The sequence below is a fragment of the Eulemur rufifrons genome, chromosome 1 (genome assembly GCF_041146395.1).
Source record: "Eulemur rufifrons isolate Redbay chromosome 1, OSU_ERuf_1, whole genome shotgun sequence".
Classification (NCBI taxonomy): domain Eukaryota; kingdom Metazoa; phylum Chordata; class Mammalia; order Primates; family Lemuridae; genus Eulemur; species Eulemur rufifrons.
Window position 1 is genome coordinate 88,666,425 of NC_090983.1, and position 144,179 is coordinate 88,810,603.

General features: G+C 39.5%; 1 protein-coding gene across 2 annotated transcripts; it reads left to right on the forward strand.

Annotated features, from left to right (window-relative positions):
- Positions 1-6,111: 6,111 nt before the first annotated feature.
- Positions 6,112-77,704, forward strand: ACTR3 (actin related protein 3). Of its 2 annotated transcripts, XM_069473380.1 has the most exons (12): positions 6,169-6,504; positions 29,708-29,763; positions 34,134-34,258; positions 43,934-44,044; positions 47,249-47,344; positions 49,584-49,691; positions 54,661-54,804; positions 56,864-57,037; positions 67,386-67,478; positions 67,675-67,800; positions 71,903-71,986; positions 73,500-77,704. In XM_069473380.1, the coding sequence occupies exons 1-12, from the start codon at positions 6,461-6,463 to the stop codon at positions 73,593-73,595; spliced, it is 1,257 nt and encodes a 418-aa protein (XP_069329481.1). In that variant the 5' UTR covers positions 6,169-6,460; the 3' UTR covers positions 73,596-77,704. The 2 variants fall into 2 exon arrangements, with proteins under 2 accessions (XP_069329489.1, XP_069329481.1); XM_069473388.1 differs by lacking the exon at positions 34,134-34,258 and having other exon boundaries at positions 6,112-6,504.
- Positions 77,705-144,179: the final 66,475 nt, after the last annotated feature.

Below are 144,179 nucleotides of genomic sequence, written 5' to 3' on the forward strand. Positions count from 1 at the left end.
GGGGACCAAGGTGCTATCCCACAGAATCTTACCTTGTTTCAAATGTTGCACAGATATTATCACTGCATAAAACATATTTTCAATTGAAATTAAACATATAATGAGTATTTTATCCTACTTAGTCTGTTAGGGCTGTTATAACAAAGTACAGGTGAAACATCCCTAATCTGAAAACCCCAAATCTGAAATGCTCCAAAATCTGAAACTTTTTGAACACTGACACGATACCACAAGTAGAAAATTCCACACATAAGTATTTTAACACAAGCTTTGTTTCATATTCAAAATTATTAAAAATATTGTATAAAATTACCTTCAGGCTATGTGTGTAAGATGTACATGAAACATAAATGAATTTTGTGTTAGATTTGGGTCCCATCCCCAAGGTATCTCATTACTTATACACAAATATCCCAAGTTCTGAAAAAATCCAAAATCTAAAATACTTCTTGTCCCAGCATTTTGGGTAAGGGATACTCAACCTGTACCACAGGCTTCTGAGCAACGGAAATTTATTTCTCATAGTTCTGGAGACTGGAAGGTCCAAGACCAAGCTGTCGGCAGATTCCACATCTGGTAAGGACTTGAAACCTGGTTCATAGATGGCTGTGTTCTCACTGTGTCTTCACATGGTGGAAAGGGTGAGGGAGTTCTTTGGGGTCTCTTCTGTACGGAGACTAATCCCATTCATGAGGGATCTGCCACCATGACCTGATCACCTACCAAAGGCTCCACCTCCTAAGACCATCACCTTGGGGGTTAGTATTTCAACATATGAATTTGGGGGGGACACAAGATTCAGTCCATAGCACTCAGGGATGTGGCCATTGAATAAAATCTTTCTAGAATTTCATTGTAAAACCATGGTTGAGGCAGTTTATAGGTCACATATAAAAACCAGTCTTATTTTTAGTCACACAAAGGTTTTGGTCAAAAAACATAACTCTAGTTGATCAGCCATTTTATTAATTGGACTTGGCCCTAAAGAAATGACTTTTGGCCAATTCTGAATATCAATTCTACAGACAAAGGACCAAGGTTTGCCACCAATGAAGACATTCAAAGGCATGTACTATAGGTTTTGAAGGCAAGTCTAAAGGAGAGCTTCTAAAAATGTTTTATACAATGGTATCATTAAAAGAGTGAGCACACAGGCCCCAAGATAATGTCTGTGTCTGTGAAGAAGAGGACAAATTTTTGGATGCTTAAGTCTGTATGTGTAGATAATAAGTCATTTCTTTATAATCAAACTTCTTGACCTTTAAACCTCTTTATAATTAATTCCTCTTGACCTTGTCCATAATAAGATCACTCTGTGACTGATAATATGCTTTCTTAAAAAAATTTAAGCTGTACAACAACCCTGTAGGTTAAGTACTCCTGTCAGTTTTACAGGTGAAGAAACAGAGTAAGGGCAAGAGTTCATACTCAATTCAAACCTCTTGATTCCAAAATCTGTGCTTTCTGTACACACTAAATTAGTTGTCTAAGGCCACACAATTCGAGAAGGGAGAAGTCAGGATTCATAGCCCTTCCTTCTGACCACTAGGCTGCATGGACATATCGATCAGTTATATATCTGCACTTTTTTTTTTTTTTTTTTTGAGACAGAGTCTTGCTCTGTTGCCTGGGTTAGAGTGCTGTGGTGTCAGCCTAGCTCACAGCAATCTCAAACTCCTGGGCTCCAGTGATCTTCCTGCCTCAGCCTCCCGAGTAGCTGGGACTACAGGCATGTGCCACCATGTCCAGCTAATATTTTCTATATATTTTTAGTTGTCCGACTAATTTCTTTCCATTTTTAGTAGAGATGGGGTCTCGCTCTTGCTCAGGCTGGATATATCTGCTCTTAATTAATGATTTCTGTGGGTTTGACTGATCTGTCAATTTGCAAATAGTCATCCCTGTGGTAAAGACCTCAGTTGATTTTTTTTTTTTTTTTTGTTTAAACAATAGAAATTTCTTACAGTTATGAAAGCCTCCAGGAAGTCTAAGATAAAGGTGCTGGCCACTTCGGTTTCTGGTGAGAGCTCTCTTCCTGGCTTGCAGAAGGCAGTCTTGCTGTGTCCTCACATGTTGGGGTTGGAGTGAGGGAAAACAGAGAGCAAGTAAGCTCTCTGGTCTCTTCTTACAGGGCACTAATATGATTTTTTAAATAATAATATTTCTCATTTTAAAATAATGGAGATTGAGTCATGTGAATTTCTTGGACACTTTTTTTTTTTTGGAGACAGGGTCTTACTCTGTCACCCAGTGTAGAGTGCAGTGGCATCATTATTGCTCACTGCAACCTCAAAGTCCCGGGCTCAAGTGATCCTCCTGCCTCAGCCTCCCAAGTAGCTGGGACTACAGGTGTGCGGCACCACGCCTGGCTAATTTTTCTATTTTTAGTAGAGACGAGGTCTTGCTCTCACTCAGTCTGGTCTTGAACTGAACTCCTGATCTCAAGCAATCCTCCTGCCTCAGCCTTCCAGAGTGCTAGGATTACAGGTGTGAGCCACTTCTCTCAGCCATTTTGGACACTTTTTAAAATCCAAAGACATTCACTAAGTTGGCATTACAAATAAAGAACCTTGAAAAGGAGTCAGAACTGGGTTTTGATGTGGACTCTGTTCCTCAGTTTCTTTATTGGGAAAATCACTCAAATTCTCTGGGCTTCTGTACCACATAGGATTCTTAAATTTGATGCAAGTAATAGGAACTCACTATGGCTAACTTGAGCCAAAGGGGATTTATTGGAAGGATAATTTCTAGACTCATAAATGCTTGAAAAGTTGAAAACCAGGTTTAGAAACTGGCAAGAACCAAGCAACTAGTTGACCTGAACTAAAAGGAAATCAGGATGCTATTAGGAAGGAATAAATGCAGGGCAGTCAAGCAAACCCCATCCATCCACCATTGTTTTCCTTTTTACCTCTAACAAGATAATCTAGAAGAAGCCTTCTAACTCTGACATCCTTTGCTTCTGTGTTTGGCGAAGAGTGAGTGAGGGTTGCATATGCAAACAGGGTGGTCAGAAATACAATACTTTGGCCGGATGCGTAGCTGAAGGCTATGTGCAACTGAGGAAGCCTGAGCCACCACAGCACAGAGGCTGATCAATTTGGCATGCAGCAAACAGGAAGCAGAAGAGATCTTAAGTGAGCCAAGTGTTTGGGTAGACAGATTTATGAGGAACAGGCACAAATGACATTTCCAACAAGCACTAGAAGCTTCCAAATGCTCCCAACAGTTACTGCCTTTACAAACACAGAGCAGTCTTAACTATGCGAAAGAGACTGATATATTGCACTTAGCACTGACGTGAGCTTCATACTATATTTGAAGGGAACACACCACTAAACCATGTATAGCCTCTGAAATCAAAAGTTACAAACTGGCAGCCTACAGGTCAGCTATGGCATGTAGAGAATTAGCTACTGTCTTCATCTCGTTTGTGCTGCTATTAACAGAATACCAGAGACTGGGTAATTTATAGACAACAGAGGTCTATTTCTCACAGATATAGAGGCTGGGAAGTCCAAAACTGAGGGGCCAATATCTGGTGAGCGCCTTTTTACTGCATCATAAAATAGCAGAAGGCACCACACGGGTGAGGGAGAGGGAAGGCGGCCAAACTCCTTTTTATCAAGAACTCACTCCTGCGATACCAGCATTGATCCATTCCTGAGAGCAGAGCCCTCTGTCCTAATCACCTCTGAAAGGTCCCATCTTTCAGTACTGTTCCACTGGGGACTATATTTTGAACACATGAACTTTGGGGGATACATTAAAACCAAAGCAGTTACCAAAGAGAAAAATGCAGATTTCAGATTTTGCTTGGGGCAGGGAGAGGGAGGAAAGGCTCTGGCCAACACCAGCCCTGCATTCCCACATAGCAACTGCGTCTACTACATTCTGTTGGCCTGTGGGCTCTCCGCATTGCCACACCCTTTAAATGGTCCCTTTTACTTATAACATTACCCTCACGTTTCTGACCCTTGATGTAACTGCTTCCATGACAAGCACCCAAGGCCAGAGTGTGGGCTGCCATCTTGAAGGCCACCAGTGTGGCCTACTGGAGTGACCTCTGCTCTTGGGACCCCTTCAGTAGGATCTCTTCACTCCCACTTAACTACCTGTAACTGCTGGAAACAACCATTTATTGTACCCATACCACACCGTATCTGTCTTTACTGTCAGAACCAATTTTCAAACACATATTTCCCCAAACGACTCTAATTACCTGACAGTGGAAACAGCAACAAAGAATCCCTATCTAGCATCTTCTTCTGAAATGTAGGCGAAAAACCAACAATGATGTATCTGAAAGAACTACTGACTTCTTTGAAGGCAACCTCAGAAAAAAGTCTTCCCTTAGGATTATTTAGTGCGAATAGCTGTGGACATGCTGGACATTAATTGATGCTGCAGCTGTCCCTTAGTGAGTCTCCTCTGCACACATCTAATCCCATCTGGATGCCAGCCCTCACACACTTCCATCCCTGAACTCCAGCACACAATGTATGATACAATCTATGATTCCTTGTGGACTTTGTTGGATCCATTCTCTATAAAGGGGCCACATTTTCTTGCCTAAATCTCTTTGACAGCTTCAACTTGCTTTTAGGATAAACTTTAAAATGCTTAGAGAAGTCTACAAATTCTTGCATTGTTTGATTCCTTCCCAGCTCTCAGACCTCACCTCCCAGTGCATCTTCCCTGACTCACTTCATTTTGACCACTTGGGTCTTCTTTCTATTTGTGGAAGAAGCCAAGCATGTTCCCACCCCAGGTCCTTGACACTTGCTGTTCCCTCTCCTCGGGGACTCCCCTTCCTCCTCACCTTTCCCCCATATCCTACAATCATTTAGGCCCCGGCTTTTACCTGCCACCTGGTCAGAGAAGTCTTCCCTACCTTCCACCTTCTTCCCATTCTGCCACTCTTCATCCTTATTTCTCAAAGTCCCCTGCTTTCTTCTGTCTATTGCTTTCAATACAAATTGTCTATTTCTTCTCTAATCTGTAAACTCTGTGAGAGTAGAGACCTTTTTGTACTCCAATGAATATTTAGAGTCAGTACAGTCCCTGCCATAATGGAGTAGGTGAGCAATACTTGTGTGTCAAATGAATGAATGAAAAACCCGCATTCCATCCCCCAGGCCAGCTTAATACCATACTATATGATCTTCTGAACTGAATTGGACATCCTTTCTTAAGAAAAATATTTTTATTTTAGCCTCACGTAGTTTATCATAAGCCTGGTAGAAAGTTATTAACCTTCTATGTTCCTAAAGTGGCACTTGGAACTTACTATAAATGCAAATCTTCAGGCATTATTTCAGACCAACTAATCAGAAAAATTTGGGGGTGTGGCCCAGCAATCTGTTTTAACCGCCTTCCAGGTGGTTCTGATACACCCGTTACTTTCGGCTTTGCAGTTTTTAACTTTAAAAAAATTTTTATTTGGCCCTTAATCCTTGCTATTACCCAGATAGTAGAATCATAGTACTCTAGAGGGAAATCTTTGTCATCATCCAAAGCCCTGAATGAAGGCCTATTTGCGTATATTACGTAGAATACAATCCTGGGAGGTTTGCCTTCCTTCGGGGGAAGGGTCTCCCCGGGCATGGGGCAGGACTACAACCCGAAGTCCCGCAACAGTGCACAAGTGTAACTGAATAAAACACAGAACAAAGGCCAGTGGCCAAGGCGCAAGCCTTTGTTCTCGCGTTCCCCAACTGCTCACCCTTCCCGATACTGCTCTTTTCCATCCAGAAAAGCAGCCACTCAAGTTATAAGAATGGCTGCAAGCCGCGGACAACGTTTTCAATTAGGCGGTTCTCCCCTGGGCACTGGAGAAGATATTTCTGGCTGCAGGAGGCGCTTCCACTCCTCAACCTAGCACAGAAGTAACTGAAACTAACCCAAACGTTTAAAGCGAAATGCCACTTCCAGCTTCAGAAGTCGAACTGGAAGCTCGGGCTGACTTCCCCGCCTCTACCCTCCTAGAAAACCCGAGGTGGATTTCACTGGCGCCGGGGCCACGGCCAGCGGCCGCACCGCGTCGCGCATGCTCTGTCGCCCCTCCCGCTCGGAGCCGGAAGGGGGAGCGCTCCGGGCCTGGGCTTGGCCTGGCCCGGGCGTCGGCTCCGGCGGCCATCTTGGCTTCCCGGGGAAAGGCGGCGTGAGGGGTAGAAGTTGTAGGGTGGGGGCAGGAGTGAGGAGGAGGGAAGAGAGAGGGGGAGGAGGCCGCGGCGGGGCAGGGCGGGGACTGCCTGCCTGCCTGGGTTGCGGAAGTGATAGCCGCTGACCGAGCCTGCTGCTTTCTGGCTACTGCTTCGGCTTCCCGGCTCCCCCTCGGACAGTGAGGGCGGCCCGGCTGTGGATGATCAGATAGCCCCTATCTCCCGCCGCCAATCTCTGGCCCCTACCAGCACGGAGCAGACAGAGGCGGCAGCAGCAGCAGCAGGCGAGGAGGAAGATGGCGGGACGGCTGCCGGCCTGTGTGGTGGACTGTGGCACGGGGTAAGGGGGCTGACGGGCCGGGATGGGGAAACTGAGGCGGAGAAAGGAAAATGGCGGGGGAGGGAGGAGGCCGGGAGATGAATGGTGCGGCGGGGTGCCGCCGCCGGCTGTCAGTCTTAGACCCGCCGGCTAGCGAGGGGTGGGGCCCGGTGGAACCGGGGCCTCCCTCGTGCACTCGCTTCACCCTCCTGGGACTGGGACTGGGACTGGGATTGGGGCGGAGGCGCGGGTCCAACATCTCCCTCTTCCTCCCCCTGGAGCAGCTTCCTCTGTGCGACCCCTCCCGGCCCTTCCCCCACTGCGGTGGGCAGCGCCGCCCAAAGAGGTGGGGACGGTCGCCTCCCGCGGGACCGCGGTCGCCGTGGAGGTGGTCGCCGTGCCGGACCCACCCGGCTTTCTTTTTTCTCCGCGCCCTATTCTGCCCGTGGGCTTGGGGACCGAGGGGATGAGCGCGGGGACTGGCCTGGCACAGAAGCGAGAAAAGAGAAGTGCTCCTTGTAGGTTTTGCAAGATTGCTGTGACCACATTGCCCAGGGTGTGGGTGGGGAAAGGGAAGAATCGGTCTCTGAAAATGGGAACGCAAAGTGGGGCTTTCATTTGACCACCCACCTTCTCTTTTCGACTCCGGGTCATTTCCATCTCCCTCTTCGTTTTTACCAGTGAACCGAGTCACATTTTAATTCGAGAGAGAAAGATGTCATGTGTTACTTCTCTAGCCTCAAAAAAGTCCCTCAGTGAGCAAGCGCGCTGCAACTTCCTTAGTTTTGTCAAAGCCGCTTCCTGCTTTCAATCTTTTATACCCTTATAAGGTAGTTTTTAGTTTTCAACCTGAACACATCTTGTTAGAACTTTCAAAATTAAACAGGTTTTAAAGAGACTGAATTACCGGTGCTAAGTATCAATTTATGTGAACTTAAACTGTAGTTGTGTTCCACGGGGAGAGGACAAGTGAAGCACCCTGGAAAATCAACTAATTTAAGTTATATATGTTCATTCTGTGACAGTATCTTGAAGCAGGAAGGAAGGTATAGAGGTATAAGAGAATGCCCTTAATTTGCAAGTAGTTTATGATAAAGCTGTAATGTAGTTTACTAAAATATAGGATGGCTTTAAAGTGGTTGTTCCTTTTGCATTAATAGACACATTTTAGACAGTTACACCACACTCTGTACTTACATAGAGAATAGACTGCCTGTATTTTAATGTAGACTGACTGCTTATTTTGAAATGTTGGAATTTTTTCTTTTCTTTTTTTGGCCTGTGCTGATTACATCTCTTTAATCCTTAAAACATTCCCAATTTTTTTGAGGGGGAGGGTGGTGAGGGGTGGATTGCCAGTCTTTTATTTTCTTTTATTATCTATCATAGGATTGTTAAAGGATTGTATGTCCTTCAGTCTTTAATTGCTCTATGTAAAATTTCTTCAGTCTTCATTTGCGTTACTTTAGTCAGTGTGGCAGTTTCTAAAAATCCCAGTCAGGCAGAGGAAAACAGCCAACTTAATATTTTCCCTAGGAAAACACTAGCCTAGATTAGCCTTGTAACATCTGTGTATTTTTTTGATGGATGCCTGTTTAGTTTCTTCTTAATCCAGTCTCATGTCCCTGAACCAGTACATTTTTTTTCTTTCTTTTTCTCTTAGTCTAATTGGTGTGTAGTTTTATATTTAGGGTCAGTTTAAAATTAGACGTAGCCTGAGTGAGTAGGACTCTTCAAGTGTGTTGTTAATGTGACAAATACTGCTACATAATTAATATTTAATGCTTTAGAAATTATTGAGTTGTCAATAAAAATAGTGTAAATAATTGTCGCCCTAATAAATGACAAAACATCTTAAGTGGGATGTTACTTTTTCTGTCTCCATTTTTCCCCTTTTGAAATAGTTTTGGTTATTTTTGAGTTAGTATACTACTAGATAGCTCATTGAGGTTAACTGTCCTTAAGTGACCTCTTTTCTGAAAGGGCAACCTCATTTAAAACATGGCTGAATGACAAGTGGGAGTGGGGAGAGGGGTTCAATCTATATCTAAGATATTTTTGTTTTAGTATTTCAGTTATTACAATATTACATTTTCATGTTATTACATTGGTCTAGCCACCCAAGGAGAAGTTGTTAACTGGACATTCATTATGATGTGAATGGAACTAGGAGTCCCCTCCTAGCCACCTCACTGTTTTATCATTTGTCAGAATCTGAAATTCCCCCTTTAGAGTTTCATTTATTTTGGTCTTTCCAGTTGCCTGTTAAATGCTAAAGTTACACCTTCAGTTTTATTAGCACATAGAGGATAAATCTTTGTGATTGGGCCATTGAGGTAAGCATCCCTAAGCATGGCCTTAACAGGGAGTTTTACATACTGTGATTCCCAAATGCAAACTGTGCACCTATAATGTGTGTATTCCTTTTTTGCTTTAGAGAGTGCATTCACCTCCTAGGTCCCTACATTACAATTACCCAGTTAGTGTAGGTGGAAAATTTTTTTTTAGCGGGATTAGTGAATTGAAATTGCTTTTTTGATGTCATCTGGTTAGCAGGTGATTCATCCTGCTGTTTGAACCTAAGTTCTTCTGTATGTAAGCTCTGTGTTCTTTTGTTACACTATGGGGCCTCTTGACCCCCTTTTCAGGGCTACACAAGTTGCTTTATTTTCATTAGTAAAGTTAACTCACTTTATTCCTGGTTTAAAGTAATCTTTAAAAAAAGCCCAGCCTTATGAATTTGATTCAGTTGATTAGAGAAACCTTTCTGTGTAATCTTTCTGACTTGACTCAGTTTTTTTTTTTTCTGGCTATGTGAATTCCTAGACTACTTCCTTGTTACTTTGCTTAAATTTAATCTCTAGAAAAAATTCACTCTCTAGGTTATGTTTCTCAGGAGATAATAGCATTTATCAAGAATTATGTCTCAGGCCCCGTGCTAAATGGTTTATATTATCTCATTAATTTTTCACATCAACTCATAAGTATTATCTTCATTTTATAGACAAGAAAATTTAAGCTTAGAGAGGTTAAGCTGCTTGCCCAAGGTATTATAGCAAATAAGTGTGACAGAGCCACTACTCTGCTACTACATAAGCCTCCTTATGAGGAGGATAAACTTTTGACATTTGAATCATTTAGATATTTTTGATTTGGGGTAGGAAATTAATTTATGATGCAGTGAAGGCACAAAGCAAAGTAACTTATGGATCACTTGCACTGGTAGAAAAAGTGGTATTGTCAAATTGAGGCTTCTGGTATAATTAGCATTATAATGAAATGTATAATATAATCTACTCTCAAGAATCTTAATCAGAAAAGAGCTAAAATCATTAACAAATTAGAGGTAGGTAGAAAACTTCATTTAATCAAATGTTAGGATATTTACTTTCCAGACAGTAGATTAGAAGGAAAGAAAGATTACTGTGGTCAGAAAGTTTTAGGAATTTGAGGTATCCTTTTAAGGATTTGGATAGATGCACAGGAGAGCATTTTACCAAGGGCAAGGAAAAGCATGTACAGTTGAAAGACAAGAGTAGTTGCTTTTATGTTTAGCCCTCTTGGCATGATGTTTTGCACTGTTCCCCTCCTTTATGAATTGAGGACTATGTAATAACATGTGGATCTAGATTTTGTAATGTGAAAGGAAACTTACGTTTATTGAGCACCTCCTATGTATCAGGTGTTCATTATATGACAATGAAGCTTTTATTGTAAAAAAAATTTTACTTGATAGGGAATAAACATCCTCTAGTAGAGGAGTGAAATGTTGAAAACAGGGCCTTTAGAATATTTGCAGAATGGAATGCAGGAGGATCAGATATAGGAGAGATATCTGGAATGAAGTTATGGGGCTTGGGTGCATAGTAGGAACTCAAATCTTTGTTGAATGAATGGACAGAAATTAGGAGGATGGTTTTAAAAAACTACATCAGAAGCACCCCATAACCAGTGACTTAGAATCTCAAGGGTTGGGCCTAGGACTGTTCATTGAAGTGGGCTCTCTAGGTGATTCTTAAGCAGCCCACTCAGCACCAGCTTTGCAGAAGTTCTGAAACCAGGTATTGGCAGTGGGGATGGAGCAGAAGAGGTAAGTTTGGAAAAGATTGCTTCTTTGTTTTGTTTGTACCTTTCTTCTGGCAGTTATATTGTTTTGTATTGTTTATTTATGGTTAGCAAGGGCTTTGTAGTCAGCTGTTTTTGAGTTCATGGTCTATCACTAGCTGTATGCCTTTATACATTTCAAACTCTGCAGGTCTTATTTTTCTCATCTGTAATTTGGAGATCATAGTGTTTACCTTATGGTTTTTTCCCCCCCTTGAGATAATGCATGAAAAGCACAGTGCCTGGCACATAGTAAGAGCACAATACATTGTAATTATTATAATAATCAGTTAGCTCCCTCTTTTTTGAATTGAAGTCCTTAAGGAAAGGAACACAGTGTCTTATGCTTATTTTCTTATCTCCTGCAGGCCTTGGCCTGCCTACCACAGTTCTTTGCACAGTCAAAATATTTTTGCTGATTTGAGAGATTGTGAAGGAGGTGTAGCTAGGACTTGGCAGCTGATTTTAGTGGATTGTAAATAGGCATCAATGAATATTTCAAGATAGTGAGCTTGAGTGATTGGGACAGTAAGGGAGTTGGTTTTAAGAAACTGAGTAAAATTGGAATTTGTTACATTTGGAATGATGATCTGTAATTAGAAATGTCCTAGAGGAAATTAAAAATATAAGAACTTTAGGAATGAAAGTGGAGACTTGGGAATCATCATTATAATTTATAAATTGATGCTATAATAAATGAGAACATTGAAAGAGAAAAGAACAGAAGGGTTGAATATTAATGTTCCATCTTTTAAAAATTATGGATATGTGATCCAACTTCTTTTTTTTTTTGAGGCAGAGTCTCACTCTGTTGCCCAGGCTAGAGTGCCATGGTGTCAGCCTAGCTCACAGCAACCTCAAACTCCTGGGCTCAAGCAATCCTTCTTCCTCAGCCTCCCGAGTAGCTGGGATTACAGGCATGTGCCTCCATGCCCGGCTAACTTTTTCTATATATACTTTTAGTTGTCCAGCTAATTTCTTTTTATTTTTAGTAGAGAAGGATCTCACTGTTGTTCAGGCTGGTCTCGAACTCCTGAGCTCAAACGATCCTCCCGCCTTGGCCTTCCAGAGTGCTAGGATTACAGGCGTGAGCCACCGCACCCAGTCTGATCCAACTTCTTGAGCATCACAATAGGAAAAATGAGCACAAGTGGCTTATGGTTTCAGCTATACTGATCAGCTATGATGTGGCCTTCTGGATCCTTGAGTACAGCCTTTTGACTAAATCCAAACTTTATGGTTAGTAAAGGGATTTGTTCTGTGAAGTTTGGATTCTATCTAAGGATACACTTGGGGATCTGGAGGGCCACATGTGGACTTGAGGCGGCGGGTTCCCTAACCCTAGGCGAAGGTAGGACTAAATTTCCTTTGTCCAGCATGCTCCCTCTCCTCCAGCTTGTAGAAACACTAAATGCTTGGGCTAGGGTCAGAAGTGTGGAATGGTTAAAATGTAGCTTTGAGCAACATGTTTCCCTAAACAAAATTCCATCATAATGAAAACGTTTGAATGCTCTCCTATAATTCTGCTGGAATTTGTAGCCTTTTTAATGATACTGCCTATCTGTGATGGGCGCTAAATACCTATCTGTGTTGGGCACTAACATAAAGAAGCAAGAGCAAAGTAATTAAGTAATAATGGCACCACAAAAATATGTGATATAGCTTACCAAGCACTTAAAACATTCATGAATTTTTAGATGACAGTGTGAGTTAAGGTGAAGTTTTGTCTTAATGTTTTAAATGTGGTTCTTTAAAATAGGATAGTGTTTAATATAATTTTGTGTCCTGGTTTTATAACTTTATATGGCCCTTTATATCATAAAACGTACATAGCTTGACTAATACTAGAGCAAAAAGACAAATAATAATCTAGTTTTTCTAAAGGACCATTTTGTAGGATTTTAATAATTTTGTTTCAAAATCTTGATAATCCTTTCCAGACTGTTGTTTTAAACTCAAGTCATTCTTACATACTTCTTGAAACCAGGAAAGGAATAGCTTGAATTGTGTAACCAGATGTATTCTTTTACCCTTCTACTCTTCTCCCCACCCCTAAATACATAGCTCAGAAGACTGTTCATTCATCTGTTGTGATGCTCAGCATTCCATCTTTAAACATTTTCTTCTTGCTTTAAGTTGTCTTGCCTGTTGTGAAAATGCAATACACTTGAGCAGAGTGTCTTTATGCCATTTTCAGTGTTTAGTGTGAATAGGGGTTTGCTATCAGGAGGATAAAAGTCCTAGAAAGAGAACTGGGTGCGAAAGACCTTAGTTTAGGGTTGGTTTGAAACTATAAAAATGGAAACTCTGTTCTTAGTATTGGTCTATGATAGTATTTGCTTAAAGTTTTAGAGATTATTATAATTAAATTTAGTATGTTTTTCTTCTGCCGTAAGCATTTTTAAAATTCAGTTACTTTGAGGGTACAAACATAGCATTTAATGTGTATTTGTGAAACTTGCTTTAGTGAATTAAGGGAAGTGCCTAATGACTCATACAGAATTACAGAGCTGAAAAAGGACTTTGAGAAATAATTTAATCCACTTTTCATTTACAAATGAAATAGAGGTTCAGAGTTGAGAAATGTCTTTTGGGGGGGGGTGTTCCTAATTATTAATTGGTAGTATTGTTGAATTCTCTTAAGTTTTCTTATGAGTTCACATTTATGAGTTACAGTAATTGAAATTTCTTCTTAGTTGGAATAACGTAATGTGTGTTATTTATAGTGAAAGTAGTCTTGGTTGAGGCCTGGTATAAAACATGCATCAGAATTCTTTGGTGTTTTGTAATACAAAGGCATACTCTATGGCACAAATGAAAAACTAATTTTATGTTCCCCAACATAACATTTTAAACCAAGTTTAGAAGCGGTTTTAAAAAGGAGTTGCACTCAGTAGATGCCAGCACCAATTACCTTCATAAAATGAGTGCTCTTTTAAAAGAAATATTCTTTTTCTATTGTTTCAGAGACTTAAATCTTTGGATTTCATTTATTAAAGACTTATTAAATGAGATGCATACAAATCAGCCATTTCAAGACCCTTTATAAGTTTTGTTGTTGGGATAATTAGTTATTACCTTTTAAGAAACTCTATAAAATAGATACTATTATATAACCCCCATTTTAATGATGAGGCAAATGAGGTATAGTTAAATAGTAGATCTAGAATTTGAGCCCTGACATAGTCATATTCCAGAACCATTGCTATATTGCCTCCTAGTTCGGAGCTATTCAATGACAATAGTTGAATTGTTAACTCAGTTTTTAAGAATATTTGTTCATCTTATGCCTACTTAAAAAAATAAATGTCAATGAATTTTAGTACAAATATGAGATATATAGGGAGATCTTAGTATCCAGTTCATTGATTTTATTAACCTGTAACACATTAAAGTTAAATGATGTGAGATTATTTATTGGTTATCTGAATATTGCGAGGACATATATTGTATCTAACATGATAAAACTGACAACTGCTGATTAACTCAGGAAAGCTCAATTAAGAAAATGATGTCTAATTACATAGAACTTCAAAACGAATGCATACATATTTCTGAAGCTGCAATTTGAAAACGAATAATCTCTACTGATGCCTTTACTTATTCTACTTACTTACTGTGCATTGTGTGCTTATTAATGACCACACGAAATAGAAATGAAAGTCAAAAAATAGAAGAACTTGAGGAAATAATCAAGTACTTATTTCATTCTCAGTTTTATGCTAAACACTATGGTATATACAGAAAATTAAGGCTTTTTTTTTTTTTTTTTTTTTTTAATAGAGATGGGGTCTCGCTATATTGCCTAGGCCATTCTTGAACTCCTGGGCTCAAATGATTCTCCTGCCTCAGCCTCTAAAATAGCTAGGACTACAGACGTATGCCACTCACTGCACCCAGCTATTTTAGGGCATGATTTTATATTGGAGATTTACAGTATAATTCTGGAACTTAAACTATTATAGTAAAATAATTAAGGATAGGTTATTAGTATTCAGTTGTTTGGGGGAGATTAATAGGGCTGTAGTGTTTGGAGGATGGTTTATGAAGGAGCTGAACTTGATCAGATCCTTGGAAAAGCATAAATAGAATGTGATAGGTCAAAGGGAAGGAAGACTTCAGCAATGTAAGGTAAGTGAGCTAAACTGAAAACTCCATGATTGTGTCGTCTTTGTTCAGTTCGTTTTCTCTCCAAGTGGTAGTCTTGTGCATAGTGTTTAATAATGCCTAGCAAATATTTTATTGATGAAGGGAAGTCAGGGAGGAGTTATATCATATTTGGGGGAGGGGTCAGTTATGAAATTACACTGCCTGGAATTGAGATATTTCTATTGGGAGCTATGGGATGGCAAGTAGTATATGTATTTATATCTTGCCTTTTTCCGAAGGATTTTAAATGGGCAGAATGGTTGGAATTGATTTGATGGGCAGTAGTACATTGTGTAGATGATTAAGCAGAAGAGTGATAAAAGTTAAATTTATGCAGTATTAGTCTGGGTCTAGTATTGTATTCTATTTTAAATAGCTTTATTGAGATGTAACTCACATACCATAAAATTTACCCTTGTAATGTGTATTATTGAGTGGTTTTTAGTATATTCACAAGATTGTGCAACCATCTCCCTTCAGTTTTATTTTATTATAGTTGACACCATGATTAGAATCCAGTCAATTTTAGAACATTTTCATCACCCCAGAAAGAAACGCCTCTACCCTCAACCCTTAACCCTTGGCAAACGCTAATTTACTTTATGTCTTTATGGATTTGTCCATTTTGGCCATTTCATATAAAGGGAATCATACAATTTGTGGCCTTTTGTGACTGGCTTCTTCCATGGGGCAAGTATTGACTGCTGTAATCTTTGACTTTAGTGGTGATAGCTGGAGTGATGTAGTAACAAAGGGGTTGGGAAAACATTGTTAAGAATCTTGGAAGGAATAATTAAAGGAATGGATACAGGTATAAAAGAAGGCCTATGGATAGAGGAAAATCATCTGAGGAAGGAAATGTTTGCAGAATACTTAGTGAATGCCATCCACTGTTATCTCCTTTAATCCTTATGACAACCTTGTGAATTTAGTTTTATTTCTCATGCATTAGGAATAAAGTCTACGATCACAGAATCACAGGCCAGTAGATGTTGGAACAAGCATTTCACTCACGTCATTGTGATTCCAAGGTCTATGTTCTTTTCTCCCCACTAGTGAAAAGGAGTTAAAATTTTAAGGTTTAGGTTTGAAAGGACTGGGAGAATGTTGTTTCTGTTGACACATAGAAGAGTCCAGGTTCTTCCACTTAACAGTCTGTCAGTCTTTTTGTGTCAGTTTAAACATTGACTTGCATGTAATGAGAAAAACATTGGAGGGAATTGGAGAAGTTTTTTAAACAATTGTTTCAAACAATTTTATAGCTAATACTGTCTTATTCTACTTGGCAGACTTTCCTGTGAATTAGCCACTACATTCTTATTCTAAAATTTCCCAATACCAGATTACCTTTTTGAGCTTTGGTATAGTAGAAAGAAAGCTATGGCTAAACTGAAAATTGAATTATGTGAGTAAGCATTGGGATTAATTTGTAAACCTCCATTTTTGTTTAAGATTGGTAATTATATCTTATGTAAAAATTACACATGACATACTTTATTTTTATGATATGGTAAAGGTAGAAGCAGGTCATTCGTATTAGGGTAGAATTCTTTCAACTTTAGTGATTGTCAGTACTAAGAAATTTTGGAAAATAAGTTACTCTAGATCAGTAAGATTTATTCTATCCTAAAGTTCTAGGGTCTTGTATTCATTTTGTTGTATGGTTTCAAATTGGTGAAATATTGAAAGTTAAAATTTGAGTGCTGTTTGTCCCTTATGTGGGCTACGGGGTCATATACTGTATTCAGAGTAATAACGTTAGTTTTTTTCTGGCATGATTTTTATTATAGCTTTTTATTCCAATTTATTTTTGAATTTTTTTTTTTTTTTTTTAAGATTCTGTTCCTATTTAGTGGTTCAGTATCAGTAACCTATTGGTATCTTTTAATATTAAATAGCTTCTTTGATGTGAGATATTTTTCAAAGTAAAAAGAAATACAAACCATTTTATTAAGTACATACACAAAGTACACTCTGTCAACTACAGGCACACCTTGGAGATACTGCCGGTTCGGTTCTGTTCCAAACCACTGCAATAAAGCAAATATCCCAATAAAGTAAGCCACATGAATTTTTTGGTTTCCCAGTGCCTATAAAAGTTATGTTTACACTGTGTCATAGTTAATTTTTGAGTATTCAGTACCATTATGTCTACAAAACAATGTACATAACCTTAATTAAAAAATGCTTTATTGCTAACATACACTAACAATGCTCTATCTGAGTCTTCAGCAAGTCTTAATCTTTTTGCTCTTGCCTCAGTGTTGATGGCTGCTGACTGATCAGGGTGGTGGTTGCTGAAGGTTGGGGTGGCTGTGATAGTTTCTTAAAATAAGACAACAATGAATTTGTTACGTTGATGGACTTTTCTTTTCACGAAAGATTTCTCTGGAGCATGTGCTGCTATTTGACAGCATTTTACCTCACAGTAGCGCTTTGAAAATTGTAGTTAGTTCTCTCAAACCCTGCCGCTGCTTTATCAACTAAGTTTATGTAATATTCTAAATTCTTTGTTATTTCAACAGTGTTCATAGCATCTTCTGTAGGAGTAGATTCCATCCTGAGAAACCACTTTCTTTTGTTTATAGATGAGAAGCAACTCCTTATCCATTGAAATTTTATCATAATATTGCAGCAATTCGGTTCTACCTTCAGGCTCCACTTCTAATTCTAGTTCTCTTGCTGTTTCTCCCCCATCTGCAGTTACTTTCTCCACTGAAGTCTTTAACCTCTCAAAGTCATCCATGCCAATTAGAATCAACTTCTTCCAAACTCCTGTTAATGTTGATATTTTGACCTCTTCTCATGAATCACAAATGTTCTTAATGTTATGTAGAATGGAGAATCCTTTTCAGAAGGTTTTCAATATGCTCAGATCTGTCAGAGGAATCACTGTCTATGGCAGCTACAGCCTTATAAAATTTCTTAAATAATATGACTTAGAAAGTATTTCTAAGTATTTCTTAAATAATATGGCATAGAAAATCAAAATGACTCCTTAATCTATAGAATAGATATTGTGTTAGCAGGCATGAAAGAAAACATTAATCTTGTACATCTCTATCAGAGCTCTTGGGTGACCAGGTACATTGTCAGCGAGCAATAATATTTTGACAGGGATCTTTTTTTCTGTCTCAGCAGTGGGCTTATAATATTCAGTAAACGATGTTGAAAACAGATGTGCTGTCATCCAGGCTTTGTCATTCCATTTATAGACCAGAGGCAAAGTAGATTTAGCATCATTCTTAAGGACCCTAGGATTTTTGGAATTGTACATGAACATTGGCTTCCATTCAAAGTACAGGTTGCATTAGCTCCTAATAAGAGAGCTTGTCCTTTGAAGCCAGGCATTGACTTCTCCTCTTTAGCTATGAAAGTCTAAGAGGGCATCTTTTTCCAGTATAAGGCTGTTTCATATACATTGAAAATCTCTTGTTGATTGTAGCCAGCGTCATCAGTTACCTTAGCTAGATCTTCTGAATAACTTGCTTCACTTTCTACATCAGTACTTGCTGTTTCACCTTGTACTTTGATGTTATAGAGATGGCTTCTTTCCTTAAGGCTTATGAACCAATGTTTGCTAGCTTCCGACTTTTTTTCCTGCAGCTTCCTCACCTCTTTCAGCCTTTGTAGAATTGAAGAGAGTTAGGGTCTTGGTAATTAGGCTTAAGGGAACGTTGTGGCTGGTTTGATGTTCCGTCCAGACTACTAAAACTTTCTCCATATCAGCAATAGGGCTGTTTTGCTTTTTTCTTGTTCGTGTGTTCCTGGGTGTAGCACTTTTAATTTCCTTCAAGAACTTTTCCCTTCCATTCACAACTTGGCTAACTGGCACAAGAGGCCTAGCTGGCCTGTCCTGGCTTTTAACATGCCTTCCTCACTAAGCTTAATCATTTCTGGCTTTTGATTTAAAGTGAGAGATATGCCAGGTGCTGTGGGGTGTGCCTGTAATCCCAGCTACGGTGGAGGCTGAGGCAGTAGGATCACTTGAGGCCAGGACTTTGAGGCTGCGGTGTGTTACGATTGGGCCTGTGAATAGCCACTGCACTCCAGCCTGGGCAACAAGACCCTATCTCTTAAAAAAAAAAAAAGGTGAGAGAGATGCAACTCTTCTTTTCACTTGAACACTTAGAGGGTGTGATTGATGACTGTCCCCAAACCCACTCCTCCCTGCCTACCCCCCCCCCCCAGGCAAATTTCTGTTATGGCAGACTTAACCATTTCTTGTATAAAACTCATTTGTCTTTTGCTATTTCTACTAGTCTAGCTTCCCCCTCACCTATTACATCTATATTACTATTCTTCTAGTCTTTGATAGCTTCAAAAGTGCTTTTGAATTCTTTCCTCTACTTCCTTTCTCTAAGCAAGTCCTTTTTCTAAGTGCCTTACTACTCCCTCAGCCAAAATCAGCATTGTAGATTTTTTAAAATTGCTGTCATAGTCAGAAATTTTCAATATATTTAACTTGCTTGCCAGGCCACAGAGAAACATTTTTTGTTTAGTTTTTCAAAGTGTTTTATTGCCCTTTTGTGTTTCTTAAAATTAGATAGAATAGTTTTGCCTTTTTCATTTTATGGTGTCTTATTTTAAACCATTTAGAAAATGATATTTTCTTTTCTCAGTATAGGAAAGTGTAAAGAAATAAGTGGATTCATAATTTAATTGCCCAGATAAGCCCAATGACATATTTTAAATTAAAGTAATATATATGCATGTCTATGCATGAAATATCTCTAGAATACCTAAGAAACTTGATAGTGATTTACTCTTGGGATGGCAACTGGATGGCTTAAGGGATGGGCATGGTAGGAAAACTTATCCTTTATTTTTTTTTCTGTGTATTATCTATTAAAATTTTTATAATGGACATGTTACATATTTGAAAATTCTTTGAAATAAAAACAGGTAATACAGGTGCATGGTTAGAAAGTTTAAAACAGAATGATGTAAATTTAAAAAACAGAACTTGGCTGCGCGCGATGGCTCATGCCTGTAATCCTAGCTCTCTGGGAGGCCGAGGCGGGTGGATTGTTTGAGCTCAGGAGTTTGAGACCAGCCTGAGCAAGAGCGAGACCCCACCTCTACTAAAAATAGAAAGAAATTATATGGACAGCTAAAAATATATATAGAAAAATTAGCTGGGCATGGTGGTGCATGCCTGTAGTCCCAGCTACTCGGGAGGCTGAGGCAGGAGGATTGCTTGAGCCCAGGAGTTTGAGGTTGCTGTGAGCTAGGCTGATGCCATGGCACTAGATGCACGTGGCACTGATGCCACGCATGATGCCATGCGCCGCTAATTTTTTCTATATACTTTTAGTTGTCCAGCTAATTTCTTTCTATTTTTTTGGTAGAGACAGAGTCTCGCTCTTGCTCAGGCTGGTCTCGAACTCCTGAGCTCAAACGATCCACCCGCCTTGGCCTCCCAAGTGCTAGAATTACAGCCGTGAGCCACCGTGCCCGGCCTACAACATGATGTATTGATATAAGTATACCCTGTATCATGGTTCTCACAACCAAGCTAATTAACATATTGATTACCTGACATAGTTAACATTTTTTTTGTGTGTTACAATACTTAAGATCTACCCCTTTAGGCAAATTTCAGACAGAATGACACAAATGCAAGTGTTCAATACTGTACATTATTAATTATAGTTACTATGCTATAACTTAGATCTCTAGTACTTATTCATCTTATAGGTGAAAGTTTGTACCCTTTGATCAACATCTCCCCATTTCCTCTACCTCCCAGACTCTGGCAACCACCATTCTACTTTCTGTTTCTATGAATTTGACTTTTCTCCGCACCTTGTGTAAGTGGAATCATTAGTTGTCGTTTTATAATTAGATTGTTTTACTTAGCATAATGTCTTCAAGGTTCATCCTTGTTGTAGCACATGTCATAATTTCTTTCCTTTTTAGGGTTGAATAATATTCCATTGGGTTGATCCATTCACCTGTCCATGGACCCTTGGATTGCTTCCACCTTTTGGCTATTGTGAATAATACGGCTATGAATGTGCATGTACAAATACCTGATCAAGTTCTACCTTTCAATTCTTTTGGGTACATATCCAGAAGTGGAATTGCTGGATTATGTGGTAATTTTATGCTTAGTTTTTTTAGGAACCACCATTCTGTTTTCCACAGTGGCTCCATCATTTTACATTCCCACCAGCTATACACAAAAGGTTCCAATTTCTTTACAGCCTCACCAACATTTGTTATTTTCTGTTTTTTTGATAGTAGCCATCCTAATGGGTGTGACGTGGTATCTCTTTCTGATTTTGATTTCTATTTCTTAATTATTAGTGATGTTGAACATCTTTTCATGTGCTTATTGGCCATTTGTATACTTTCTCTGGAGAAATAGCTAGTTTAGTCCTTTGCCCATTTTTTAACTGGGCTTTTGTTGTTGTTGAGTACAGTTCTTTATTCTGGATATTAATCCCTTATCAGATAAATGATGTGCAAGTAATTTCTGCCATTTTTTGGGTTGTCTTTGCTCTGTGTTGATTGATAGTGGCCTTCGATGCAGAAAAGCTTTTAATTTTGAGGAAGTTGAGTGTAACTCTTTCCTTTGTTACCTGTACTTTTGGTGTTTCATCTGGGAAACCATAGCCAAATTCAGTATCTTGAAGCTTTTCATCCTGTGTTTTCTTCTAAGAGTTTTATCTCTTATATGTAGGTCTTTGGTCCATTTTGAGTTAATTTTTGTATGTGGTATAAGATAAAGGTACAGCTTCATTCTTTTGCATGTGGATATACAGTTTTCCCGGCACCATTTGTTGAAAAGACTGTCCTTTCCCTGTTTGAGTAGTTATGGCACCCTTGCCAAAAATCATTTGATTATATATGTGAAGGTTTATTTCTGGGCTCTCTGTTCTATTCCGTTTGTGTGTATATCTGTCTCTATACCAGAATCACACCATTTTGGTTACTGTAGCTTTTCAGTAAGTTTTGAAATCAGGAAGTATGAGATCTCCAACTTTGTTCTTCTTTTTCAAGATTATTTTGGCTTCTGTTTAAAGATTCCATATGAATTTTAGGGTGGATTTTCTATTTCTGCAAAAAACACTGGGATTTTAGTAGAAATTGCATGAATCTGTGGATGGATTGGGTAAATAGCTTTCAAATATGAAAGTTTGTCCCAAGTCTGAATTTGTCACTAAATCTAGATGACAAATTTAAGAGACCTCTAAGCTATTTAGTTCCATTTTTAAAGCTTAATAGGAGGAAATGAGATCAAAGTGTGAACTAGCTGTCCAAAGGAAGTTTTTGCTAAAGGCAATTTAGATTTTGGGGCCTGGCCTTGAGAAGAGACAATGAGTACCTCTTTGCATGTTTGTTCTGTAGTAGTTTGGTAGGTATTGTCTTCGCAGGTTACTTTTACAAATGACATTTTTGAATACCCAGAAGAATTTAACAGAAAATTGCAAGGGCTGTGAAAAAATAAATTATACTGGTAGGATTTATGAATTCAAAGCAAAAATTTATTTTGGAAAAGTAAGGTTAAAAATGATTCACTGTAATATTTGATCAGTATTCTGAAGAACATCATTCTTTAGAGAGCAACGTATATGTGTGCTTAAGGAAATAATATGAAAATAGTTTGATTTGAAATCTATTTGCATTATTACAAAAAATTTGAACCTTGGATATCAGTGAAAAATAAGAGTTTTTAGTTTAAATATAGTGATTACATACTTAAATTACAGTTTAAAGAGTTGACATCAAATGTTAATTGTGAGAAGTTTCTTTTAGAGAAAAAGCAGGAGAAACTCTTCTGCCACTTGCTTGTACAAAGTTTCTTTATGGTGATTATCAAGAATCTGGAGAGTTCATAAAAATGTCTTAATCAAGGATAATATGTAGTTATTTCAAGTGTAAATTTTGATAGCATTGTTAGGTTATGGAAGCTAGTTTACATTTGAACAGTTCTTATTTGGAAATCTTAAACAAATTTAGTATTTAATATCTTTCTTAATAATTTATCTTTTCTTTTTCTTATATAATGTAAAGAAAATTTAAATGAAGTTTTTTAAGCAAACCTCCTATAGTTATACCCAAATCTCCTCCAGTTTACTTGGATGTGCTTTTCTAATACTAGCATATGAAGGCTATTCGGAAGGTGTCCAGCCATTATTAATATAACAAGAACAGTTACATGGCTGGATACTTTCCGGACAGCCCTTGTATTTTGTGTGCATTGAAGTGAAAAGGGTTGAGAGTGTACTATCCCAGGTTATCATTTTGGACTTAGCCCAGCATTTCCTTCAGATCTTCCTAAACTCTTTTCCTCTTATCTCTACTCTTTTCCCCCCTTAAATGTTTCTCATCCCTTCTCTTATGTGAGCATTAAGATATTTTACTTTTATATGTGTATTAAAATGTGCTGTTTTAGTCTTGAGATTTCTACGGTCCTGATTTTTTTTAAATTCTTGCAATATATTTCCTGTATACTCATTCTCTGAACTTTGACTCTTGTGATTTTTTTTTTTTTGAGTGTTTTCAGAATTTCAGGTTTTAGTCTGAAATGTCGGTTCTTGACACGTTCATGGCTGAAGAATGACCAGACACGCCAAAGTAAGGCAAGCATGAAAATGAGGTTTATTGAGGAGAGAAAGATGGGATTATAAGGCAAGAGCAAGATACAGGTTTACAGAGCATGATAAATATGCCACAGATGATGACCACACCCACTGTTACAGCAAAGGGAGAGCAAAAGGAAGGGCACAAAAAAATGGGCTGGTTATGTTCTGCGTCTTGTTTTATAGTGCCCAAATTGGGACCTCCTGGTGGCTCAGACATCACCCTGGAACCACTTTGGACAGTTGGGAGTTGCATGACCTGAGTCTTATTGCACATGCAGATCTCCCATGAGCTTCTCAGAAAGCCCATCGTCAGGGGGTGAATCGCAGCAATACCCACTTTCATCCTTAGGAGACCTGGAAATCCCTCTTATCTACCTAACAAAAGCTCTTTCAAATTTTAAAATTTGTTGATGATATAAAGCCAGTGGTTTTAAAGAGTGATATTCTTATTTTTTGTCATTTAGCACTTTGCTCTCTGTTGGAGAAGATGTTGACTTTTTGTAGTTGAGCCATCAAAACACTTTTTAGATTTTAGGATATGACTTTATTTTTTAGATTGTATCCTGTCCCACAGACATTTTCTTTGAGCCAGGAGCCAAATTAGTTTTTAGTCTAAGCAACTTGTAAAGTTAAGTAAGTAAATTAGGACATTTCCCTTCACGTCTCTTAAGAATTGTTTTCTATGATCATTATCAAATATTGTAATTTAATGGGCTGTATAACCAATATATACAGACTTTACATGATTTTATTCTTTTGAGATATTTATTTAAATTATAAACCTAAGGCAGTAGAAAAGTAATTAATATATTTGGTTTTTGTTCTCCCAAATTTAGAAAATTATTTTGCTATAGCAAAATTTAAATTTAGAAATGATTAAATAAGTTATGGTGTATCCATACAGTTGGATGCTATATGCAATTATTTTTGTTTTGGGGAAGAGCCTGTTTGTTTTGATTATTCACTGTTTTGTATTAAGTTCATTAGATCCTTCTTTTGGTGTTATTTTGAGAATAATTCATTGATGAATTGGCTCACCCTAGGGAGTTTGATTTTGGCCAGAAATGGAGTCCTGAGTCTTGATCAGTCTGGTAAACTGGTTAAATGGAGGTTTCCTAAAGAGCGTTGCTACTGCAGTATGTTCGTTACTTCAAATATCTTTCTATCATATCTAGAAGATGGTATTTCACACATAAAAGTAACGATTAGGCTTGTATACATGTTTAGCAAGTGGTTGAAATGGAGAGTTTATTGAAAGAAAGGACGACTAATAGTTAAAATGATCAGGAAAGACTGCATGGAGGACCAGCCAAGGCATATTGGGGAAAAATGAGTAGTAAGTGCAGTGTGCTTGGATCTGGGTTCATGTAAGCAAGTGGTAGCAGACGCTTATAAAGTTAAATTGGAGCTGATTATGGAGAACCTTAATATTCAGCTGAAGGAATCAGAGAATTACATAATTTTTTTCCTGGAGAGCAATTTAGGAATTATTTTACAATGAATAATTTTATAGAAACGGGAGCAAGTTTGTACTTATTATAGACAGTAGAGCATCATTTGAAGATTTTTGAGTTAGGCATTGTGATATTATAAAATGTATATTTGGTCTTCTACCCTGTTTTCTGACTGACAATTCCTAAAATCCTTAGAAACTCCAAAGTGGTATCTTTTTTATGCTAATGAATTGACTGATGGCTGCTGGCAGCACCAAGGTAGCTTCAGGATGGGCCTGGTCACCTGAAAGACCAAGGCATGATTAGAGGGGGTGAGGCTTTCATCACCATCCCCTAACCTCCAGGGAGGGGAAAGAAGCTGAAGGTTAAGTTGATCACCAATGGCGAATGGTTTAATCCATCATGCCTAGGCCATGAAGCCCCCTTAAAAACCCAAAAGGACAGGGTTCAGAGGGAGCTTCTAGAGAGGTGAACACATGGAGGGTAATACTTCACCCTAAGCATTTATTCATCTATATCCTTTGTAACGTCCTTTATAATAAACCAGTAACCCTAACCGTTTCCCTGTGTTCTGTGGGTTGCTCTAGCAAATTAATCAGACCCAAAGGGGAGGTTGTGGGAACCCCAACTTTTGAAGCTGGTTACTCAGATGTTGTGGGGGCCTGGACTTGCGACTGGTGTCTGAAGGGGAGGGGCAGTCTTGGGGACTGAGCCCTCAACCTGTGAGATCTGATGCTGGCTCTGTAGTGTTGGAATTGAATTAGAGGACACCCATTGCAGAGTTGATTGCCTGCTTGTTGGTGGGAAAAACCCCTTACACATTTGATCAGGAAGTCTTCTGTGTTGATTGTTGTGTGAGAGCAGAGGAATAAGCTTCTGCCTTTTTTTCCCCTTACAACATTGAGTTTTAGTGATATTATACTGTTCTCCTTTGTAGGAGTTGCGGAATTGGAAATTCTGTTGCATCCTGTTTTAAGGTATAGGAATTTGAACTGCTGTGGTGACGTATGAGAATAAAAGTGGAGGGATTAATATGAAGGGTCAGACTGAGGAATAATTAGGTATTCTTTGACTAAATATTGGTCAGACAATAGTAGACTTTTAGGTAGAGTGTTTTGGTTTAGACAGTTTTAGACTGTCTTGTATTGAGCAAGTCTTTATTTAGGTATAGTACACTATTCAGTTCCATTAGTCCATTGGGGGATGAAAGTATACTATTCAGTTCCATTAGACCACTGGGGGATGTTGGCCCTAGTTCCTGTCAGTGCCACTATAGCCTGTACTTTTTCAGGTACTGTTTTAATTCTACACTCTTATTGCAGCTGAGTTACTGTTAGTTTCAGTGAGTTCAATGAGAACAGATTATTCGCATCAGTTGATGGTGATTTTGTGCATTTGAGCAATTAGTTCTAATTTTTTTGTCTCCACACCAGTGAGCAATTAATTCTAATTTTTTTGTCTCCAAACCAGTGGAGTGTGAGCTATTCAATCATGCTGACTTCCATCTATTATAGGAGTTTTTTTTTCCCTGCACATTTGAAGGTTTTACATTAGTAAGAGACTGGATTGGAAGAATAAAAAATACTTGGTGGTAGAAGGTTGATAAAAATAGATACAAGCTACAATCTGAGAATCTTCTACAGACTGATTTTGGTTTATGGGTAAAGGGATAATTTGTATTATAACTTTAATTATTTAAAAGTTCAGATATTTGCATGGCTTTTATGTGATTATGGAAGGAATGGAAAATTTGGAGAGAATGTGGGTTGACATTTATTAAGTGTATACTTTGTGCCAGGTGCTGTGTTAAGTGCTTTTCCTTGTTATCTTACTTAATACTCAGCAATCTTGAGTTAACATGTTCTAATTTTATAGATCATGGAATCAAAACTCAGGAATTACTATTAAATAATATTTGTACTTACCAAGGACAGAGGTAGTTAACTATTTGGGGAGGTTATGAAAGTTTTCATACAGAGGCAGTTAATACTTAACCTGAATTTTGCAGGATAAGAGCAGTATGGTTGCCTTTGGGGTCCTAAGGAGAGCATCTAATGTAGTAGGAACAGTGTTAATAGTGTCTCAGTGGCATGAAATGAGTTGAACTGTTCAGTAACTGCCAACAGTTTTTATGGCTAGGGAGTCTAATGTGGTGTCAGGGAGGCTGGGAGAGGTTGTGAGGGACCAAATATTAAAGGGACTTTTTTGTATGCCTTGCAAAGCAGTTTTATTTTATTTTTTTAACGTGAACAGTGGCAAACCTTTGAAAGGGTTTAGTTAATAGAGCAGTATCACATTTTGAACAGCTTATGGTTTCCTCTTATTTTTAATGATTTAATCTATTTGGTACACTCAATTCTTGAACTTAGTTTTGGGGCTAAAACATCTCCCAGAAAGGTTTTTTTTTTTTTTCCCCATTTTATATTAGAAAAAAATTTTGCAGATGTTATTAGAGTCCAAGAATGTCAACAGCAATTTGTCTGCCTACTAATAGTAGATTTGAATATGGAATAATACAAAATATTGTTACTTTCTCTTTAAAGCCTGCTCATAGTTAATAGCTTTTTCCACATAGCCAAAAAGTGTCCAGCTGTTTCCTAAGTAGGTCCCACATGCTGCTTTAACAATAAAGCTCAGCTTTTAATATTAGGTCATTAAATATGAAATGTCCTATTTTGAATCAAAAGTTTAGTATGTCTTAAACAAGAAGCAGTACAATTAATCAAAATATGTATGTGCCTAAACTATCCACATAGTTTTACCACCTTAGCGGTAGCTTGTTTGTGCCAGCAGTGAAGAAGGCTAAAAAGCGAGTGGCGATGGAATTGTGAAAGGTGTTTTCCACAGCTTGATGAGAATTTAATATTTTTCCTTGCAAGAAGTGGTCCAAAGCCTGGAAGAAGTGGTAGTCAGTTGGTGCAAAGTCTGGTGAATATGGGGGATGACAGTTTCCACATCCAGCTTTTGTAGTTTGAGCACTGTTGTTTTTTGTGGTCTTGCAAGAGGATTGGCCTGTCTCTGTTGACAAATCTTGGCTTCTTGATCTCAAGCATCTTCATCATTTCATCTAATTGGTTGCAGTAGACATCCCTTGTAATCTATTGACCAGGTTTCATGAATCTATAGTGGGTAGTACCAGTGCTGGACCACCAAACAGACACCATTAGCTTTTTTTGGTGAGTATTCGGTTTTGGATTGTATTTAGGCACTTCAGCTTTATCCAGCCATTGTGCCGAATGCTTGCGATTGTCGAAAAGAATCCATTTTCGTCACACATCACAATATGATGTAGAAATGATTTGCCTTTATGTTGTGACAGCAAAGAAAGGCAAGCTTCGAGATGATTTTCTTCTGACACTTGTTTAATTCATGTGGTACCCATCTATCCAGCTTTTTTACCTTGTCCATTTGTTTCAGATTGTCTAATATTGTTGGAATAGTAATGTCAAACCTTGCTGTTAATTCACACATAGGTTGAGATGGATTTGCTTCCACTACAGCTTTCAGGTCATCATCATCCACCTTTTTTTCAGGTCTCCCACATGGCTCATTTTCAAAATAAAATCACGAGAATGGAACTCTCAAACCATTGATGTACTGCACGTTCATTAGCCACATCCTTCCCAAACACTTCATTGATATTTGGAGCTGTCTGAGCTGCATTGGTCCCACCATGGAACTCATACTTGAAAATGACAAATTTTTGACATATCTGTGGTTTCACAAAAATTGCTCTAAAAATGAATTTGAAAGATAATCACAAGCCAAAACATGCATTTGAAAGATTGAGGATGATCTTCACAATAAAAAAAAAAAAAACCCAAAACAAAAAGTGTCAAAGTAAAATGTCAATGATATCAAATGTCAAACTTAGTTCTTAAGGAAATTGGACATTTCATACTTAACAAACTAATAGTTTCTAATCATTATTTATATTGTTATTTTATTATAAGAATAATAAAAATTCACTGTGGCAAAACATTAAAAAATTATGTTTACTTTTGAGTAGTAATTCATTTGAATGGTGTGAAATGATATGCAATTAAAAAATCTTCCCCTCATCCCTGTCCATCACTTATTAAGTTCCCTTTTCTGGAGACAACTAAAATTACTGATTTGTTGTATATTTGTTCAGAGATGTTTTGTGCCTATACAATCAAATATATTTTATATGTTCTTACCCCTCTATTACTTTTATATAAATATATTAATACCACACTTAATTCACTGATTTATACCTTGCTTTGTTCAGTTCATATTACATTTTGAAAACTGTTTTATATAAGTACATAAAGAGCTTCTTCAATCTCTTTTTATAGGTACATAATATTCCATAGCATAAATAAAGCGTAGCTAGGCATGGTAGTGTGTGCCTGTAGTCTAAGCTACTTGGGAAGCTCAGGCAGGCAGATCACTTGAGCCCAGGAGTTTGAAGCTGCAGTGAGTTATGACTGCACCACTGTACTATAGTCTGGACAACACAGTAAGACCCTGTCTCTTAAAAAAAAAAAAAAAGTCTAGATTGAGAATAAACCTATACTTTATTAACAACAACAGCAAAAAAACAAATTTAGCATACTTAGTTTCTCCAGTTTGATGGAAATTTAGGTTATTTCCAATCTCTTTGTTTTATGAGCAAGATTATAGCAAATGACCTTGTTTGTATGTTATTTCACACATGTATAAATATCCCTGTAAGATCAATTTCTTGAAGTGAAATTTCTGTTCAAAAGCTATGAGCATTTATAATTTTGATATAATTTTGAAAGTATAGATGTTAAATGAACTGAAACTATGGAATTTGGTATATTATTTACCTATAATTGAATCTCACTTGCTTTTTAACAAATGGAAATCTAAGAATGAAATTTATAATTATGAAAATATTAGTGAAGTCTTTATAAAATTCTTTTTGTTTTTCAGGTATACAAAACTAGGATATGCTGGAAATACAGAACCACAGTTTATCATCCCTTCCTGTAAGTATTTCTTCTAAGCCACAAATGAGTGGATTTAAAGATCTCTTTCCTAGTAATTAAAGTGAAAGAAATAATAATTTTTTAACATTCTGTAATATTTAAAATACGATTTTAAAAACCTGATTTACCAAGGTCTAAGTGTGGCCTCATTTCTGCACCTGTGACCATTCATTTCAATTCTCTGTTTAGCTCTGTGCTTACCAAATCTAGTAAATATCTTTTTTAAAGGGGAACCCCTCCCAAATTATCTGATAATTAAACAGTTTTCTGCTTTGAGGATATTGCTTTTAACTGTGTGGGTGTAACTAATTATTAAGTAACACATTCACCATCATACACCTACAAAGACTGTTCTTTGGTTTGTAGGTATGACTATTGTTTGCAGAGCCTGTACCTGTTGACATCTCTGATTGAATGCCCACGTTTCAAAATAAGAATGGCATGTCATCTTTAGAAATTTTGACCTCACCTGTTTTCTAATATCCCATAACCATGCTGTCCTCATACATTATGTCTTTAGAAGAGTGTTTTTGTTCTATTTTTGTTAACTTCGCTTTAGCTGACCATCAACTGTCTTTCAGTATTTTAAAAAAGTACTTTGACATTTTGTTTGTTAGAACTCTAGTTTGTTAGCATAGGTTATGTGTTTGCTCCTTGATGGACCTACTTTTGTATTTTTGACTTTCAAACAATTCATCATTTTTGTACATAATATAGTAACATCTTTGATCTACTTGTCTTACTGCCAGATTAAGACTTTTGCACATCAGATGACTAACCTTTTGAGCCTCTGCGTGGTGGTCCTAACTCTTAGTTTAATTTTGGGAGTGTCACTAGTTTTTCATAGTGGTATTTATGTGACAGAATATTTTTTGTGTATTATATTGTTATTTATGAAAATAAGGAGATGGTGAAACGAACATGCAGAGAATATTGAGAGCAGCTTAGGCTTCACAATAAGTGAAATTGAGAGTAAGGTAGGAATTGTTAGGCTTGCTGAAAACTGCAGATCTTTGGTCTCAAACACTCGTTGGACACAAGCAGCTCAACTGTTTTGTCATTTGCATAGCAGGAACAATATTAAATGTGTGAAATAAGAGAAATACATTGTCAAAATTATACCTAAAAGGGGAAATGTATTTAGGGCTTTCATCTACTTTTTCATTTTGTAGAAACAAACCTATTTGCCTTTTGCACGTCTAATTTTTTGGCATACTTTCTAGGAATTGATTATGTAAGAATTTAGACTACTACCTAAATTTAATACTTTTTTAGATACCTAGAATGGATTTTAGGTGACACTGATGAAATAGTTCATACATGTGAGTATAGTGGTCTTGCTTTGGTGGTACTATGCCTTTTAAAAACTATTTTATTCATACATATTTGTTTTCTATACTGAAGGATAGGTTTGCTTTTCTTTACGTTTTTCTCCACATTTATATATCAAAATATTGGTCCTTTTCTGTCTATTTTAAGAATCTAGTCATGAATATTGACTCTTTTTGCTAATTAATGTAGAAGTACTTCTGTGGGCCAGTACTTGACTTTAGGTGTGTTTGAATTTAGTATTAGACCATTGTGTATGAGTTTCCTCAGGCTGCTGTAACAAATTACCATAAACTGGGTGGCTTAAAACAACAAACTTGGCTGGGTGTGGTGGCTCACTCCTGTAATCCTAGCACTTGGGGAGGCCAAGACCAGGAGGGTTGCTTGAGGCCAGGAGTTTGAGACTAGCCTGAGCAAGAGCAAGACCTCATCTCTACAAAAAATAGAAAAATTAGCCAGGTGTAATGACGCATGCCTGTAGTCCTAGCTACTTGGGAGGCTGAGGCAAGAGGATTACTTGAGCCCAGGACTTTGAGGTTGTAATGAGCTATGATGATGCCACTGCACTCTAGCCCAGGTGACAGAGAGATACCCTGTTTCAAAAAGCAAAACAAAACAAAAAACAACAACAAACTTAGAATTCTGGAGTCTAGAAGTACAAAATCAATGTGTCAGCAGGGCCACACTCTGGCTGACAGCTCAAACCTTCCTTGCCTCTTCTAGCTTCTGATGTTTCCTCAGGATCCTTGGTGTTTCTAGGCTAGTAGATAATACCATTCCAGTCACACAGCTGTCTTCTCGCATTGTGTCTTCACATCATCATCATTCTGTGTGTGTTTTTCTGTGTCCAAATTTCCCCTTTTTATAAGGATACTGGTCATATTGGATTAGGGGCCACCCTGATAACCTTATTTTAACTCAGAAACCCTGTTTCAAAACAAGGGCATATTCTAAGGTAGTGGGGATTAGGACTTCAACATATTTTTTTTGGGGGGGGGACACAATTTAGCCCACTGCAGTGCTTATTCTGTAATCCCTTAATTTATAATCTTTTGTAAGGCATTACATTGTGATTAAGTGTTTATTTCAGGAGATTACTGAAGTATTTCTGCCAACTTTGCAAAATTTGGTTTTGGTTATATTCTTAAATGGCTGTTTTAAGTCTTTGTTGGAGGCCAGTGTAATCTTGACCTTTTGAACTTTAGGATCTCATCACTGTTGAATCCACTGTGTATTTCATCCCTCTGCCAAAATATGCAGTTTTTGGGTTTTTTTTTTTGTTTTGTTGTTCTTATGAATTTACAGCATGTTAAAATTCATATGCCTACTATAAGGAAGCTTTTGATTTTTTAGTTTATTTTTCCACCCACTCAGTATTTTTTTTTTGAGACAGAGTCTCACTCTGTTGCCCAGGCTAGAGTGCCATGGTGTCAGCCTAGCTCACAGCAACCTCAAACTCCTGGGCTCCAGCGATCTTTCTGCCTCAGCCTCGCAGGTAGCTGGGACTACAGGGATGTGCCACCATGCCTGGCTAATTTTTTCTATATATTTTTAGCTGTCCAGATCATTTCTTTCTATTTTTAGTAGAAACGGGGTCTTGCTCTTGCTCAGGCTAGTCTCAAACTCCTGAGCTCAAACGATCCTCCTGCCTCGGCCTCCCAGAGTGCTAGGATTACAGGCATGAGCCACCACGCCCGGCCACCCACCCAGTTTTAATGCTGCAGATGCAGTGTTTGTAATCAGCAGATACAGACATTGCCACTGTTTCTGACTGATGAATATGAATATATGATCTGGAAAAACTATAGAGATACGGTTCGAAGTTATTTTCATATATCTTTATTTTTCAGGAAATTTATAATGAGCCATCTGGATGTCTATATACATTATAAATAAATTGCTGGAGAGAGTTTCTAACATTTAGAAGACTGTGGATTTAAAATTTATTTTCAGTTATTTTCTACCCACCTTCTTACGGTATAACTGTTATTAAATGAAACTGACAGTTGAATGCCAGATCAATTTAAGTACATACAGTTAATTATTTTGAATGAAGAACTTGAAAGATTCAGAAATTTATAACTTAATTAAAAAATACATAACAAGTTTAGCTCTGGAACTGTATGCTTTAAGGGGGGATTGTTGTAGATTTTACCTAAATGAATTGAGATTTCCTTTTGTATATGTGATTAAAGTTTAACAGATCCCTGTTATATTTAAATTACTAGAACACAATAGTGAATAGCATAGAAATATGAAGAAAGTTTGTTTTTAAAAATTCTCCTTGATGTTTTTCTTTTTCTTTTATTAGTGTTTTTTAGTTTTTTCTTTCTAATTGTCCATCACGCATATGTGTAGTTGTTTGGTTTTTTTTTTTTTTTTTTTTTTTTTTTTGAGACAGAGTCTCACTCTGTTGCCCAGGCTAGAGTGAGTGCCGTGGCGTCAGCCTAGCTCACAGCAACCTCAAACTCCTAGGCTCAAGCGATCCTCCTGTCTCAGCCTCCCGAGTAGCTGGGACTACAGGCATGCACCACCATGCCCGGCTAATTTTTTCTATATATATTTTTAGCTGTCCATATAATTTCTTTCTATTTTTAGTAGAGATGGGGTCTCGCTCTTGCTCAGGTTGGTCTCGAACTCCTGAGCTCAAACGATCCGCCCACCTCGGCCTCCCAGAGTGCTAGGATTACAGGCGTGAGCCACCACGCCCGGCCTAGTTGTTTGGATTATAATTTTACTCAGAATCAAACAAGAACTTCCGTAGTTTTAAAAAAATGTAACTGAAACATTCCCACAGCAGTACTTCTTTTTTTGGCTTTCTGCTTTTGAAGCTTTGTCTCTGAGTGGAAGTTGAGATTTCGCTGTGTAAAATGAATTTTATCACTGGTTTCTTACGACCTTTGTGCATTGGTTTGACATTTTAAATATACTAGGCCATATTTTGATTTATAACACTTCATAATGGAGGAAGTATAAGTTGAAAGTTTGTCTCATTTGAAGAAAACGAATTTCTTTACATGTCTAAATAACTTATTTTGAAGGTATTGCTATTAAGGAGTCAGCAAAAGTGGGTGATCAGGCGCAAAGGAGGGTGATGAAAGGTGTTGATGACCTAGACTTCTTCATTGGTGATGAAGCAATAGAAAAACCTACGTATGCAACAAAGGTATGTTTTTATGATTTGTGTAAATAAATAAGATTTTCTTTCAGAAATTAATTTGTTCAATGATTGTGCCCTCTGTAATTTCACTTTATTATAGACCTAATACCCTCAACCTCTTTTTTTTTTTTTTTTTTGAAGACAGAGTCTCACTCTATTGCCTGGGCTAGAGTGCAGTGGCATCAGCCTAGCTCATAGCAACCTCAGACTTGTGGGCTCAAGCAATCCTTCTGCCTCAGCCTCCTGAATAGCTGGGACTGCCAGCATGTGCCACCATGCCCGGCTAATTTTTTGTATATATTTTAGTTGTCCAGCTAATTTCATTCTATTTTTAGTAGAGATGGGGTTTCGCTCTTGCTCAGGCTGGTCTGGGACTCCTGAGCTCAAACGATCCTCCCGTCTCGGCCTCCCAGAGTGCTAGGATTACAGGCGTGAGCCACCGCGCCCGGCCCCTCCATCTCTTCACAATAGAAACATCTTTTTCTCTGCGGCCCCCTTCCCTGTCGCTTTAAGTCTGCTTTTTTTCCTCTCAAGAGGAAAATTTTTGCCCTTTCAAGTGAGCAGTATTTACTTTTCCACACCCCATTGAAGGCCTTCAATGGTATTGGCTTTCTCTGACCTCCACATTGCTGCATCCAGAGATATTTTCCTCCCATCTTTATTCAAACCCATACCCTTTCTCTTCTTTTGGAAGCTTATGCCATCTGGAAGTCCTGCTCTCTTTTTTCCTCTTTTTCTTTTTCCATTTCTCCTTCCTACTCTTTCCTCTCCTTGACTCTTTTCATTGAGGTATAACTATATACAGTGAAGTATGTAAGTCTTAATTGTACAGTTGGAATAATTTTTGTGACTGTAATCTTGACAGTTCAAGATACAGAACAAATCTAGTACCCAGAAGCTTTCCTTGTGCTTGCTCCAACATTCACCACTTCAGCCTCACCAAAAAGTAAATACTGTTCTGACCTTTATCATCTTATTTTTTGATATTGACTTTGCCTAATTTGCAAATATTCTCTTTTGTACTTCTTTTCTTCCCTTCTCTCATAATTTATTCATTAATGAACAACTATCATGCGTCAACAACTTTGCCAAGCACTGAGAGTACAGTGATAAATAAGAAAAATATCTTCCCTGACTTCAAGGCCATTATAATGCGGTGGAAAAGAAGACATTGAAGAAATAATCACAAGTGGGTTAGAAAAAGGAAAGCAGAGGATACTCTCAGCATATATCAAGAAGTAGCTAATCTAGTGTGAGCATTCAGGAAAGTCCTTGAGGTATAAATCTTTAAGATGAGGCTTGAAGAATAAAATAGGAATTAGCTGGGTGAGGTGTGCAAGCCGAGTTGTTTTAGGCAGAGGCCCCAATATGCGGGGATGTTTAAAGTATGAGGGAAACTAGAACTACACAACCAGTGTGCCTGAAGCATAAAGAATGAGGTGTACAGAAGTGAGGAGACTGGATAATAGGCCAAGAAAGAGCATTGAAAGTATTGTTAGGCCATGTTAAAGAACTTGAACTTTACCCTGTGGGTAGTATTAATGGGTTTAACTAGAGGAATAATTTTAGTGCTTGAAAGCACAAGTATCAAAGCCTGCCTGTTTGGATTTGAATTCTGACTGTGCTGATTTCTAATTTTGTGAAATCATTCAGTGACTTAACCTTTCTGATTTTCAATTTCTTCATCTGTAAAATGGAGATATTATTAGTGCTTCAGGATTGTTGTGAGGCTTAATGAGCTAATGCCTATAAAGAAATTGTTGACTGGGTGCGGTGGCTCATGCCTGTAATCCTAGCACTCTGGGAGGCCAAGGCAGTAGGATTGCTTGAGGTCAGGAGTTCAAGACCAGCCTGAGCAAGAGTGAGACCTCGTCTCTACACAAAATAGAAAAATTAGCCTAGTGTGTTGGCGTGCGCCTGTAGTCCCAGCTACTTGGAGGTCTGAGGCAGGAGAATTGCTTGAGCCCAGAGGTTACAGTGAGCTGTGATGATGCCACTGCACTCTAGCCTGGGCAACAGAGCAAGACTCTGTCTCAAAAAAAAAAAAAAAAAAATTGTTATACTGTAGTTCTTTGTACATGATGTGTTAACAAATTAACAAATTTGTGTTCTATATTTGTATAGTTCTATTTGTGTTCTAAAAAGGAAATTAACAAGGCTCATACTTTGGAAAAAGGAGAGCTTTATTCCTTATAAACGGTAGCAACCTGTTTGGCAGCCATTCCAATAGGTTGGGAAGCAGAGCCCCGGCCAGAAGCCAGGCACAGGTACTTCATAGAAGACACAGAAGGGAAAAGGATTTTATACTGAATGGGGTGCTCAAATATACGTATTCAACAGGCTGTAAGGAGGAGTTATGAATATTTACAAAGGGAAATCATATGCATGTAATTGTGCTTTATTTCTCTCATCCCGTCATGATTGGGAACTCAGTTTTAAGGTGTTTCTGCGGTCTCCTTGACTGAGAGTGGTCCCTTCAGTTAGCAGCGGGTTTAGGATTTTATTTTTAGTTCACAAATGGATACTCAATATGTCTTGGCTATTTTTATTATTTACAAAAGATTACTCAGGCTGCAGTTACAATGTAGAGAAATTATTTGGGGCAGGCAAGCATGATTCTGGGAAGACTGTATAATTGACTGTTGCAATAGCTAAGGCAAGGGATATTAATGACTTGTAGTACAGTGATGCAGTGGAGATACAGAGAAATAAAATATTGTTTATGTGTATTCACACACACAGACATTTGACTTTACTGTGGGAAACTTAATATGTAAAAGTAGAGAAAAGAATATAATGAACCCCCATGTGACCATCACACAGCTCTGGCAGTTATTAACCTATTGACGATCTTGTTTTGTTGTTTTGTCTGTACTCCCTCCCCCCACCCCACCCCCCGCCTGCCCCCAATTATTTTAAAGTAAATTGTACATACTGTTTTACTTACAGATATTTATCCCTTAAATGTAATGACTTTTTCAAAGATAATCATACCTTAATGTAGTATGCAATTTCCTAAGATTATCTGATACCTAGTCAGTGCTTAAATTTTTCCAATCATTTCCTATATTGGTTATTCTGTTTGAATCAAGATTAAAATAAGATCTATTCATTATATTTAGTTGATAAGTCTCTTATCTCCCTTTTTATCTACAGATTCTTCTCCCTGTGTGTGTTTTTCTTTTTTGTCTTCTTTCCTTTTATTTATGGAAAAAACCTAGTTGTCTTGTAAAATTTGTCATATTCTGAATTCTGAGTATTGCATCCTTATTCTGTCATTTAACATGATATGGTATTTCCTATATTTACCTGTTTTATTGTTATATAGTGGCAGTTATATCTAGAAGTCTGATTAGATGTTTGTGAGATTGTTTTTTTTTTACCACAATAAAAAGTGGATATTTAAAGAGTAACAGGGAATGATTAATGAGGTTGGTGGAAGCTAGACGTATCAATTGAGGATAATTCTCAGCTCCTAGATAGACTCCTTATCCCTTATCTCCTGAGATTGAGAACATTAAAGGAGAAACCCTTAAAAATTTTGTTTTTAATTGACACATAATAGTTGTGCATATTTATGGGGTACACAGTGATGTTTTGAGACATACAATGTATAGTGATCAAATCAGTAATTAGCATATTTGTTACCTCAAACACTTATCATTTCTTTGTGTTGGGAACATTCAAAATCCTCTCTTCTTGCTATCTGAAAATATATAACAAATTGTTAACTGTAGTCATCCTACAATGCTATAGAACACTAAAACTTACTCCTCTTATCTGGTTGTAATTTTGTGTCCTTTAACCAATCTCTGCCTATCCCCTTCTCCCATCTACCCTTTCCAGCCTCTGCTAACCACTTTTCTACTCTCTATTTCTGTGAAATCAACTTTTTTAGCTTCTGCATATGATTGAAAACATGTGGTATTTATGTTGCTGTTCCTGGCTTATTTGACTTAACATAACGTCCTCCAGGCTCATACATGTTGCGCAAATGACAAGATTTCATTCCATTGTGTGTTTATACCATATTTTCTTTGTTCAGTCATTGATGGACACTTAGGGTGAGTCCATATCTTGGCTTTTGTGACTACTGGTGCAATAAACATGGGGGTGCAGGTTATCTCTTTGATGTACTGATTTTCTTTCCTTTAAATATTAATATATACCCAGTAGTGGGATTGCTGGATCATGTGATAGTTTTGTTTGTGGTTTTTGAGTAACTTCCATACTATTCTCTATAATGGCTGTACTAGTTTACATTTCCACCAACAGTGTATAAGAGTTCCCCTTGTCTCTACTTCCTTGCCAGCATTTATTATTTTGTGTCTTTTTGACAATAGCCATTCTAACTGGGCCAAGAGGATATCTCATTGTGGTTTTGATTTGCATTTCCCTGATGATTAGTGATGTTGAACACTTTTTTCATATATTTTGGCCATTTGTATGTCTTTTGAGAAATGTCTATTTAGATCATTTGCCCATTTTAAAAAGGGATTATTATTATTTTATTGTTAAGTTGTTTGAGTTTCTTGTGTATTCTGGATATTAATCCTCTGTCAGATATATACTTTACAAGTATTTTCTCCATTCTGCAGATTGTCTTTTCACTCTATTGATTGTTTCCTTGACTGTGCAGAAGCTTTTTAGTTTGATACAATCCCATTTGTCCATTTTTGCTTTTGTTGCCTGTGCTTTTGAGGTATTTTCATAGACTCTTTTCCAGACCAATGCCCTGAAATGTTTCCCTTAGATTTTCTTCTAATAGTTTTATAGTTTTGAGTCTTGCATTTAAGTCTTTAATTGATTTTGAGTTGATTTTTGTATATGGTGAGAGATAAAGGTCACTTTTAACTGTAGTGGTGTAGGGAGGAGAGGATAAGTTTAATTTTGAACAAGTTATATTTGGGGTACCTGTGAGACATCTGAGATATTGGTAGACCATCAACTATGTAGATTTTGGAGCTAAGATATAAGGCAGAGCTGAAGACAGATTCAGAAGGTATCATTTACCTCTGGAAGGGGATGAAATTACCTAGGGGAGTGTGTAGCAGGCTCAGAGGCCTAGGATAGAGCCCTGAACAATGTGCCGGTTAGGTTCGAGTAGAGGAGGAAAAGTCTGCAAAAGAGACTGAGAAGGCATAGCTAGAGTAACAGCACTAAATAGGGAGGGATGATAAACTGTGGAATGCTGCTGAGATATCAGGTAAGCTAGAGCCTATAGATAATTTGCTGTTTTTAGCTACAAAGGAGGTCATTTATAACTTTAATGAGAATATTTATAGAAGACTAGTTGGGCTGGATGAAAGTAGGATTGTGAATGGTAGGCTAGGAAAAAAAAGTGACGGTAAGAGAGCTATTTCAGTTTTGGCTGTTGTTGGGCGGGGGAGAGGTAGATGAAAAGACAAGTTGCAGGGTTCAGATGGAAGAGATGTTTAAATGTGAATGTGAAAGAGCCATTAGAAAGAGAGATTAAAGTAATAGGAAAGATGGGATACAATCAACATCTCCGAGAAAGCTGGAGAGATGGGAACACAGATGATTGAAATGATACAAGGAGTCTCTCTTACATTATAATGGAAGTGAAGGAGAAAAAAGGGTAAGTGTAGAATCAATTTTACATATTTGGTAAAGGGATGCTGGATTCCTGACTGTTGGCTTCTGCTTTCTCTGTGAAATATGTGGTTACATCATCATCTGCTCATGAAATGGGGGGAGAAGGTGAAATCTGAGTGGTAGGAGGAAAGCATTGAACACCACCACCACCATTGCGGAGAGGAAAGATGAACAGAGTAAGGAAACAGGCTTGCCAGGCAAGGTCAGGTCCATTTGAGAATAACGATTGTGAATTCTTAGCTTTATGAACCCAGTTATGTATATTTCTGAAGTACAGTCAGTATTCTGGGTATTGGCAAGTTTATGGTAGGGTCGTGTTGGTTGCATTTTGGTAAATGGGATAATAGAAGGAAATGTGAATAAAGTGATAGGTCATAAAATCTAAACGGTGTGTTCGTTGAGACTAGGAAATAATTAGAACAGTCAGTGGACTGAAATTCTTAATTGTTATCAAAGGAGGTATAGTGAGGTGGTAGACTATGCTAGAATAAGAAGAGGTGATCAGAGAAGGGTATACCTACGTTTCAGGGATATAGCGATGATAGTGGTAAGATGAAACTGGCCAAAATGGAAAAGAGAAACCACTGAAGGAGATGAAGTTAGTGAGCTGAGGGGCTGGAGTTTCTCTGCACTGATTCTGCCCTCTCCTCTTAAAAACATTTTTAACTCCTCTGAGTGCCACAAATAAGCCAAAACAACAAAACTTCTGTCAAGCTTTATTCCTACCTTTTGTCCTCACCAATTTAGCTGTTGTTTTATTTTCCTCTATTTAAAACCAAACTTCTTATTGAGTCTCAAGTTATTTGATATGTGCTTTGTAAATTGTATATAAGTCTTCATCCTTCTTGATTTATCTGTCTTTCACAGGATTACTCTGATAGTTCTCTTCCCAACATAGACTATTCTTTTTGTTATTTTTTTGTTTTTTGTTTTCCTTATTGTCACAGGTTCCTCCTCCTTCTTTGCCCACTACTCAAATGTTGGTATTCCCTGAGCACTGTCTTTGGTTCTCTTTTATTCTTTCATTAAAGACTTACTCTAGGTGATCTCATCCACTTCTTGTCTACAACCACAACCTAGATCTCTACTTCCATTTCCTTGACCATATCTCCAACTAACTTACTTCCTGATTTTTGAGTTTAATATAACTTGTTATATATACTTCACTCTTTTTTATTCTAAGACTAGACAAAACACAACTTTTGTGTTTTGATCAATGGATCCTGTTCATCCTGGCCTCAGAGCAAGAAACCTGTTGATACCTCTTGAGTTTTTTCCTCATTCTTATTGACTGAGAAATCTTGCATGTGGGCCTGGCATCATGCATACCACGATTAGTCTTCTTATCCTCTCTTGCTTGGTTCTCTTAAGATTCATTTCAGCTGCTGTAATAATCTTCCTAAAAACTTAAGCTGTTCTTGTCATATAATTGTTTAGAAATCTCTACTGATGTCCTCTTTCTTATAGAATAAAACTGAAACATAAGGGAAAATTTTGAGATTCTGGTCCCTTTGATGTAGAACTAGTATATCTTTCTACACTCCTTACCCCAACCCTTTTGGCACGTGTATTTTTCATTGATACTTTCATTGTTTTTGTATATTATGCAGTATTTTTATATATTTTTTTCTATTTTCTACAAGTTCCTTGGCTCCCCACCCCCCCAAGAAGAAAGTAAAACTGAGAAAATTGCTCGTTTAAGACCCAGCTTAGATATGACTTCTTCAGTGAAGCCTTCCTGTTTTTCCTCAAAAGTCAAGTTGGTCATCTTGTTCAAGGAACTTTATTTTTTAAAAAACGTATAATGTAATTTTTGTTTGTAAATGTTTCTTTGACTAGACTGAGTTTCTTGTGAGCAGGATATCCATGTCCTTAGCATTTGTGTCAGTGGTTCACAGTAGGTGTACAATAATAATTAATGAATAAATAACACTTAGAACATTTAAATTTGTAAACTTCTAATAATGTTATAAAATGAATGATAATAGTAAAGTACATTTTTTTCCTCCCTAAAGCAAACTGGGGAGTAGAAGTCATTTTACAAGTATAATACCTTAAAAAGTATTGAGGAAGCTACACTAAGAGATCGATGTTAGGAATTACTACTACAAGATATTTATTGTTCACTCATTAATTCATTTAACCCTAGGTATTTAATGTGTACTATGTTCAGAAAACTATTCTGTTGCAGAGGTTCACAGATTTTCTCAGTGCCTTTAATGTCTCGGTAACATTTTTCGCCTAGGTCAAAAGAAACGTCTAACAGTTCTGTTTATTAGGTAGCTAGGTCCAAGCAACTCAGCCATTTGGAAAAATAAGATACTTAAATAGAAAATATAAGAATTCATTGTTAAACAATCACAATTACTATTAGGTTGCTTATGCCTGTTAGACACTGCACAATTTCTCAAACCTTGCATCAGATGAGACATTAACACTATCATTTCTTATTTATATGGATTCTTTTTTTTTTTTTTTTTTCTTCCAAGACAGTGGTGCGGTTATAGCTCATTGCCGCCTTGAACTCCCAGGCTCAAGTGATGCTCCTTCCTTAGCCTCCTGAGTAGCTAGGACTATAGGCATGTGCCGCCGTGCCTTGCCTGGATTTTGTTTTGTGTAATACTTGATTCTTATCACAGCAACTTCTGCCAACCCAGTTTCCCGAAGAAATGATGTGATCATAAGGAATATAATATGATCTAATGTTGAAACAGAACCATCTTGACTGCGTCCAACTGATGGTTGAGAATAATTGTATTTCCTCGGAAAATTTAAATACTTTATGACATACTTGTGAATTTGCTGTAGTACACTGGGGTGCAGTCTTAGTCCGTTTTATGTTACTATAACAGAATATCTGAGACTAGGTAATTTATAAAGAAAAGAGGTTTATTTTGGCTTATGTTTCTGGAGGCTGAGGAGTGCAAGATGGGGCAGCCACATCTGGTCTGCTTCTGTTGAGGGTCTCGTGCTGCTTCATGACTTGGTGGGGAGGCAGGAGGGGAAAGGGACAAAACACAAGGGGCAGCCTAACTATATAAGTCTACTCTCAACTCCTTGGAGAATTAACCGAGTTCTGCTGAGAGCTGCATTAATCCCACTTAATGGCTTGATCACCTCTTAAAGGTCCTACCATCTCTCAATACTGTTACACTGCCAGTTCAATTTCAACATGAGTTTTGGTGGAAGCAAACCACATCCAAACTGTAGCAGGCGTCTTGGCACACAGTTTTGAAGGATGATTCTATACAATTGTATACAACTTTTCTTATAAAATTTTATATGCTTTTTATGTTTATTCTAGCTATATACTTAGTAGGTGTATTTTTTATATTCAGCACACAACAAATATTTGCTAATGAGCTAATAAATTAAAAATTAAGGAAACTGATGAACTATAATTTTTTAGGCTTTATTTTAATGGACTAAGTTTTCCTATTATTACAAAGGTTTCAGAAATCTAGAAAGACTAGTACAATGTCCTTCTATCTAGAGTTAACTTTTAATATTTTGACATATTCACTTTATGTTTCTTATTGAACCATCTGACAGTATGTCGTACAAGTAATTTCATTTATCTCTAAGTATTTAAGTATGCATTTTTTTTTTTTTTTTTTTTTTTTTTTGAGACAGGGTCTCTCGCTGTGTTGCGAGAGTACAGTGACCTCATCACAGCTCACTGCAACCTCGAACTCCTGGCCTCAAGTGATTCTCCTGCCTTAGCCTCCCAAGTAGCTGGGACTACCTGCATGAGCCACCACGCCCAGCTAATTTTTGTATTTTTTGTAGAGACGGGGTCTTGCTCTTGCACAGGCTGGTCTCAAACTCCTGGCCTAAAGCAATCCTCCCACCTCAGTATCCCAGAGTGCTAGGATTACAGGCGTGCGCCCAGCCTTAAGTATGCATTTTTAAAGGATGATCTACAGTATCATTATAACACCTGAGAAAATGTATCCTCATCTAATATGCACTAATGATCTGATATTCCTTGGGTAATTTTTTTCTTGTTATATTTATTTTTGATATTAATAGGATTTAATTTGTGTTTTCTTGTTTGTTTAATAGTGGCCAATCCGCCATGGTATTGTTGAAGATTGGGACTTGATGGAAAGGTTTATGGAGCAAGTGATTTTTAAATATTTAAGGGCAGAACCTGAAGACCATTATTTTCTTTTGGTAAGTACGAGTTATAATTTCACCAAGGAAATTTCACAAGAAACTTAATGAGAATATTTTCATCACATCTATACTCACTAGGGTATACTTTGTTTATTAAATTGTCATATATCTAAAAGATGTTGTTATAAAGCTGTATCATCTATAAGACCATCTAGTTATGGGCTACAGTAGAGTCATAGTATGTCAGTACCAAAGTATAAGCACCTAAGTGCTTTTGATAATTAATATGTAATCTGTATGATAGGAATAGTAAGTAATGTTCAGAAAAAAGTTAGAAATTTGTGGCATTTTCCTTTTTTATTTTAATAACTAGTCTGATTATCATTTTGTTGGTAATCCTTGGTAATAAAAATACAACATAATTTCATTTTTTAAGCTTTTTCTTTTTTTCCTTTTTATTAAAGCAGTGCATGTTCATAGCTTAAAAATTCAAATGCCTTTATAAGACTTAAAACAAAAAATATAGCACTATCCTTTCTCATCTTTCCTGACCCTTGATTCATATTCCCCAGAGGCAAACATTTTCAGTTTTTAAAAAAGCTTTCCCTGGTAATAAATCTCATAAATTTAAATAATGTTTCTTCTATTTCTTTTTGTTTTTTGAAATATTAGGCACTCTTAAACTTCCTGGTAGGAAAAAGGAAGATTTCCTTTTTTTTCTTTTTTACTCTTTCTTCTCTCTTGGCACAAAATGTGTATTCTTTTCCCTTCCTTGTGTTATAATTAAATCACAATTTTTAGTTAAATCAATATTCTATATTTTATTATGGTGACTTATAAATATTATTTATGATTGGACCATAAAATTGAAAGAACTTTGCAATAGACATCCATATATCCACAACAATTAACATTAACATTTTACTATACTTGCTTTATGGCATCTATCTATCTGTCACTTCATTTTCTTTTTGAATCACTTTAAAATGAGTTGCAGGTGGGAGTCATGTGACTCCTAAATTCTTCAGCATGTGTATTATCAATTAGAGTGCATCATTTGTTTATGATTATTCTTTTTATATAAAATATATATACTGTGAAATCACAGATCTGAACCATTCTATGGATTTTGACCAGCTATTGGCAAATTGTCTAAAGGACCATATAGCAAATATTTTTGGCTTTGTAGGTGATATTGTCTCTTAAGAAACTTAATGAGAACTTATTGGGTCTCTGTCACAGCAACTCAACTGTGCTTTTGCAGCATGAAAGTAGCCATAGACAAAAATTAATAGGTATGGTCATATTCCAGTAAAATTTTATTTACAAAAACAGGTGATGGGCCAGATTTGGCTTACAGGATACATGATTGGTTTGTTCAACCTTTGGTTTTGACAGATACATCCATCTGTGTAACCTAAACCCTTATTAAGATGTAGAACATTAGTATCAGTCTGGAAAGTTTTCTTATGCTTTTTTTTTAAATTAATCTCTGCCCCCATTCCCTATAGGCAACCTCTGTTTTGTCTGTATTTGCGTTTCATATAAATGGAATCATGCAAGATGTGCTTTTTGGTGAAACTTCTTTCACTCAGCATAATCTTGAGATTCATCCATGTTGTTGCATATACCAGTGATTTGTTGAGTATTCCATTGCATGAATATGTCTTTATCCATTTTCTTGTTGATGATTACCTGGGCTATTTCTAGTTTTTAACTATTATAAATAGTTTGGCTGTTATGAACATTCTTATATAAGTCTTTTTGTGAACATAAGTTTTCATTTCTCTTGTCTAAATACATAGATAGGGAATTGCTGTGTCATAGGGTGGGCACATGATTGGTTTTGTAGGAAACTGAGAACTTTTTCCAAGGACTTGTACCTTTTTACGTACCTACCTATAATGCCTTAATGATGTGGTTGCCATACATTCTGTCCAGCATTTGGTGTGTCATCTGTTTAATTTTAGCCCTTCTGATGGATGTGTAAGATTTCTCTTTTGCTTTTAGTTTGCATTTTCCTAATGACTAATGATGTTGAACATTTTTTCATGTACTATTAATACATTATTATTAGCTATTTGTATATTTTCCTTTGTGAGGTCCTCTGATTATATTTTATTTTATGTAGAACTTCTGATTTATTGGAGCTTATAATTTGACTGCCTTGGCTTTTTAATTTGCTTAATTTTCTATGTACCTATCACTAAATTATCTCCAGACTTTGAATATAGTTTTTGAACTGTTCTAAATAAGTTTAAACACAGTAGGGAGTTTAGCTGTTAAAGGTTTTATTATGTATGGAAAAAAGTCTACTCCTGCTCGGTTTATTTTCTTTATGGTGTCTTGAAATAATAATAATAAAAAGGACTTAATTTGTAATGAATTCAAGTTTTATCACTCTTTTCCTTCTTTAAATTCAAGGAATCATTCCTTACCTTAATGTCAAAAAGATAATTCTTCTCTTTCTTAAATTAAAAAAAGTTTTGCCTTCACATTTAAGTATTTGAGCTACCACAAAGGTTTGGGTTGTCTAATCAGGCTCGTAAGAATCAGAGTTCTTAGCCAGTGTCAAGCTATAATAATTTAAATGATTTAAGTGATCATGAGGCATAGGGGAAACATGAAGTCCAGGACTGGAGTGCTGTTCCCAGGTCCTTTCTTGCCTCATTAGGGTGTATTCTGGCCCAGACGTAACCTGTGAGGTTTCTAAGTGATGTATGTAGCCACATAGTTTAAACAGAAGAGAACTGTGTGAACATCTCTGTTTTATACTCTTAACAGTTAAATAACTTAGTATAACATTTTCTAGGAAGTGATGCTATTAACTTTGTAGAATTTTGGCTTATTTATTATAATCCTGGAAAGACGAGGGACATCCTGCTAACAGCATACCGTTGGTGTTTGTCTGGAGGTCTGTCATTACCATGTTTAAAGGATTATTCACTGGATCACGTTTTCCTTCCCTCTCTTACTGCTTTCCTCTCTCCATTTCTTCTCAATGTTTAATCCATATGAGTGGTATGAAATAGGGATTCAGTTTCTTTACTTTTTTTATGTGAATGACCATATTGTATTAACATATGTATAGATCCGTTTGAATTCTTTGTAGTTTTCCTTTGGTCTTAGTGTCTATCTTTCTACCTGTAAGTTTAATGCATTTTAAATACAGAATTTGAAGTAAATTCTTTCTCATTTAAAATTGTCTATGAAGTTATCAAAATAATCTTATATTATTTAAAATGTTTTTCAATTCAATAGACTGAACCTCCACTGAATACTCCAGAAAACAGGGAATATACTGCTGAAATAATGTTTGAGTCCTTCAATGTTCCAGGCTTGTACATTGCTGTACAGGTAAGTTGATGTTTATTTAGGCTTGACTCTTAAATTTAATCTGGTTTAATTTGCTGCTAAAATATATAACTTTTTTCTTTTTTTAACCTTGCAAAGGCTTAAACATAATGTCAAAACATGTCATACTTCTCTCCTGAATTGTTAATTTAGAAATAATATTATAGGAAATGGAGATACTTGGAATTGTTAAAGGAAGTAAGTTAATGATCTTTGGAAATTTCAAGGGCTTTCACAGGACAGAAAAAGGGAACTGGTATTTATTGAATGCTTACTGGATGCCAAGAACATTACATACGTGTTCATTTATCATTGTAGCCTACTTTATGTCATTTATCATAGTCTTTTTGATTGACTTACTATTAGATATATTTGACCACCTCTCCTTTGTGCCCCTCTGAATCCTGTGTATCATAAATACCTGTAATATTTTATTGCACTTAATTTGTGCATGTAACCATATGGAGCAGCTTCTCTCCCATCTCTCCCACTCCTCAACATCAGAGCTTACCTCCTTGGTTTTTAACCCTATAGCAAAGTCAATACCTGACATATCACAAATGCTTTATGAGTGTATGGGTTCATTATTCATATTAATTATAGGTATTTTTATTTGTTTTTTATAGAGAAAATAAAGTTTAAAGGTAGCTTATTCAAAGTTAAATGGTTACCTGTGATGTGAGCTGATGTGTATCTGACTTTGTTCTTTCTTGGGATCAGACTGTGTTTTCATAACCCCAGGGTATACAGGACCAATAAATACTATTGTTGGGATAAATATTTTAGCTTGGATGGCAAAGAACTTTTTAATGTAATCTATAAATTTAATAAGCTGTCTGTTAAGTTCTCTATTGCTAAAAATATTTAAGCGTACACCCGTCAAGAACTTTATAAAAAGGAATTCAGCCTTGAGTGGGAGGTCCTTTTTAATTCTTAGAATCTGAATAAAGTGAGTGCTTGGGAGAATTCATCTTTTACGTATGAGTATTTGCTTCTCATCTTGATGTTAACTATAATAAACTTATGTTTAACATCGTCAGGTGCTTACTTTAAAACAATGGCACTAAGAGTTTTATTTCATTCTCCTGGAGTCATAATTTGGTATCTCTGTGATTTTCTTAGTGGCCTCTGAGTGCTCTTGACTTCATCATTTAGTTTCTGTTCTGTTATGTTGATGTTCAGTAGTCAACAAAATTTCTGTAACATGATATGCTGATACTTGTTCTAGTTTGGGATCTTAGCTACTTAGAAAAGACATGTAAAAAATGATTGAAGATAATTCCTGGTTATAAGTGATGGTTTCAGACTTAATCTAAAAAGGAATGATATCTCACAATTAAGTCTACACAGTTTTTTTTTTTTAAACTAGTGTTAGTATGGAATTTTTCATTGTAAGACCTTCAAAAAATATTATATAGTTCTGTAACTTACAATAATTATGTGGTCATTGTGTTAAAGTGATCCTGTGTTAAAATAGAAGGGTGGCCTAGATACCTTTCTAGGTCCTTGTCAGCTATTATATTGCAAGTAGGTAAAATAAAGCCAGGTTGGGTCTGTTTTTAATTATTAGTCATATATTTTGTTTGAGTCTACGATTGTAAGAAATTTAGTTTTTAAAACAAACTGTGTTAATTTTTTAGTTTTCAAACTTAAAAAATTGTGTTATGTTGGCTATACCAGATTTTTCATGGAAAAATATTCTTATCAACTTTGCTTCCTAATTAAATCATAGTGGTGTTTGGAAGTATGCAGTGGCCTTTTCTGTGTGTTATATAGTCTTAAACACATGTTGCATTTAAAAAATTTGAAGCTAATCTTTGTAATAGTGTTAGTTGTTTTTAGTCATCTAGGTATTGAATAACTCTGGAGGTTGGGTGGTTATATACTTATTACCTTACATTATGGTTTGTAACAGGCCAGCCCATGTGAACATCGTTTACGTTCTGGCAAGTTAGTACTGTGCTAGTTTATGCTGTCTTCCATGTTTTTGGCTTCAAGAGAAAAATAGCCCTCATAAAATATGCAAAACTTATAAACATGCTCCTGAAAACAAATACAAGCCTGTTCACTTGTCTTAAAATGTAAGGAGTGAGCAATTTTATTACATAATATAAAATTAATTTTGTATATTTTCTTTTCACAGATAATACGTTTAAAATTGGATAAAACACTCCAGTAAACTAGTTTTTTCTGTTATCTCTTTGTTTTTACTTTTTGCCTGTCTTATTTCTTTTTGTTCAAGGCTGTTCTTGCTTTAGCTGCATCCTGGACCTCAAGACAAGTAGGAGAACGGACGTTGACTGGTACGGTAATAGACAGTGGAGATGGTGTCACTCATGTCATTCCTGTGGTAAGGATATTTTACAGTTACTGAGCAGGACATGAAATAACACATCTGGCAAAGTTTTATTATATGAATTAATACCGCTTTTTAAAAACTTTAAATGCGTGCCTTAAAAATTTGCTATAATTTGGCCGTTTGTTCAGTTACAGCTGTATTTTGTTTAACTTATTAAAATTTTATAAACAAGTTCCAAAATCTTTCTTTGGTATAAGTTTACCCTGCAGTTAGGAAAATTAGGAATTGCAATATCTGCAATATCTCCATCTTAAACATGGAGTTCTTTTTTTTAGTTGAGTGTGTGTTAGCCACTTGATGGCCCCTCTTATTCATAATTAACAGGTTTCAGACTTGTATAGTTGTAAGCACAGGAACTTCAGTAGCTTTTGAGTATTTTATTGAATAAAAAGCTCAAGTTAATGATCATGCTTTATGGTTTGTATTTAGTAAAGCATATTAAGAAAAATGTATCAGATTGGATTATTTGTCAGAGAAAGCATTTTTCAAAATGGCTACTAGACTTCATACTGATCCTTATGAAATAGGTCTATATGGAAAGGTTTATCTTTTAAAATCATTTTTATATTATATTGAGTATCATTTCAGGGATGAAATTATTTTGAAACTTTTATTTATTCATTATTCTCACTGATTTTTAATGCATTAGACAGCCTCTGTTGAGGATTACATCCTCAGGGTGACTTCCTTTGGATTAGAGTTCCCCTCCACCCCCACCTTCTTGGTGTGTCCTGGTAATTTTAATAATAACTGCCATTTTTTAATGACAGCTTTATTGAGATATAATTCACATACTGTACAATTCACCCATTTAGAATGTACAATTCATTGGTTTTTAGTATATTCATAGAGTGCATCCGTCTCCACAGTCAAGTTTAGAACATTTTTATCACCTAAAAAGAAACTCTGTGTCCATTAGCAGTCACTCTCCATTTCTCCTTGATACCCTCAGCCCCTCGCAACCACTAATCTGTGTGTCTATATAGATTTGCCTGTTCTGGCCAGTTTCTATAAATGGAATCATACACTATGTGGTCTTTTGTGACTGGCTGCTTTCACTTAGCCTACTGTTTTCAAGATTCATCCATGTTATAGCATGTATAGTGCTTCATTTCATTTTATTGCCAAATAATATTTCATTATATGGATAAACCACATTTTATTCAGTCCTTGGGAGGTATTTTAATCTTGGAAATTAAGATGTGTCCAATATTTGATAGCTTTTTATAGTTTAACCGGCAGCTTATTTTTCTTAGGGGTACTCAAAGTAATTGTTCATCTTAAAATTCTAATTTAAACCTGAAAATCAGTCTGTGATAAATATTATATTATTCTTTGAGTACCTTAGTTTACTCATTAATAAAATGCAAATAAATGCCTTGCTTACGGTCACCAAATAATAAGTTATGAGGCTATTTGAACTGGTTCTGTCTGACTTTAGTCTTTTCTGAACATCTATACAACCCAGCAGTAATATCAGTATCTCGGTAATTAAAATTAGAATAGGTAATTTACAAATAGAAGTTATCAACATGAAAAAGAATAAGTTTTAGTAAAGATATTAAGAATGGGTATTCCTCTTCATTGTTTTCTCACCTTCTTTTGAATTAATGGAGTATTTTTTATTCTATTTTATCTTTTTTTTTACTTATTTGCCATGCTATGCCTCTTTGCTGTTGTCATTTGCTTATATTTTGGTGGTGGTTGCTCTACAATTTGTAGGAAACATCTTTAACTTATTACCATCTAACTGCAAATAACATTTTACCACTTCATAAATAAGAATTATACAATAGTATGCTTCCTTTCTAGTCTTTGTGCTGTCATTGCCATTCATTTTGCTTTTATGTGTTATAAACTAAATAACATATTAATTTGTTTCATTGTAAGTAGTGTATTAGTTTGCTAGAACTGCCATAATAAAGTACTGCAGACGGAGTGCCTAAACGATTTATTTTCTCTCAAGTCTAGAGGTTAAAAGTCAAAGATCAGGCCGGCATGGTGGCTCACACCTGTAATCCTAGCACTCTGGGAGGCTGAGGCAGGAGGACTGCTTGAGCTCAGGAGTTTGAAACCAGCCTGAGCAAGAGCAAGATGCTGTCTCTACTAAAAATAGAAAAATTAGCTGGGCATGGTGGCACATGCCTATAGTCCCAGCTACTTGGGTGGGAGGCTGAGGCAGGAGAATCACTTGAGCTGAGGAGTTTGAGGTTGCAGTGAGCCATGATGATGCCACTGCACTCTACCCGGGTGACAGAGTGAGACTCTGTCTCAAAAAAAAAAAAAAAAAAAAAGTCAAAGATCAAGGCGTTGGCAGAGTTGGTTCTTCTGAGACTCTCTCCTTGGCTTTTAGATGGCCATCTTCTTTCTGTATCTTCACATGGTTTTCCCCTGTACACGTGCCTGTGCCCTAATCTTTTCTTATAAGGACGTCAGTCATTCTGGATTAGGGGAAATGACTCTAATGACTTCATTTAAACTTAATTACCTCCTTAAAGACCCTATCTCCAAATACAGTGACATTCTGAGATACTAGGGGTTAGAACTTCAACATACAAATTTGGATTGGTGGTGAGGAAAGACATAAATTTAGTTAATAACAAGGAGTCAGTCATCTTTAAAAGAGATTTTGAAAAAGAAATAAAATTATTTTATATTTACTCACATACCATTTCTAGTACTCTCTGTTCCTTTGTGAAAGTCTAGATTTCTATCTAGTGTCATTTTCCTTCTGTTTGTCTAAATGATATCCTAATTTAGCATTTCGTACAGTGCTGGTCTCCTGGCTATGAATTCTTTCAACTTTTGTACACTTCTTGAAAAAGTCTTTATTCTCCTTTGTGTTTAGAAGTTATTTTTGCTTGGTATAGAATTTTAGGTAGACAGGCTTTTTTGTTTGTTTTTTGAGTTTTTTTTCCCGTTTTAGATGTCACTATATTGTCTCCTGGCTTACATTGTTTCTGAAGATAAGTCAGCTGTTATTTCTACATTTGTTCTGTTCAATGTTTCTTATCTGTTTGGCTGCCTTCAAGATTTTCTCTTTATTCTTGGTTCATTGGTTTTCAGCAGTTTGATTGTGACGTACCTAAAGTTTTCTTCACGTTTCTTTCCTTGGGGTTCATTGAGCTTTTTGGATATGTGGATTTGTAGTTTTCATCATCTCTGAAAAGTTTATGTCCAGTATTTCATTACATATTTTTTCTTTTTCCTCCTTATATTTTGGGACTCTAATAACATGTATTTTAGGCTGCTTGACAGTGTCTCATAGTTCACTGATGCTCTGTTCATATTTTTTCCTATTTTTTTTACTTTTTCACTTTGAATAGTTTTTATTGCTATGTCTTCAAATTTACTTTTTTTCTTCATTGTCTAATCTGCTGTAATCTCAATCTAGCTTTTTTTCCCCCAGATATTATATTTTTCTGCTTAGAAGTTTTATTTGGGTCTTTTTATATTGTTCATGTCTCCCTTCCTCATGCTCACTGACCCTCTTGATCATGTGGTGTGTATAGTTACTGTTTTAATATCCTTATCTACTAATTCCATCATCTTCTGTCATTTCTCTTTCTTAATTGTTTTTTTCTCTTGATCAGGTTTGTGTTTTCCTGCTTCCTTGCATGCTTATAATTTTTGATTTGGTACTGTGTAATTTACATTGTTGTGTCCTGGATTTTTTGAGTCTTTCAAATATTTTAGGTTTTTTTTTTTCCTATGACACAGGTTACTAGGAATCAGTTTGATCCTCTCAGGGGCTCCTTTTAAATGTTATTAAGCAGGTCTAGAATAGGCTTTTGTCTATGGCTGGTTCGTCCCTCCTATTGAGGCAGTATTCTTCTGACAACTCTTTCATGTACTGTGTTTGAGAACATCTTTCAACTCTGGCTAATGGGCACATGAACTGTTTCTGGCCATGTGTGAGCTCTGGAGATTATTCTGTCTACTTTTTTTAGAGGTTTTTTCTGTGGCCTTGATGATTTCCTAACATGAATGTGCTGCTGAGTAGCCAGCTAAGGAGATAACTCTCTTCACATCTCCAGAGTTCTCGGTCTGTGAAGCTCCTTCCCCTCCAGCACTGCGGCCTATAAACTTGAGTCACTTTGGTCATTCTGAACTCTAAATTCTACTTAATGAGACCACGAGGCTCTATTTGGGTGCTCCTTCCCGTTATTGCTGCCTGGTAACTCTCCTCAGACAGTGAGATAGGGTGTTTGCAGCAGTCACCTTATTTATTTCCTTTTTCTTAGAAAGGATCGCTGCCCTACTTTGCTGAAAATTTTATTTCATATGATTTTTCCTTTTCTCGCTTTAAGTTGAGAAGGTAAGTCCAATCCCTAGTTTTCTTTCATGGCCAGATGAAGATGTCTTTAATATTCTTTCTTAATGAAATTTAATTTTGCTATATTATTTGTTATACTTCTGACCTTTATCAGTAAATTTATGAATCTATTCTATAAAATTTAGTTATTTGGCATTGTGATGGTGCGTTGAAGGCCACAGGCTTTTGAAATGGGTACCGACTTCATTAGGAAAATGATGGCTGCTTTGTGAGCTAGTGATCAAATTTCCTACAATGCAATCTAAATTTTTTACTGAAATTATAAATGATTTAAAAATAATACCCTGTCTGATATAAAGTTTGTAGTCTAAATCATTTGATACTTTTAAAATTCATCATTTTTGGGGTTATTTTAGTCAGTTATAAACTGTCAGTAGGGGAATCAATTTTAAGTTGGTGGTCATTCTTGTTCATAATTTCTGTACAGTATTTTAAATTCTATGATATGTACAGTATGAGGAATGCAATTGAGGAATAAAGATGAATTCTCCTGGGATAAAGCAGTACTTGAGAATATACATATACTAACTTGAGAAATTGGTCTTTAGTGGTTCATATTTCAGGTTTTCTTAATTTTCAAAACACTGAAAGTAAATTTGACACCTTTTTTTCTCTCCCATCTAGGCTGAAGGGTATGTGATTGGCAGCTGTATTAAACACATTCCAATTGCAGGACGAGATATAACATATTTTATTCAACAACTGCTGAGAGACCGAGAAGTAGGAATCCCTCCAGAACAATCCCTGGAAACAGCGAAGGCAGTAAAGGTAAAAAGTAGTGATAGAAGAGAATGTAATTTAGTTAAAAATTAAAATCACATTTATAACATGAACGTGTAAAATTCTTAAGTGAAGAGTAATAAATAATCTTGTGAACCGTCTATAAATCATTACTCTTAATTATATGTACGTTTTCTCTGTATTTCTTGCAAGGAAATTATTGAGGATTATCAACCCTTTACCCGTTTTCTCCATGTCTTACACTTGAGAGGGCTAAGATATAAGAACACTTTACCATATTACTTTAACATAATTTTTGTGATTATTCCCTTATTAGGAATAAATATTTCACTATAGAGTTTTTACATCTCAGGTTCTTGACTGCATTCTTTATCTTAATCCTAGCAGTTTGTCGTAAAAATTATTTTGATGTAGTTAATTCATTGTGCTATAATATAGAGGCAGTGTCTGGCTCAAGTGATACGACACATACTAGAAAAATGTGAAGGCTATGTAAAGTATTTTATTATTTTTTCTGCCACATGAGTCTTTTTTTTTTTTTTTTTTGTGACAGTCTCACTCTGTTGCTCAGGCTAGAGTGCCATGGCATCAGCCTAGCTCACGGCAACCTCAAACTCCTGGGCTCAAGAGATCCTTCTGCCTTAGCCCCCCGAGTAGCAGGGACTACAGGCATGTGCCACCATGCCCGGCTAATTTTTCTATATATATTTTTAGCTGTCCATATGATTTCTTTCTGTTTTTAGTAGAGACAGGGTCTCGCTCTTGCTCAGGCTGGTCTCGAACTCCTGAGCTCAAACAGTCCTCCCGCCTCAGCCTACCAGAGTGCTAGGATGACAGGCGTGAGCCACCGCGCCCGGCCTGCCACATGAGTCTTGACTGCACTACTTTGTGCAAACTATCAAAATACTTAGTATTGCTTTTTAAATTTATTATTTGTCAGCATAACTAAAAAATTTCAGTGGTTCTCTCACATGTTTTGAAAAGTAAAACTACTTTGGCAAAAATAACTTTATTTGCCTCTTTTTGCATATTTGTAGGACTTTCATTGCTCTTCAAAAGTTGGAAATGAAAACGAATCAACTATTTCTTAGGTAGTAAAGAAAGTGCGAAATGGAGGCCAAAAGTTACCGCAAGTTTGTGGCATAAAAATTAAATATGTAAAAAGTTAATGTGAATATTACTATTTCAACATCTTTGGAAAATTTGTGAAATTAAAACAAAACAAAAAAGCACCGGGGATTTAAATCTATTCCAGGGAAGATTGATGCTGAGTCTTAATGTCTTTTAAGGAACACCATTTCTATGTAATTCCCATTTCTAAGGTTTAGAGAAAGAAGACCTCAAATAACATAATGAAATGTTCTTCATTTCTAGTATTTTTTTCCCCTTTATGTATTTTTATTAATAATAATATTTGCTATCTTGGTTAGAGTGTTTGATGTGTGAAAATATGGGGAAATTATGCTTTTCTTAAAAAAATAAATATGAGACTGGTAGTCAGGAGTCCATAAATTGCAAATAGGATGTTGTAACCTATAACATTTTTCAATTATGTTTTTGATGAAAACTTAGTTGTTATAACCAAATATGCAACAAAATAAAGTAGTTTGTATTTCAGGCTTCTTTCTTTGCTCATTTACTCAGACTATATTCAGTTTTGTTTCAGATAAGTATTAAGGATCTAGATTTATTTGTGTGGTCATAGCAATTATTATTTATTCTGCCATTCTGTGTGTACTTTTTCTCCTTTCTAGAACACAAGATTTATTATTACTGAAACAAAATGTTGGATGAAATTAATGAATATTTTAGGAAATAACATTAAAGTAGTAGAAACTGACTCTTTAGTCTCTCAGATCTTAATTCTGTTTATCTATGAAGTAAGAAAATACCTGTAGGAGATGAGCTGTTTATTTGGACTGTGTATGTAATATCTTAACATAAATTTTTCTTCCAGCTTAATTTCCTAATTTTATTTTCTGAAGATACATTTTTCATTTGATTCTAGTTTACTGAAAATATGACATCCTTTTTTATCTTCCCTAAAGCAAGAAGAAAAGCTACTTTTATTCTTTTTGTTTTTTAGGAGCGCTATAGTTATGTCTGCCCAGATTTAGTAAAAGAATTTAACAAGTATGACACAGATGGGTCAAAGTGGATTAAACAGTATACTGGAATCAATGCTATCTCAAAGAAAGAATTTTCCATTGATGTTGGTTATGAGAGATTTTTGGGACCTGAAATCTTTTTTCATCCAGAGGTAAGTTTTGTTTTTTTTTTCCCCCCGATAGAATTGTTTTGAAATATCCGGCAGAAAATTAAACTAGAAGATAGATATTTAGGGAGACTTAATCTCAGAAACTTTGTTTACTATACTAAAATACTATGGTGAGTAATTTTTTAAGAAAAAGTTGCTTTTGTTAAAATAGGCTAAATTGTTAACATTTTTCATACATTTAGCAAAATAACTTCTGTATCTTTAACATTTGTGGCTTATGAGGGGATTGTGGAAATAGGTGAAGCCCTTAAAATTTATGATCATTCAAATAAAATATTTCGGGCAAGGTGCTTAAACCTACCTCCCCCACTTGTATAAAATTACCATTATACAAAGAACCTTCAATTGACTATCAAAATATTTAACTGGTAGCAAAATAGCTTTTTGTCTCTGTGAACTTTTAGCAGTATAACTTGTTTTAAATTGTTGAAATATGTACTTTTTTTGTTGTTGTTGTTGTTGAGACAGAGTCTCACTTTGTTGCCCAGGCTAGAGTGAGTGCCCTGGCGTCAGCTTAGCTCACAGCAACCTCAGACTCCTCGGCTTAAGCGATCCTACTGCCTCAGCCTCCCGAGTAGCTGGGACTACAGGCATGCGCCACTATGCCCGGCTAATTTTTTCTATATAGATTTTTAGTTGTCCATATAATTTCTTTCTATTTTTAGTAGAGACGGGGTCTCGCTCTTGCTCAGGCTGGTCTCGAACTCCTGACCTCGAGCGATCCACCCGCCTCGGCCTCCCAGAGTGCTAGGATTACAGGCATGAGCCACCGCGCCCGGCCGAAATATGTACTTTTAATAATGAAAAATTCTTCACCTAACTTAGTGTTAGAAATTTTATTAATAGAATCACTAACATTAAATACCTGCTGTGCCTATTCATCATTAGGAACGGTTATTTTTAAATCTTACTCAGCAAATGTTAAGTGGATAATTTTCGTGGCCTCAAAGCATTGGGTATTCAAAAATGAAAAATTATTTTATCTTGCTCTTTTTGAGCTCAAAGAATAAGAGAGATGATATTTAAATGGGTATAGGTCTTTTAATGAATGCATATATTTGGTGAGGGCATAGGAACAAAGAATATCTTAAGTCTGCTTGGAAGAACCGGGGAAACATCTCAGTTGAACTGAGCCTTAAAGGATGAAAGGGTATTTGTCAGTCAGGTGTGTTAGGAGAGTATATTTTTGGCAAAAGAGATAAGTTGGGCAGAGGTCTTAGACACGAGAAAGCTAGATAATAAAAGTATAAAGAACAGAGTGGTAGGAGATGGATCCATGTAGATATTCATGGACTAGATTTTAAGGGACAAATGTGCTATACAAGGGAGTTTGCTGGATTCTGTAGTCATGCAGACTCATGCAGACATTTTCAACATGGAAGTGACAAAGATTTGTGTATGGTATTAGAAAGGTTACTCTGGCAGCACTGGGTTACATGGATTAGAACAGAATTGTGAATTGTGTTGGAAATAGGAGAGTTTATGGCAGTTTTTCAGGTGAGAGATGAATATCTATAGGTCAATGAGAATGAGAAAGGAGGTAAGAGAAAAAGAGCCAACATGACTTAGTAATTGCTTAGATGTGAGAGGAATATGAATATGAAGAATATGTGGTAATTCCCAGGTTTGTAACTTGAGCAACTAAGTGTGTCATTCATCAAAAGTAGGTATAATGAAAGGGAGTAGGTAAGATAGAAACAGATGATTTTATTATTTGCATCTTATAAAAAGGTTCAGAAAGAATTGGGTTCAAACTGGGGTGGATGTCCTGGAGTGAACGTACGTGTGAAGTCATCACCATATGTGGGGCAAAGGAAGAAGAGCTTGTCAGAGGAGAGGCTGTGGAGTAGAAAGTAGGTGAAAATTAGGGCCCTAAGTGAATACAAACACTTTATGGACAGTGTTCAGGGTAAGAGGGACCTGCAAAGAATACTGAAGATTACAGAGAGGTAGAAGCCAAGCCCAAGGATTATGGTCATAAAACTGAGAGAAGTGAATGTTTCGGGGAGGGAGGTTATATAATGCCGGTTGCTGCAGTAAAGTAACTTTAGAGACCTGAGAAGTACTTGTGGGTTTTTCAACATCCAGGTTATTGGTGGTCCTAAGGAAGCAATTGCAGTGGATTGGTGTATTAGAGGCATCCTGTTCCATCAGTGAGAAGTGAAGGCTTAGAAATTGGTAGTGTGGGTGGCTGTGAAAGAAAAGGATAGTTGGTACTGGAGACTGGTAAGAAGGCAATTGCAAGAACAAGGCTGAGGATATTTTTAATTAAGAGTGTTACTCAGGTGACAGTAGGGAAGGAGTTAAGAAAAGAAATTGTGGAATTGGGAAGGGTACAGAAGCATGTAGGTAGTTGAGGAAGTTCATCATCATATTACATGGTTTTAATTTTTTTTCATAAAGGGGAATGAAGCTGATGTGTTGGGGGAAGGGAACTAAACATAAAGTTGAGGTAGAGAATAATTACTTTCATGATGACTACTGAGGGGAATTGAGAGGGTAATTAGGTAGTATATATTAATAGTAGTGGGGGACCCATTCTCTACCCAGAGTAGTGAGGTTAGATACCCACAACTTTTAGTAGAATAATAGTGTTTTTTCTCCCAGGCAGTTGTGGGAAAGGAGCAAAAGGTTTTGACAAGACAGAGGTTAAAGTGTTAACAGCGTAGAGGAGAGAATAAGTCTAGAGTCCAAGTTACTTAGTGATACTGAGGAATGGAGGCAGGAATCGGAGATCATAATAAATTGGCATATAATTGTAAATTGGTAGCAAAGGAGTGAGCACCAGCAGGATAAGGAGTTGTTGTCAGACTAGTATACCAGAGTTTGAAGGTTTGGGTTGGCACATTGTCTTTGCAATTTTTTAAAAAATAAAAATTAAAAGTATATATACACAGTTTTAAAGGTCATATAACACTGACAGGCTTAAAACAAAATTGGCAGCTCCTCACCTTCTACTGTCTTCATGTTCTGCAGAGCAAACTACTAGCTCTTACTTAGACATTGTTCTTGTAATCATCTTCAGGTTTCTAAGGACTGTGATGGTATTGCTGTTTCTTGATATGTCAATGTTAATAGTTTATCTGCCAGTCTCCTTTTAATTTTTTTCTAACCACTCTTTTCCCCCAGCCCACCCATATATTAGGTTATTGTTACTGTTATTAGGTAAATCAGTAGTATATTTATAAAATTCTACCTATGACTGTTGTTCACTTTTGAGGCAAGTCGTGTAATGTGATTATTTCTTTTTCTCTTAAAATTTAGCTTTCCTAAACTTTTGCCTTGATTCTTCATTTGTTTCTGAAACGCCATTTGGATAGGAATGGAAATTAGGATAGGAATTAGAAAATTATGGAAGATCCTGAACCAAAGTCCTAGATGAATAGGATGGTGACCACAAGATAGATAATAGCACGGAAGATGTAGATATCTGGGCTTTAAAGGAGAAAACGTTTGAGTGGAATACTCTTCACAAATGAGCTAAGTTAATGTCTTGGCTGTCTTAAAAACCTCGAACCATTAGATGTGTAAATGTGTTTTGGTTGTGTCATATTGCTTAGGCAAGGGATAGTTGGCTGGATCAAAATTTATCTTGGTAATGTTTCATATATCATTTTTCCCCATTAATTTATGTAACACTTATTGTTTGATATACCAATTTTTTAAATTAATTTTTTAAACTTTAAAACATCTTTTACTCTCCATAGCTTTATGTTCCTTCCAAGTAATTTCTTATATGAGAAATCTGTTTTGTTTTCTCTTCTTTAAAAGTTGTTTTTAAAAATGACTTATATATATGCACATCATTTAACAGAATTCTACAAATTCTAACAAAAACTAGGAGTGTCCTGTATGTTTCTCTCTGTTTTCTATTCCTAGAGGGTAAGTACTTGAAACTCTTTTTAGTTTATTCTTTTGCTGATTGTCTCCATAGCTATGAATTACTTGGTTATATTGCAACTTCAAATTTAAGAGGGATGATTGCTTTTTTTATCTTTCTCCTGTTCCCACCACAGACTGTACCTTTCCATTCCCTTTTCATCCCAGTAGTCACATTATAATTTCAGGTGGGTTGAAATTCAGTGCTTTATTTTTGTGACCACAAATTTGTTCAGATTTGAGCCATGTAGTTAACCATGAAGTCTTTTCCTGTCCTTGAACTTTGTTTTCCATGGGATCATTAATAAGTTGTTTGCTTTGTTTTAAAATAATTATTAATTTACCTCCAAACTCTTTCTACTAGTTTTATTCAGATGCGTAGGGTTTTTTTCATCAGTTTAAATTTCTGGCACATCTAGCATGTTCCAGTCTGAGCCTGCTTTCTTCTGAGGTGGCACCTTCTAGAGGTGCCACTTTCCTTTATTATTATTCTAGGGATTCCCTTTGCCTCTCTCTTGTGTTGGATCCCCTGTTCCTATGTCCTATGTCTCTTTCATTTTTACTGTCCACTTACTCACTTTGGTGGAGATCATCTACTAATAGGTAATAGGGTTCCTGATAAAGGGTGATTGAGAGAGGAAAAATTTAAGACCTTACATGTCTGAAGTGTAGTCATTTTACCCTCACACTGATAGTTTGGGTATAGAATTCTAGTTTGGAAATTATTTTCTTTCAGCATTATGAAACCTTGCTTAATCGCTTTCCATTATAACTTGAGGGTAAAAAAACCTCCTGATTTCTATGTATAGGACCTGTTTTTTTCCCCTCTACAGAGGCTTACAGAATCTTTCCTTTGTCCCCTAGCATTCTGATATGTTCCCTATTTTCTTTGCCTTTTTGTTCTAATCTCTAGGTGATTTCTTCAACTTTACCAGCTGAGCCTTCTTGTTGAATTTTTTATCTCTGGTAACAAATTTTACTTCTTAGCTTCCACCACTCTCACTTTTGAATATTCCTTTTTTATTCTGCCTTGTCTCCTATTTAATTGTTGCCTATTTTCTGGCTCTCTGAGGGTATTAATCATATGGTTTTTCTTTTTCATTTTTTGAAGATTTTTCTCTGCATAATCTCTTCCCAGTTGCTTTTTCTCTGTTTCAATTCATATGTTTTTCATTCTAGAGACTTTTGCAGACCAGTCATTTAAGAAGGGACACTAAAAACCTGATTGGAAATCTGAGCTTTGTGGGTGGGGCTGTTGACTGTATCCTTTTCTTTTTGGGAATGCTGTACCTACGTTTCTTTGTGATCCTGTTATCTCCCCTGCCAGGTCAGTATCTATGTGTGTTTCTTTACGTCTTTTTGGGTAGTCCAGTTCTCAGAGAAGACTCCTGCCTGCTGGGTAAAGGCTGACAGCCAAATGGGGGAAGAGGACTAGCATGAGTGTGTGTAAGCAGCAGGCTGTATACCTTCACTTAAAATCCCTGTTTCAGTACTTTCAGATGTGTGTAAGAGTCCTGGAAACTCTGCTTTCTTCTCTTAAGAGAATAGATGATTTACTTTTCTCCTTGGATGAGGAGGAGGCATTTGATGGACTTCTTTGGAGAGGATCTGGGGCTTTAACAGCCTCTCAGAGGGACTTTCAACCAGTTTGCCATCCTTCTACCTCAGTTTCAAAGCTACTAGGGGCAGTGAGTTCTCCGGGGATTTGTGATATAAAATACCTTGGTTCTTGACTTGTTTTATGTCACTCATGACTTAAGTGTTTTGGAGTATCTACAAAGTCTTGTCCATCTGCTTTCCAGCTTACCAAATTTCATTGCTGGTTTTCCTTTTCTCTCTACTGTTTGGATTATGCGTTTTTAAAAATTATCTTTACTGGTGCCTTTACTAGAGTTTTGAGAGAACAAAATTGGGTATGGTGTTTAGTTCACCATATTTTCTCAGAATAGACCTGTTTTTTGTATTATTTGAACTGTGTCGCTTCCCAAGTGAATTTTAAGATTCTTTTTTTTTCTCGTAATTTTAGATACTTTGGTGTCCTAGTTCCTCTGTCATTTGAAGGATTCACTTAGTTTTTTGTTTTGGCAAGATGAAATTGTAGACATTTGAACTGTCCAGTACTTGAATACTGAAAAATGTATGAAAGAGGCAGGAAATTTATTTTTATATGGTTAAGTTCATCATAAATACTAGAAAGAATTTTTTTAGAAGGTGTGGGTTTGGCTCTTGGATTTTTTTTTTTTAAAGGAAATTAAATTTCTTGACAAGCCATCCTAAGTTTTTAAAGCTTGTATAGTAAATTTTTAGATATAGGGAATATTTGGACTATGCTTGTGTATATTTGTTACTCCTTATATTTTTTAGAGGACAGAAAAGATAGAGAAGCTTCCTTGTTAGTCTCTTCTAACGTTCTCAGCATCAGTAATCTTAAGACGAGATCCTGGAGCAGTTAGAGGCAAGACTGACCCTTTTTCTAAAAGTGAAAGAAAAGACCTAAAAATATCATTAGGGACCGTAGATTGAACCTATTATTATTAAAGTATTAAATAATCTCTAACAATTTATTGTTAATTCTTTTTTTCTTCATTTATTTACTAAATATTCATTGCTTGCTTCTTTATTACATATTATTCATCAGGTTCTCACTTGGGGTTATGCAGCACAGCAGTCCTTGTACTTTTTCCAAATATATGCTTAAGTCAGACTTCATTTTTTTCTAAATCAGAATTTCTGTGTTAGATCCAGAGTGTGCAAATATTTAAAGCTTCTGTAAATCTCCTTTTGTGCATTCCTAATTAACAACTACTCTGAAAAAGGACATAGAGATACAGGAATGAATGACCCTATTCCTTCCTTTTACTTACTCATGGTGTAGCAGATAAATTATCATATAGGTAGAGAAAGGATTATGGGCAGGCTTATTTTTATATGTTATTATTTTAGGTAAATACTGAAGAGTATGGCCAACAAAGAGCAATATAGAGATTTTACATGTTCTACATTAATAGTTGATAACATTTTTAAAAATGAATATTATATAACACATTATCAAATTGTTAATATTCTCTGTCCAGATTTGGGGGAATTAAATCTTTTTTTTTTTTTTATAGTTAGAGCAAATGACAGATTCTCAGGTTTAAGTGTCACTATGGGATCATAAAAGCATAATATTTTGAGAATTAAAGGCTCTTTAGAGATTTCACTGTCTCAAGCCATGAAAGGCTGTACACGATCATGAATGTAATCATGGAAAATAAATTTTTTAGGATTCCAGTTCTGCTCTTCCACTTAATCAGTAACTAAACCATTCTCTGCCTACACATGAGCTTGGTTTTAAATGACCTATAGAGCCAGCTGAGTTAAGCTATATTGTTCCCCCATATCCCTGACAGATAAGACATACTCTAATCTGTAGGTCGGGCTGTCAAGGCTCAGTATGAGCCACCCCTCCATACCCACTGTATGTCCCTCCCAGAGTTCCTTAGGTACACTCCTCAGCATGCTTCAGAAAGATAGAAAGATAGATTTTGGCTGCCAGTTTCTTTTCTTTTAAATGGTAGTAGACTAGTGATGTTTTGCTTCATCTAAATTAAAAGATTTTGTATCATTAGGCTTCACTTTGGTAACCTTGTATGCAAAGCCTCTAATTTAAAACTAATCTTAAAAACTGGAAAAAATTGACACATGCCTAATAATTATCAATACATTTATAGAATCAGTTTAATAAACAAAGGAATATTGCCTCTCCCATTAGGACGAGACAATAAAAATGAGAGGCTGAGAGATATAGACAGTATTTTAAATTTTATTCATTTTAATAAACTACACTTGTTTATTTTTGACTAATTAGAGCTAGATTTTGAACTCTCATTTTTAAGCTAGGAAAAATCCCACTAGAATTTCCTTTTCAATTATAAAGAGCAATACATGACCACTTACATATATGTTTGGAAGCTTTTAGTAAAGTGAGATCTTTGTTTCAGAATTTAAGTTTAATTCTCAGATCTAGCATTTGAAAACTTTTCAGTGTTTTCCTCTTTTGTAGTTACTCTCAGGAAGTATGTTCAGTATGGTTTAGGAGAGGCATACGTGTGCACATAAAAATAAATGATCAGGAACAAAGGAGGCCTTCCCTAATATTATTTCTCTGTGTATAAGACCTTTTTATTGTAAATATTAATGTCCATTAATACTGTTTTTTAAGTTCTTATTTCCATTCCATAGTGCTTTTAACTGTCAAATAACTTTCCATCTCAAATCTACCCACCTAAAATAAACAATCTATTTAAAAAAAATATTTTGGCTGGACGCAGTGGCTTACATCTGTAATGCTAACCCTTTGGAGACCAAGGCAGGAGGATTACTTGAGCTCAGGAGTGCAAGAGCAGCCTGAGCAAGAGCAAGACCCTGTCTCTACTAAAAATAGAAAAATTAGCTGGGCATGGTGGTACATACTTGTAGTCTCAGCTACTTGGGAGGCTGAGGCAGGAGGATCGCTTGAGCCCAGGAATTTGAGGTTGCAGTGAGCTATGATGACACCACTGCACTCTACCCAGGGCAACAGAGCAAGACTCTGTCTCAAAAACAACAACAACAAAAAAAAACCCTGAAAAGTATGCTATAGAACACATATATCCTATACGACAAGTAAGCACATGCTAATATTTTCATATTTGTTATATTGAGTTTTTCTTTTTTTTATGAAATAGTATCATCCCCAGACCCTTTTCTTTCTCTACTTCCTTTTCATTCTTTCACCTTCTTTCTCTTGAGGAGGAAGAAAATTTACTAGTATGAATTTGATGCATATACAGTCCATATTTTTACATGTATTCAAAAAGTATATATTTTTCAGAGATTAGAATAGGTGGAATCATTCAAGGTTTTTTAAAGTTAGCTTTTTAAAAATGAGTTTTCTTTTGAGAATCAGCTATTTGGAAATAAGTATGTTTATTTGGACTGTGGTATATCGTCATGAATATACAGTTGATTCTCTCACCTTTTTTTTTTTTTTTGAGACAGAGTCTCACTCTGTTGCCCGGGCTAGAGTGCCGTGGCGTCAGCCTAGCTCACAGCAACCTCAAACTCCCGGGCTCAAGTGATCCTCCTGCCTCAGCCTCCTGAGTAGCTGGGACTACAGGCATGTGCCACCATGCCTGGCTTTTTGTATATATATTTTTAGCTGTCCAGCTAATTTCTTTCTATTTTTTTAGTAGAGACGGGGTCTCGCTGTTGCTCAGGCTGGTCTCGAACTCCTGAGCTCAAACAATCCATCTGCCTCGGCCTCCCAGAGTGCTAGGATTACAGGCGTGAGCCACTGCACCCGGCCTCTCATCACTGAGAGTAGATATTCCATAAACTCCTTGAGAACACTGAATTAGTGAATACTGTACCATTGCTTTTGGTGAAATACAGGGTTGACGGTTTCTGCAAGCCTCTGGCCACATTTTAGTCATCCCATTAATTCATAACCTTGTTTTATGTGTGTTTCTGTTTTAAAAGTGATTTATTTAGTATATATCATTCATTTATTAGCATTGAACTGACAGCCAAAGCACTAGAACATACGCCTGAACAAAGCTATTTATAAGATAACTTTGCATTTTCTCTATAAGACACATCACGGCCTTACTGTGCTTAGGAACACTAGACAGCACTTTATCACTATGCTTGGGAATCATTTTAAACAGTGAAATCGCAGACAAAAAAATCTGAAAACTGTGACACTAAATAGACTGTGAAAAGGGCTTTCAAGAATGAGAGCTGAAACAAGAAGGCAGGGTGTCACTGTATTCAACCTCAACTGGGAATGTGCACATTGGTAGACTCAAATTTTCATTGCTCTACACAGGTACATGTACATCAGTGACTGCATATTGATTTGGGGGTTATAAATAAGTTTTGACAAGTAGGCAAATTTGCAAATATGGCATTTATGAATAATGAGGATAAACTGCATAACATTTATTTTATACCTGGGTTATTTTTACTTTTATCTATAAGGCTGTGGCGGGTATGCTTTTATGCAATAGTACATATATATGGGGAGTTCTTCAGGGTTTGTTCTAAGAAGTGTAGTTACTAGTATGTGCATTAAAAATTTTATTGGGTATTGCCAAATTGTTCTTTAAAGTGATTACTTCGATGTATTCCCTCATTAGCAATGTACAAGAGTTCCCATTTACCCAGATTTTTACCAGCTCATGGTATATATGCAGCTTTACATGTTTGCTATTCTGATGGTTATAAAATGGCATATATAATTGTAATTTTGTTTGAATTTCTTCTGAAATCTCTGATTTCAGTGTCTTTGAGTCTGTTAGAAACAAGAATTTATAGTTTCTAAAAGTTCTTGTTTTTAAACTGAAAACATTTTTTCTTAACTTTTCATTGTATTTATATCAGTAGTGATCTGATCTCTAACTTATATCCAACTTGACTTATTTTTTAGTTTGCCAATCCAGACTTCACACAGCCTATCTCAGAAGTTGTAGATGAAGTAATTCAGAATTGTCCTATTGATGTCAGACGTCCCCTTTACAAGGTCAGTATTTATAGCAAAATTGTTATTCAAGGTTATACTTTTAAAAAACTTTATTTTCTATCCATTGTTAAATATCAAATTAAACATTTCTCTTAAAAAGGATTTAATAAGATTTTAGTACTGTTTATTATGTCTTTAAATTTTTCTTTCTTTTTAAATAAAGTTCATATTTATTTATTTTTTTCCACTAATACAGAATATTGTCCTCTCTGGAGGTTCAACCATGTTCAGGGACTTTGGACGTCGCTTGCAAAGAGATTTGAAAAGAACTGTAGATGCCAGGCTGAAATTAAGTGAGGAATTGAGTGGCGGTAGATTGAAGGTTAGTTTTCTCACTTATTGGTGGGAAGGTTAAGGGTGCCTCGATTATTATAATGGAGATGGGAAATGTTTGCCAACATTTGCTCTTACTTACGAAAAGAAAAGGAACCTATCAGGTATTCTAGTGGAAAGTGGTTAATGTGACAGGTTCATGTCTATAATATTCTGGGTCATTGATTCTTTTAGGATATTGTCTGCATTTTTGGAAAATAATTCTTAGTTGTAGTGGTGACAAAGATTTTTTTGATATCTCTCATAAATAATTTATCTAGTAGATTTCTTTGCATATTCCAACAATAAGATTTATTATAAATCCACAAAATTTTAAATACCGCTATAGAAGGACAACAAAACAGAGTTGAGAGAGACGCTGTCAAGCCTGCTTTCAAAAACTGACTCTAGCTCCCACATAGCAGCTTCCTAGTGTGCAAATTGGTGCTCTGCAAAGCAGCCTTTCTATTACATGCCCTGGACCTTTGGGCTTGATGTCAAAAAATCAAAACTAATTTTAATTCTCTGATGTCTGCTTTCTATAGCTATGAGACAAATTTTCAGTAATTTTTTTTTTGTCCTTGTTAAATATTGAAGCAAAACATTGATTCGGAGGATAACTTGCTAAATAAAATACATTTCATTCTTGGAAAATTGCCAAGAATCAGAGTGCCATCTGAGACTACCACAATTATTCAAAATTACCTAAAAGTAAAGCATCACACTCTTGAGTTTGCTGCTTGTTGAGAAATTACATGACAGGTGACTATTGTCAGCACCTACACTTTTTTTTTTTTTTTTTTTTTAAGGCACAGTCTCACTCTGTTGCCTGAGCTAGAGTGCCGTGGCGTCAGCCTAGCTCACAGCAACCTCAAACTCCTGGGTTCAAGCGATCCTTCTGCTTCAGCCTCCCAAGTAGCTGGGACTACAGGCATATGCCACCATGCCCGGCTAATTTTTTCTATATATTTTTAGCTGTCCAGATCATTTCTTTCTATTTTTAGTAGAGACAGGGTCTCGCTCTTGCTCAGGCTGGTCTTAAACTCCTGACCTCGAGCGATCCGCCCGCCTCAGCCTCCCAGAGTGCTAGGATTACAAGAGTGAGCCATTGCGCCTGGCCAAAATGTTGACTTTGTTTTTGCACCCCTTTCTAAACCAGCTGACCCACCCACCCATCCATCCATCTACCCATCCATCCATCCACCTATTCACATACCTATCCACCTACCTACCTATCTAAAAAAGAAAGTCAGTGGGTTTTACAAGTATGGTTTTAAATACTCTGTACTGAAAATAACACTAATCATGTTGATTATGTGAACATGGTGGATGTTGTGAGTTTTTTCAATTTTTTTATTAGAACACTTAAAAGAGTAAAGTGAATTAATTGTCTTAATAGTCTGGTTGTGGATGTAAGTAGTTGTTTTTAATGACTTATTACAGATAGATCAAATGAAAAACATACAGTGCTGTATGTTTTTGAGTATAGTATTTTAATAAAGTAAGAATATTTAACATATTTTAAAGCTTCTTGTACATTTATAAATAAGAACTGAATTTCCCTAGTGATGTCAGCGCTGAACCTGGCATATCTAAAGATACAAGTTGACTATCCTTTTCCGAAAATGCTTGGGACCAGAAGTGTTTCAGATGGATTTATTTTTGGATTTTGCAATATTTGCTTTTTATACTGGTTAAGTATTCCTGAACCAAAAATCTGAAATCCGAAATGCTCCAATGAGCATCTTTTTTGAGCATTATGTCAGCACTCAAAAAGTTTCAGATTTTGAAGCATTTTTGATTTTCGGACTTGGGGTGCTCATCATGTATAGGAAAAACTGTATTCCGGAGGACTCTGCCTTCTTCACCCTAATTTTACTTGATAGACACTTTTATAGATCTTCATAACATGTCTTTATATATCTCTATCTATATCTGGCTTTATTCTCCTTTAATCTATAGTTTTTGATGGCAGCCAAACAGCTTTTTTTCTTTTTTTTAAATGAAAGTACACCGTAACTTTAAACTTTTTATTTTGAAATAATTTCATACTTAAAAAGTTGCAAAACCTAGAAGGAATTCTCATGTATCATTCATCTGGATTCCCCAAATGTTAGCGTTTTACCACACTGCTTTGTCATTGTTTCTATAAATATGTGTCTATGTGTGTGTGTGTATACACACACACAGAATAATTTGAAAATGTGACGGCTCATTATCCCTAAATATTTACTATATTTATTAAAAACAAGAACATTATGGTTAGCAAAATCATGAAATCAGCCTGATACAGTGCTGTTATCTAGCTACAGACCTGATTGAAATCTTACCTCTTGTTTCACTGATACTGTTCATAGCAAAAGAAAAACAGAATAATTTTTTTTCTGGTCCAGGATCCAATTAAGGATCACATATTTCATTTAGTTATTGTGCCCCTTCAGTCTGGAACAGTTATTCATTGTTTTTTGTCTTTCCTGACATTTTTGAAGAGTACAGGACATTTATTTTATAGAATGTCCTTGAATTTGGGTTTGTTTGATGTTTCCACATGATTAGGTTCTGATTATGTACTTGTGGCAGTGATACCACAGAAGTAATATTGTATCATTTTTAGTGCATTGTATCAATAGACAGACGCATGATATGATTTGTCCCATACGTTAACTTTGAGCACTTGGTTAAAGCTGTGTTTGCCAGGTTTCTTTAATATATAATAATATATGTTATTATTTTTTCCTTTATATTTAATAAGAATCTTATGGGGAGAAACATTCAGACTGTATAACTGTCCTGTCTCTCATTAAACTTTTTGTCCTCTTTTTTCTCATTAAACTTTTAACCACTGGTTTTAGCATCCATTGTGATTCTTTCCCAAAATAGTTAATTATTATGGTAGTTGCCAAATGGTTTACAAATTCCATCATTCCTTCAGTGTGTCTTAGTTTCATTTTACTGTAAGGAAGAGTTTCCCCCTCTCCCACATTCATTCTTTCAGTAATATGTGGATGAACTCCTGATTTCTCATATTATTTTATGAGCTGTATATTTAATATCATTGTGCTATCGTAATATCACTAATACCATTAATATCATTAATTTTGATGCTCAGATTTTTGCAGACTTGGCCAGTGGGAGCCAAGTGGCTCTTATGTTTTTTTTTTTTGATGTAGCCCCACTCTTTGTGTACTTCCTTACTTCCTGGCACAGTAAGATGTTTCAGGCTGATCTTGTACTTTTTTCTGGTCCTGAAATCAGCTACTCCCTGCCCTGCCCTTTGCCCCAAAGACACCCTTGTTCCTTTTAGTGGAGAATGTTATTAAGAAACCAAGTTTTGGGCACTAAGTATGCTCATTGCTATTGGGATATCACCACATCTAGGCCTTGTTGGTGGTCAGAGGTGGGATGTGTATGTGTGCACATCTGTATCTAGTTTTCTGTATAAATGAAAAACCATGAATTTATACTGATCCCTTCAGTTCCAGAATACCAGAGGGTTCATTCTAGCTTTCTACCTTTCCATATTGTAATACCCTTCTCTGACGGTGAGAAACCTGGCTCCTATTCCACAATAGCTTTATGTTTTTGTTTAATCCTGAAATATGTATATAATAGTTCCAGAATTGTTAATCCATACCACTGTGAAAAATAGACCTATTAACTAGAGTTCAATATTTTCTTAGTTGTTATCTTCAGCCTGAGGGCATAGAGTCACAATACTGTATTCACAAGTGACTGGGGATAGTCTCTCCTCTCACTTCAGTGTGGTCACATTTTTTGTAAAATATAATTAGTTTATTTATTTCTATTGTGTTTTGCTTCATGCACATCCCCTTCTTTGAAAGTTTTGTTTTTGAATATGTAAAACATTAGCATGTTTCTAAAAATTAGAACTGTATGTGCTCATTATTATTTTCCTTCCTTCCATTCTGTCCTATTCTCATCCCTGTCTTTTCCACAGCGTTCCCAGTTGTTTCTGTTTTATAAGATGTCACATGTATTTAGTATAAATATTATTTTTATGTAGGTACATTTAAGGTTAAATGGCAGAAATTGCTATTTGAATTTACTATTGAAATTATCTTACTGTGTCTTTTTTTTTTTTTTTTTTTTAGCCAAAACCTATTGATGTACAAGTCATTACACACCACATGCAACGATATGCAGTTTGGTTTGGAGGATCAATGCTGGCTTCCACGGTGAGTATGATGAATCTTACTGCTAAATTATGACCTTTTTTTTTTAAAGGTAGATGAGTCCATCAGTACTTAGAGAAAAACATAGCATATTCTTTTAAATTTATTAAAATATAGCATAGGAAACTTTAAAAATTATATACATATGTAAATAGTATTTTAAAAACTAGAAGTCATTTGAATTTTATTTTCATATATATTTTGTAGCTCACTAGACATTATTTTAGAGGCAACATTTTATACCATGTTTTAAAATTTATCTATAGGGAAAATTTCTTTAAAGCTGTGGTAATTTAGTTATCAGAAGGTCATTGTTTTTTCTGTGCAAATATTTAAAAACATTAAGGTAAAAGTTATGTTTCATTGCATAGGAATTAGGATGTTCTAAACTAAGTAAAGGGAATTGTTCTAAGAACCCTGTCCTTAAATCAAAATGTCTTTAAAGCTCCCTTAAAAGGTTGTTATAATGTCATTACCCTGGTAAATATTGGTGCATTGTCCTCATTAATGCATGGAGTATTAAAATGAAGGAGCCTTTTATCTGAATTATTGAGTAATTATATAACTTTAAATGAATTTAAAACCATTTAAAAATGAGAGGTAAAATTTATTTTCTTTCTTAATTTTAACCATCTTCAATTGTGTCATATAACGTTGAGTTGTAACTTTGCCCTGAGAAATGAGGTAACACAGAGCATGGAAGTCTGTCTTTACCAGATCTTGAGTGAGGAAAGGCAGATGATCTAGAAATTTTTAGAACTAGATAAAAATTAGTCATGGCATGACTAGAAATAGTTTATTTGTACCTTAGGCTAATGCTGCTTCTTTAAATTATTGGTTCAATGCAAAGTGTGGGAAAGTCTCAGCAATACAGTCTGGACATTTGAGAACCTTTTATTCCTCAAAATTTCAAAATCCTATGGGGAACAGGTGTTAGAGAGGAGGATGGTGAGGGTACATGAGGCAAATGCTCTTTTCCAGTTCCGATAAAGATTTATAGCTGATTTTAAGTCATGGCTTCTAGAATTTCTAAGCTTTAAGTAACATCAGTGTACTAATAATAAACATTTTAGATTTAACATCTGTTTTTAAAGCATCTCTTAAAGTATATTAAAAGGTGAAGGCCGGGCGCGGTGGCTCACGCCTGTAATCCTAGCACTCTGGGAGGCCGAGGTGGGCGGATCGTTTGAGCTCAGGAGTTCGAGACCAGCCTGAGCAAGAGCGAGACCCCATCTCTACTAAAAATAGAAAGAAATTATATGGACAGCTAAAAATATATATAGAAAAAATTAGCCGGGCATAGTGGCGCATGCCTGTAGTCCCAGCTACTCGGGAGGCTGAGGCAGAAGGATTGCTTGAGCCCAGGAGTCTGAGGTTGCTGTGAGCTAAGCTGATGCCACGGCACTCACTCTAGCCTGGGCAACAAAGTGAGACTCTGTCTCAACAAAAAAAAAAAAAAAAAAAAAAAAGGTGATAGATTTTTAACCTTTATAAAAATATATATTTTTGTTTCCAGCCTGAGTTCTACCAAGTATGCCACACCAAAAAGGATTATGAAGAAATTGGACCTAGCATTTGTCGTCACAATCCAGTGTTTGGAGTCATGTCGTAAAATTGACTTCATAGTTATTGGGGTTAGGGAGGTGGGGAAGAGATAATCTTTCTGATTACTTTTTTTGTCTGGATGGCTGGTTTTGAGGTTTTAAACCTGACTTGAAATAGTAAGACCAAACATTATTATACAGGAATATTTTAATAAGTGTATCAACATGAGATGTAGAAGAGAGTGAAAATGATTAAGTGTTTCTTTAGATTGAATATTTGAATCTTATGTGCAACAAAACAGTGGGTTTTAGTTCTTTCTGTGCCCTGATATTTTGTATATTAATGAATTATCCAAGATTTGATGGGATTTATCAGTGTGTAGATAGCTCTATAATGCTTGAATTGTATACTTCTAAGTGTGCAATGCAAGAGCTTGTTTATATTTCATACTTTTTATACTTTGAGGAAAAAAGTCAAAGAAAAACTGTAGTATTTGAGGGGAAAAAACAGTGACCAAGCAAAGGATAAATTAAAAATTAGCCTCATGAGACTTGGCATACACCCTCATAGGATTCCAGTTATTATGAAGTGCTTCCATCCCCCTCCACCCCTTTCCCCCAAAAGGTTTTCTTTGCAAGTGCTTTTGGAATTAAGAGCTAGTATCTTGGATTAGCTGATGCCTGCTAGTGCTTTCTGATTACTCGCATTCTGTTTCTTGCTTTAAAAGGAAAGTAAAGACAAGACTGTTGGACCAGTATTGCAGTTCTGTAGTCTCAATCTTATTCAGAAAACAAAACAAAACAAAACAATAATTTGATTACCAAAATTGGCATATTTAAGGCCTAATTACATTCTAATAAAGGCACAGATTTCTTTTTAATACTCGTTTCAAGTTCTTTAATCTCTTTATAAGTTAACTAATAAATCTATTTTCTTCAAACCTCTGCAATAGTTCTTTAAAACCACAAGAGTTGGTTAGCAAGCCGACTTTTTTATGTGCTCTGTACAAATGTGTGTGAACTTTTAATATGTTGAGTGCTTTCATTTTGATAACTGGATGTCCATTTGATATTTTCATTTGTATAACTCATTTGCAGTCTGAAAAGATTTTTTAGTGCCAGTCCCTGACATATCATTGAAAGTTAATTTTCTTTGCATTTTAAAATATCTGGATCATGAAGAAAAAGTGATGAAAATAAATTAAAACTGAATTACCTTTTCTAATGTTTTTTTTTAAGCACTGTAATTCTACTTTGTGTTTATGTATTTGATTTCTATTTCTGTTGAAATATGGGAGTCATTGAAATCTCTATAATGTATATGGTAGAAAATTTCTTGTGAACTTAAAATTTTACCAGTTATTTATAGAAGGGTAAAATGGGAAATGTTTTATAGGCTTTTTAGCAGGAATATCAGCAAACACTTGAACACTGTTATTCATGAAAGTAAAACGTTAGGATTAGAATATCTATTCAAAAGTTAAAGAACACTGAAATGTTTTTGTTTGTTTTTACTGTAAAGGTAGAGTTGGGGAGTAAACTTTAGCTTTTGTTTAGAGTGAATCTGAATATTTAAAACCTTATTAATCATTTATGTGAATCTTAATTCTTTGAGTGTGGTAGTAAAGGACAAACTGTGCTACGGTAGCACTAGTAGCAGCATTCATCAGTATCAATGATCTTTTTTACTTGAAAAATTATTTCATGAACGTTGTAAAAAACTATTCCAACAGTACCAAAGAGTAGATAGTAAAAGCAGGTTTCTTTCCTACTCTAGCCTGTCTCATTTTCTCTTCCTTATATATAACTAGGAATATCTTATATATCCTTGTATTTTTCTGTGCAGATAGAAATAAACATAGCTCCCTTATTTTACACAAATAGGAACTTACTGTGTATGTACTGTTCTACACGTTGCCTTTTCACAGATCTTTTGATACAGAACTACATTGATAAGCAGTAAAGATATCATCCTCCTGCCCATTAAAGTATTGTTAGTGTTGTCATAAATATATCTTTTCCACCTAAGATGTTCGGGTAGTAAATAAATAGGCTAGAAAGACATGTTTATAAAGCCGTTTGATTACAATCTCAGGCATTCTTATACAGAGTATAAATATTTCATGTTTAACATGAAAATGTGAAGGTCAAAACTTTTCTTTAAGCTTATACTTAGGAAACAAGAAAACTCCAACCTTTCTTGCGTCTTTCCTAATATCCCTTTTGCTCTGCTTATAGAGGAGTGAACTATAATATGATAGAAGCAGCACTCTTGTTTGTTTATATCTCTCCTTTGATTGTATATCATTTTTTCAACTTATAGCAACTTCAGTTATTTATGTGTAGAGGTCAGCCAAGATGAACTAAAATCCGTAACAGCTGATTAAATACCAAGCAAGGTAAGCGTGGTATGTTGGGAAAGCACCAAGGCCAGTGACTGAAATATTCGGGTTCTACTAATTGATGATACAGCTCCTTCAGCTTTGTTTTTTGTTAAAACATGGAAAATAACATTTGTATAATTTTGGACAAACTCTTTGAACTCTCTGGACCTTAATTCAATTTATATGTAAAGCAGAGGTGTTATACTGAATTATACTGCAATTTCTATGAGTTGTAAGAATATAACCTAGCTTTTGGTTTTTTATTAGCAGGTTCTTTCTGCAAAACCTAGCCTTTTCCATTGATTCATAAAGATGTTGTCTAATTTATATTTTTTAATAGGCAGGGCTCTGATCAATTGGGAAATAGTAATGGACAGAAATAAAATTGCTGATCATTACCTAACTTGATGCCTACTTTTTAAGATGTAAGCAATTTTTGACATCTTAACCCTTTAAACAGTAATACATGGCGTACACTGTAAGTAATCACCCTCTTCTGACCTATCTTCTTTTCTAATAAGAGGTAAGGTGGTTATCTATTCAGGTCCCCATCCCAATTTTTGGTTTGTTTTCAAAGCTACTTAAACAAGTCAAAATAACTGCTCTTGCAGATATTTCTAGAAATATCTTCAGAAATAATATGAAATATAGGGACAGTAGGTCATTATGCTCTTTATTCTTAATTTCTACAGAGAAGTCCTAAAAGTTATATAAATAGAAACTTTCTTCCTTTTTCAAATGATCCTAAAGATGGTGCCCAGAGTATTTGTAAAATTATTGAGGAAAGTTTTGTAATATAAAAGCTGATTTGTACCATTGTAAAGAATGTTTTTGTTCCTCTTCATACTGGGCTAATCTGTCGGTAATAAAATCCAGTGTTTTCCTGCTTTTCTTACCAGCCAAACTTTGCCTCCTGTGACCCATTCTTTCTGATCTTTTGTAGTTTGTAATCACCAAGCATGAGTGTCTTGGGTAGCCCTCTGAAGTCTCTTCTTTAACTGTTAGCACCCAGATTCCCAACTCAGGTCAATGGACACTAAATATATCAGCTGGAATACATACAATCTGAAATATATGCAAACTCTGGGTGTGAAATATTTTCCCACTCAGATTAGAATCCTGTGTCTTAGAACATATTTCGGTGTAATACTATATACAGTTGGCCAAGGATAGAGTTGTTACTGACAAGTTATGTGGAACTTTCACAGCAAGTCCTGAAAGTAAATACTTTGTTTTTGTATTAGATTCATATCCTGAGTTGACCTTCAGCAGGAATTTTTAGATGTGGGATGGTTTTTGGACTTAAGTGAAAAAAGATTTCTGTTACTTACTGTTGATAACTCCTCAATACTGTATAAATAGTCATCCCTCTTCCACATAATTTGTTGTCTAGTATAGCAAAACTTTTATTGTAACTTGCCTTGGTCTTGATAGAATCTTAACAAAAATAAATTAAAATCTGTGGTTGTCTGAGATATTCTCCATGCCATAATCCAGTTTAGTTGATGCAGGTGGAATTTGGGAGCTGAAATTAAATAAAACCTTTTTGAGTTAAGGATTGTATTATTGTTGCTCCAGTGGGCATGTGAGTAATAAAAAAAAAAACAAAAAACGAATAAGGAATAGAAATAAATGATTTAGGAAATAAGGCAATCTGAAAGAAGAAAATGAAAAATTAGAAGTCTTTGGTATTATTCTGTTTATTGTGATGAAGCAAATCATTATTTAATGTTTTCCAGTGTTCTATCATTTTTGGTGACTTTTATAATTACACTAAAATGAAGATGCTGAATCGAAATAAAGTTTCACTTTTGTTCAAGCTCTGATACTCACTTATACTACCTATATTTGGCATCCCGGAAGCATTTTTTGGGTCCTCAATCCCGGAAGCATTTATTGACTGCCTGCTGTGGTTCAAGCACTATGCATAAAGATAAATGTTCTGTCCTAAGTTTAGAGGCTAGTCTAATAGTAAAGGCACTCTTTGAAGAGTGAGGAATATTTTGCTCAGATATATTCGAGAAATATCTTCTTGAGCTTAGAATTTCTGTTCATAAAGATGGTGGTGGTAGTTGTTCAGAGGGAGAAATCCAGCTAGGTAAGATGAAAGCTATAAAGTTGGGGGTATGGGGTGGGCGTAGTTGCTGGCTTATGCGTATAGTCCCAGCACTTTGGGAGTCTGAGGCAGGAGGATCACTTGAGGCCAGGAGTTTCAGACCAGCCTGGGCAACACAGTGAGACCTCACCTCTACAAAAAATAAAAAAAAATTAGCCAGGTGTGGTGGTGCACACCTGTAGTCCTAGCTGCTCAGGAGGCTGAGGTAGGAGGATCGCTTGAGCTCAGAAGTTCAAAGTTGCAGTTAGCTATGATCATGCCAGTGCACTCTAGCCTGGGTGACAGAGTGAGACCCTGACTCTTAAAAATAAACAGGCCAGGTGCGGTGACTCATGCCTGCAATCCTAGGGACGCTGAGGCGCAAAATTTGCTTGAGCTCAGGAGTTTGAGACCAGCCTGAGCAAGAGCAAGACCCTGTCTCTACTAAAAATAAAAATAGAAAAATTAGCTGGGCATTGTGGCATGCTCCTGTATCCTGTAGTCCCAGCTATTGGAGAGGCTGGGGCAGGAGGGTTGCTTGAGCCCAGGAGTTTGAGGTTGCAGTGAGCTATGATCATGCCGCTACACTCTACTTGGGGACACAGAGTGAGACTCTGTCTCCAAAAAATAAATAAATAATAAATAAATTGGGGCTATGGTTTAAAATTAGTATTTTGTGTGCTCCTGAAGTTTTTACTTAGTGATAAATGTTATACCAAACAATACTTGAAGAAACTATTATAATTCTACGGTAGAATCTGCCTCATTCATTTGGTCTTTCCAGTGCCTTATGTAATGCCTGGCATATAGGAGCAGCCCAGTAGATGTGCTTGATGAATGAATGAATAAAATTTTTCACATTGAAGTTAAAACTTGATTGTGTGAGTATACAGCTTTTGTTCCTTTAAAATATCCATATTTGTCAAAAAAGTAAGACTGAATATTAAATTTCTTTTCCATTAGTTTCTTAAAAATAATGGGGAATTATTAGGTCATTAAATATGAAATGTCCGATTTCAAATCAAGAGTTTATTGTATCTCAAACAAGACGTGGTACAGTTAAAGTGTGCATCCAAACTGTTGATGCAGTTTTGCCATCTTAATAGTAGCTTGTTTATATGCTAGCAGCGAAGAAGCCTGGAGAGCGAGTGCCGATGGAATCACAAAAGGCGTTTTCCACAGCTTTTTGAGAATTGAGTATGTTTCCTTGCAATAAGTGGTCCAAAGCTTGGAAGAAGTGGTAGTCAGTTGGTGCAAGGTCTGGTGAATACCGTGGATGACAGAGACTTTCCAAGCCCAGCTTTCACAGTGTGAGCAGCGTTGTTTGTGTGACATGTGGTTGAGCATTGTCTTGGAAGAGGATTAATTGACTGCAAGCATCCTCATTTCTTCCAGTTGGTTGCAGCAGACATCCGGTGTAAACTGACCAGGTTTCATGAAGCTGTAGTGGGTAATTCCAGCACTGGACCACCAAAGACACCATTAGCATTTTTGATGAATATTGGGTTTTGGACTGTATTTTGTCACTTCATCTTTAACCATTGTGCCGAATGCTTGCGATTTTCAAAAACACTCCATTTTTTATCACAATGCAGTGTAGAAATGGTTGGCCTTTATGTCATGACAGCAAAGAAAGGCAAGCTTCGAGATATTTCTGTTCTGACACTTTTTAATTCATGCAGTGCCCATCTATCCAGCTTCTTCACCTTGCCCATTTGTCCAGTATTGTTGGAATAGTAACGTGAAACCTTGCTGCTAATTCACACGTAGGTTGAGATGGATTTGCTTCCACTACAGCTTGGTCTCAGGTCGCCCACGTGGTTCATTTTCAAGATTAAAATCACCAAAATGGAACTCTCAAACCATCCATGTACTGTGCGTTCATTAGCCACATCCTTCCCAAACACTTCATTGATATTTCAAGCTGTCTACACTGCATTGGTCCCATGATGGAACTTATACTTGAAAATGACATGAATTTTTGGCTTATCTGTAGTTCACAAAAATTGCTCTAAAAATTTTTTTGACAAACGATCACAAGCCAAACTGTGCATTTGAAAGAATGAGGGTGTACCTTGGAATAAAAATAAAACAAGAAGTGTGAAAGTGAAATATCAGCGATATTAACTGTCAAACTTAGTACTTAAGGAAATCAGACATTTTACACTTAACCTAATATTAAACGATCATAACTTTTCTGAAGTAGGTCTTAAATAGGTCTTTTTTTTTAATTTATTTTTTTTGAGACAGAGTCTTGCTCTGTTGCTGGGGCTAGAGTGCCGTGGTGTCAGCCTAGCTCACAGCAACCTCCAACTCCTGGCCTCAAGCAGTCCTCCTGCCTCAGCCTCCCAAGTAGCTGGGACTACAGGCATACGCCACTATGCCTGGCTAATTTTTTTCTATATATATTTTTAGTTGTCCAGATAATTTTTTTCTATTTTAGTAGAGACAGGGTCTCGCTCTTGCTCAGGCTGGTCTCGAACTCCTGAGCTCAAGCGATCCTCCCGTCTTGGCTTCCCAGAGTGCTAGGATTACAGACGTGAGCCACCTCGCACGTGGCCTTAAATAGGTCTTTGTCTAGGTCTTCAGTCTGTTTAAAATCTCTATATTGTCAATGATTGTGGGCTCTAAATCAGAGCATTGTGTATTGGCAATTGAAATGCTCTGAAATGTAACATTTAACATCAATAGTAGGAACACTAATTTCTAGCTTTTGTTTTTATTAATTTTGATTTTCTTTTGTCATCCAGATCCCATTTTAAACCACTAGATTTAGAGATGACAGCTTAATTCAAAATTTTCTCCATTTTCTTATGAATAAGATTCAATGGTATGGTAGGTTGTTAATCTTATTTGGAGTTCTATTAGAAACTTGATAATGGAATTGGAACCATAGATCTTTTTTCTTATTGGCAGTCCATGGGATCTTTCCCCCCCACAAATCTAAGAATCCATTATTCAGAGGGTTGGGCAATTAGAAAATCTGAGACTTGTTTTTTCTTGTGCCATAATGCTTAGTTGAGATGTCAGGTACATTCGTGAGATGAGTAAAGCCACTTTCCAAGGCAGTTTCTACTGCAGTAGACTGACTTCTCTTACCCAAGACCTTGAAAGATTAAAGTTTTGGTGATGGAGAGTAGGTGGGGAAGGTGTTTTAGGTAAGGAAGAAGCAGCCTGAGTAACAATAGCCGTCGGGGGAGGTATGAGCATGTTGTGACTGTAAGCAAGTTTGGAGAAGGGTAGAGGAGATTGGAGGATATCTGCCACCCTCAAACAGTGGCTAAAAAACTTAAAAATTGATGTGGTTAAGGGTGATACCACACATGCACACACTTGACATCAATAACATTGTAGAATTTTCAGTACTGCGGTCTAGTTCAACTCACATTTTACAGTAGAGGGAATACGCAAATATTTTAAGTGACTTGGCAAAGGCCACGTAAGTAGGGGCAGAATAGAAATTATTGGCAGTGATGATTTTTTTGGGGTTTACTTTATTGAATAGCATATGGTTTATTAAATGCTTTTATTGAAATTGATTTGGCAACATTTCTTAGCTTCTCTGACCCATTCTGTTGGGAAAGCTGATAGCAACATTATTGTGCTAGATGCTGCTAGAGGGAGATATCAAATGATGCATGCGTGATATTGTAGTTACCAGGCTAACATACTGAACTGGTAGCAAGAGCCTAAAACTCAGCAAGTCTATTTGAAATTGGATTGGGATAGCAATGAGCTCTTTTTTAGAAAAAGAAGAGGACATTACATATACAGTAAAACCACTGGGACTTCAGACTGCCTGATCTAGGCCAAGAGGCACACATACTTGAGCTCATTCACATGTTGGCTATAAGTAAGTTATCTCCAAATTGGTGCTAAAGTTGTGTACTTCATTTCTGAACTCACTAAAATGAAAGTTTAACTTGATAGTGATATAACTGGATTTTCTATGAATTAGAAAGTACATCAGCTGGCTTCAGAGACTGGGAAGGTCTTTTTAGGCTACAAATAAAAGTGAAGTTTGTGATAATGTTATAAAATACAATGTTTGGCATGTGGCAGATGCTCATGTATTTGTTGAATAAAGTTACCTGGATCAAAAAGGACTTGTGGAAATGGTTACTATTTCTGATCCTATCACTGTTTTGGTCCTGTAATTAAAAAGAATACTTACAATATAGGCAGGGTGATATCTATTTTTAAAATACATCATATATTTGGCACAAATTAAAATTTTGTTTGCACATCCCTTTATAGCTGTCTTAAAATTCACCCCTTTCAAGATGGTGCATTGAAAGAATGGATCAGCCCTTATATGTGTGTTTTAAACTCATGATGAAGGATGTGCTAGTGATCTTGCATTCAGGTTGCATTTGAGTTGACTGTCTGTATTCACCTGCCACTGATACATATCTCAAAGAAATAGGGTTATTTAGTCTGAACAATACTATTTTTTCCAATTTATTTATCTTTCTTCACCTTTATAAACTGGACAGTTACAACTCTCTGGAAATTATTCCTCAGGGTACTGGAAGCATGAGTGAAAAGATTTTGTGTATTTTTGTTTTCCCCTCAAGGAGAAGGAAATGACTTCTTAAACACCAAGGAGAAGATTTTTCATTCAGTCATTAGTATTCTAGTATTCTTGAAATTGAAGTAGCTACATGCCTTTGACCTGTTTCATGAAGTTGACAAATGACTTTTTCAACGATATTTAGCAGGAGATAAAGAAGTGGCTGATCTGGCTTTTGAGCTTAGTTCTTCAGTCCATCCACTAGACGTCTCTCTTTTCTCCCCTCATCCATAAATGAATATATTTCAATCAGGTTTGCTGCTATCAAAAGTAAATTGGATCTGGATTATGGAAATAACACATTTCATTTTCCCATTTAAAGCATGTCATTTTCAGCCATATACCCATGGCTTCAGTGAAAACAAAGATGTTCTTTAGGCTATGATAGTAATAGTGGGATTTATTTATAAGTAGTATTGATTTGGAACATTCTATATGCTAAACACTGCTCAAGGTGCTGGGGATATAGTGGTAAACAAAACACGTGGTTTTTGCATCCTGGAACTTTAAAAGAATATTCAAACCACAGCAAAATATGTTAAAATCGCAAAATCAGAACCAAAATTATTTACATTTTTGCATTAAGGAAAGGCAAGAGAGGTAAGGGATTGGGTAACATTCTAAGATTTTTTTTCATTCTTCAAGTTCTCTTCACAGTACTAGCTAGTGTTCACTATGTTTCTTTAAGGTTAGATTTTGTACAAGTTCTCCAGTGGAAAAGATGCAAAGCCTACTGAAATGTTAAGACATTTCCTTTCCTTATTAAATTACACAGACATAATTGCCTTTGATTCATTATGCAGATTTGAGGCACTCATAAACTAGGCCCCACATTCGTCCATTTATACTATATATACTATAAATGAAGGTTTATTCTCCAGAAAAGAAAGTTCCAAAAGTATTTATTTCCATATTTGCAACATGTGATCTAGAACTACATAAGTGATGTGTTTTACATGTATCAAACTGATTCAAATTGATAGCATGGATTATTTTAACCAATTGCTCTTATTATTTTAGCCTAGAACTGACCATTGGCATCCTGATCCCAAGGTACTTTTCTCAGGTGAGCTTTAGCATGGAAGAGGATTGTGATTTTGGTTTTATATTCCAAAATATATTTACTCAAGACATACCCTCCTCTATATCCTAATAACTTAAATTGGTTAGTTATTTCCCACAGAAAATATCAATAACTTTTTTTTTAATGGTCAAAGTCATAAAATTATATCAAGTACTACTAATCTGAAATTTATGGTGTTCTTAGATCCAAGCATCGTGTGCTCTCTGTCACTTACATCCTTGGCTAGATCATTTCCCTTCTTCAAGCAGCTCTCCTTGGGTTTCTTATAAACTCAAAAATGAGCAACTATGGCAGAAGGAAGTTAAAATTCCTTAGGTAAGTGAATGCGGGCTGTTTTAGCTTAACTAGCAAGCAAAGGAACTCAAGTTATGCTTTATCAAAAAAGCAAGCGTTTTTCTTTCCTCTATATGCTGTTGTATTATTCTCCCAGAGTGTCCTTATAAAACCTGCAACATGGACTCAAAAAAAAAAAAAAAATAGCACAAGACTAAAGCTAATCCCTAAAGAATATCTTCATCCCAGGTTTTTGTGAGTTTGCCGAATTGCACTTCAGATTGAGATAAAAGCTGCCTAAACTTAAATACAAATAAGGGCATGTTAAATATTTTGAAAAATGGAATAAATATGTGTTCTGACAGTGCAAAAGTATTTTAGGTAGGCTTGAGTTATGTTAGAGAGAGGGAGCTTTCCCTCTGCATCTCAAACTACGCCAAGTAGGACTTCTGCTTTAACATGTCTCACACCCCTGGCTCTAAGCAGCAGCTGTCGGAATGCATGTGTGATGTCGCTCCTGGCCTCAAGAGGGAGCTGCACACATTGAGTAAAGACAAAGCAGTCTTTTAGACAGAGAGGCCTTCCTGACATTTGTCATCACTGTTGCCTCTGAATGTGTCATCTCTGAGATAAAGGCCAGTTCGCTGATCAATGGGCCATGGTCAAATACTCGGTAAGGAATGCTCTTTTAGAATGGTTTTCATGTCGTAGTCAAAATCTAGTTTTCATTTTATAATCTAAACGTTAACGGTTGAACTCTTGATTAAAATTTGGTGCAGCACAGAATCAATATCAGATTAGGAAGTTTAGTCTCATGTTCACCAAATCCCAGTACGTTTACCCTAGAATTATTAAATGCATAGAGAGAGTCTAGTTTCATATCTTTTACTCTGGTGAACAAGAGCTTTTTGTGCTGTCTGTTCTCTGGTTTCCTCCCACCCGCCCAATTTTCAAACAACTCCTTGCAGTGTATTAACATTTCATGATGAGATGAAGTGGAAAGTGTTCCTATGACACAAAAGCCCTTTACTTAAGAGATACTGTGGGGTCAAGAACAGTTTTTGACTCCAAGTGGTTTCATTATGTTCTCTATAATGGGTGCAATTGTTTAATATTTGAGCTGAGATGATTGAATATACATTATTCGAGCCATAAAAACTCCATAGGCTATGCCTTTTAAAGCAATTAATGTGTACCTAGGGTAGAATAAGACAGAAAGAAAAGGCTGATTGTCATCCATAAAAACAGCAAAATTTAAAATATGCAGATTTGAAAGTATCATGTTGTTTATGTAAACAGGATTTACACAGAAGGCTATCCTGCATGTATAGCTGCCTGTTTCCTTTGAAAAGTTTCCCCTTTCAACTTTGTTGAATGGATTCCTATTGAAATCCTATTAAAATAATGTTTCTTCCAGAAGAAGAGTGGGCTTGCCTTCAGTTTTGCAAGTGGAAGCTCTTTTAGTCATAGAAGGGCTCCCTAACCTGCCAATGGACTTGGCCTAACCTCCTTAGTTTCTTGGGGCCTGATGTGACCTTTTTGATGAACTTGAAATATTGCTGCTTCTTGGTAATCAGATTCAGTCCAAAAATTTTTTATGAATGTCTACCACATGGGTGACATTGGTAGACCTTGGTGGGGACACAGAGCACTTTCTATCTGTAGTCTAGCATGGGGCCAGTCCTGAATATTACTAACCAAAATGCAGGGCAGTGTTGAAATAGAGGTGAGAGAGTAAAAATTAGCTCAGACTGAGGAAGTATAAATCTGCCTTGTCCCTCATCAAACACAGATAAAGTCAGGAAACAGTATTTCTCTCAGGGACTTGCTGCAGCTATAGCTTGTCATAACTCCTTTCAAGTGCCTACTACTTTCTTACTCACTGAGAAACTTTGTTCTCTAAAATCATAGACTATGAGAAATTTTACTGTTTAAAATTCTATCAGTTTAAGAATGAAACATCCCACTTTTACATAATTCACTTTGACACAGAGAAGTGGTCTCAGTTCCCAAAAGAAATGCAGAGTTTCAGATAAGGGGTTCTGGGACACACACTTCACATCTGTCTTAATTCTATAGTTTCCGAGGATACAGGATCCTAGGTCCACTTGCACACCACACCTGATGCTCAGCCCTTATACACAGCCCTGCTTTGTGCTGAGCTTATGGAAATACTGATTCACTTAAATTCCACCCTTCCCCCGAATTTTATAATTTCCATGGTTCATCCATGTATAGTCTCCTTCATAGTAATGGATCATTTTTGTAAGACTATAGGTTTGTTCCTGAAGGTCTTGGGCTGATTATGCTAGGATAGAAGTATATTCCAAGTGTAAAGCACAAAAGGATAGAGAAACTGATTTCAACTGAGTATTCAGAACACTTCAAGAAAGCAGTTGCATTCATAATTTATTATTTGTTGTCCCTATATTTAATAGTATTTAATATTGCAGATATGAGACCAAGAAAACTATTGATTTTTTTATTTTGATAATTCTCCATTTAGCATTAAATATATTAACATATGTGTGTATTTACACAACATATATGTAACATATATCCCTGTATTCTGTTTTTTCACTTTTAATGGTTTTGTGCATCAAAGTTTTTCTTTCACAAAGCAATATCTTCCTGGAGGGTGGAATCCATGCTTAAATTCCACCTGAGTTTTTTCATCGTCTTGGCCAACAGTAGATGTTCAATAAATACTTTCCGCATTGAATCAAAGCAGCTTTCCATCTTAGCTATTTCCTTGAGACTTTCCCCAAGTTTGAAACCGATTGTTTCAACTTGGCATTGTCTGTGGCATCCTCTTCATCAGAATTTCACCTCCGCCTAATAAAGCACAAATTACCCTCAGGCAATGAGGCGCTGTGCAGTTGGAGCCTTTTATAGCTCCATTTGTCTGCAGTCACCTAAATGTCAGTGGATAGATGTGTTTATCACAATGTGATAAGTGCAAATAAGCCCCTGGTTAGTGGTATCGTTAGAGATGAAATAGATGCACAGGAACTGAAAGATGTCATAAGCTGTCAGGCTCTACTCTAAGGAAATATAGAATGTCATTTGCACCTGAAAATATGCAGAAGTAAATGCACAGTTCCTTATCCCAACCTAATTTGTTTTTCAAACCTTTGCATATTTACATTTGTTTATCCACTAATTTGGTCAAGGCATGGTGAAATAAACCATTAATAAAAAACAGTTCAGGAAAACCACTAATCAGTAGCAGTGTAGCGGCTGGGCGAGGTGGCTCAGCCTGTAATCCTAGCACTCTGGGAGGCCGAGGGGGGTGGATTGTTTGAGCTCAGAAGTTCGAGATCAGCCTGAGCAAGAGCAAGACCCTGTCTCTACTAAAAAAAAAAAAAAAAGAAAAATTATATGGACAACTAAAAATATATATAGAAAAAATTAGCTGGGCATGGTTGTGCATGCCTGTAGTACCAGCTACTTGGGAGGCTGAGGCAGGAGGATTGCTTGAGCCTAGGAGTTTGAGGTTGTTGTGAGCGAGGCTAACACCACGGCACTCTAGCCTAGGCAACAGAGTGAGACTCTGTCCCCCAAAAAAGAAAAAAAAAAAAAAGCAATGTAGAAAAAGCAGCCTCACTTTACTAAATGTGCCTTCAAGGGCGGCCATGCCCTTTAGGTAGAGAGTTGGTGGAGAACAGGAATCTCTGCTTTTCAATGACTGGAAGTGGATCTATGTCATTGATCTGCCTACAGTGACACTTTTCCTTAATTGAAACTTAGGCATACAGTGACCTCACCTATTCATAAAGTCTGTGAAAGTAGGAAGTAATAGAAAAAGCCTTTTGAGTAGCCAAAAAGGATTTGATACAGTCCATATTCTAAATTAAACCACCTTCCTCCCACACAGGTCTCTTCAGTTCATGCTTGCTTGACATGAAGTTCTGAAGCTTTGTTGTCTGGTGTTTGGTCCCTACGGGGTGTCACTATGTTATATTTTGAGCTAGACATGAGGGACTTACCTGTATTCCTGTCCCCACATCCCTCTAGGCTCTACTGGTTTGATGGAGCAAATGCACCTCAGTGATGTGCACACCTGGAACAGTTTTATTCCCCCACCCTCAACTCACATGAAGGAACCGGGAGGGAGACAACCCCAGTCTGCTCTGTTAAATCCACTAACACTATTTTCTGTTCTAATCGGGTTATTAAGTCGAAGTCTCAGGTCATTTCAGAGCTCCCATTCTTCACCGCAAGCTCACCTTAGGCAGGGCTGCTCCAGCCACTTGAGGCTACGAGGCCCAGGGCCTGACCTCTCCCCTCTTCCCCACTCCTGCTCCACTAGGGGTGAGAGATTGGGGAATGTGCTGTTTTCTCTGTGATCATTTGCTGCCAATCTGGTTCCTAATCCTATAAATTTAATACAGCCAGATCGGGGGACAGTGGGCCCTGCTGACGTGGAGCCAGCCTGGGCTCCTCTGTCGGTGGTGAGCCGGAGGGGGTGAGCCTCCAGGGAGAGGCAGCCACCTGCAGGCATCAGACCCACGGTTCTCCGAAGCACGCGTGGCTCAGCCCCACTGTGGCAGCCCCGCCCGCCTGCAAAGCCACATGTCATTTACCTTCCATGGGCCCCACTCTGAGGCTGGCCTGACTTCCAACTGGAGGAGAAGAGACATCTCGAAACATCTGGAAATATCCTCTTGGAGTCCACCAACCTGAGTGGGAGTTTGGGGACAAATTGAACACTTCCCTTTGTCCGTGGAAAGGAGGGAGAGAAACCACATCCTTGAGAAGAAAATCACTGTGCGGTAGTGACGCCCTATCCCTCGGCAGCTGTCCTTAGCAGCCCTGGTTGGGAGCCACTGTTTTATAGATCACCCTCTGGCCCGTCTGCTGGTGGCGTCTCCTGTGGCAGACACATTCCTAGCGAATGCCTCCAGGATGCTGTTCTTCCTGGCCGGGTCTCTCTACACCTTCTGCCAAGTCCTGCCTGCCTAGTCCCTCTCCGGGGAGTGGGTCTGATTCTCAGGACCAGATGTGTTGCCGGAGATTCTTAGACCATTTGAGCTCCTTTTTTCATATTTGACAGGAAGAATCTGCACACTTCAGCAAGCCCTGAATGCTGCGGGCATGTTAAATTAAAAATAACTGAGCTTCCCAGTCATGATTTTAAGTTGGGTTTTGATCACTTTTCCACAGAAAGATTAAATTCTTTAATTTATTTAAGATAAATAGGGTTTGAAAATGACTAAAAGAACGTTCTTAAAGGAGTTTATCTGGCAAACAAGGCTTCCAAATATATAAATATATAATTACTATCTATTGAGCACCTACGACGTGCCAGAAAATGTTTTATTTTTTTAATTTGTTTTTTCTTTATGGAGACAGAGTCTTGCTCTTTTTCAGCCTAGCTCACAGCAACCTCAAACTCCTAGGCTCAAGTGATCCTCCTGTCTCAGCCTCCTGGGTAGCTGAGATTACAGGCATGTTCTGCCATGCCTGGCTAATTTTTTCTATATATTTTTAGTTGTCCAGCTAATTTCTTTCTATTTTTAGTAGAGACAGGGTCTCGCTCTTGCTCAGGCTGGTCTCAAACTCCTGAGCTCAAGGGGTCCTCCCACCTTGGCCACCCAGAGTGCTGGGATTACAGGTGTGAGCCACCACGCCTGGCCTAGAAAACATTTTAGATACTTCGCATTTAATCGTCACCACTGTCTCGTGAACTGGGCATTACTAACTCCATTTACAGAGGAGAAAATTGAAGCGCAGCGAAGTTGAAAGACTTGGCCAAGGTTACAGAGTGCATTTGTTAGATCTTTTTGGTACAAGTAACAGAAAAATGCGATTCAAATGGATTAATGAGTAAGGATGCCATCTCACATCACAGCAGTCTGCAGGTGAGCAGCGCCCACCGGCAGCATCAAGGGTCCAGTTTTCCCATCTCCTCTGCCATTCTCAGCATGGGGGCTCCGTCCTTGGGCCGTGTCCTCCCTTGGCTCACAGATGGTGGTTGCTATCTCAGGCCTCATAATCAAATCTGGGAAAAGAAGAGACTCTCTTCCAGGGTGGCCCTTTGTAAGAAAAAGGAAATTTTCCTACAAGCTTACTGGAAGAGTTCTTATGTCTCAGTGGTCAGGATTGCACCATGTGTCCATCCTGTGTTGAATGGATTTCAAAGACTGGCTAAGTGAGAGACCAAGTGAACGTGTGGCCCACTGGAACAAAACTGGTTCTGTTTGGAAGAGGTAGGGGTGTACGTGTTTATTGTTGCTCTCACAAGCAGCAGATGTCTGCTACACACAGAGCAGAGCAGGGACCCAAACCCAGTCTGTCTCATCCCAAAGCCTGGATTTGTCTCACTTATTCCCCAAGCTTACATACTTATGAGATTTTACTGTATATGGCCATTATAAAAAAACACGGTTGGAAAAAATCCCAGCTTTTTAGAGATTTGCATGTTTATATTTGGGTTAGATGTATATTAAAATTTGTTTATTTTTTCTGAACATGGGCCAAGTAGCGTGTGGAACAAGTATGCTCTTGCAGAGTGCAACTTCCTAGCAGCAGAGCAAGCATTTAAAACTTAATTCCTTCTGTCTGGTGTTAATAGTCTTTTTTATGTAGTGTCCCTCTCACTTTCTCCCCTACGGAGGAGTGGTGGCTAATGAGTTTGGAAAGGGAGACAGACAGAGGAGGCCCTTGAACTTCAGGACAAGGGATATCAATTTTCATTTTCCCCAAGGAACAGGGAATCATTAAAAGTGTTAGCCAGAGAAAAATATCCCCCAAACTGTGATTAGGAAGATTAGTTTGTCAGAAGTGGAGGAAAAGAATTGATTGAGAGAAAAATTGGAGCATTTACATTTGTAGGGAGTATGACTGTCAGTCAGCCACGTCTGGTGTGCAAGAGATGCCCATTCCCCTGTTTTCTTCAGGTTGAGTTTCAAGTTCCATCCTTCTGGGCTTGTAGGGAATTCAGTCTCAACCGTGATTTGGTGCTCCTGCCTTCCCAAGCATGCTCTCGAATCTGGAACGATGACTAGGTGTCTAGGAGTCCTAGGAAGGACCCCCCCATCTATCGTGGTTGCCACTGACATCTCTGAAGCCCGGAGATCCCCTGAGACTTAGAGCATGGACAGTGTGGCCAGGCGGGGGCCAGGCTCCCCGGAGACACCACACAGCCATCTCCTCTGAGGTGGCATCGCCTTCCCGGGCTGCCGCCATCAGTAAGGCCTGGGGCTTGTTCCCTTCACCCTCCCCCAGTCTGTGACCTCTTTTTAAACTTTGCGTTCAGTGAAATTTATAGACCTTCTGTGTAGTTTGACTGAATGCTAACATAAGCACACCCCAATCAAGATATAGAACATCCCCCTCACTCCAGAAGCTTCTCCTGTGCCCCCTTCCTGTTAATCCTCTCACTTCCCCAGGGCAGCCACTCTTATGGGCTCCATCCACATAGATTAATCTGCCTGTTCTAGAATTCCATACAAACAGAATCACTCAGTATATGCTCTTTCGTGTCCTGTTCCTTTTACTCAGCATTGTGTGTGTGAGACTTAATCCATGTTGTTGTATAAATCAATGGTCCATTCTATTTTGTGTCTATTATTACCTTTTTGTTCCTCAATAGTATTCCACTTCTCTGATTGTTAAGCCTTTTCCTCTCCTCATCTTTCCTTTAAAGGCATTCTCTCCCTCCTCCTTTTGCCCTCACTAACTGTGCTTTCTTCAGTAAAAGCCAGGAAGCCGACCGGGCGCGGTGGCCCACGCCTGTAATCCTAGCACTCTGGGAGGCCGAGGCGGGAGGATCGCTTGAGGTCAGGAGTTCGAGACCCTGTCTCTACTAAAAATAGAAAGAAATTATATGGAAAACTAAAAATATATACAGAAAAAATTAGCCAGGCATGGTGGTGCATGCCTGTAGTCCAACTACTCGGGAGGCTGAGGCAGGAGGATCACTTGAGCCCAGGAGTTTGAGGTTGCTGTGAGCTAGGCTGATGCCACGGCACTCTAGCCAGGCCAACAGAGTGAGACTCTGTCTCCAAAAAAAAAAAAAAAAAAAAACGCCAGGAAGCCTTTTCCTGAGGCCAGGCATGCACAGGTAGGTGCTCACCTCTTCACAGATTAGAGGAGGGAAAAGGCAACACAAGAAACCCAAGTTAATATCTCAGTAACTTAGCCTGCCACATTCAGAAAAGAGGCAGGAAGGCCTGAACTGGGGAGGGGATGAGATTTGGAACAGGGATGAGGGGGTGGTTATGAGAAAGCCAGTGCAGTGGTGGCACCAATGGCATTTATACATAATTAGGCCTGGGGACACAGAAGAGGAAGGTCAGTGCTGGGTTGTTTAGCCTGGAGGTGACTGAGGTCACTGGGGTCGGGGTGGGAATGGACGTTGTTGCCAATAACTGAAATAGGAGAAGCAGCAGATTTAGAAAGGAAAACGATGAGTTCAGTTTGGTACCTATTGATTTTGAGGGATGTATGGAAGGTAACCATGGAAATGTCCACTAGGCAGGCGGAAATAGAGATTGCTAGCTCAATAGTCTCTTTAGAACACAAAGTGGAGATTAAGAGTCATACACGGAGAGGTGAATGCTGAAGTCACAGGAAGGGAAAGAAAGGAAAGGAGGGAAATAAGCCAAGGTCAGGGCTTTGGAGAATGACATGCAGGGGGCCCAAGAAGAAGAGGAGTCAAAGGAGGAAGGAGGGGTGGTCACAGCATTAGGATGAGAGTCAGAGAGAGCAGAGTGTCTGGGGAACCAGGAGAGTGAAGGATGTTAAAGAAACAGCTGGCAGAAGTGCCAAAGGCTGCAGAGTTGACAAAGTTGAAGACTGAATAAAAGGACATTCCATTTCCCAGCTGGAAGATACCAGTGGCCCTTCAACTTCAGAAGGGATCAACTTCAGAAGGGAAATGGGAATTGAAGAGGGCTGGAGAGTAAGAGAGAGTGATGAGACAGATCCAATCATAGCAAACAGCTTTTTTTCGAGAAATGTGTACTTCAACAAGGAAAGGAAAGGGCTCAGTGGTTGCTGGAGGGAGAATGGGTAGCCTGAGCACGCCTGTGGGCTGAGGTGAAGGAGGAGGGAATGAGGGAGCTGGGTTTTGACTCAAACACCTGGAATAGGTACGAGGTGGTGGGATGGAGAGTGACAGCGGGGTGGGTTGACTCTGGAAGAGTGAAGGGTCCTCTTCCCGAAAGCAGCGGCGGAGGAGAGGATAGGTGATGCATTCCAGGGTGAGGAGGGAGCTGTCCCAGCCCTGGTTGTCCTCAGCATGGCTCCTCAAGAGCTTTTTGTTTGTATATTTACTCTGAATATATGAGGTTTATAAAATGTCTCGTTTAGGTACCAGGAAGCTGGATTTCGAAGCAGCACATATCGAGGAGGCCTTTCCCAACAGCTCCAGGCAAGACGGTCGAGACAATCCCCCCAAGAGTCAATCTGCAACCACTCCATTGTGTTTGCGGCAAATGGCAGCAAGCCCTAGGTTAGGGGCCGTGCTATGCTGTGTTAACAAGAGGCACTGGGCACACATCCTTTGATCAGATTAATCAGGGACCAAACTACAGGGCATTAACAATTGAGATTAGCATTGGCTGGGTCGGTTGGCAAGGCAAAACTGGGAAATGGCAGACTTTGGATACAGAAGCACTTCTTGTTTGCATTCATTTTCAGAATTATATCTGCAGCATAAAAGGGACTCCCAGCAGATTGAACAGGCTTCACAATCAACACGATGGAGCATATGGTTTGCTCAGGCTGCGATTGTTCTGTGCTCCTGAGTGCACACCCATTGGTGGCATTGGTGGTGCAGGGAGGCAGCGACACCGTGATGTTCTCTACCTGGTCGCCACCTTCCTTCCTGACTATGTGCTGGAGGGTTAAAGTTGCTATAAATCTGATTACCTCTTTTTTTTTTTTTCCATAACACAAATGAACCAGTGGCATCTGCCTACCTCTTAAAAGGATGTTGTAGTTCTTAAAAATTCTGGCAAGTGTTCTCAGAATCCCCGTGTAAAAGGCCAAAATATGAGGGCTGGCCTGAAAGTATCCACTCATTGTTAACATAACGAGAACATATTACATGGCTGGATATTTTCCAGACAGCCTCATATACACCAAATATATACCTCAGTATCCCCGATGTAAAAGGCCCAAATATACACCTATTGAAACATGGGTGACTGTATTTGTTGACCTTCTCGGTAGAGGGCACTGGTGCAAAGCTGCCCCACTCATTCCCATCATGCTGGCTTCTGTATTCCGTATTGCAGATTTTACCACTGATACCTCTAGGGGAGAAACGACACTTCCCACCTCCCTTTCCCACCCTGTGGATCTTTAGCATTTTTGTCAGTTCCTTCTCTTACCATGTTCTAACTCCAAGCCACTTGCAGGGGGTGCAACAGGTCTTAACATGCAAAAGAACAAACAATACATCTAGGATGCTTTTTTCTTTCTGGAAGGTGACCATACTCAAGGACACTAATTTTTAAAAAATATTTAGAAATTTATTTCTAAAATTCTATCTATGCAAACTAGGTGGGGATAATTCAGACGCTAAAGGCTGCAACAGTTTGTCTCCTCCCAGCTTCTGTCTCCCTTCCCCTCTGCCACCACGATCCTGGTCTTTTTCTGCATGTAAACTACCTCTGCCTGGGGTTGGACAGGCCCCGTGCTAAGCCCCTGGGAGGAGATGTGCTCTAGGCCTCCAGGAACTCACAGTCTGTGACAGATGGTGGCAAATTAAACTGGCAATTGAAAAAGCCAGAGTGTTTCCAGAACCTCTGCTAGGGAAGTGATTTCGGAGGGGTAGAGTCTGGCAAGATGAATGGCTGGAAAGTGACCAAAAAGCATTCCGTGCCCAACATCAATTTGGTCAGCAAACACTTCCTGAGCACCTGTGTAGAAGCAGCTATTCCAGACCCTATGTGCACACACAAAGATGAAAGATACCCACATTCTGCCCTGTAACCTAGTAAGACTGACGACACATTGAGGGAAGCAGGGACAGTTCTAGGCCAGGCAGGAGGAGGAACAAAGGCTTATATGAGGATGAACCCACAATTACAGCTGCCACACACCGTGGCGTGGAAATGTGTGTCGATGGGTGGGCCTCGAATGACATGACGAAGATGAGAGAAAAAGAATCCTGGGGCTGGATGGTACTGCAGGGATGGTCTGGGCAAGCCCCTCCATTAAAGATGAGGAAATGGAGACCCCTCCCAGCAAGGTGAAGTTATTTGTCCAAGGTTAAGGTCACTCAGGTATTTGGTGCTCAGTGATTAGTAGTGCAGATAATACCACCAATGGCCAAGATGATCAAGCACTTACTACGCGCTTAGCCACTATCCTAAGTGCTTCAGGTGTAATAACTAGATTAACTAATCTAATCCTCAGGCCATGTTATTTTCATTTGACAGATAGAGAAACTGAGACAGAAGAGGATGAGTACCTTGCCCAAAGGCATAGGGCCAGTAATTGGCGGAAGTGAGAGTCACATGGGCGCTCGGGCTCCAGGGCTTGCGTTCCTAATCTCTGAGCCGCACCACCCTTGGGCCTCTGATTCCTGGTCCAGCGCTGCTTGTCCTTGAACTGGGCAGGCAAGGGCTTGGGGAGATGCTGCCTTCTCTTGAACAAGGCAGTGATATGATGAAGGTGGCATTTAAAGATGCTTAGCGTGGCTTCAGGGATCAGAGTGGACTAGAGAAGAAATGGAGAGCGGAGGCCAGGTAGAAGATGGTCTAAATTCAGTTGTGATGAACATCTGGACCACAGCAGGAGTGGAGAAGATTGCATTGGACTGGAATGATTAGTTAGCAGTCATTTACTGCACAGTATGAATCAGTCTGTCCTATTGCTTGTCCTCTGGGAAAAGAAAACTCTAACTGAAGAAGGAGGGAATGGAGAGAGGGTAGAAAGCAAAAAAGAGGGGAGGAAAAGTGCAGTAAAGGGAAGGAGCAAAGGAACAAAAGTAGAAATGGAACAAATGTTGATGAGGACTTCCCGATATTTCTTACATAGGTCTTGGTCATTTGGGGATAGTTTAATCTACTTGAGATAAATGTCAGCGTCAATTTCTCACTGAATGAGGGTAAGAAGGAAGAGAACAGGAAAGACCCCATCTCCTAGTGAGAATGAGACCTTAACAAGGGAGTAAAGACCACGTTAGGAGCCCAGCTGGTTTTCACAGAGCGGGGTCCCCCACAGGGGAGGGCTTGTCACCCCACTGCTGGGACTCCTGTCAGCAGACAGCCCTCAGCCGCCGGGATCCTCCTTGCCCAAGGTCTGTGACTGACTGATACAGAAGGATAAAGACGAGGCCATTTCAGCCCAGCGTGGGCACCCCTGACAGGCCACTGGAACTCCAAAGCTCCCTGTGAGGCCAGCCAAGGCTGCTCTTGTGCCGCGTGGCAGGTCCATCTGCCCCCTGCCGGCTCCTGCTCCATTTCTTGCCTTCCGCACTCCTTAGCAAACATCCTGCCCTCCGAACGCTGCTACTCTGCTCAGAGCCTGCCTCCTGGGCCGCCAGCCACCGTCACGGAGACTCTCGGGCCGTCCTCTCTCACCCCACCCATAGCCCATACTCTGGCTGTGCTGACGGGGGGCGGGCGCCCCCTTCCTCCAGGCCGGCACTTCCTCGTGCAACCGTTTGCATCCTGGAGCACGATCTTTCCTGTTGAGAAAGGCTGCTCTTCAGCCGGGGCAGAGGCCTAGCTGCCTCCTTTGCTAGAACCTTCACACGGGCTCGGGGCGGGTTGGTTTATCTCACTGTTGACTGCAGATGTTACACGGAGCCGGGGATCCCTCGGAATTTTTTTTTTTGATTAGAAGCTATTTTTCATTTCAGTGAGATCTGCTGGCTCAAGCTTCTGCATCTGCTGATAGACGTTCACCGTGTGTGTGTATGTGTGTGTTTGTGTGTACGCACACGTGTCTTTGACTGCAAGTCACCGCCAGAGCCCGCTTCAGCAGCACGGGGGCGTTCACTGTCACGACACGGAATGACTCGTGACGTCCAGGGCACAGGCGGGAGGGTCTGCGGCTCGCTCCGCTCCGGGCTGGCGCCTGCGCTCTGCAGGCCACTTGGCTGCTGCTCTGCACACGGGGCAGCAGCGGCCCCTGAGCCCTGGGTCCGCCTCGCTGCAGATCTAGCTGCGCTAGTTCCTGGTTTCCCAACACTGGTTCCCAATCCCTGGAGAGCAAGAAGCTGCCTGCCTGCCCAGCTTGAGTGACATGGTCACCCTGCTCCACCACCTGTGCCCCAGGGACTTGTCACACGGGCTTAGCAGATTCTCCCCCAACCCCTACTGGGGGTGCGGCGTCTCAGAGAAAGGGGCTGTAGGGTGCAGACGAGATGACCTCACCTAGGGTCAATGACAGCGTGTGGAGGTGCCCAGGGAGAAAGTCTTTGGGTGACGGAGGCATGACTAGATTTCTCAAGAAACTACTAACTGCCATAGATAAATGTCCCCGCACAGAGGAGCAGCACTGTGCCTGGGGAGAGAGAGAATAGACGATGAATAGCTGCTTGAATTAACTGTGACCCGGACAGGCCGTAAACAGGGAAGACACTGCTTGGTGCTTCCCATGGGCTCTAAGAGTAACTGTTGGTACGCAGAGTCCCATTTAAGGGAACGGCCCGCATTGAACGTGGCGCTCCCTTCAGTCCTGGGGGACACCCCCGTCGGCATTCTGGTGGGCACACTGCTCTCAGACGCTCCTCTTCAAACGCAGGACGTGAGCAGTTTCGCAAACATCCACCAGATGGTACCTTCCGACAAGAAATTCGGTTTCAGGTTGTGGCAATCCAAATTGTTTTTCCGCCCCACCGGCAAGCTGTGGAATTAGACGCTTGCACTGGCTGTGGCCAAAGGAAAGACAGCTGACAGGAATCCATCCCAGCGGGGAGCTTACAGTGACTTTAGTGTCAAGAATATGAAACAGAACGTGGAGTGTCCTTTTTGTGGCCGGGGGAGCCCTTTGTAGATGAGTCACGGAAAAGGCCATGTGTGAGGGAAAGGCTTTGAGGTTATCTCTTGAGAGAAACTGGTTATAAAAGTCCTCAATGAAACCTTTGTCTTATCCCACTAGTTGCCAAATACTTTTGCGTCTGCACGCACTGCCGGAATGCTCTGAAATTATAGCTGGCTACCTTGTAAAGGAAAACCTTTGTCGCAGAGACATCCTCATTTGTTTGGTCTTTTGGATGCTAAACTGAGCCACAATCTCCTTAGGTTGTTTAGCCTCCTTGGACTGGGGACAGTAACTCGTGTTTACTGCAGGGTGACCATCTAGTCCTGATTTGACACTTTCCTGCTTCAGCATTGAAGTCAGCAGACCTGAGGGTTGGCCGTCCTGGCTCATTGAACTGTACACCCCGGGGACAGTGCTGGGTCCCTGCGAGGTCAGTGAGCCAGGCCGTTTGGGGCGGTGGGATGCTGTTTTCAAATTTTTAACCATTTGTTTCTGGTATTTTGTTACCAAGCCCCCTTGCCCCATTTTGCTGGTGAAGCATTTGTCAGGAAAATTAAAGCTCTGGAGAAAGAGGTCTTCTCTTGGCTTTTGAGTTTCAGAAGTTTAGGCCGTACGGAGGCAAACCCCAACAGGCTTGGGAGAACCCGTGTTAAATCAATACAGCTTTCCTGGGCTCGGGAGGGAGAAGGGAGTGGCCTGGGGGTGGATAAGGAGAGAGTGGGTGCTGGGGAGCTGAGCAGGGCTGTCTCTTTCCTCTGCCTGCAGCCGTGCTCCCTGGGGAGGGGCAGATTTGTGGGTCTGGGGTGGGGACCCGAGCCCCCTCTGCAGAGTAAAACGCAGGAAGGGTGTGAAGATCCCAGAGGGGAGAGGCCTGTTCCCCGGCCCCAGAGCAGAGGGGCAGAGGGATCCAGGTGACTTTGAGAGGCACAGAACCAGCAGAAGAAATATGTGGGCTCAAAGATATCTTTCAGTGTGCTACGTTGAAAAGTGTCCCCTCCAAATGTATGCCCATGCGGCACTTGAGGATGTAACCCGATTTGGAAATAGGAATCTTGTAGAAATAATCAAGTAATGGTGAGGCCATTCTGGATTAGACTGAACCCTAATCCAATGATGTAGCATCCTCATAAGAAGAGGAAAATCTGGACACAGAGCTAGATGGACAGAGGGAGAAGTGTGTGAAGATGGAGGCAGAGATTGGTGAGATGCCACCATAAGCCAAGGAACTCCCAGAGTTGCCGCCGACCAGCAGGAGCTAGAAGAGGCAGAGAGGGCATCTTCCCTACAGCCTTTGCAAGGAGCATGGCCACGCCAACACCTTGATTTTGGACATGGCCTCCGGAGCCATGAGAGGATCCACTTTGTGTTATGCTACGCCACTGAGTTTGTGGTTCTTTGTTACTGCAGCCGTAGGAAACTGACACGGACAGGCAGCAGGATGACAGAGGAGTGGTCAGTGTGGGCCACACCCGAGGAGCAGGTGGAGACAGAAGATACCAGTGCAGAGGGAGGCCCACCGACGGCTGGATGGGCCGCCTTGACAGGCCTCCTGCGGTAGGGGTCCTGACTCTGGGAGATTGCATTCCTGCCATCGGGTGGATTGGGCTTGGACCCGAGATTCAGCAAGGAAAAAGTAAAAGTTACATTTTCTGCACCCTTGAGTTTGCAGACTAAAATTGAATACCAGTTACACACTCACTCCCTTATTATGTAATTCTCTAAGAGTAAAGACCATTAGCCACATTTGATGGTCAGGAGCTGAGGGCTAGGAAGCCAGCCAAGGCCACCATGCTCCACTGTGGCAGTGGGACTCAAGCCCACCTCTGCCTGCTTGCTGAGCCCTCCTGCTTCTCGTTACTGCTTCCACTCACTTCCAGCTACAAGCCTGATGTGCCGGCTAAGCTCACCTGGGCCCTGGGCCCTAAACATGACCGCAAACTTCCTCCTTGGGCCATTGAATCAGGTGCATCCTTGATAAATAGGCCCTTCCTTTTGTGTTTGCCTGTCAAAAACCTACCCCTTACTCCAGGCCCAGCTTATGACAAGTCCCCTAAACCAGCTGTCATCTCTTTTTAAACTTTGGTAGTTTTGTGGGAGCTCTTTGTGTGTGTTTTTTTGTTTTTCTTTTTTTGTTGCTTGTTTTTGAGACAGGGTCTTTCTCTGTCACTGAGCTTGAATCCAGTGGCATCCTGGGCTCAAGCAATCCTCCTGCCTCAGCCTCCTAAGTAGCTGGGACTACAGATGCATGGGCACCACACCGGGCTAATTTATATATATATATATATATATATATATATTTTTTTTTTTTTTTTTTTTTTTTTGTAGAGATGAGGTCTTGCTCTTGCTCAGGCTGGTCTCGAACTCATGGCCTCAAGCGATCTTTCTGCTTCAGCCTCTCAAAGTGCTGGGATTACAGGCGTGAGCCACCACACCTGGCCAGTGGGAGCTCTTTGAAGGCAGCATCTTGTACTGCTCCGTGGTCCCCCTAGCAGTAGCATGGCAGCCCCCCAGGGCAGGTCTCAGAGCAGGCCTGTTGATGTATGTGGTGTAATCACTGCCAAAATACTACTGTTTTCCACAGTGCACTTATAGACAGCGTCCCTCGGCTTGTGACCAAGGCGGGCCCGTTATGATTTGGGAGACAGCTCTCACCCAGGCTGCACCAGTCTAGCAGATAGAAGGCTCTCGGTCATCAGGGCTGGAATGTCACAGCACCTCTGGGGGTAACCTGCAGTCTGGGCCGCTCTGTCTGAGTCCCTTGTCCACCCAAGCTGGGGGTGGCCCCCAGCCTCCCTAACAGAGCAGAATGGCATCTGCAAGCTTCTTGGGTGGCACAACTTCAACACCTTGCTGACTGCCTGCCAGTCTGGTATCTTCCTCTGTCTGCTGATGCCTGAAATCCCTGGAACTGGCCACACAGACCTGTGTTCTGGAATCGGAGATAAGACTTGAAAGGCACGATTTCCTGGGACAGAAAGGAGTGATTTAAATTCTCACTGGAGCATAAGCTGCTGATAGAAGCTTCTTTCCTGAGAACAGGTTTCAGCTAGGAGGAGGAGGTTGGGCAGGGAGAAAGCAGAAGGAAACTGAGCTGACCGGTGGCCCAGCAGCTGGGTGGGGGGAGCAGGGGGTGCAGAGAGCCCGGGGACCAGGGGCGAAGGGAATCTGCCCCCTCGATCAGGCTCTGATTCTGAACTTCCACGCTAATGGGTCTCTGAATTTTGATTTCACAAGACTAAAAACATAATTTTCTGGAAACATTCTGGATCACCAAAAGGTTGCCACTATTTATTTGATTATTTAAGAACATGAACAATAAACAAGCAAGCACAACAAAAACTACCACCTATAGTCACCATCATTCATAACAAAAAGGATATTTTAATAAGGAATGGGAAAGACAATCTCTGAATAAAAACTAGTCCTTTACATTGAATGAATATAGCTTAGGGGGGAAATGACTCCTTTGGTCCTTCCTACCTCCCTTTTGCTGTGACCCCGTGACAATACTGGCAGAAACTGGCATCCAGATACCAACTGGCTTTGCGAATCCCTGTTCCACGCGGATTCTGACGCCCCGACCAATTTATAGTGTGAGACATGCTGCCCCCTGGTGGTCCAAAAGAGTCGTTGTCGCTGTCAAGGGGTCTCTGGATATGTTTAATTCATAGGGCCTCTTCCTGCCATGCGTTCTGTCTTTATTGAACACCCACGTGTGCTAAGCATACGACCCGTGTGGGGCAGGGCACAGGCAAGTAAAGAGAGCCAGCTCCTTGCTAGCAAGGGGCTTTTCTGTAACACTGACGTTTCAAACAAAAGTTAGCAAGGGTGTGTGTGTGTGTGCGTTGAAATATCTGTCCCTTCAACTCCCCACTTCACCTTGGCACCGCTGCGTGCTGCAGGCACTCATGAGAGGCGTCCGGAATGCGCTCAACCTCTAAGTCTCAGAGAAGCCTGTACGCTTAGGGCCAGCCTGCCACTGTCAATCTGAATAGCAAACAGAGGCTCGCTAAAAGAGAGATGTTAGTATTTACGTGGGGATAGGGCATTGCCAGGGGAATATGCGTGCCATAGCAGGCTATGTGTATTTTGGGGGAGGTAAAGGAAGACAAAATTTTTTAAAGGGAAAAATGAAGAGGATTACATAATTGTTTTGAAATTATCCCTGTTCTGAAATTATCCTACAAAGATCAATAACGAGGGTGATGCCAGTCTGAGGTTGGACAGGGAATTGCCGGGCAAATGTCCTTGCAGAAGTATTTTTTGTGTAAGATTGCAATGGCCTTTGTGCAAGGTTGTGATTTCTGCGGAATCTTTTGTGATAGTTTTTATCAGACATACAAGTGTGAGAACCCTCTCTTTTTAGCCTTCTCCAGCTCTACTCGTCAGTTTTTAAAAAAACAAAACAAAACAAATAAAAAAAAGTTAGTGACTCCTTTTTGATTGTGATACCTTTCACACCACACAGTGCTTTATCTCCAGCCCTGCAGCGAAGGCTGGGCCCACAGACTCTGACAAGCTGGAAAGTGACCTCAAGGACTAAACATAGGCATGTGTTTCCCCAGGGAATGCCTGTTCTCAGCCCTTCAATAGTCCGAATCCTACTGACCAGGCTGCCTCCAGGCCAGGCAGGCCTCGGTCCCCCATGACATCCTTCCATGACCACTCCAAACCTGCAGTGGCCTCTGTATCCTCAGGCCGATTCTCTATCATCCTTTTTTCTTATTTTATTTTCCAAGTAGAGGTGAATTCCCTGATGGCCAAGGCTGTGTTTACCAGTTTTCTACCCATCCCTCCTTCTTTCCTTACATTCCAGAGCTTCCAAATTTTTTCTTTTATTATGTACGGGAGCTACCTTCTCCCTTTGAAATATTGGGACTACACTTAGGCCTCATCAAAATATTTCCTCATCCAAGAAGAGAACTAGTTAAGTCAGTATAGGCTAAGTTATTTGGCAGTAACAAATAATCCCCAAATGTCTGAGGCTTAAAATAACAAAGGCATATTTCTTCCTAATGTTACAGTTACCATGGGTCACTTAAGGATAGGGTCACCAGATTTTGCAAAGAAAAATCTGAGACACCCAGTTAAATTTGAATTTCAGATAATCAGCAATTTTTTTTAGTATGAGTATGTCCAGTATATTGCATACTAAAAAATTATTTTTTTCTGAAATTCAAGTATAATGGGGCATACTATATTTTATCTGACAACCCTACTTGGGGCTCTGCTCCAATGTCCCCACCTGGGAACTCAGGTTAAAGTTACCTCCACCATGTAAATATCCCAGAAGAGAGAAATAGAATGTGGGAATTTGCACACTGGCTCTTGAAGTTTCCTTTTGGAAGTAATCTACATCACTGCCAATCACATTTCTTTGGTCAAGGCTAGTCATTTGGCTATTCCTACCTGCAAAGGGGTAGGGAAATGAAATTCTTCCATGTGCTCAGAAGGAGAGAGGACCAGGTAATTAGTGAACAGCCCATACCACACCATAGTTAGACATAGTCTGGTAACAGCTGGTAAGAAAATGTTATTTCTCCATATTATTAAAATAAATTATATTAAGCATAATCTTCACCTCTGTAATTTCTATTTAATGGTTTACTATTTATTTCTAGCAAACAGACAATGCTTTCCATATCTATACCCATTTAGATATGTGAAGATGACTAAATGCAGTTCTCCTTTATCTTTTCTTCCGTAGATTAAATACCTCCTCTTTTGTTTTTTCTTTTAGACAGGGGGTCTCGCTCTGTCACCCAAGCTAAAGTGAAGTGGTGTGATCATAGCTCACTGCAACCTTGAATGCCTGGTCTCAAGCAATCCTCCCGTCTCAGCCTCCTGAGTAGCTAAGACTATAAGTGTGTACCGCTATACTCAGCTAATTTTTAAATTTTGTAGAGATGGAGTCTTGCTATGTTGCCCATGCTGGTCTTGAACTCTCCTGGCCTCAAGTGATCCTCCTGTCTTGGCCTCCCAAAGTGTGAGAATTACAAGCCTGAGCCACTGCACCCAGCCCCCCTCCCCATTTTTTATCACATTTTCTTCAGACGATATAGTTTCCAGAAGTTTTACTATTGGTAATATATACTTACTTAATTGTAGCTGACTGTATTCACTGTTAAGTGTGACCATTTGACTCGATTTAACCAATGACGACACGTGAGTGTAAGTGACAGGTATCCCCTCTGAGCAGAAGGATTAAGAATCACCGTGTTCACTTTTTCCTCTACTACGGCAGCCAGCAATGTTCCAGACAGAAGCTGCTTCCTCAGTCTTGGTCCTGAAGTAAAGGTGATGCGGGGCAAAGCCACAGTCGACCCACGGTGAATGCAGCTGCGGAAATTTAAGCTTTAGTTGTTGTAAACACCTGGAGGCTAATTATTAATGGAGAGGTTTAGGGACCTGAGAAAACTGACAGGCCATGAATCCCTCTTGCATAAGAACTATCAACTGCAAAAGGACACAGCCTTTTCAGTTGCCCGATTTCCCTGTCTTTTTTGAAAAGACTGACTGCCCCGCACATTTCAGCAGACTTGCCATCGGGAAAGCTGTAGTTGATGAAGAGCATCCTTGCGGGTGCTGCCTCCAGCTAGCCTCCTGTCCACAGTGCCTGTCGCCGCGAAGCAGAAGCTGCGAGCAGTCTTGGGCTTTCTAGGCTCTGGGCTAAGGAAAGCTGGCTGAACACAGCCAGGTAGTTTGAGATGGTGGCAAGACGGAAGATCCTCTGGCACTACTTGTTGGGGTTTTCTATTGCCCTGGTCACCTCTTGCCCTTGGCTTCCTCGTTAGATAATGAAGACATTGGCAGTGACATTGGGAAGGAGAAGAGGATAGAAGAGGTCATACCCATATCCCATTCTACAAAGCAGAACTGAGGCTCAAGTATTGAAATAGATTAAAGATGGCCACAAATTCTTTGCTACTGGTCCCATTTAGCAGTGAAGTCTCATTCCCCTTCTTGAATCTGGACCAGCCTTGATGACTTGCTTGGACAGTAGAATGCAGTACGAGTGACACATGACTTCTGAGGCTAGGTCAGAAGAAGCCTTGCAGCTCCTGCCTCCTCTCTTGGAACACTCCCTGGAAGCTTCAACTTACGGGTAAGAAGCCTGAAAATCCTGAGACCGCCATGTTGGCACAGTTATGGGTCAATGCTCCAGTAGACAGTCTCAGCTGAGCCCAGCTCTCCAGCCACTCCCACCCCAAAATACGAGTGACCCTCCAGTCTAGTCCACTCAACACCTGATACCTCACACTGACCTCAGCTGATACCATGCGGAACTGAACCTTCACTCAGCTAAACTCTGCCTGAATTCCTGACCACAGAATCATGAGATATAATAAAATGGTTGTTGCCTTAAGTTATAACATTTATCACTGACCCCTGGGTGCGTGCTTTTCCTTTCCCCTTTGCCTAGATGCTCCATTTCCAACAGAAATGATCCAGATAAGGGTTTGGGCTAGACTGCAATTTTGTTCCCAGTATAAATAAAACAAGTAATCAATCAATGTTTAGTGAGCACCTTCATGGGGCAAAGTACTGTGTTGGATGGTATGTAAGAGGATTCCTCTATATAAATAAGATGAGACAGCTCACCGATATTTAATAATTATACTCATATGCTTAATTAATTTGTTTCTTGCAGTTACTCCGTGAGGTAGGTATTATTTCCATTATACAGGCAAGTATATTGAGGCCAGGCAACACAGGCAGTAAGTGCAGATGGGATTAAAACTCAGGTTTATTCTCCAGACAGGCTACTAAGATCTTACAGCCTAAAGAGACAGATTCAAGCCTTCATGTTATAAGTGAGAAGATTGAAGACCAGGGAGACAAAGTAACACTGGTGCTGTGCTCCCTCACTAACCACACGTTCTACGGCCCCCAGACTCCAGCCTGGCCCTCAAGGCTCTCTGGAGTCCAGACCAAAGCCATGCTGAGTGTCTTCAGAACTGGTGCTTTAGGGAGAGAACTAGAAGAGACAATATCTGTCCTGCCATTTCTTCTACCTTCCCAGAGAAAGTAAGCCTTGGACACGCTTCTGTTCTGCTCCTGGCAGAGGGGTGGGGGCTGTGATTTGGTCGATGAACAGTTGGTGGGCCCAAAGTGCTGGATTGGTAAAATGTGCTTTTCTCTGGAGAGACCATCCCTCCATGAAAACATCCATCCTTGCAGTGCAGCATAGGGTCACAAAGATAGTTCCTTGTTTGCCTCAAAGCACAGAAATCGGGAGAAACAGTAAAGCAGTGAGGCTGTTCTGGAATCCCAAGTTACTCAAAAGGCCAGTCCTGGCTCATCCTGACCTCTCAGTCTGCCTGGAGGCAGGATCCAAATCAGCATCCATTGCAGCAGGGGAGCCGTGAAGAGGCTAGTGTGGATCGGGGACACTGTGTGACTTGGATAAGTCCCAACAGAGTCAGAAACTCTAAGTTGAAGCCCCTCTGTATTTATGAAGCACTTTGCATCCACAAAATGAATTTCAATTCTTTACTATCCAAACCTGTAATATCACAGTAACATATAAGTATCTGTGTTATAGCTAAGGACACAAACTTGAACTATTGCCTGTAAACAGGGACATTGTCATGCACTTGGGTTCTGTTTTTAATGTTATTGTGAAGGAAAATCAAGAACTTAAAAAATAAATACCTGAGTCTTGATCCAGGTCCATCACTACTGTGCAAATCTGTAATTCTCTCCTATGACACTTCTGAAGGTGCTGTCTCCCCGTCACAGGCAGCAGTGAACGGGGGAGTCTTTCTGATAAAGCTCTAATGCTCTTTCCTCTTTATCCTATAGCATTGTGATTTGCCTTTGTGTGGCTTCTGTGTTCTGATGCGAACAGATGACAGATTGGGACGTTGGTGATTTTGAATATGCGCATGGCTGAGAAGACCACATCAATTGGTTTTCATGTGGAATTCAAGGTGAAAACTGCTTCCGATGGTGGCAGTTGAAGCTGTCTGCAAAACTAGGCTGACTGTGGTTCTTTTGTCACCAAGACGCCTCCGGGAAGCCATAGCTGCATCTCATTTCTCCTCTGACTATTCAAATGACCTTCTTTACAAAAAGATTTCTCTACTTAATCTACCCTATCTCTCCAATTGTCTAAAACCCTACTTTACTTTTTAATTGGAATTATTGACCACAGGATCATCAACTCTCTTATTTTACCAATGAGCAAACTGAGTTTCTAAAAGGTTAAAAAAAGACTAGAATCTAAGCATTCCAAGTCTTCTTTCCATCATGTGATGTTTGGTGTGGTTAAATATGTATCCCATAGCTACAGCAAATGCTTTTTATCTTAGATTCCTTTCCACCCCTGGGATGCCTGGATCAGGGCTCACCTCCAGCACAGAAATGTCTAATCGGAAGTTGACTAGTAATGGCTGCTGGAGCACCGTGGTGAGGAGGAGTCAGTGGACTAGATCTCATGGCTTCTCCCCAAATGTGACCTCTACTGAAAGGACTTTGACCACCCTAGCTAAGTGTCTACCCTCCCTCATTCCTTCAGGCATACTTTTATCACCTTTCCTTGCCTAACTGTTATCCTAGCACCTTTCATTATCTGAAATTATCTTTCTTGTGTATTGCCTTCTTTCCCCACCAGAATGTAAACCCCAAGAGGCAGGGATTTTGTTTATCTTATCCACTGCATATCTGCTTCTGCTGTGCTTAGAGTGCCGACTTGCAGGAAACACTCAATACTTGTGGAACAGATGTCCGGATGCTGTCATTGATTAGTGATGTCTGCTATGGGCAATGGTTAGACAGGCCTTGGAGCCAGTGCCAAGTTTTGGTCGCTGGTTGTCACTGGCTGACCAATCAATCCTGGATGCAAAACTGCTTTCCTTTTGACATTCCATCTGATTCTGGGCCATCATGGGATAACCAGTTATTAGATACTCTGGAAAGAGGAATTTCTCTGAATCATCAGTTAAGCAACTTAAAAGGAGAAAGGCGAATTTTCTGCTATTTCCTCTCCTAGATGTCTTGTTTATCACAAAACGTCTATGATGTAGCACAATTCTTAGCACACAGTAGGTGCATAATAAATATTTACTGACCATTTGTGCTTTTTCAATGTCATTTTAAAGAGTTTTTTTTTAAGTTTCCTGCTAATCCAGAAAAGCTGCCACAGTACAGAGTGTATAGTATGCATTGGTGTGACTAATCGAGACTCAAGTGTACGAACCCATGAGCAAGGTTCAGGTAAATATCCAAATTAAATTGTTTTAAGGTAGGGTGAGCAGCATCTATTACCTTAGCCCTGAATATTGGCTGTTCTTATCCGTCTTTTCCTTGAAGTCAATATTTGAAATAGGCTCGTGTGAGGCAGGAGAGGCTTAAGAAAAATAAAAAACCAAAGAGGGATTTAGTGCTTAAATATATTTGTGAATTCATCTCAATTTCTCTTCATCTCTTTCTAAAGAATTGTGGTATATATGGAAACATTTGTGGCAGGTAGAGGTTTTTGAAAATTGGTTCATTTTTAACTCAATCGATACTGTTGTTTCATGTCAAAAGCAAAATATGATTCAGTGCCCTGCTAGATCTGATTTAATATTCTCTAGGACTCTGGGGGTGTATACCATCTATACTCTCCTAAATTTGATGGTGTCAATATGACCTGACATTTAATTATTTGCGTAGTCTATTTAAAATTCAAATAGCAACAGGCTCTGAGTTCTTTTCAAGCTTTAATACACTCTCCCTTTAAAAATATATTTTTCATAAATTACTCTGCTGTCTGGCAGGCCATCACATTCTTGGGTTCCTGTAATAAAAGGGGATGGTGTGACGTGGGTGTGAAACGCAGAGGAGAGCACCGTGGTTAAACAAGAGCGGACACTGATCAAGTCCATTAATCAAAGTGCCTTTTAAATCTCTGCAAGTGGAGAACTGTGGCATCCAGGGATTTGATTAAAGAGGAAATACAAAATGGCAGAAGAGGCCAAGAGCTGCCTGGGCAGGTCACATCTCAGAGCCCCTGATTCATGGCACATTGCTTTCAATGGAATTTGTTTTCTCTGGATCATCTTTTGGAGCTTATGTGTGAACAAAATGTGGATTTGAGCTGCAGTGTCTCCTTGTGGCTACTGGAAAAACACCAAATCAATGTGACAGAAACTTGCCAATCTCTTCAGGCCAACATCTTACACCGTTTCCTCTTTGGATTACCCTGACTCTGCTGATTTCCACGTGACACAGATAACTTCGCTAGGCTAACTTCATTGTCCAATTCCAGTGTTCCATATCCAGGGCCACAAGGGTTCCTAACCACTATTGAAGCAGGTTTTCACCCTAGAGGTGATATCTATTGTCATTGGTACCATTTAGTCATTCTTTGGTTTGTTCATTATTTTACTAATCAACTCATTCAGAAATACTTCTTGAACATTTATGTCTAAGCCCAAAATTACATGTCAGAAGGAAGGTGAAAGACTCCGTGCCTGTCTTCTACGTGCTCACAGCATGGTGGGGGGAGAGAGGTCGACAAACATCTATTACAAAATCTGGTGAGATTTGGCTGCCCTGAGGTACAATAAGAGCAGGTGGAAAGGAACTCTGGAGTCTCTGGGGATGGTGTCGGGGAGTGTTCCAGGGGAGTTCTCAAGTAGGAGAGCAGCTGGGAGGTTGGGAGGGGGAGACCCGGGGTGAGTGAAGGCAACTACATTGAGTGGAAGAGACAGAGCACGGAGTTCTCGGGAACAGCAAGTGAGTCCGGAGAGAGGAGAATGCAGAAGTGGAAGTGTGGGCCAGCAGGAGCCAGCGGGAAACGACCCCTATTCCTGGGGGCGGTGGGAAGTTGTCCTAGGGTTTTCAATAGGTGAAGTGCATCAGATTTACATGCTGGACAGATGGCTTCTCGGGCAGTGTGGAGGATAGGTGAGACTTGGGAGAGATTTGAGTAAGAGAGAAAACGAAGAGCTGAGCCCTAATCTAGCAGAGGAATGGCCAGAGCATGAGCTAATAAGAGAGGCAGAAAAAGGAAGTTTGAGACATACTTGAGAAATCTATTTGGCTGACCCATGTGAGGTCAGCCAAATCTGGTGAAAAGGAGGACTCCACCTTGCTTCAAGGTTCCTTTTAGTTTGGTTTGCTCACAAAACCTCGACCAAAACCTCCATTTGTGGGATTAGGACAAAGGCCTTCCACGGCCTTCCTTGTTTCTAAATGTGTCTCACATTTCGGAGGTGTTGGCAATCCACTTACGTGAGATGTCAATTAGGTCAGAGAGGCCGGGGACTGTGGGTTTTATGGCTTTGGCCGCATCAGCACCGAGAACCACCAATAGTTCCACACAAGGCAGGTCACACCCCTCACACTAAGCTCTGAATTCTGGGTCTGGAGATTCTGGATTGAGAAATTTCTCCTTTTCTCTTTGTGCTTTGGGGCCTGGACACTTCCTGTCTACTTTTTGGTCTTTCTATGGGCAGGACTGGCCAAGGCTAGTGATTAGCCACTAGGGGTGCAAGGGGAGAGTCTAGACTATCTCTCGGCCTTCTGGATCAGGTGAGTGGGTGGATGGCCATACCATTCATTTATCATGGTGGTGCACACAAAGCAGAGGTAGGATTTGAAAAGGGAAGAAAATTTAGGGAGTGTGTTTCAGCTGTTTGTGGGACTGTAGGGAGATTTGGGTCTGGCGTTGAAGTGTGGGTCTCTCTGAGATGGTAGTACACATTTCAAATTAAAAAGGATGTAGTGGAAACTATTGATGTGTATGAAGAATGTGTAGGACGTCAGGCCAGAGACCTGTAAAACATTTGTATTTAATCAGAAGAAGAGAAATGTTATGGACTAAAGGTTTGCGTTCCCCTGAAATTCATATGTTGAAGTCCTAACTTCCAATGGACGGTATTTGGAGATGAAGCCTTTGGGAGGTGATTAGGGTTAGATGAGGTTATGAGTGTGGGGCCTTCATGATGGGATGTGTGGCTTTACAAGAAGGAAGGGGATGCGGGTGGAGAGGGAGAGAGAGAGATTTTCCTGTCTCTCTGCAAGCACGAATTGAGAAAAGGCATATGAGGACATAGCAAGAAAGCAGCTGTCTGCAAGCCAGCCAGGGAGCCCTCACCAGGAACCAAATCAGCTGGCACCTTGGTCTTGGACGTCTCAGCTTCCAGAACTGTAAGAAACAAATTTCTGCTGTGAAGTTGCCTGGTCTATGGTATTTTGTTATAACAGCCCAAGCTGACAAAAACAAGGAGTCCATGAAAAAGAAAGAAAAGACCGATGCGAGGGCTAAGGGGAGAAGCAGGATCTCGGGGCTTCATGGAGGCCAGAGAATCAGGCTGGCGTGAGGAGCAATGGCCACCCAATGGTGTGAAGGAAGATCTGAACTGGAGGTGTCCGTTGGGCTCATAAGTGTATTTGGGGCTTAGAGGTTCGTGTTGTCGTCCATGTGTGTACGATATGCGGCACTGTCAGGCAGAATAAACTGATTAGGAAACACCTTTTACAATGTTTTCTATTCTGAACATCAGTATAGCTTTGATTAGAATTTTCTAGCTTTTTTTCATATTACAATGGTAACAACTATTCATTATAGAAAAAAAGAAAGTTTAAGATAAACAAAAACAAAACATATACAAAAACGAAAACTTTTCCATAATATTACTATTCAGAGAAACTGATTTTAAAATCTCAGTTTAGCGTATGCCCTTCCTTGCCTTTCATTCTCTTTCTCACATTCACATATTCGCACATATATTTACACATTGATACATACATATATATATAAATAAGATAAACATAATGAGGTCATATTGTCCTGTAACCTGCTTTTTTGACCTAATGAACTCATTCTCTGCCAATAAGTATTTATCCACAGAATAAATTTTTAAAAGACTATAACGAATTTCCTATTGTTGAACATGTAGAATGCTATTGTAATGACTATCCTCATAGCCAAAAATTAATTCATATTCTTAATTAGTTCCTTTGATTAACTTCCTTAAAGTAGAGTGGTGTCAAAAAGCATTCCCATTTTTAAGAGAGTGCAGTTAGCGTCCACCTGTCTGTATGCTATGCTATGAGATACTGAGAGATGGTCTGTAAGCCAGGATTTGTTGACTTAGGTAATTGTTGGATTAGGTAATTGACTAAGCCACTGCAGTTTTATTGAGTCCTCTATGCAGTTCACCCTTTATATTTATGTAACATGAATACTAAAAGATTTAAAACAAATTCTGATGGCAACTTTTAGTTCTTTCACACCAAGGAAGTGACCAGAACCCATAACCAGTGGGGCCAAGAGAACAATCTCCCTTACAGATGATTTCAGAAATTCTTCTTCTTTCCACGTGCTGCACTTGATCTGTGCTGAGTGTTTAGTATTGCTTAGTATTTACTTGTGCACTTGTTCAATGTTCTGTCTTAAGGTACTGGACTTTTCCTAAGTCATTTCTTTGGAAGATTTTACTGCTTGCTAGTTGCCTGCTTTTCTACTTACAAGAAATGACTCTGTGAGGTGTGTCTTCTGCCTTTCCAGGTAGAAATTCTGTGCTCCCTGAGATGATGAGTACTTGTGGGTACCATGGTGGTTGAGGGGCATTTTAAATTCATTCTGGTGGGAGGAGTTCCATCTAGGTGACTGTGTCATCTAGAGCTCAGCATGTCACTGTTTACCCACTTCATTTATTCATGCAGTGAATATTATCAAGGATCTGCTATGTGTTGGGCACTGTTTGACGGCACTTGTGAGCAAAACAGACAACACCTCTGTGGAGCCTTTGTTCTTGTCAGGGGCCTAGAATAAAAATTAATCAAGATAGTATTACATGATTATAAATGTCATGGTGGCAATAGACTATATCGATATATTAATACTAGGTGTGGCAGGGTTAATGGTGGGGGAATAGATCATTGGATTGGGTGAAGAGGTGACATTTGAGCTGAGAATTGAACAATGAGAAGTAGCCAGACTTGGGAAGATGGGAGGAAAGTGTGCTTATTAGACAAGAATGAAAGTGCAGAATCCCTGCAGAGGACCAAGTTGGGTATGTCTGAGCCCCAGAAAGAAGGCCAGGGTCGCCGAGGCGTTGTGGATGCACAGAGGGTGGTGAGAGATGAGCTGCAGGCAGGCAGGGACAGATGACATGGAGTCTGAAGGCCATGGCAAGGACACTGCATGAGAAGTTTTAGTGTGCTTTAAGCAAAAGAGTGACATGTTTGCTTTACGTTTACAAGAGATTGTGGGAAATGGATTCCAAGGTAGCAGGGAGATCTCCTGTCATGGAATCAACAAGGAATTGATAGAAAGAGGGGACACTGAACTGTGTTGAATTCTTCTGAGAGGCTGAGTGAGATGAAGGCAGAAAATCCTCCTTTGGATTTAGCAGAGCAGAGGCCATTGAAGACTTGCACGAGACGGTCTTCATCATTGCAGAAGTCATGATGGAGAACTAATTGGAGTGGGCTGTGGAGAGTATGGCTTTCTGGGAAGAGGCTGAGCCGGAGAAGCTCTGGGCTTGGGGACAGCCACACAGATAGGGATAGAAGTAAGGCAAGGGGGTAAAAAAGGGATCAAGGGAGACTCTACATACCGAGTGGGGTGACCTCCAGCGCCCTCACCTTTCTTAGAAAACAGAATGCCTACAGCCAGGCTTATGTTTGCAGAACAGGAGGTCGGAGGACTTCTGTCTGGAGAAACTGTCTAGTGTGAGACAAAAGAACTTCACACACTGACATTTGAGGAACCAGAGCAAAGGAGTCAGATACCCACTCAATAACGCCCACTAGTTGGCATGCTGAGCTCTCACCCCCAAAGCTTCTATTACATTTTTGTGCCTTACTTTTAAACATGTACAGAAAGCCAGTAAAGGGCATGTATCTGAAGCATCTTCTATTGTGAAATACGGAGACCCAAACTAACAAACATGAAAAACAAAAAAGAACCCATAGAAAATAGATAATATGAAGATCAAACAAACACTTCAAGCCCCCACAATGTGTATATTCCAGATGTACTCATTTTTAATTTTATTGTGGAGGAGTCCAGTTTCACCTTGGTAGCCTAAATCAGTCACCCCAGACAGCACCATTACCTCCTTCTTGGCCTGTTGACACAGAGGCATGAGGAGCCCAAAGTGGCTGGGCGCAGTCTTAACCTCCAGTTCAGGGGAATCATTGTTGTGTCTCCCGACGGAAGCATCCCTACCTCTGGACCTAAGGCCTCTAGGCCAGCAGAGCAAAAAGTTGCAGGAAGAGGAAGCAAAAATGTTGCTTATTGGGTCACTAGGGGGAACGGTGAGTGGGGCCAATACTATTTCTACTGCTTGCTTCCTATGGGAGAAACAGTACCATATATGGGATTCTGATTTGGAGCATATACAGCCTCTGGAGAACTGTGTCCAAGCCTTGAAAATTATTGTCACTTAGCTGGCACTGTAACTGTCACTTCAAAAAAACATTCCCCCATTTTAGTAAGCCAGTTGCTTCAGGATGATGGCAAACATGGTAAGCCCACTAAATTCCATGAGTATGAACCATCGCCACACTGCTTTGACTGTGAAGTGAGTTCCTGTGCTCCTTCCTCCTGCACAGGGAGTGAGGGCTGAGGGGACCCTCCCTGGCACCTCCTTAGGGTGAGAGTGTAGCATGTGGTGATAGCACTGGGGTCCAGGGCATGGGTGTGTGTGAGTGGTGTTGGGGCTGGAGTGGCAGATGTAGCTGCTCTGGTCCTAGGGTGGGCGCAGCAGCAGCTCTTGCTCTGGGGTGGGCAGCAGTGTGGACTCTGGGCAGCTCTGTTGCTGGGGCAGCTTTGGCAAAGATACAGGAGTCCCTGGTGGTGAAAGCTGTGGGTGTCCATGGGGCAGCAAGGGCTGCTGGGGTCCTTGGTGGCACTGCAGACCTGTGCGAGGCTGCAGGGTGGGGTGGTGCAGGTAAAATGCCGGCTGTGCTTTTCAGTGTGGCCACCCTCAGTTTCTGTTCTCCACCGGGTTGCTGCAGTTTCTTCATCGTACTCTGGAGCTTTCCCAAAAGTATTTTTGTTGGTGGGTAGTTGTGAAAGTGTTGTATTTGTGATGAGACACGGGCTGGGCCCTCCTCGGCCACCATCTTGCTGATGCCACTCTCCATAGACATAGTTTTTGAGGTCAGTGTTTAATATTTGTTCTGACACCAGGGCTCCTCCTAGCTGTCTTATTCACCACTCTTCTCCTGTAAACTAAACAGCCTATTGTCTGGACTTTACCTTCTTTAGATCCATAAATCTCTTCCCACTACAACCTCCACTGTTCTTGAGAGTGCGCTTGGGCTTCAACTTCTCTAGCTCTATTGCAAATGAAGTCAGTTCCTTTAGGAAGAGATTCAGAGCTATTTGTTTAATGGCTGGCTTTTTCTCCTAGGAAAAAAATCTCTGAGCTGGGGACTCTGGAGCTGGGGTTAGGGACAATAGCAAGTCTCTCTTTGAGTGATACCCCTACTCTAGGAGACGAGCATTTGTTAGAGGTGGGCTGTAGCCTGGGGTCCCCTCAGCTTGCCTTTCCTCATGGGAAGCCACTGCATCACGAGTCAAAGCAAAGGCTATCAGAGCCCCAGTGTCCTCAGGCTGCCACATTCAAGGTGAAGCCTCCATTCCAGGGGTGGGCATTGGGAGGAAGAAGCAAGCCCTCCACATCTTGATTGTACTCACCCAAGAATCGGCCTTTGCAACAAGGAGTTAAGGCCAGAATAAGAAGTGATGCAGTCCTGCCTGTGTTCTTGGTTGCAGTGTAGAGTTTCCTTTTTTAAAAAATTTCAGAATATTACGGGGGTACAAACACTTTGATTACATATATTGTCCTTGCACTGCCCATGTCAGTGCCACAAGTGTGCCCAACCCCCAGACATTGCACGTCGAGCATTGTGGAGTTTCTACATTGCTGAACTGTTGAGGCATGGGGAGAGGAAAGGAGTAGTCTCGGTTCAAATATCACAGACTCTCACCTTTCTAACTGAATTTTTATAGATTTTCTTGAATAGATGTTTCTTCATTGGCTGTTTATCTTCAGGGCCATTTCCAGAGGTCATTCATAAACCAGGACTGATACTGACTATGCTGTTTTCAAAATACGGTCTCCAAGTTTGCTGTGTAGCCTTTGCTATTCAATTTTTCAGGAAGAAGAAAGAGTATAGAGGTGTGTACATGGAGGGAGGGGGGGTTATGGACCACGACAGGAAGGAGGACCCGCCATTGCCACTTGCATTTCATTGGTGGGTAGAGATGGCGTGTCTCACTCACCCAGGAAGTGCAAGTGTTCCCCATCCTGGCAAGGGAAGCTGGGAAATGTAGTTTGCCATGTGTTTAGCAACTTTCCCACATGGGTGCTTTAAGTTTTCTATGAGCTTATCTGTATTTTCTAATTTTCCACAATGGCTCTATGTTTTTAATGCAATATAAATATAAATTAGCTTAAAAATAAAGACTAGGCAGTGAGAAAGTACGGAGAGGGAGCCACAGACATTCCCTTCTGAGAAGTTTTGCAGGTATCATTTCTGGAGTGAGGAACTAGGTTAAGAAAAGGTTACTAAATATCCTCTCTAGCATATCCTTATAAGTTGATAAGAATTATCCAGGAGAGAGGAAACAATTGATAATTAGTCCTTGAGCTGGCTCTCCTTAAAGACTATAATAGACACTGTTTTTCACTTGAGAGAGGAGAAGGAAATAAAAAGAGAAGGGTTTCAGGATGATCACCCCTGCTATTTCTACTCACTGTGGGCTAAGGTTCAGGATTTCAAAACCTTCCTTGGAAGATTTGTAAGCAGAAAACAAAACTAAACCAAACAAAAAAACCAAACAACAGTGCTTATTGAGTTTTACAAAGTAACAAATTGTGAGAATTTGTAAAGCTAATTATTGTTGTTTTTCTCAAAAATTCCTTTGATATGCTAAGAGTTTTAATTAGGGCCATTAAGTACAGAAACCCTTAGGTTGCAAAGAACATAGGAACAACCCACTGATGTGCTGATTATGGGTGGATTGCTATTCACCAACGGAACATAACCACGTACAAAATGAGACCATTACGCAATACAGCTGCCTTCACGAACTTCCATGGAATTAATTCCAGTACCAGACAATCTATAGAAAAATTTTATGAGAGATGAAAGTCCTATGGGGACATATAAAGAGAAGAGTTAATTCTCACTGAGGGAATTGGAATCACCTTCAGAGAGGAGGTGGCATTTGAGCAAATTCTGGTAGGCCTGTAGGATTTTGACAGGGGGCTTGGAGAGAAGGTGTCATAGGCTGGAAGTGACAGTATGGCTGGAGAGCTGAGGACAGGTTATAGGAGAGGCCAGGAACTGGCTTGGCTGTGGCTGGCGAACATGCAGCAGAAGAGTGGCAGATAAATCCCCTGAGGGAGGTGATGTCCCCGGCAGGGAGGGTGGAGGTCATGAGTGCCAGCTTAAGGAGTTGGCACTCCCAAGCTGTTCACTTTTAGTTCTAACCAGTTTCTAAAAAAAGTTCTCACTAATAGCATGGAGGCAGAAGTGAGAAAGGGAGAAATATTGAAATCCAACTAGAAGGAGGTGATGAAACATTGATTAGAGCTGGCACAGAGTGATGTGGGGGATATTAAGACACCCTAGAGTGTGAGGAGGAATTTCTGTAACTTGCACAGAGAATAAAGTGGTGATCACAGGTCTGCGGGGCTCTTTGACCCTTCCCCAGATGGGGAGCAGAGAAAGTTTGAGGTAGATGCCATTTTAAGAGTCAACACGTGGATTCTCCCTCTCCACAGAGCATCTCTGCAAACTCTTAAGGGAAACAAGTGCTTCGTGTTGTTAAAGTTTTACAAATTGTGGCATAAATTGTTCTTCAAGTGCCAACTACACTGGTCAACAAATCACTAAGAGGATTCTCTGAGATTTGCAATTGTGGAATTATTGATTTTGTACCCAGCCTTGGATGCACTGAGCCAGCTCTTCTCTGAGGCTGCATGCTGCAGCCCTTCCTTGCCCGGTCACCTCGCTGTCACTTGGAGAAGTCCTGTTCTTGGGGGGAGTGAGTCACAGACGTCCTCAGAGGCGAGCACTCCAAACTCCCCTGCGAGCTGCTCCACCTGCCTTGGGTCGCTGATGCTCAGTGTTTGGCTCCGAGTACTTCTGTCAACGATGATGTCCATCTGTCATCTCCATTGTCACTCTCCCAACCACCTGGTGCTCTGTTCCTTCAATGCTTCCATTCAGCAAGGCTTCACTGAGCACTCAGAGACCCGCTGCTTCTCTGTCAGGCTCCAACACTGAACGCCACAGACAGGTCTAGGTGGGGAAGACAGGCAAACAGACTACGGATTGTAAAACTCTGTGAACGGTGCTCTGATGGATGGGGGAAGGACAGAGTGTCCAGGGAGCACATGGGAGAGGTGCTGGGGAAGTTTCCGGAAGGAAGTGGCCAGGTGAGAACTTCAGTCATCTTGGATGAGTTCCTCGTCCCACGCTCCAGTCCCCACACACCGTCCTCTACACATTCTGCTGGTTTTCCTCCTACATCTACCGCGTCGGTTCTTTCCTTTCCATCATCTTCTAAAGGAATTTTCCAGTAGCGTCCGTGAGAGGCAGACGCTTAGGAAAACCAGGCAGGCCCAGTCATACTAGCTGTGCGGCCTGAGCAAGTTACTAAGCCCCTCTCAGTCTCAGTTTCTCCAAATAAAATAATGTGGGGACAACACTGCCTTCCTCAGAGATATATTTTTTAAAAAATATATAATATTTTTAAAACATCCCTAGGTCTGGCATTTAAAAGATAATCATTCCAGTCTCTTTCCTGAGCCTTTCCTTCTTTTGTTTAATATACTTCGCTCACAGCTGCCAAATTCATCTCAAAACTTAATCTTCTCTCTCCCTTGCCCGAACACTTTTGGATTCTGTAGCTTATAGAATAAAGTCTATCTGTCAGTGTCCCCGCAGGAATGACTCGAGAGGACATAATGAAGAACAGCAGTGGTTCCCAGAACGCGAGGCGGGGTCCTTGTTTGCACAGGCCACTGGGTGTCTGGAAGGTTCCCTGAGGAAGCAATCCCAGAGCTGGGGTATGAAGGATGAACTAGTCAAGCAAAGGAGAACAGGAGGTGGCAGATGGGAAGAACATTCCAGATAAAGGCCCCTATGGAGGAAGCAGCTATCAGGGCTGGAGCACAGAACAGGGAGGTGATGAGATGGACCAGGGGCCCATCCAGGACCCAGAGCCTGGTAGGTCAAGCATTTGTAGAATATTTACCATGTATGAAGCATTCAGAGCCATGTGGGGGTTTGAAGCTATTGCTTGTTGACACGTTTGGTTTCTCTTGCTAGGACAGGATGATCTCTGTATGCTTTATAATAAATACCACAGGTGCTCAATAAATTTGACTACCCAAATGAATGCAATTGTAATATAGGATTGGAGGGAAGGAATTCTGGTAGCTGATTTTTCTGATTGCTTGGGTGAGAGTTCATTGAAGATTCACTGCAGTGCACCGGCCACAGAGTGTCTGAGGACTGCTGCAGATTGGGTTTGAGTTGCTTTGCTCACACAGGTGTGAATGAAAAAAAAAAAAAAAATCCACGTTCCCCCTGAGTAAGAAAATTCACGCTACTCCAGAGACCCAGACAAAGCAGAATTAAGTTTGCTCGAACCTGAGCCTGGGGACCAGGATGCTGATGGAGGCTTTGCAGATTCTTGGGTCTCCATGGAGATGAACAGATTCTGGGAAAGTTTCCTTCTTCGGGAGAAAGGCAGTGTTGGCTGCTTCCTTTCCTCTGGACACCCTCAGAATGCAAAATTCATGAAGCAGCTGTCTCTAGATTCTCTGCAGACATGGGGCCATTTTGCACCATTGCTGACCTCTGCGGAGCCCTCCCACAGCACATCCAGGGTGTTCAGCTGCCTCCACCAACAGTGAGAGCTCATCAGCGATGGCCGACACAAGCCACACAGCCAAGAACCATGTGTCTGGTCCCTAGCACCTTATGCAAAGTGAATGCTCAGCACATATATATATATATATATATATATATATATATTTTTAGCAAAAAATGTGTGAAGAATGAAAAGAATGATAGCCAAGTTCCCAGGTGGTCCTTCCTTAGAGTCGAGAAACAAAAACACATAGCTCAGGCTTCTCAAATTTTAAGTGCTTACAATTAACTGGGATCTTGTTAAAGGGCAGCTTCTGATCAGATCCCATAGGGCTGGGGTGCAACTGGAAGTTCTGCATTTTTAACAAGCTCCCTGGTGATGCTCCTGTTGCTGGCTCAAGGACCACCCATAGGGTAGCAAGGAAATAAACGCAGCAGCCAACCAAACAGCCAAATTTTGAGAAAGGGCAACAGTCTCTTATAACATTTTATAAATTAGCTGTCCACCTAACCCACCGATGAGACAAGTGCACAAGCTGGGATTTACATGCACAAGGTCCAGTGTGGTGTGGGCACATTCATTTCTTTTATGTCGTGGGAATATATGAGCCTGCATAACAACCACACGCACCGAACGACGTCACTGCACCAGGGAGACTAGTGTTGTGGGCAATTCTGGATAATGCATAATTTTAAGTGATTTTGTAAATATTTCAAAATCACTGACTATTTGTAGGTTTTTTTTTTTCCTTTTTGGTCAGAGCTTCATCCATTCATTCAACAAGCATTTATGGAGTATTTGCCGTGTGTCAGGCATCTCTCTGGGCAGCGGAAGGCACTCTTCTTGTCCTGGAGCTCCCGGTCTAATAAGTGAAGCAGAAATATAACAAATAATGACAGAATAACATAATGCCTAGTTCATATCAGCATTAAACAGCAGAAATAAGAACCACAAATTTGAGCCATGAATGTAATTTGAAATTTTCTAGTAGCCATGTTGAAAAACGTAAAACAACAATTACAAACCCCATGTAAAATTGATTTTCATAGTATCATTATATTTTATTTAACCCCATATTCAAAATATTATAATTTCAATTTATAATGAGTCTAAAAAGGTATTAATGAAATGGTTTACATTTTTTGAAACGCTAAGCCATTCAAGTCTGGTGTGCGCTTTGCCCTTGCAGCACGGGCCGTTTGGACCAGCCACACCGCAAGCGTTGGGCAGCCACGTGTCCGAGGACGGCTGTAGCTGGCTGCAGGGCAGGTCTCTGCGGTGCGGTGGGGAGCGCCGGCCTTTGCCTGTAGAAGCTGAGGGCGGCTCAGGGAAAGGGGCATCCACCGTCCTGCAGGATCAGGGTGGGCGAGTCATGTCTGGAGGGGCACAGGAGAGATTGCAGAAGCTGCCTGTCGGTGGTCACAGGATGTAGGTGTGGCGGGTGAGCAGCTGCTCCTAGAAATAGTTGAGAGGCTCAGCTTCCTGCCAGCTGTGGAGTGCACAGAGGTGCAATGTTTTGGGCTTCCCCTTCTAGCCCAGGGGACCTTATTCTGAATGAGCCCTGAGCCAGGGATGGATCTAAGCTTTGTGGCTTCTGTTCACAGAAGGGTGACTGTCTTCCGTGCTGGGAGAACCTTCTTCCTTCCGGGCAGGCTTGATGCGGCCGTGTCTGTCGTCCTGCCGGCTGTTCTCTTGCTCTCTGGAACTCCAGCGCCTCTCCTGAGGTCCTGCCTCGGTAGAGCCTCGGCCCGTCGGTAAAAGCAGGAGCCGCTCTTACCCGGCGCTGCAGCCCGTCAGCTGGATCCGTGGCCAGAGCGAGGCTCGCCCAGCCTGGCTCTGACTCAGGGATCAGCGGGCCAGGCGCTGTGCTGGGCTTTCTACAAACATTCCTCATTAATTCCTCTTCGCAAACTCACAGGCAGGGATTGTGGTGCCCATGTAACAGGTGTGAAAACCGGGGCTCAAGGAGGTGGAGGCACCTGTCCAAGGTCCAGCAGGTGGTAAGTAGTATTTCCTGGATGGAAGCTGAGATGTGCGTGCTTCCCGAGCCCCTGCTTTCCCCTCAGCACACCGCTGCAAACGCACGGATCCTGGGGCAGTGCATTCCCCGGAGAGTCTCCTCTTCAACTTTGTGCAGTCATCAGCCAGCGGGTGCTCATTTGACGCTGGCGGGAAATGCTGTGCCAGGTGTGCAGCGCGCTCCCTGCTCAGCTGCTCACACTCCAGGAAGGACCACGTAATACACGAGCAAGCAGAAATCTCAAACAAACAAGCAAAAATCAAAGTGACATCCGGAGAAATTTCAGAGGGAGCCTAGACATGAGTAGTCAGCATTTAAATTCATCAAAGCTTTAACCTTGGTCAAAAGAGCGTCAGGGGAGCAGCTTGGAAGGTGGGGACGGGGGGCACATTTTGAGCTGAGGTAGGGTGGGCCTGCCTGATTTCCTAAAACCACATTTATAATTTGCCCAGGATTTAACAATATTTTTATTGTTTTCTACCCTTTTCAGGACATATATTTGGCCACGGTAGCAAGGGAGGATGCTGGAGCCCCTGGGTTTCTAGAAGGCATATTCTCGGCCACTGACACAAGCATCAGGACATCAGCGTGACTGTCAGGAGACAGCTGGCGCAGTGCTAAGCAGACTTGGAGGCTAGAAGGCCCACCTTCCGCACCAGCTGAGGGTCTGTGGGCTCCTTACTCAACATCTCTGAACCTTGTACTCCTTGTCTGTGACATGGAGATTCTGTCACCCTTTCCCAGGGCTGTCTTCAGGATTTAGAACATGAAATAACACATGAAATGTCTAACAAGGTATCTGACCTGTTTATATTTTCTCTTTTCCCTACATCTAATGCTCTAACTAGGCCTTGGGTTCCTCACTCAATGAGAAAAACCAGAATGAATTTGAGCAGCTTTGCTATGACCATTTGCAAGCAGTTGAAGGTTGGCAATTTGTCTCCATGGACAAGGGCACACGGTATTTGTTGACCACCCCAAAGTCATTCCCAGTCCCCTTTCTCTTCATAGCCTCTTGCTCTAGAGGCCAGAGCACTGGACACTGGCCGGTAGAGGCCATGGAGCCAGTTCTCTCCCATCCATTCTTTCATGCTTCCAAGCATCGTTCAACAGAGAGTGTGTGGACATCTGATATGAACCAGGCACTGTTCTGGTCATGAGGGGAGACATACATAAAGGATAAATAGGTACAGTTATGTGCCACATAAAGATGTTTTGGTCCATAATGGACTTGGGTCCATGATACAACAGTGGTTCCCCAAGACTACATAATAATGTTGTATTTTACTGTATCTTTTCTATGTTTGGATATGTTTAGATACACAAAGATCATTGTATTACTGTTGCTTACAGTATTTAGTACAGTAACATGCTGTATAAGTTTGTAGCCTAGGAGCAATTGGCTACACCATATAGCCTAGGTGTGTGTGGTAGACTATGCCAGCTAGGTGTGTATACATATATATTCTGTTCACATCAAGATGGAAATCGCCTAACAACATATATTTTAGAATGTATCCCCATCCTTGAGTGACACATGACTGTATATATATTAGATAATGCTATGTAAAAACAGAAAATAAAACAGGGAAGGGATGGGGAAAGTTGGAATTATGAATAGGATATTAGGGGAAGGGCTCACTGCAGAGCTGAGATGTGAGTAAAGGCTGAAGAAAGTGCTGGAGCAGATGGAGGCAAAGGGCATGCCCTGCAGAGGGAACAGCAAGTGCAAAAGCCCACAAAGGGAGCCTGCCTGGCCTGCAATGCAACAGCATGAGCCTGGGGGGTGGAAGTGGATTAGCCGGGACCGTGCGGTCAGAGTGGAGATGAGAGGCTGGATCACGCAGGCCTCCAGAGCCCCTCTGGGGAGTTTGCATTTTACTCTTGAGTGTGCTGGGGGCTGTTGGAGGGTTCGGAGCGGAGGAGTGGCATGGTCTGCCTTATACTTCCATGTGCTCGCTCTGGTTGCTGTATTTAGAACAGACAGAATGGGGTAGAAGGGGCGGAAGGCACTGGGCACTATGATGGTAGCTTGGACCAAGGGTGGTGGTGGTGGAAAAGTTTTTGATTTCCTAGTAAGAAGAGATGGACCATGCTGACATGGTCCTTCTGCTTTTACTCTTCTTTGTGGCCGTGATGTCCTGACTTGCAGCAGCCATCTTTGGCCAAAAATCCATGCAGAGACATAAGCCTGGCATGACCACCAGAACAAAAAGCAGTGACTGTCTATCTGCAGACTTTTTGTTTTGTGAATAAACAGACCCCTGTCTAGGAACTCTCTGCAATCAGGCCCTATGTGGCTTGCAGCTGAGTGCGTCACTGTCCGTTAAAAGGTGCCCCGAAAGAACCCCAACCCCAACCTCTTCACCAAGACCACACTAGCTTGAAAGGGCAGATTCCAAGCTGCTCATGAGCCCCTCCAAAGCACAAGGCCCCTGTGTGAGTGCAGAAGGAAGGAATCTAAAACACATTCTCTCTTGATCCCCATTCATCTGATCTATTCTCCAAATGGACAAAGTAATCAATTTAAGTAATAAATATAGCTTATTCAAAGGGCTGAATACATAGCTGGAACAATTCCCCAAACTGTGGTTTCCATTGAATAATTGAAATTATGCAAGGGCATGGAAATTTTTCAACAAATAAAATATGTCTGAAAATCTATTAAAGATATGTCTGCAAAAATCATTTGAAAAAGCCCAACTCAGCAATAAAAAATAAATTACATTTCCATTCTTGCTATTGCGCCCTTTGGGAAAGGGCACATTACTATCCACTTCTTGGACAAATGGAACCAGCACATTTTGGAATAAATGACTCTCCATGTTCTAACCATGAGGTTTAGACCTTTAGATAACAATGCTACACTGAAAAAGAAAAAGGAAAACATTCTCTCACCTAATATTGTTCAGATAACATATTTGCTGTTTTGTCTCATTTTTGGAATCTGAGTTTTCCACTTGTGCCTTTGAGTGACAGACAACTTTACTTAGATTTTGGAGCCCATTCAGTCCAATTAGACCAGCTCTGTGGGGAATCCAAGAATTCACTGGAATTTCTTATTTCTGTTTTCATCTTATTCTTAGAAACAGGGCTCAGAGAAGAAAGGCCTTCCAAAGGCCAGGTTAGAAAGTTGACCAAAGGAATGTGATTTTTGAACTGTGAACTTAAAGACCTTCTGAGTAATTTCTTTCTAGTAGGATGCAGCTTTGTGAGTTGGATTCAAAAGTTGGTTGGGGCTGTGGTTCTATCAGCCTCCTATACTCTCCTCTTCCTACTGGATGCAAAGCTGCTTCCTTGACTCCTCTTCAAATAAAGACCACGCAGCTTAAAGCCATAATCATTTTGCCTGTTTCTTCTCACTGGTTTTTATTGTTGCTCTGAGTGCTGGCCTGAGTTTTGCTAAAGGCCTTGGGCAAGGCATGATCTGTGGTTTCTCCTCTCCAGATGGCACCAGTTTGTTGCACATTTGTGCTGGACTGGCTGGCCAAATTTACCTCCAAGCAGAGGTGATTCATTCTACAGGAAACTTGGAATGGAAAAGAGACACAGCCTCTCCTCATACTGAGTCTAGACTTCCTTCCAACTGGGAAATAGCAAATCCATGATTCCATTGCTTAAAAGAAGCCAAATTAAGGCCCCAAAATAAGAAAAAAATCAATTTCCCACATCAACTGCCTGCTGCATTGAAGGTAGGTGATAGGGGTTGGGGTAGTAACCAGTAGTGAAAGTAGAAAAATAGGACGATGCAACATCAAGGGCTACTTCCTCTAAGTGCAGAGAAAAGTACAAATGTGGTACCTGCCTTTATCCTGTAAGCAAGGGAAGTGGGTTTGGTTAAACAAGACCAAGACTCTTGCTGAGAGTGGAAAGAGAGGTGGAGAATGGTTATTCTTTTCTTCCACGGAGAGAGAAAGCTTACCAAAGATTGGAAAGAGAGCGCCTTGATAAGAGAGTTTTGAGCACTTTCTAACTGCCAGACATGGGGCCAAGCATTTTATATGTGTTAACTCATTCAATCCACAAAACCAACCAATGAGGGAGCTGCTCTTATTATCATCATTTTACAAATGAGGAAAAGAAAGCTTAGAGAAGTTAAATGACTTGCCCAGGGTCACAGATAGCAAGGGCTGCAGCAGGATCTGGAGGCAGGTGATCAAAGCCATCACCCAGCCTTTACAGGACTGCTTTGAGGGCAGCCAGGACAGCTTCTGCAGATGCTCGAGGTGTGTAGAACTGAGTTTCTATTTCTTGGTGGCCTGAACTCTGCTCCTTTACTCAGGTATGAGTACTTTCTCTCTCTCTTTTTTTAATTATTTTATTTTATTTCAGCATATTATGGGGGTACAAAAGTTTAGGTTACATATATTTCCCCTGTCCCCTACCCCCAGTCAGAGCTTCAAGCGTGTCCATCCCCTAGACAGTGCACATCGCACTCATTATGTATGTATACGCCATCCCCTCCCCGCTACATCTGCCCGACACCCAGTTAATGTTATTCCTAGATGTGCTCTTAGGTGACGATCAGTGAAACCAATTTGATGGTGAGTACATGTGAGTACCTTCTCTCTTGATATCTCTTTACCTGTTTCATCCCCAATCACCCCTCTATAATCCATGAAGTGGGTGGTGGTGTTTGTCCTAAAGGGAGAAGGTGCCTTGGCAGCTTTGGTTTACAGCAGTGCTCCCTAGCCCCTGGGGGATGTGTTCTAAGACCCTCAGTGTATGGCTGAAATCATGGATAAAACCGAATCCTAAATATACTACTTTTTTTCCTATACAAATGCACCTACTATAAAGTTTAATTTACAAATTAGGCACAGTAAGAGATTAACAACAATAATTACTAATAAAATAGAACCATTATAACAATATGCCATCATCATTACTCTTGTGCTTTGGGACCATTATTAAGTAAAATAAGGTTTATTTGAACCCAAGCACTGTGATACTGTGACAGCCAATCTGGTAACTGAGATGGCTACTAAATGACTAAGGATGGTAGCATAGACAGTGTGGAAATACTGGACAAAGGGAGGATTCACATCCCTGGCAGGATGGAGCGGGATGCCTTGAGATTTTTATCAAGCTGCTTAGAATAGCACGGAATTCAAAACTTATGAATTGTGTGTTTCTGGAATTTTCCACTTAATGTTTCTGGTTGACTGCAGGTAACTGAAACCACAGATGAGGGGAGACTACTGTACTTGTCACGGGGCACTGACTGGCTTGCGCACGGCTGACCTGGGCAGCCCTGGCCCTGGGCAGTCCACCAGCCTCCCTGGTTTCTCTCCTTTCAGAGGCAACCTGAATGTACCCTCATCTCTGGCCCAAATGGCATCTGACAATTTCATCGTGCATGGTTTAGTTTCCTGGCATGGCTACAGGGAACAGCAGCACAAGCATCTATCAGAAACAATGCAGGAGGAATGAGAGAACCCACAGGGAGTAAAAGGGACCATTTGCCAATGCCCTGCTGCCATGAGACCTGTTCACCCAGGGTAGTTGGGCTGTAGACTGGGAGGAAAACTGAGATGGAGGTGATTTCTGGACCCCAGGGAAGTGTCTCTTTCCCTGACATCTATGTGCCCCCATTTCTACCTTGATTTATGAAATTCCATAATTAGACATTTTCATTTAAGGCTCCTTAAAAATCAGTGGTGGATTATCTAATAAAAGGAGAGAAAGAAGAAAAGCTGTTTTTTTAATTTAAGATTTTAGGCGTTTTTTTTAATTTGTATAATTTATGGGGTACAAGTGTAATTTTGTTGTGTGGATAAATTGCATAGTGGTGAAGTCAGGCCTTTTAGTGTATCCATCACTGGGATAACATACTTTGTACCCATTAAGTAATTTATCATCACCCACTTCTCTACCCCTCCATCTTTCTGAGTCTCCATTGTCTATCACTCCACATTCTAACACTCTATGTTCACATGTACACATTACTTAGCTCCCACTTGTAAGTGAGAACATGCAGCATTTGTCTCTCTGTGTCTGAATTGTTTTACTTAGGGTAATGGCCTCTAGTTCTACTGATACTGCTGCAAAAGACATGATTTCATTCTTTTTTTAATGTCAGAATAGTATTTCATTGTATATAAATACCACATTTTCTTTATCAAGTCATCCATTGATGGACATTTAGGTTGATTCCACATCTTTGCAATTGTGAATAGTGCTGTGATAAACATATGAAGGTAGATATCTTTTTGATATTTTGATTTCTTTTCTTTTAGGTAGATACACAGTAGTAGCATTACTGGATGAAAGGATAGTTCTACTTTTAGTTCTTTGAGGAATCTCTATATTGTTTCCCATAAAGTTGTACTAATTTGCATGCCCAGCAACAGTGTATAAGTGTTCCCTTTTCTCTGCATCCTTGCCAACATCCGTTATAATATTTTTTATCTTTTTAACCATTCTGATTGGTGTAAGACGATATCTTACTATGGTTTTAATTTGAATTTCCTTAATGATTAGTGATGTTAAGACTTTTTTCATATGCTTTTTGGCCATTTGATTGTCACCTTTTGAAAAATGTCTATTCATGTCCTTAGCCGATTTTTAAATGGGATTATTGTTTTTATTGCTGTTGAGTTGTTTGAGTTCCTTGTAAATTCTGCTTATTAGTCCTCTGTTGGATATATAGTTTGCAAATATTTTCTTCCATTCTGGAGGGAACGGCAGTAGAAGCATCTGTCAGAAGCAATGCAGGAGGAGTGGGGAGAACCCATAGGGAGTATAGGTGACCGTTTGCTAATGGCCTGCTGCCATGCCAACTAGTCATTCTGCAGGTTGTCTATTCACTGTTTTGATTATTTCTTTTGCCGTGCAGAAGCTTATTAGTTTAAGTTCCATTTATCCATTTTTGTTTTAATTGCCTGTGCTTTTGAGGTCTTAGTTATAATATTTTTGCCTAGCCCAAAGTCTAGAAGAGTTTTCCCTGGGTTTTCTTCTAGTATTTTTGTAATTTCAGGTCTTACATTTAGGTCTTTAATCCATGTTGAGTTAATTTTTGTATAAGGTGAGAGATAGGGGTCCAGTTTCATTCTTCTGCACATGACAATCCAATTTTTCCAGCACCATTTACTGAAGAGGGTGTCTTTTCCCCAGTGTATGTTCTTGTTGACTTTGCCAAAAATCAGTTGCTATAAGTATGTGGCTTTATTTCTGGGTAGTCTACTCTGTTCTATTGTTCTGTATGTCTATTTTTTATACCAGTACCATCCTGTTTTTGTTACTATAGGCTTGTGGTATAATTTGAAGTCAGGAAATGTAATGTCTCCAGCTTTGTTCTTTTTGCTTAAAATTGCTTTGGCTATTTGGACTCTTTTTGATATTTTAGAATTGTTTTCTAATTCTCTGAAAAATGACATTGGTATTTTGACAGGGATTGCATTGAATTTGTAGATTGCTTTGGGCCTTATGGTCATTTTAATGATATTAATTCTTCTGATCCATGAGCAAAGTATGTTTTTCCATTTGTTTGTGTCATCTACAATTACTTTAATCAGAATGTTTTCCTTGTAGAGATCTTTCACCTCCTTGGTTAAATATATTCCTAGGTATTTTATTTTTTTGTTGTTGTTACTGTATAATAAATAGGATTGCCTTCTTGATTTGGTTCTTGGCTAGATTGTTATCGGTGCACAGAAACACTATTTATTTTTTATGTTGATTTTGAATCCTAAAACCTTACTGAATTCACTTATCAAATCTAAGAGGTTTTTTTTGGTAGAATCTTTAGGGTTTTTTAAATATAAGATCATATCATCAATGAACAGATAATTTGACTTCATGTTTCCCAATTTTGTTGCCTTTTATTTCTTTCTCTTTCCTGATTACTCGGGCTAGGACTTCTAGTACTATGAGTACTATGTTGAATAGGAGTGGTGAAAGTGGGTATCCTTGTCTTGTTCCAGTTCTTAAAGGTAATGCTTTCAATTTTTCCCCAATTAAGTATGACATTGGCTGTGGGTTTGTCATATGTGTCTTTTTTTATTTTGAGGTATGCTCCTTCTATGTTTAGTTTTTGGAGGGTTTTTCATCATGAAGAGATGCTGAATTTTATTGAATGTGTTTTTTCTTCATATGTTTAGATGATCATATAGTTCTTGTCCTTAATTTTGTTTATGTGATGAATCACATTTATAGCTTTGAGTATATTGAACCTTCCTTGCATCTCTGGTTTAAAACCCACTTGATCATGATGTGTTATTTTTTTAATGTGCTGTTGGATTTCATTTGCTATTATTTTGTTGAGGATTTTTGCTTTTACAGTCATCAGGGATATTGGTCTGTAGTTTTCTCTTTTTGTTGTTTCTTTGTCTGGTTTTGGTATCAGTGTGATACTGGAATCACAGAATGAGTTAGGGAGCATTCCCTTCCTTTGATTTTTTGCAACAGTTTTAGGAGGATTGACATTAGCTCTTCTTTGTAGATTTGGTATAATTTGGCTGTGAATTCATCTGGTTCTGAGCTTTTTTTTTTTTTTTTTGAAAATTTTTTTTTGTTATTGATTCAATCACACCACTCATTGGTCTGTTCAGGATTTCTACTCCTTCCTGGTTCAATCTCAGGAGGTTGTATGTTTCCAGGAATTTATCCATTTTTCTAGGTTTTCTAGTTTGTAGCATATAGTCATTCACAATATTCCCTGATGATCTTTTTTATTTCTGGGGTATCAGTTGTAATGCCTCCTTTTTCACTTCTATTTTGTTTATTTGAATCTTATCTCTTTTTAGTTATTTAGCTAGTGGTCTATCAATTTTATTTGTCTTTTTGAAGAAACAACTTTTTGTTTCATTGATTTTTTGTATTGTTTTTTGAGTTTCTATTTCATTTAATTCTACTCTGGTCTTTGTTATTTCTATCTTCTTCTAGCTTTGGGTTTGGTTCATTCTTGTTTTTCTAGTTATATGAGGTGTGATATTAGGTTGTTAATTTGTGATCTTTTACTTTTTTGATGTAGGCATTAGTATTAGAAAATTCCCTCTTAGCACTGCTTTTGCTGTATCCCACAGATTTTGATATGTTGTGTTTTCATTTTCATTCATTTCAAAACATTTTTAAATTTCCATCTTAATTTCTTTCTTGACCCAGTGATTATTCAGGAACATGTTGTTTAATTTCCATGTGTTTGTAAAGCTTCTTAAGTCCCTTTTGGAATTGATTTCTAGTTTTATTCTACTGTGGTCTGAGAAGATACTTGATATGATTTCAATTTTTAAAGATTTATGGAGGCTTGTTTTGTGGCTTAACATGTGGTCTATCTTGGAGAGTGTTCCATGTGCTAATGAGAAGAATGTATATACTGGCACTCTAACCTGGGCAACAGAGTGAGACTCTGTTTAAAAAAAATGTGTTTTCTGTAGTTGTTGAGTAGAATGTTCTGGATATGTCTGTTAGGTCCATTTGATCTAAAGTCCAATTGAAGTTCAGTGTGAGAAAAGTTTTAGTTTGATGAAAATATCCAGATTTTTGTAATAAGAAAATCTAAGGAACTCATTTTAATTATACCATACATGTAAGCTATGTGTAATTTCAAAAAATAATATTATATTTTGAGTTACATATGCAAGTGACTGTGGGATGCCAAGATCTTTTTATAGCTTTTTAGTGCTTTAGGTCTCGATAATAATATGAGTACTCTTGGAAGATTACAACTTTGTGTTAGTTTTCTATTGTTGTGTAACAAATTACTACACATTTACTGGTTTAAAACACTCTCCATGCATTAGCTTTGTAATTTTGGGCAAATCATTTCCATTTCTGGACTTCAAGTTTCTCATCTGTAATGTGCAGTGGGTGAGCTGGAAGTATTTTCTAAGGGCTTTATCAACTTAGGCATTCTAAAACCTGGCTCCAAGATAACAAATGATTTTCTAATTTTACAGATTTTTGGCACTACTTACAAGGAAGAGTGATGAAAGGAATGAGAATGGCTCATGAAAATGGATCCCTATTGAATGTCTACCACTAATAGAGTCCTTAGGATCACCTTGGTGTATGAAGCGGAACTTTTAAAAAATAGATTGTGTTAGAGGAGAGGCAGGGCAAGGCTGGCCAAACTTGTGTCTCACAAGTTAATTCATTTAGGCACTCTTATAACCCATCAGGACAGAACTCTCTCGTGCACTAGGGATTGAAAAACCAATGTAAAATCAAATAATAACAAGGCTTCTTATGCTTAGGAGCAGAGCAAGTGTGGAAGACAGTATTTCCTCCTGTCCATCTGCAGGCATACAGTGAGATTGTACTTGCCTCCTTTGAAGATGGACATCCTATGTGAATTTTTTGGTCAATATAATGTGAGTGGAGGAGGTATAAGGGCACTTCCAGGTGAAAGTATTTGAGTGTGGGTGTTTGGTTCTTCATGTTCTCGCTTCCCCTCCTGCAGTGACCATGCAAGTAGGTTGTGATATGGTGGTGTTACACCAAAGACAGCTGCCCAGAGGGTGCCAGAACCTGGGTTATACTTTGCATGACTGTTTTTTTCAAGCTTCTAAGATTTGGGGATTGTGCATTACTGCAGCATAACCTAACATATCCTGACTGACACAGCAAGAAAAAGACCATATAGTTGGCAAATAGAGAATGTGATCTAGGGAAATTTCAATTTACTTATCTGTAGGAGGAAAAAAAAACTCCAATAATCCAAATTCCTAAATGAACTATTGCGAGTTTTCTGTTTTTGCTTCCTCCCAGGCTTGAGAGAGTTGGTGAAGCACTAGAAAGCAGACATCAAGGATTGGAAAGAGATGAAGAATTGGTTTGGGTTTATAGATTGAATTGCCAACCTCTGGCCAACTGAGAGCTTAAGTCTGCAAGCTTGGTTTTCTAAGGTTATACCTTTTAAAATATCATCTAACATCTTTTCCTGGTTTACTTGCTTTAGTTCTGATGGGCTGCGTGCAGTATAAGCATTGGAATTCTGTCTTTCAACTAAATAACTTGGGATTTTTTTCTTTTTTTTCACTGTTGCAATGTTTGGGCCAATGTGTTTCACTTGTTTTCTCAAAAAACTTTTCCTGCTGCTTCTGACTCAGATCAATTTCCTGGAATATTCCTCTGAGCTAACTCTTTGCTCTCTCTCTTTCTTTCCTTCCTCAAGAGAAGCATCTGTTACAAGCCAAACATCAATCCCAAAATCTAAAATTTAAGTCTTCCTCTTATCAAAATTGAGCCTGTATTGGTTTTCTCAATACCTCTCATCCCATGAGATAGTCATTCTCAGACTCCAGAAGAGATGACATGCAGTTCAAAAACAGGTAGAAGTAAGTTTAGAAAAAAGTAAAAAAAACCAAAACCAAAACCAAAACCAAAAACCCCATTTGTTTGTTGTTTGCTTGTTTTTTTTAATATCAAGTACTAAATGAACTCATTTTCTTTCCTTTTAAAAAATTTAATATTTCATTGGTAATATGCTCATGTGGCTCAAAATTACAAAGACATAAGTGGATATGTAGTAAAAGGTCTCATTTCCAACCCCATCTCCTGGACACAAAGTTCTTCTCTCCAATATGATTAATTTCCTATGTACCTTTAAAGATACATATAATGCATGAATATATTTGTGCATAAGAATATATTTATATCTTTTATATATCCCTTATTTTTTGTCTTTTATACAATTGGTATCATTCTATCCTTGCTGTTATGCTCCTTGCTTTTCTTGCTTAACCATATATCTATCTTGTAGATCTTTCCACATCAATATGTAAAGAGCTTCTTCATTCCTTTAAATTCTGTTGAGTTCTTTAGCCAAATTCCATATTGATGGGCATTTAGGGTGTCTGCAATTTTTGCATTTACAAACCACATTGCAATACATAAGCTTGTCTCTAAGTCAGTTTGCATCCGTGTGAGTGTATCTGTGAAAACAATTTCTGGAAGTAGAATTGTTGGGCTAGCATATTAATCTAATGGTGAGTTTAAGGTGTAACTGGGTGAGACTTTAGTGTGTGCGTTCAAAAATATACATATTCTCCAAAACCACAGTAGTTGATCCTAGCATGTACACTTGCTCATAGTTTCAAAATGCTATCATACTGTACATTCATTAAGTATTGATTTTGTGCATACTGTGTATGAGGTACTACGTAAGTACTAGAAGTAAAGTCATAAACAAAATATGTAAGAATGATGCCTTCTTAACAATTTGTGAGGCAGAGGGCAGCGTGATGGTTAATTTTATGTGTCAACTTGACTAAACTATGGTGACCGCTAGTCTAGATATTGCTGTAAAGACGGGATTAACATTTACAATCAGCTGAGTTAAAGTAAAGCAGATTACCCACCATAATGTGGGTGGGCCTCACCCAAGCAGTTGAAGACTTTAAGAACAAAGACTGAGCTTTCCTGAAGAAGAAGGAATTTTCCCTAAGATGACAATATAATAACTTGCTTGAGCTTCCAGCCTGCTGCCTTGTAGCATGTGTACTCAAGACTGCAACATCAACTCTTACCTGAATTCCCAGCCTTCTGGCTTGCCCCACAAATTTCAAGCTTGCCAGCCTCCAATTCCTTCAAATAAATCACTCTCCCTGAATATATCCCACTTGTCCAGGTCTCTGGAGAGCCCTGCCTAACCGGCAGGAACGATGACTCCCACCCTACAGATGAGCACACAGAGGCTGAGAGGGTCCACGCCCCCACTAAGAGCCCAGACTCTAAAACCAAAGCTCTTTCCACTGCCCCGCCTGGCAATATTATCAAAACTCAAAATGGGATATTCACAGTGGCAATTTAATCATAGAATATTAGGCATGTCTAATACAGTGGCCAAGAGGTTATTAAACATATTTCAATTCTTTACTTGATTTCTTATTCAAATGGAAAAGAGGCGAGTGCATTTTATTACAGAGCCACCAACTCGAAAACACTTTCCCCACTATTCCTCTTTTTAGTACCCTTTACTAAGTTGGCAAATGCCCTCCTGAAAGTCTTTGTCTTCCACTCAGGTTTCTCTATCCCTGAAAAATATCTCCTGACACTTGAAAATGTAATTTTTCTCTCCGTTCTCCCCTGTGTCCCATTCAGGATCTCTGCACCGCAGGGCGGCCCAGATGCCCACTCGGCTTGAGCGATTCTTCCTCCTTTGATGCCACAATGTGTCGTCACACAAAAATGTTTTGCTGTCCCTGTTTCACAGTAACATTTTTATTCCTATGAAGTACAGTTGCTGAGAACACTTACACTAAACATTTGAACCTTTCCACAGAGTTTCTCCATTGCTATTTTAGGATCGAGCTTGGTATACAGTACAGTATACTAGCCTGGGGTAGATAGAGGTAGATCAGAAGATCTGCCCCTACTGGATTCATCCTCTTGGAAAGATTACTGATTATTTGGTTGCTTAGCCTGTAAAATAAGAGAGGATGGATTTCTGAGGCTAATTTCTGAGAAGATGATCTCGGAGGTGTCTGGTTCTGTAATAGGTGGAATTCTGAATAATTCTTTCCAGGCATCGAGTGGAGGAGAGTGCTTGGTACCATCTGTGTTGCCAGATCAAGGCAACACAGCTAAAGAAAGCTCTTCTTTCTAACACGATTTTCAGTGCAAGTGCAGAACGCTGTGGTCTTATACTGAATTGTGAAACATGTCAAGGATGGTTTATTGGTCTATAACAAGGATAAAAATATTTTAACAATTTAAAAGGAAAATTCATTCATCCTGCATTCCTTATCATAGCTTCCTTTCTTTTCTTCTTTCCTTTCTGCTCCTTTTGTTTAATCTTTACCATAGCAACTACGACCTGTCCTTCCTAACATGGGTGTGGCTTTAGCGTAGCATGCTTTCACTCTGCATGGTTGATAGATAGCATGAAATCTCTCTGTAAGCACATGGAGTGCTCATGTGTACATCAAACTACTGCCTTGAGTTAACTTTTCTGTTGCAGTATCTCCTTGGACTTTTTATTTTGGTAATAGCTATCTTGAAATATAATTCATATATCTCACTATTCACCCATTTAAAGTATCTAATAGAATGATTTTTAGTATTTTCCTAGACTTGCATAACTATCATCGCAATCGATTCTAGAATATTTTCATTACTCTAAAAAGAAACCCTGTACCCATTAGCCATCACTCCCCTTTCCCTCACTCCCAGCCCCTGGAAACTACTGTCTACTTTGTCATTATGGATTTGCCTATTCTGGACTTTTCATAGAAATAGAATCTACAATATGTGGTTCCTTGTGTCTGGCTTCTTTCACTTAGCATAATATTTTCAATGTTCATCCACGCTGTAGTGTTCATCAGTGCTTCATTCCCTTTAATGGCCAAAGAATAGTCCATTGCATGGATATAGCACATTTTTTTATCCATGGAGGAACCATGGCTTCCTTTACCCCTCCTATTTCTCAGACTTAGTCTGCAAACTCTGCTAAGAAATGTTAAACTTCCCCAAGTCATCAGACAGGAAAGCCACAGCTGCTTCCTTCACCAGAACCTGCCGTAGGTGTAGGCTGGACAGGGCGTCCCAAGCTGTTTGTGTGAAGCCAGCATGAAAGCTCGTTGACCCTTTGTTAAGAACATGAGACTTCGGAGACAGACTGCCTGGGTTTACCACACACTCTCAAGCAGTGCTTACCCCCTGTAAGCCTCAGTATTCTCATCTTCAAAATGGGAGTTATACTGGTACCTCTCTGTGGCAGAAACTGCCAGTCAGCCCTAGTTACCACTTTCACTTCGAAAGCAGTAAAGCCCCATGTTTTGACTAGATATGCAGCTTCCCAGGATGGAGATGGAATTTCTCAGTCCTTCTTTTAGTTGGGTATGGCCACGTCTCTGCCTTCTGGCCAAAGATATGCAAGCAAAAGCATCATTTATCAGCTCCTAAGAGCCTTCTTTAGAAGGCACCTGGAACATTCCTCCTTTCTTTCTTGACTTGTGTCTTCCTCCATCCTCTCCAGAAGCTCATGCTATCATCTCAGATCATACAATACGATCGAGGCCAAGAATACAATAGCTACAAAACAGGATCTGGTCCCTGAAGTAGGAGGCTGCAAGTCACAGAACCTAAGCATGTGGCATAGGGTTCATTGATGTGATCAGGTGGTAGGTGGGACTATACAGGTATCACAGCCTAGAAATCTGGTGAACCTTGCTGTATGCTGGTGAAACATTTGGTAAACACTATTCTTTGAGATTGTTGGGAGGCTGACCAGGGACAACTGAGTCTGCAGCATTAGGAAACTGGTGGGAAAATTTTATGATGTAGTGTGTCGGCTGTTTCTTGACACTCTTGACATAGTAGAAATGAGCTCTGGCGAGAGGCTGCAGTGGTGGGCATTGGTGGAGGGGAGGGTGGTTGACTGAAGGAGGGTTCTCTGTTGCCTCCTACAATCTAGATTGACTGAGAGTCCAGTGACTGGGGACCCAGCAGGGCTGAAAATGCCGATTCTATCTGTACTGCAAACTGGAGTGACAAGTGGTGACTGAAAAGACAGCTTTGCCAGGAGATGCTAAGTTTGCAGGCATTTCTCAAGCACCTTCTAGTAGGAGTTCTCTGGCAAACACCACCTTAAGCACAGTAAAAAGACAAATGGCCACAAAGGTCTGGTTAGGTGTTGCCTTTCCTGGACAGCGTACTGTTTCGATGGCCTCATGGTGGCCACTTGTAAGATGGAAGAGAAGGGTATGGAACACTGAGAACAGTGAGTCACAGACCAGAGCAAAGCTGCAAACGGGGCGAATCCGCTGGACAGATCTGGCTTGCCACCTGTTTTTGTACGGCCCTGAGTTAAAAACAGGTGGGAAAAAAATGTGGACATTTGTTTTCTCTCTTATCGTATAAGTACCTACATAATATTCTCGATTTTGCCTTTTGATCCACAAAGCCTAAAATGTTTACTCTCTGGCCTTTTAGAAGAAATGTTTGCCGACCTCTGCACTAGAGTCTGAGGCATAATTATTAGGTCTAGGTAAGATCTTGCATGCAGAGGGACAGACTGCAGGCAAATAAATAGGTAAGAAGCTTAGCAAAGTTTGGAGGGAATTTTATTGCTACAAGTAACGACTGTCTTCACCTGCAAACGCCCGTAGTTGTTCCATCCCTGCAGCAATGCCCCTATCCCGGCCTGCACCAGCAGAAAGTGGAAATGCACACTCTCCAAGGTCCGCCCCACTCTTCAAGAGTAACACTCAAGTGTCAGATGGGCCACCAAGCAATTTACTCCACAGCCCGAGGAGGGGCCTTCACAACCCTTACCCTGCAGCTTTGATAAACTACAGTGGGACGGTGACTGCTATGTGTTTGCCTGGCCTCCCTTTTGCGAACTAGTTTTACTTGCTGTTACTGAGTTGTACACCATCAATGCATATTGAGTGAGTGTGTGCGTGTGTCTTTCAGTTGATAGGTCACTGAGCTCCGGGAGCCATGTGTGTTCCTGATGGAGAGGACTAACTCCCAGCCATCCTGGACTTGAGAAGACATGCTGTGAGCAGATGTCTCTAATCTAGTCCCAGGAGAGAAGACCATAAAGCCACATTTTCATTTAGACATTTCAAACATGTCTATGTTGTTTGCATATACAAAACACCTGCATAAAAAGTAAAAGCAATAAGATAAAAGGAAACTGTTCAGTTCTTACTGGGCCATGGGTTGTATTTACCGGCTCCTCTCAAACTCTGGAAACACAGAGGATGTAACTTTTGCATTTTGACACACAAACCTCAAGGGTTCTGTCTCCATCTATTATCACTCTTGGCAAAGGGGTGAATTTTTGTCACAGTATTTTTGTTCTTCTCAAGTTTTAGGTTTTTTTTTTCATTTTGCTCATGCAGTATTTTATAATAGAACTCTTTAATTTGAATTTTTCTCTTTTGAGGGACAGATAATATGCATTAATTAATTATGCAATTATTAGAACTACATTTAGTGAGTTTAGACATTAGGAAAATAATGCCATCAATCATGTTACCAAGCTAACATGATTGTTGAGTCACATGAGTACCATCATGGTTACTCCATTCTGGTTTTATAAAATATGTTTATTTAGTTATTTATTTATTACTCATGATTTGTGGCCCAGGTTGGAGTGCAGTGGTGCAATCATAGCTCACTATAACTTCGAACTCCTGGGATCAGGAGATCTTCATGCCTCAGCCACCTGAGTACCTAGGACTACAGGCATGCACAACCAAGTCCAGCTAATTTTTTAATTTTTTATAGAGACAGGGTCTCGCTATGTTGCCCAGGCTGGTCTCTAACTCCAGGCTTCAAGCGATCTTCCTGCGTTGGCCTCCCATATTTCTGGGAGTACAGGAGTGAGTATAAAAAACATATTATGCTCTGCCTAATATATATATATGTGTGTGTGTGTGTATATATATATATATATATATATATTTGGAGACAGAGTCTTGCTCTGTTGCCCGGGCTAGAGTGCCATGGTGTCAGTCTAGCTCACAGCAACCTCGAACTCCTGAGCTTAAGCGATCCTTCTGCCTCAGCCTCCCAAGTAGCTAGGACTACAGGCACATGCCATCATGCCTGGCTAATTTTTCTCTATATGTTTTTAGTTGTCCAGCTAATTTCTTTCTATTTTTAGTAGAGACGAGGTCTCGCTCTTGCTCAGGCTGGTCTCGAACACCTGAGCTCAAATGATCCTCCCACCTCGGCCTCCCAGAGTGCTAGGATTACAGGCATGAGCCACCACGCCCGGCCCTAATATGTTTTTAATGGCTACAATCATAATGCCCATAACATTTTATGTCTTTTTAAAATTAAATATTATGGAAAGGAGTCTATGTTTCTACATAGTCTTTTAAATTGAGCGGCTGCACCATGTTCTATCCAGTAGAGATTTATGTCCTAGGCATCTATTGCCATACAATAAACCGCTCAGAACTTCTTAAGACCCCCAAAATCCCTGCATTATCTCTCATGGTTTCCGTGTGTCAGGAGTTTGGGAAGGACTTGTCTGGACGGTTTGAGCTCATGTACTTGCTGTCATACAGTGGCTGGATCTGGGACAGAGGAAGCTGGGGTAGTGGAGGGCCGGTAGGGCTTCCCTCTCTTTTTATGTGGTCTCACTGCATCTCAGTGACACTCTCCCTACGGAATAGTTTGGGCTTCCTCACAACACGGCCAGCTCAGGATGCTAAGACTTCTTATGTGGTGGCTCAGGGCTCCAGCAGGAGTATTCTAGCAAGCCAGGCAGAGGCTACGTTTTCTTTTACAACCTTCACATAGCACCACTTCAGCTGAATCCTATTGGCTAACGAGTAATCAAGGTCAGCCCAGATTCAAGGGGAGGGGCTACTTCTCAATGGCAGGGGGATGAAAGAATTTGCAAATGTTTTAAAATCGCCACAGTTCCATAATGAGTTTAGTTATTCTTTTATCATTGGGCGTTACTTTTCTGCTATTAAAATAATATTATGATAAACATCTTTATGTATATAGCTTTTTTGTATGAAAGTAGGATTATGAAATCAAAGGATCAAACGATATAATCTTTCATCTGGTCCCTGAAATATTGCCATGTGACTTTCTAAAAGGATGGTGCCAATGTATAATGCTATATGCAATGTAGTGATGATATTCCTGATAACATTACTAGCAATATAAATTACCATTGCACTTTAATTTGGTTAACTTAATATGTAAAATGTGTACCTTAATGTTTACTTGTATTGTTTTTACAATTGACAAACTTGTCTTTTATGTTTGTGAATTTTATCTTATATTCTTCTGGTTTATTTACTTAGGTCTTAATTTATAATGCCATTACAAATTGCATTAACTTTTATGTATCAAAAATATCAATCACTTCTATATTATATTTCCTGCGGGGAGGATGAGCGCTCTTCCAGCTCTCCAGGTCTTGGAAGCCCGCAGTATTCTCCTGTCAGATCTGTCCACGTGGGCTTCTTCACCACCTGAGTCTAACCCCCAGGCCTCCCTCCTGTGTCCCAAACAACCTGCTTGAGTCCGGAGGGCATAGGGTCTGGTCTGCTTGTCTGGCCCAATGGCGTGCAACTCTGTGAAATGCCATTGGGCAGGGAGCTCCCGATTTGGGCACCGTGGATCAGTTGCAGGCCCCCGAAGGGAAAGGCATGGGTCTTACTTTCTGTGGAAGCTTCAGCCTGTAGCACACGCCCGCTGGGAAGCGGTGGCCAATTGCCAAATTCTTGGCCCAAACTACTTTTCTGGTTGCAGTGGGTGGGGGAAGGGTGGGGAAGGCAGCATCAGAAGGAAACACAGCCGGTTCTTTGGCCTCTTGTGACACTCTCCTTGAAGGGGAGCCCCACACGGAGTGTCTAAGCTCTGGGATCATGTGAGTTCTCCCCACTATACCATGTTTGTCACCATGCCTGGGCTCGTGGGGGTGGAAAAGCCTCCAAGAAACTTGGTAGCCTGCTGGTCACTGAAGGTGCGTGGGAGGGAGGGAGAGATGGATCCCGCTGTACCTCTTCACTGGGCTCCGAGCTTCTCTGGGTTTGACCCTGACCGATATGCTTTTTCTTTTATCTTCTTCCTTCTCTAATTTGCAATTTTGCTCTGTGAGATCCCCAGCAGGCTCCGGCCTCTCTCTCTATGATCCACACCTGTTCTACATCTGGTCTCTCCTCTTCTTTATCTGAAATCCTATCTTCTCTCCGGGATGGTCCAGCTGGTGTTGTCTTTAATTGTCCATCTTTGCCCCCTAAATGCTTATTTTATAATCTAATCTATTTCTGGGCTACTTATTCCATTTAAGTTAAATAGTCTTTTGTGTTGTTTCCCTTTGATAAGCTTATCTGTTTTTCTCTTAGATGAACTTTAGAATTAATATGTAATAAGTTTGAAGAAAAAAATTTGAGAATGTGACTGAGATTGCATTAAAGCTTGAAATTCACCTCGAGAGATTCGCCTTTTTGCAGTACTTATTTTACAAATACAGATGCATTGTATATTTCCTCATTTATTACAACTTTTAAAAAGTATCCTTTAACTTATTGTAGCTCTCTTCATGTTCTGCATGCTTGATCTTAAAAACCTTGGTTTCTTTTCTCCTCAAGGCCAGTACCTACGACAGGCAGATACTGGGCTGGGCTCGTGGATGACAGCCTTTCAACTGATGTTCATGCAGTCAGGTTTCTCTTGAGCAATCCTTTTAGTTCTATTCTTTTTTTTTTTTTTTTTTTTGGAATTTTATTCAAAACACATATAACTTTTTTCTTAAAAATATTTGTGTAGACCTGATGTTTAGAAGCCACACAGTAGAGTTCATGGGGTTGGGGAAGGAGGGTTTGCCAATTTCATTCATAAGAAAGAGGAAGGGAGGGAGCTGAGCTGGTAGAAGATGAGAACAGCAACGGTTGTCTGAGACAGTGCTCATGGGGTTTGAGACACACGTGCAACCCACGTCTCTGTTAGGGGCCAACACAGCACATCACGGAAGGCAGCAGTAACAGATACACCCCATGTGGAAAGCCTTGTCGAGGTTGGAAGCCTGAGCCTTTTCCAAGTGGTCATCCAAAGAGTGAGAAGTCATTGATGCCTTCTGTGTGGGCAGGGGGGACCACAGGCTGCATATATGATGGGATGTCAGGGCTCCAAGAAGGGCCCATTTCTCTGCCAAATTATTCCTCCTCTGCCTGCTGGATCACAACTAAAATTTCTTTGAGAAGAACCTAAATATTTTTCTCCATAGGCAGAAATGAGGCTTAAAATGTCTGGGAGAAAGGACTTTTATACCGAAGGAAAAACAATTAATAGCTCATCCTCTCCTGATCTCTGCAAGTAGAAGGGTGTTCAGAGCAGGTTGAGGGGTTGGAATAAGGCAGGGGTGTGAGGAGGGGAAAAGGGAAACAGAGAGGAATTCTGGGGGACAAACACCCAGCGCTCTGGGTTCACATCCCCCCACTGGCTGGGCCTGTGGGCCTGGGACATCTGGAGAGAGATATGGGGTAATGATCAAGGAGTGTAGTGACTGATGGTCCCACTGTCTAAGCACTCCATTATGCTCATTTAAAATGTCCCAGTCTCCAAAATGCAGACACATAATGGTCACACCTCCCCTCCAAGAAGATGACCCCGCAGTGGAGTCATTTGAATTGACAATCAGTTCCAGTAAGCACTGAGAGGACTAGGAGCCCTATCCAGGAAAAGGAGGGGGTGGGGGGAAGAGCCAGGAAAGAGGGAGCGAAGTGGGAGGGGGAAGAAAGGGACATGTGAGAGGTTTGGAAGTCACAAAACCAGTGGTCATCTTTACTGTGCACTAAGGAAACGGGATTCACACACCATGTCACCACCAAAGTCACCTCTGCCTAGTGTCACTCTGAAGCCCATGGCCCAGCGAAGGCCGACCGAAGCTGCTGCTTGTTTCAGGCAAAACCTCCCATTCAATGGCGAGGGAGCACATACATCACGCACTATTAAAAGTGCCAGTTTCCATCCCTCTCACACCATTAGTGGGATATATATATCATTAAAGGAAGGGAGTTACAATATAAAAATATGGTAATTCAGACTGTCAGGTCACAACTGACAGCACATTCAGTTTCTTTCCTAAGCTGTCTCCAGAGACTCTATATTTAGCAAAAAGATGTTTCCCAGAAAAGTTTTCATAAATATTCTCCATGGAGGGAAAATATATATTTATCACTTCAACTTCATGTAAAAGGAAATCTAAAGCAAATGTTTTAGTAGCTGACTTCTGAGAAATTGCACGGACATTTTTAATCCAAAGGTGGGAGAATTTTTCTTATCAACTTGGTGAGCGTCAGGGAATGCTCCAGTCTGGGTTGCCCACAAAGTTATTAGCAGCATTAGCCTTGTTTGCGCCCTGCTTTGTGCTCCCTGCAGCCACACTCCATACCTGATTCTGGTGTTGGGGAGTGTATTAATCATGGTTTTTATTTCATATATTTTATGAGGTTTTGATATCTTTGGGCTTTGCTGACCGAGGAGACACAGCCCTCTCAGGGCTAGCTCATTCCTAGAGATGGAACACGACTCCCCCCATGCGTGGGTGAACCTTCCGTGTGCAAACCAACCGATCCAAAGCCCATGTCCCCCAACCACCTCCTTTATCAGGCAACTATCCCTGGGAGCTAATCAGCCCAGGCTCAGGTAAACTCAGGACAGTGTGTACAGCCCAGAGGCCACTGAAACTGGTCAACTGAGCCAGTCCTCAACCTGCTGAGCCTGGTTGCCCTGCCCTGCCCATTCCTTCCCTCACAAACTTCAATGAAGTCTCACACTTACATTTTCTCCTCATTCTCTCTGCCTCCTGACTGAACCTGGTGCTTCCTCTGTCTCTCCCTGCCCCGTGGCGTGGCATGCCCCCTTTTGTTGGGAACTGTGAGTAGCAAACTGTCTTTTCAATGGCAATCATCTCCTGATCTGTTGGCCTCACTAGAACTGAATAATAATAAAGCCTCTTGGTTTTAAAACAGGGAGGTGGAGAAAGGTTTCATGAACCTGCTCTCCA

What these genes read in the sequence shown, in the direction of transcription:
- ACTR3 (XM_069473380.1), top strand. Translation starts at nt 6,461, where the DNA reads ATGGCGGGACGGCTGCCGGCCTGTGTGGTGGACTGTGGCACGGG. An exon ending in GTGGTGGACTGTGGCACGGG is followed by an intron (nt 6,505 to 29,707) that starts GTAAGGGGGCTG and finishes TTTGTTTTTCAG; the next exon opens with GTATACAAAACTAGGATATG. An exon ending in GATCAATGCTGGCTTCCACG is followed by an intron (nt 71,987 to 73,499) that starts GTGAGTATGATG and finishes TTTTGTTTCCAG; the next exon opens with CCTGAGTTCTACCAAGTATG.